The sequence below is a fragment of the Lissotriton helveticus genome, chromosome 2_1, assembly GCF_964261635.1.
Source record: "Lissotriton helveticus chromosome 2_1, aLisHel1.1, whole genome shotgun sequence".
Lineage (NCBI taxonomy): Eukaryota > Metazoa > Chordata > Amphibia > Caudata > Salamandridae > Lissotriton > Lissotriton helveticus.
This window is the reverse complement of record NC_136059.1, coordinates 1,927,106,267-1,927,250,445: the sequence shown is the minus strand read 5'-3', so window position 1 is coordinate 1,927,250,445 and position 144,179 is coordinate 1,927,106,267.

Below are 144,179 nucleotides of genomic sequence, written 5' to 3'. Positions count from 1 at the left end.
CTTTGATCCCACGTCTTAGGCCTTGGTACAAGTCGAAGCAAGTCCAAGCTGTCCGCCAAGAGAGAGAAGTGTGGCTCAATGGTTAGAGCGGCAGACCCTGATGCAGAGGTCTAGCCCGGGACCAGGGTTCAATTCCCCGCCTCGGCGGGTCTTGGGCTCAAAATTCCACGGACCTGATAATTCTCGCCTCGGTGCCTATTGCAATCACGGAGTCCCACTCTGCAACTCTGGGCAATAGCTTGCTTAATCTCCACAACGGCCCCCACAACGCTAAGGATGCCTGGCCTCCTCCTTGGGGGTGCCCAGGAGTGGACACCTCACAGGGAAAGCCAGGATGGGTTCCACAGCAGTATTCGTACAAGCACCTTGAGACCCTTGCGGGTGAGTAGTGCGCTATACAAGTATCAATTTACATTTACATTTACAACAGGCAACCAGTCCTCTTTTGTTCGTCTTTAGGCTTAGAGGTGTTCTGAGGAGCTGGGAGTGGGGTGCCATATTTATACAATTAATTTGACAGTGGGTGGAGGTGACTTCTGGCCACTCCCTTACTGATAGGAACGAGTTTCCCAGGAAAACACCCCATGTTTACCTTATTCCAAACTATTCCACAGTGAAGTATCTTAGGGAAAATCAAGATGTCAGAACCGTTCTGCCCTGGTGGCCCACCCAGGGGTATTTGTAGGTAAATAAGCAGTCCCCTGATCCCCAAACCCACAAAGCTGGAACTGTGAGCGACCCCTTCTGTGATGGAGCCAGGCTGGGTAGAGTTAGCCTGGGAATTAAAGGTCCCATCTTCCTCAGGTCTCACTTTATCCTTAACTCTGAATAGGTAGGTTCTACAATTGCCTTTCCTGAGAAAAGATGAGTCACCTACCTCACACCCAGGTCTTCCTGTGAAAAGGCCCAGAAATTATTTCCACTCTCGGAGCAGTTTTCACACCTCATAAGTGGTCACAGACAGGGAGGACAGCTGCTGGCAAGCTAATGCTAATATGCCTACTGGAGTGTCAGTCAAAGTCTAACTTTGAAAAGTCACTTTTTCTTCATATTTATCAAGAATCTAACTTCACAAATTAATTGGATTTTTAATAAATATTAAAGACAGTGATTGAATGGATTCTGTAGTTTTGTTCTAAACCAAAGTCACCAAAAAGAATATTTTAATTATACTTTAGATTTTCTCATAGAAACAGTACAGCTTTCTATAGTGAGAATAGCTTGTTGGGGCAAGTCACTGTAGGACCACGCCAACAATAATTTCTTAAATGTTTCAAGTTTTATGTTGCTGTACTATTTTAATTTTTGCAGTTACTAGATTTTGGAGTCAATATTCAGGTACCATTACCTGGTGGTTGTCTCAAGTGTGTAACGTACTACAATTTTTATATACTGAATTAGCTGTAGTGCAGGTGTTCTTGTTCTTGCATCTTTGCATTCTGACATGTTGGTCTTATGTTACTGTGGAAGAGCTATATATCAGAAATGATTCTATGAACTACTTTTTAACTGCTATACCCACACTGTTGTATCAATGTGTACTAGCATTTGGCACCCTACTGTGTGGGCTCCAAGGCCTACTTAGGGATAACTTACTTAATAGTTGACAATATTTCCTTTAGGTTTATGCTACAAACATGCTTTCTTTCCTTTGTTCCATCACACAGAGGTTGTATCAAACTGGGCATATCTCACATTCCCTCCATAACGTCTTCAAACTAATACTCAAGATGTAATAATGTTGGGATATGGGTGAAATAGGTTAATTTTTTATGCTAAGATGATACATAGAATATATATGCAATATGCTCCTACGTATAACATAATACTCTGTAGGATGAAAGGATATTTAATTTAACTGATGTTTCTTGTCCCAACCTATATGTCAAACAAAACGATGTCCTTCACGCTGTACTCATATGTTCTACAAACATAACAGGGAACCCTTTATACTTTCATTTTATTTGTAATTAGGCTCTCTTATTCTTTGTCTTTTTGTTTCATTACTGTTCGTGTTTTGGAAAAACCAATAAAAGTTATTTGAACAAAAAAACTTAACAAAATATTTGAAAGTAGGCTTCCTTTCTGTTAAAAAAGGGTTATTTTGAAAGGTTTGTCTGCAGGTTTTAAAAGTTGCAGCAGTCAGGCTACACGTGTAGGCCTGAAGCCATGTTTTCCTTGTCAGCCTAGCAAACGGTACAATGTGTGTGATAGTCCTCAGGTTATATTTAACCACCTTGCCATTGCTGTATTTCGTGCACCATATTCTAAGAGCGTAGTGGAAAGTTATCCATGCCAGTTGGAGAGGCTCCAATTTTACAATGGTTGAATTGTGTAGAGTTCAATGGTCAACAATAATAGCCAGCAAAAAAAGGGGTGTCTATGCAAAAAGAGGATTCCTCTTACACTCTTACACTGTGAAATGCTCTGTAGCCGCACCATGTTGGACATGTTGGACACCTAGGTCTAGGACCACATAGCATTGAATTTGAATTTGAATTTAAAAAACTTGTATAGCGCATCATACACCATAACGGTTTCTTGGCGCTTTTGGCAGCATGCAGAGCAAAGTAAAGAGGATTGTTAGAGAGGGAAGGCCTGGACAAACAAAAAGGTTTTCAGGCCCTTGCGAAAGAGGGAATATTGTTTTATCGCTCGTAAATGGTCAGGAAGGGAGTTCCAAAATACAGGGGCTAAGACTGAGAAATTGGAGCCTCCCCATTTTTTCCTGGTATAGCGAGGAACCTGCAAAAGGGACTGAGAGGAAGAACGAAGATGTCTAACAGGGACATAATCTGTTAAGAGGGAAGAGATAAAAGCAGGGGCCGTTCCCTGCCGTGCCTGAAAAACCATGCACCCAATCTTGAAGAGAGATCGTTGCCGGACAGGCAACCAGTGCAACGCCTTCAGCAGTGGTGTAGAATGGTGGGAACGGGGAAGACCATACACCAGCCGGGCTGCTTGGTTCTGGACAAGCTGGAGTTTGCGTAGACTATATGCCGGGATGCCGTTGTACAGGGCATTGGCATAGTCTAGCCGGGAGATCACCAAGGCAGACATGATAAGTTTAAGTGCCAGAGGGGAAAAAAACCGGGAGACAGTGCGGATAGTTCGGAGCATCAGAAAACAAGAAGAAACAACAGAACTGATTTGTGAGTGAAGGGTGAGCTGGTTGTTAATTTTTATACCAAGAGTCTTGACCGTAGAAGAGGGGAGGGGAGGGGGACCAAGGGTGGAGGGCCAAAAGGAAGAGTTCCAGGGACTGGAGGAGCCACCAGTGAGCACCAATTCGGTTTTGTCTGGGTTCAGCTTCAGATGGTTGTGGCTCATCCAGTCCCTGATAAAAATCATAATAGATTGAAAATTAGAGATAGCGTGAGGGGAAGAAGAAAGATCGAAGACCAGCTGGAGGTCATCCGCATAGTTATACACGGCGACCTCCAGCTGCTGAAGTGCAAAGATAAGAGGATAGATATAGAGATTAAACAATAAGGGAGATAGAGAGGAACCTTGGGGAACACCACAAGTGATCTTCAAAGGGGCTGCCATGAACTCTCCCAGCCGAACCGCCTGTGTGCGATCCCGCAGGAAGGACGAGAGCCACACTAGTGCTGAGCCCCCGATTCCCGCCGCTCTGATACGTGAAAGCAAGATGGAATGGTCCACCGTATCAAAAGCGGCGGAGAGATCGAGGAGCACCAGGGCTTGATGTTTATTTTGGTCCAGGCCCTCCCTGAGGTTGTTCAGGACCGACACCACCACAGACTCAGTGGAGTGTTTGGGGCAGAAGCCTGCCTGGCAGAGCGCCAAGCCTCCCGTAGCCTCAACATGGGTACTGAGCACCGCGGCGACATGGCGCTCAAGCACCTTACCCAGGTATGGCAGCAGAGAAATAGGCCGGTAGTTGGTTGAGATAGCTGGATCGGCACCTGGTTTCTTCAGGATGGGCACAATGGTGGCCACTTTAAGGGCCGGGGTCACAATCCCTTGTGAGAGGGAGCTGTTAAGAAAGGTGATCGGGGGCTGTGTGCAAACTGCATAAATTTGTTGCAGGATACGTGCCGGGCAAATGTCCTGACAAATGAACCTGACTTAACTTTAAGTAATGTTTCCCGGAACCCTGCTTCCGTGATAAGGGGAATTGAGGTTAGACAAGACGGCAGGGTTGGCGGGCAGGGGTCAACATAAGAAGCAGAAGGAGGGGGAATGTTGTTCTTGATATTAGTGATTTTATCAAGAAAATAAGAATTTAAAGAATCACAGAAAGTTTGAGTGGGAAGGGGTTTAGATATGTGCCTATCTGAAAAAGCTAGCTCGTTGACTATGGAAAAGATTTCTCGCGGTTGATTTTCTGCTGTTAGAATTTTTGTTGAGAAATAGGTGGTTTTAGTTTCTATGATAGCTTTTTTGTATTCCTGCCGTAATGTTAAATAACAGGTTTTCAGATGGGGGCAATATTCCCTTCTCCATAGTCTTTCGGCGCGCCGGAGAGACAGTTTCTTTTCCTTTAAGTTTGTGTCAAACCATCGATTCGCCTCCTTAGTTCTTTTAATTGAAATCCGGCGTAGGGGGGCCGCTGAATCGCAGCCTCCTGTAAGCCAGGTGTCAATCCCAGTGGCTTGTGCTGACGATGATAAGCCAGCTAGGTCAGGAGTAGAGGCTAGGAGGGAAGATGACAGTGAGATCAGATCGACATGGTTCCAGTTCCGGGCCCAGATGTTTTTTTCCCGCGAGGTCTTAACTGGTAGACTAGGGTGAAGAGTGAAGAAAATGAAAGCACGGTCAGACCATGGACAAGGGGACACTGATACAGAGGAGGTAAGGTAATTAAGGGACCAAACTTGGTCCAGCACATGTCCACCAGTATGTGTGGGGGCATGAATGCGTGAGATAAAATTTAGCGATTGGAGCAAATCGGTAAATTGTTTCGAAGCCTGACACTCTGACGGATCGTTTGGCCAATAGTTGAAGTCCCTCAATATAAGGATAGAAGCATGATTGACCGCCAGCGTGGCCACTAGGTCCTGAAAAGCTGATGTGAAATGAGGAGTATTCTGGGGTGGCCGATAGGTAAGTAAGCAGATAAGTGGAGGGGAAAAAGTGTCAGAGCGAGCTACAAGGTACTCGACAGAGTCAATAGAAGCAGAAGGGAGAAGCTGGAAGTTGTACTCTGCTCTGGCGATGAGCCCCACGCCGCCACCTTTTTTTCCTGCAGGGCGATCGACCCGAAGGGCCACGTAGGCAAGGGGGAGAGCCGCCAAGAGAGAGGGCAGTGACGAGTCGCCAAACCACGTCTCCGTTAAACACAATATATCTGGCTTCTGGGAGTCAAGCAAGATAAATAGATCCTGGTGATGTTTCACCGCTGATCTAGTGTTCAATAAGATGAAGGACAGGGAGGAAGGGGGGGAAGGAAGGGAAGGGCAATACACCGGAGTAGAAGGGCTGAGGCCAAGGGTGGCAATGCTACTACTAATGGCAAGCGGAAGCGGCCAGTTACCTTGTAGGAGTTTCAGAGTAGCCGAGGAGTAGGCGATAAGAGAGGCAGAATGACGTGCCCCTAGCCCCGGCCAGCCGCGGACGGGCGCAGACGGGCTTAACTCAGGCGTAACTCCGGCGCGCCTCCGTCGCGCCCGCTGCGTTTGTCCGCTGCGCTGACACATGGGGGACGTATAAGTAGGCTGGTGACCAGGGTGGGCGGGGTCAACAGGGCGGGTTGGGCGGGGTTTTTAAAAAAATAATGTGGCGTTCGCCGCTAGCAGTCAGCGGAAACAAGGATCTGCGCAGCTAGTAGTCAGCCAAGAAGCGAAGTAATTAAGTTAAAAATGCGAGTGCCGCCCGCGAGCACGTCCTCTGCCACCGGACTGCTCGAGTTTAGCGAGCCAGTAAGGGCGGAGCCTAAGTAGGCTGGTGACCAGGGTGGGCGGGGTCAACAGGGCGGTTGGGCGGGGTTTTTAAAAAAATAATGTGGCGTTCGCCGCTAGCAGTCAGCGGAAACAAGGATCTGCGCAGCTAGTAGTCAGCCAAGAAGCGAAGTAATTAAGTTAAAAATGCGAGTGCCGCCCGCGAGCACGTCCTCTGCCACCGGACTGCTTGAGTTTAGCGAGCCAGTAAGGGCGGAGCCTAAGTAGGCTGGTGACCAGGGTGGGCGGGGTCAACAGGGCGGGTTGGGCGGGGTTTTTAAAAAAATAATGTGGCGTTCGCCGCTAGCAGTCAGCGGAAACAAGGATCTGCGCAGCTAGTAGTCAGCCAAGAAGCAAAGTAATTAAGTTAAAAATGCGAGTGCCGCCTGCGAGCACGTCCTCTGCCACCGAGCATTGCTGTTTGTATTATGTCCATGATGTTTCTTTGTCACTTCTGAGGGACTCTGCAGATGCCTTAGCTTATCTGGCTGTCAGATATCTATGCCTATGGGTTGCTTTCCTTCTCCTCATGAGTGGTCCCTCAGAAAATCATGTTTGGTTCGGATGGTGAGTCCGGTTTGCTGCTCTTCTGTTACGACTCTGGATTGCCCTTAGCATTTATTATGACTGTTTGCATAGCACTACTCTTTGACCACTCCTGGTTAAACTCATCTAAGCAAGTATAAGGGCTTCCTATATAAGGCCTATTTCTAAGGATAGTTCCCTAACATAACTTGGAAATTACCTAAGACCTATAATATGGCTGTCTGTAAAATTCCTGCTATTCATTTATCTCTCCACAATTGACCCATAAAAGCTGAGATGATGCCCTAATATCATGGATTTATAATCTCTCCAAAGAATTGCATATGTGCACATTCATCTGATTTCACACATGCACACACACACACACTCACACAAACACACATATATACTTATATATATATACTGACACAAACAAATATGTATATAATCACATAAACGTAATTGTGATGTAAATAATGCCTCCGGCAAAGTAATATATATAAAAAGAAGTGCACTCTCCCCCAGGGCAGGGTCTGCGCCGATAGTCTGTATCCCTTGGCAGGTCTGCCACCAGCTGCCATGAAGGGGAGGTGGCACTGTGCAAAAAACACCAGAACAGCCACCTCCTCCTCTGAAAAACGTTTGCGTGTGGTTGTCATGGCACCCTCATGCTGATGCTGGTTGTTTTCAGCTACCTTCTCCTGTGGCACACTATCTGCCTTTACCATAATTGGGGGAGTGAGAGGCTCTAAAAATAACAAATGCAACAGACAAAGAAAAAATCAAAATAAAAGTATAATGGCACTAAAAGGAGAAAAAAGTAAAAAGAAAGGAGACAAAATGGAACACAGCTAGGAAAGAACAGGCTGGAGTCAGATTGTAATTTCTTGACTAAAATGGCTGTGTGAGTGCATCACGGCCATGCCCTTTTGCATTCTTTTTTAAGAAGAAATTAATTTTCACATCACGTTTCTATACGAGATGTAAGAACCACACTAAGGGGCCGATTGCGATGTCGTGAGGAAACTGTTTCGAACAAATCGGTTCCAGACTAGTTTCCAAATTAATCGTTTCCCATGAGTCCGGACGACCAATTACGATGCCTCGCAATATCGTTCAATCGGGCTTGCTTTGACTTTAATGGGAGCCTGTGTTCTTAACAAGAACACAGGCTCCCATTAAAAAAAGGGGTGGGTGGATAAAACCTTTCATCCTGCGGCGGGCACCCCATGGTGCCTGCCACAATGTGCATGATTGGCAAGAGGGGTCCCTTGGGTACCCCCACAGGCCATATTTGGACACCTCCGGGTGAAGGGGGGCATGCAACAGATCCCCAAAGACAGATTACTGCAGCCATTTTGTCTCGGGCAAACTGAATCAGAACAGCTGTCCGAATCGGTCATCGTATTCACCTGTCCGGAAACCATGTCCATAGAGCTGTACGATTCTGCTCTGATAGACTCGGGCTGTCCGGATTCCTTTTGGTACCAATTTATTCTGCTCGAACGGTTTCTGGTCATCATATATGGTTGTTGGGAATACAGTACAATTTGGTAGGAAACAATGGTTCTGAATTGGATTCGACAATACTGAATCTCCTAATGACACCGTAATTGGCTCCAATGTGTAATTATGATTCATTTTGTATAATTGTTTGGTAATTCCGCATAATTATGCTAACAGTAATTTCATGAATTTCTCACCCTGCTAGTTCCAAGACTATTAAAAGGCAAAGCTATTTGTGCTTTCTAAAAAACATACATTTAACCCTAAACTTCACTTAATTGATATTTATACTGCTGATTCCATTGCTCGGAAACATGGAGGTGAATTAGCTGCTCACTGTTTCTGAGCTGTGCTATCAGCAGTGCATTCACTGTGTGCATGCCTGCATGTATATGTGTGTGTGTGTGAGAGATATATGTGTCTCTGTAAAACCCAGCACATAAAAAGAGAAAACTGAAAAAAGAGCATTTCATTCAGCCCCACCCCAAGGTCCTCTCTTGATCCTGCATATAAGGCTCTTTAACTTTATCTACAGCTGGGAACAAACTGATATCTCACCCTAATAAAGTAAACCAATAAGCTTCTCTGATGCAATATCATAGCCTCCAAGTAAGTTTCCCAGTCCATGCGTGATGTGCTGCTCCAGTCCAGGTTTTATCCTTGAAATACTGGGAAATGTGGTCCTATTCTACAGTGTAATAAAGAAGATTACAAGTCCCAGAGTAATGGTTATTTGTATGGTACTCTGATGTTACAGAACTTGCAAGTTCTCTGTAAAATGATGGTGTTATTTCTGTTTTGTGTTTGTCATTGCAGAGGGGATCACTTGTTGCTCTGGTCTCTGGGGATAGCACTAATTTCTGGGGGTTTTCTGTTCCCCGGGCCAATGATGCAGCTCAGCTTTCAGACACTGAGTCAACTAACTCGGGGTGGGTATCTCCACTCCGTTAACGGCGTTTGTGAATTTTTGCCTACTCCGCGCTCCGTTCCAAATGCTGTGTTTAGGCAAAATTTCCCTCTGTGGCAGAGTGGAGTTAGCCAGCCCCTCCACCCTCCCAAATTAATTAAAAAAAATGAAATAGAATGTACTTACCTGTGTGCCTCCCTCCTCCTCTACCTGGCCGCTCTCCTTCCTGCTCCTTGCCATCCTCCTTCTCCTATGAAATAAAGCCTACGTTGTGACGCACAACGTAGTGTTTTTTCATAGGAGAAGGACGGTGAGGGGCAGGAAGGAGAACGACCAGGCATAGGAGGAGGCTGCCACGCAGGTAAGTGCCTTCTTTTAAATTTTTTTATTAATTTGGGAGGGACATAGCCAGGGGCGTAACACAGGCCCCCACAGCCCACGCAGTGCGGGGGGGGGGGCTAGCTCCAAGGGGCCCTCTGGCCACTGCCCTCTGGCCGGAGAGCTCCTGATGGAGCCCGTAGGGGGCCCCCCTAAGTACCGTGCAGGGAGGCCCCCTCACATTTGCTTATGCCAGTGAGCATAGCGTCGCGTATTTCCACTGAGTTTTTTTCAAACTTTGGGAAATATGCCTAGAGGCACTGCGCCTGCTATGCCCACCTTTAGTGTCAACAGGCTCAGAGTGACAGCAGCTGCTTTTCAGGTGCTGCTCTCATGCCATGGGTACCTATTTGTACTAAACATACACTTGGTCATGATTCTGACAGATTTCAGATTGTGACTGCTGAATCTGTCAGGTGTACCCAGTGAAAACCCATCTTAATGGTGAGAGTCATCCAGCACTAATATAACAAATTCACAATAGAAAGGATTACTTCTCGATAATGTTTCTCTCCCTTTTTCGACATCAATGGCTCAACACTCAATATCTGATATGCTGGTCACTGGCTATTCAGCATCAATTTACTAAATATTGTATTACTATTGAGAATAAGCCCCAGTCCATCCTAGGTGTACAGATGTACGATGTTTGTATGGGTAAAATGTAAGTTGCAGGCTTTGGACTCGAGCAAATGGAATCTGAGAATGTGCAAATTGTGCCAAATTTGTGGAATTTGCTCACACTGTAGACTAAGGTTTGTTGAAGCTCCTCGATTGTCCTACTTGAACAACCACACAATTGTATATTGTGCGTGGTATACTCACACGCTTGTGTAATGTCTAATGTAGTCATGTACCTCTTGCACCTAGCTTTCCATCGTGGAAACTATTTCTAGTGTGAAGCAGAGGTGGAGGGTACTGCATATAAAAACTATTTCTTTGAGGAGATAAAAAGAAAACACAAAGTGAAATGTAGAAATTGATATCAGCATTTGACATTTAACTGTATGGTCCTACACACCCCGGGGAAAATCTTAATGTGGTATTTTTACACATGTGCTACAAAAATACAACGTTTGCTGTTTTTCAGCATTAATTCTCTGTGAAGGCAGAAATTTGCTCGAAATGCAGGAGAATTATATCGGTGCAAATGTCTGAATTTTTGTTTTACAACAATGAATCAGGCCTTTAATGTTATTGCCTTTTCTCCTCCGTGTCTCATACAAAGCAACAAAGACAAGCAGCTTCAGAACATCCAGGCTACATTTTGTGAGAAAAAAACCCTCGGAATATTCACATATTTGATAGGTTTGATGCATTAGCTTTTTCCTTAAGATTGACTTCCATTGACATAGCTGCCCTCCTGGAGCTTTAATATAAAAGGAGACTACAGTAGATTCCTTAATGGGCAGGGTTTAATGTCATAGTGCATAAATCAAGACAACAGAGCGTGTGCGCCTTTCCGATTAATCTGAAATACTTCCATTCCACCACATAACGCAAATGCATAGCAGAGGACCACCTACGTTTCCATAGCTGACCACAAACACAGAAAATCTTTTTGGAGATGAAAAAGTAAGGAAGGTTGTAGAGGAAGTGGAAGGCCTATATCATATGTATAATGAGAGCTCTCTTTATTCAGAGATTTCTAATAACAACAGCAGACGGGACTCAAGTCCTCATTCATGACACATTGAGTTTCAGTTTTTTTCACAGCTGTGATACTCTGACCTCTAGCTAATGTTGCACACTAGTCAGGGTGACCTAGGCTCTTATAGTCAAATACCTTAAAGAGGGCTGAGGTGCAAGCAAGGTCGAAATCTGTCATCAATATTGGTTATGAAGTATTAACGAGGTCATTTGCGACAAAGTCAACAGGGCTCATTATGTAAGATGGCATTCCAAATGTTAAATGTCAACCTTTGTTCAAAAAAAGGGCACCCCAGAGTTCACAGATTCTTTCCTTTCATTTTACAAAAATGGGTAGTTGATCTAAAACTGCTTGCAAAAATGCAAGTAGTTAGTCCAGTCTTAAGCTATTTTGTATCAATTCTAACCTAACTGAAATATATTTGAGTTAGGAGATGGTTGTAAGGAGAAAAGCATAGTTCAGTTATAAAATGAATGCCGTGCTTTCCTTGCATGCTGCATAACCGAGGGCCTAATACATCAAGGAAGGGTTAAAAAGCACTGTGTATTAAGAACGTAGCGCTATATTTATCTACACGTATGTAATATTTTATATTTAATTGTGTTAAATAGATGAAATTATGTTGCCAAACAAGAATTTCACTTTTTATTGATACTGATTCTATCTTGATATTAATGAATTCCTTTCAATTTAAAAATGGTGTTTTATACGTGTTAACAAAATCAGTTGTGACCTATTTATGACTTAAAAGGACAACCACTCTGGAGGTACCGCACGACTGCTTGCATTGCGAAGGTTATTCCTAGTTGTATAGGAGGAGGTGAGTTCTGAGGCGATGGCTGTGTATTTTGTAGATGAAGTACATTTTTAATTTTCTTCTGCATATTACGGTATGAATTAGAATTTGTTCTTACATGTTACAAGAATATGCAAAGGATCCAAAAGAACACTGGTGCAGAACAATTTATTTTTCATCCGAGGATATCACTGGTGTCTGAGCCGATATTTTAGCCATATCGTAGGTGTTTCTATTAAATTCTATTACAGTCACCAGGGTCTGCACATTTTAGCAGTTTTCAATGCTGAATGTATTTTTAGAGACAGAGGACCATATTAAGGTCTCAGTGAATGGAACACTCCATCACAAACATGACGGATGACGGATAGCCCTCGCCGTATTAGGATCTCCGTACGATACAATGGGATCTTAATACAGCGGACAAGATCTCTGACACATTTGTGACAGAGTATTCCCCTCCACCAAGATCTAAATTAGGACCAGAGTTTTATTGACTGTACAGCGAAGGAGATAATATACAATTTGAATATTTGTGATCACCTTGATATTACTGTTTGCTTTATTGAGCACCATTCTTTTGTGTGTTCTGATGAATACTCACAACTTATTTCTGAAACAAATGCATAGCATTCGGAATCTAATAAAAAGTTTCAAATGACTTCCAGGTCAAAAGTTCTTGGATCTTGAATTGTCTACTAAATTGAGGGGCGTTTTACTAACATTTCCTCTAATGCAGCCCAGCAAGGCAACTGATACAAAAGTTCCAAAGGACTTCCAGGTCAGAAGTTGTCAATGGTATGCTTTTTTTGTGGATGAGCAGTTCTTGGATCCTGAATGGTCTACGAAACTCGGCTTTTATGAGGTGCAAGGAATTCATATTAGGCACCACCTAGCTATTGCTGTTTGCTTTGTTTATCACTGTCCGTTTGTGTCTTCTAATGAATACTTAAAACTTGTTGTATAGTTTCATATGAAGCCTTCTGAATCTAATAAAAAGTGTTGCATTACTTTCAGACCAAAAGTTCTAGGATCCTTAATGGTCTACTAAACTGAGTGGCAGTTTTACTAACATTTTGTGCAACACACTCAGCACAGCAAAGCAACTAGCTGTGCTGCGTTGCGTGAAAGGGAGACATCAGAATGCAGCATTTGTAGAAACATATGGCACATTTCTGATCCATCTTTGTGCTGGTGCACTGTGTGCTGCATTGTTCCAAAGCAGTCATCCTTGCACAATGGTACAAGGGTGCCTACTTTATGAGCTTAATGTTTATGTGCAGTAAGGGACACCATTCCGCAAAAAGATCCTTACATTTAGCTTTTTCTATATGATATGCAGAAAAGATATTTACCCTTGTTACACCTGGGTCTATACCATTTTGACGCTTTCCCGGGTTTACAACTCTTTGTAAATGTGAGAATGTGCCAAAATCCATGAGTGAATGCATGTAATGCCTCCCTGGTGCAATGTTTCGCAAGGTGGCGAAATGCACTACCTTGCGTTACAGTGCATTTACTAAACTACTCAAAGCCATGCAAGGTGGTTTTGCATGGCTTAGCAAATCACATTTAAGGGCTTTTGCAGACTTGCATTGCCTTGTGTGACGCATTGGCAAAGCAAGCCCTCAGTAAATCTGATCCTCTGTTTGTATGAGGGGCAAGGAATCCTTACACATCCACACAGTTTAGCAGTTTGTAAATGTTTCCAAAGGAAGAGTAATAATTGCCAATGCAGGCAGATCAAAGGCTGCTCAGAGGAACTACCATAGAAATAATTCAAATGTAGCAGAGGATGGTGAAAGAGGGTGGTGTTAAGCTGCAGGTGGTGTGGATGGTCACAGATTATTAGCAGCACCCACCAAAATGAGGTTAATTGAAAAGTCAGTAACCTGCATTATGGCCAGTAGAAACACATGGCTGTCCCACAAATCCCAGTCCCAACTGAGAAAAAGAAGACCTCAGGAGTCAGAGCCAAATATAGCCTATTATGATAGCTAAGGAATGCAGTTAAATATACTGTAATCGTAGAGTTATTTCCTTTAGCCCTTGTCCTTTTTCTTTAGCTCAAGCACTTGCTCAAAAACGGCCAATTTTTTGTCTATCATAGACCACTGACAATTATTTAATGGCTTTCTTCATTATTCTTGTGTTTGTTGCACCCCTGGATCATTTTTTCTTTAAATCATCTGCTGATGTGATGACAGGACTACGATTTTTAATTTACATTTCAGAACTCTTTGTAATTGAATCTCTGTTAGAAATCGGATTGTTAATTGGGCCAGATGACTACCCACCTCAAGGAATAATTACAACCCATGTCTAGGTGACTCTTAAAGTCACTATTTTAATATGAGTTCAACCCCCTGATAGCTATGGCACAGAGCACACAGGCTTAATTTAGGGCAATGTGTAGGGCATGTATGCAGTATTAAAATAGTAATATCGTCAGAATTCAAAATAATAAAGACTCCAGATCAAATTAGTAAAATAGAGGTAAATGTAGAAAACACAATGACACCAAATTGACCAAAATTGAATATCGGGAAACAGAGATATGAATTCTTAAAGTTTTAAGTAGGAATAGCCCCAAGAAGCCTACATTGACAACAATAGCCAATGGTCTCAGTAGGCTGAGACCTAGGTTCAATTTGATGCTGACCGCAATGGAGGGCAGGTTGGACACATCAAAAGGTTTGTTCTGGTCAAAGATTTTACCTTCTAATTTCAGTTCTTTAGGTCCCAATCCACTACAGAAGTACATTTCAAAATCTCCCCAGGACCCCAGGGGAGATACTTAGAGAATCACAGGCTGTCTGGCAGAGGCCAGCAGCGGGGTCGAGTCCTGATCCATTTGCCACTGATCAGCTGGGTAGTCCCAGGAAAAGGCCTCTTGCAGCTTGTTATCTCCCTGTAGCCACACAGAAGGTCAACCATCTAAACCTTGGAGTCCACTTGTCTTCCTGGGTATCAAAGGGAGCAGGTTCAGACCTTCAGGACTCCTCCAAGGTCACAGGCAGCAGGCACATTCCTCTTCTGGTATTCTGCAGCTCAAGAGATTGTTTTAAAGTGGGTGCCTGAAGATTTCACAAAATATAGTGGCTGGGAATGACTCCAGGCAATGCCCTAGCTTAATCATGGGGCCTACGTTACCCCCTGTGGGCATTTTCAAGATGGCAAAAGCCTTCAGTGACACTAATCATGTGTGCTGAGTGTACTATGCTAATCATGTGGTCCTTCCACATCTAACACCAGCAACCAGACAGTAGATACACAAGCATTGTGTTGGCAACCTGTTTTCCTTCCTTTCAACTGCATCCCTGTGTTACATGTAAAAACCCAGCAGACCTGTCAAGCAGGATATGACACTGTAATGTCAAAAAGGATGGCACAGCTCTCATCCTGCAAATTCTGGGAGGTTCAGAAGAGTCATCTCTGTCCATTAAGGCCAGCCTTTTGTTTGCTTTTCACACTTTTCACATCTATTCAAATGCTAATTACTGGCTCACAGAAGTGTGATAGAAAATGCAAATGTATCCTCCAGGAACTTCAGACAGGAAAAAGGTAACTTTTTTGTCAAAGTTATTTTTCCTCACTATTTATTAAAATAGTACACATCTGACTACACCATTGATTTGGGTTTATAATAAGTATTAAAATAATTATTAAACTATTTTTCTAGCTAGTTCCATTCTCAATATACAGCATTAGAATTTTAACCTATACTCTGGTTTTCTACACAGGCCAGCAAGGCCTCCCACAGTGAAAAATAGCTTCCTGGCTCTAGTCACTGTAAGGACATGTTAGCATGACATGTCTGCATGATTTTCTTCTAAATACAATACACCCTGCATTGTGAACAATAAGGCCTATATGGGGGTGACCTATTGATGTTTAAAATTATTTTTATTTGCCCAAAGACATTATTTTGACTGGTTGAGTTGCAGTGTCTAAACTGCGACAGTCAGGGTAGAATGGCAGGCCTAGAGTAATGTTTTACACCTCAGCTGTAGTTGGTGGTACATTATATGCTTCAGTCCACAAGTGAAATTTAACCTCGAGGCCCAGGGCACATTCTGTACCATGTCATGTCTTGTATGGATCTCCCAGCCGGAAGACTGTTACTGTAAGCTACTTATATACATTCTTTTATCATCCTATTCGTTCTTTCAGCTAGGCCATTGGCACGGGGACAATCAAAACTGTTTTAAGGTGAGCAACAGATAGATGTGTAAGGAACTTCTTTATGGCATAGGAGGGTATTTACATCACACTGATAGTGATACGTTTTGAGGAAATGCCTTCAGAGGAAATCAGTGGTGTTCTATAATAATAATAATTATTATTAATATTTATTTCTTCAGAAGCAAATGCAATGATAAAAGATACAACCATACATTAAAAACAAGGAAAGAAGAAAACACATAATTTAAGAAAATAAATAGGACTATTTCGCAACCCATATTAAAAAGTGAAGGTTAAATCAAAAAAGACCTCACAAATCAGAAACAGTACATACTATAGATAAAAAATGTACAATGTAGGCACAGGCCGAGCACAATTCAATTGGGTCTAGAAAGTCTAGATCTGTAAGCAGCCCGCAGAAAGCTTATCACTTCACATAAGGTAAAAGCATTGGGCAACATCTGTAAATACAAAAGTGCCACTCCGGCCTGCCTAAACTTTAAACTCTTTAAAAGAGGACAGAGAAATTCCCTTCTTGGTAAAAAAAAAGAATTTGCACAATAATACAAAATGTAATTTGTCCTTTGGCGATCTAGAATTGCAGCCACAGTGTCCTCTTTGGTTTGGCGGGAGAAAACCTACCGGGGATGCTAAAAGGAGTTGGAGATAATTAAATGTAAAACAAGTGATTACGAATCTATCATGAGCACTAGTAAGGGAGAGAAGGTAATGTTCCATTCCCAGAACTGACATTAACATCTCGTAAGCCCTCACTGAGGAATTTCTTATATCAATATTTTCACGATGAGCAGAAGAATGTTTGCGATATAAGTCTTTTATAATGTTAACATCCCTGGGACTTATAGCATCATGAGCAAGAAAAATATCTGGCCTCCCTAGAGACTGAACAGACTCCTTTACATAATGTAGCCAGTGGATTTTATTACCATGCTCCAGAGAAACGCAGTCTGATAGAATTAGATGATTTAAATCCTTGTTTTCACTTGTCCATATCTTTATCCAGCACAATAAAGGTTTAATTGCCACCTGATCCACCAAAACATCAACTCCTTCTTTCACTGACCAAGCTGGCTTGCTTTGGGGAATGCAGGATCCGACGCAAACACTTGTTTTCAGCCCCCTGAAGCCTGTGTGCAGAAACATACCCCCGTATTTCACTGCCATATAATACCTTTGAGATACCTATGGACCGGTAAAATTTTAAAATGACCTTGGGCACCCATGATCCCAATCTTCTAGCAAAACTGGTAACAGCACCCATAGATTTATTCAAATGCCCTCTAGGAGCATTCTCCACTGTAGTTGGTCATCAAATAACTCTCCAAGGTGGGGGGAAACCGGGACCTTTGTTAGGGTATGGAGGCCAGCTTTAAATATTGTCAACCAAAGACCCCGGGGACCCGCAATTACGTCATATAATTCAGTAAAATTTACTAACAAGTCCAGCCTATCCATAAAAGCAAAAAACCCATCTATTAAAACCTGCCAGCCCCGAGCCGTATGAGCCCTAAGCTCCACGTCATTGGCATGAAGTAAAGCAGGCAAAGATCTCCTACCCAATCTGGGGGAATCCGACTGGAGTGCCAAAAGGGCGGCTTCTAAACCATTAATATAACTCAAGAATAAAAAAGGGGCTAAGATACAGCCTTGTTAGACCCCGAGTACAGTTAAAATGTTTGGTGTGGCCCCCCTCTTGAGAAAATCTAACTGCCGCAGTTGTGTGAGCATGAAGAGTCATAAGTAGCAATGCAATGGGAAAGCAGCTCCAAAGGAGATCAATATGTCCCACAGCTTCCTTTAATTGACTCCATCGAAAGCAGACATAAGTTCCATCAATGCTCAAAACAAAGCACCCGGTTGTGCCACTGTATATTTATTTCTTAAACGATAAAGATGAATGCATTGGTCTGTAGTTGACATGCATGGGTGAATACCAAATTGGACATCTGATAAGATCTGAATGTTGTTAGCCCACAGAGAGAGGCTAGATAAAAGGACCCGACCCAACACCTTGACCACTGCATCAATAAGGGATATCGGACAGTAAGATTGTGAATTATCTATGTCTCCTTTTTAAAGATTGGTATAATAGTGGCAGTGGACCAGGAGGGCAAGGTCCCTTTTAGGGCCACTGCATTTAACACTTGAGTCAAAATTGGGGCCCACGCATCAATGATATCACAAAAAATATCCAGTGGAATTTCATTGGGACCTGGTGCCTTGTTCTGTGATAACAACTCAATAGTCGGTTATACTTCCTCCAGTGAAAAGATAACTGTTGAATCAGGACACTGGGGATTATATCTACACAGGGGTCAACTGGAAGGCCTGCATTATATACGCTTTCAAAATGGGAAATCCACTGATTTGGTGTGATATGATGACACACTGTAGGCCTACTTGGCTCCGCAAAGCAGGGGCTGCTATCGTCTCCCACAAAAGTGTTGAATCCCATGCTTTAATTAAATCCTCACATGCCTGTTTCTGTAACTGGAGCCTGCGATCTTTCAGGGCCTCCTTATAGAGACGGCGCATAATGGCACCCTATACTTGTCTTCAGGCACCTGTTTCAAAACTTCCTTCAAATGCTTTAGGGCCCGTGAACACTTAGGATAAAACTATGAAGGGCAAGCGAAGCCGAGTCCCGCTGCCTGTGTAGATAATATTCCGGAAACTTCCTGAACGATGGAGGCAAACAAGCTTAAGATCTCCTCGCCGGGGATTAAGGAATCCAAGCATATCAGAATCTCCTGCCGGCAAGTGGTAAAGAGACTGTGTCTAAAAGTCTTAACATCAATTTGTGACCAGTGTAGGTGCCTTCCCTTGTCTGTGGGGATTAAAAGTTCCTGTGACTCTTAGGAGCCCTTTGGGTGATCCCCCACCCCTATCATAGAAAGTGTCAAAGGGTCGTGATCACTAAAGGGGCTATCTTCTATATTAAAGAATGTAGGTAACCCACCCAAAGGAGCTGTCACAAAAATAAAATCTATAATAGTGGCAAAACCTCTGCCCTTTGTATGTTGGTGGAATTTAAAGGCTAGACCTGGCAAGCAAATGATCTAAAGTAAATACCAGGTTATGAATATATAAAAAAACGATTTAACTCCTCTCCTTCCAAAGTATGCCCCATATGCAAATCATTCGATACCTGACAGGGCTGTGCATTGGGAAGACAATTTGAAAAATAAGGACACAGATGGAAATTAAAATCCCCAACCATCATAAGATTATCATGACCTAAACCCTCACCCTTTAGGGAATCTAAGGCACTATTTAAAGCAATAAAATTAGAGGACCAACCCGACCCCCTAATGGCATTATAAAAGTTAATCATTACCAGTGGAAAAGCTCTCCCCATGCACGATGTTATGCCCTGGAACACCTAAGAGTCCCAATTCATAATCTGTAAAGAGTTATAAAATTCAAAATCAGCAAAGATAATAAGACCCTCACTTGCTCTGCCCCTATTTGATTCTAACGCTGGGCAGAAAACTGTATTATATCCTTCCAAAAAGAATTTGTTCTTTAGCTCCATGTCTCTTGTAAGCAACTAATATTAAATGATGTTATGTTCAATAACCATCCATGATCAGTGAACTTGGAGGACAAACCTGCCACATTCCATGAAATGAGCCTTAGTTCTTTTCCAGGCTTGGGGGTAATACTCTCAGGAAGGAGTAAAATAGAAGGGGCGGGTGTAAGGTCCGTAAAAATGGAACTTACCAAATGGAATCTCAGTAGGAGGGGGATCTGGCAAAAACTCAATCAGACTTATAGCTGGTAAAACACGGGTCATATATGCGTGCGACGAAAAAGACCTAAGCGATGGAGCTAGGGGAGCAAAATGATTTGTGACTGATTGAAGCATCCCTGCTCTACCTTCATTACGCCCATCCCCAGATTGCTCAATGAGGATCTATAAAAAAGCCCAACTGGAGCAATTCGATACATGAACCTAGTAAGAATGATTTAGAAGCTCTATGGAGAATTTTCCGTGCCAATTCTGGATATCGCACCGAAATGATGATGCAGTGTCCACCAAATATTTTCCTTGAGGGCCCTATCCAGGCAACCCTTTGCGCCGTCAGAATATCTTTATGGTCTCTAACCGTGTAATCAGAGTGTAAGGCTAACAAGTTCCCCTCTATATACAGACAATCCTGGTACCCCATACAGTGCAATGGTGTAGGGGGCACATGATGGAGGGAGATCAATCACTGGGAGCTCAAAGGCCTTATATATATGATCCGTTGTACGGGGGCATCTACCATGTGACGGGCCAAAGTAGACAAGTTAGCATGGACCAAACTGTCTATCCTGGGCCATTAGGTGGTAATATGATCTAAAACCGTCTGGGGCTTTGAAAGGTCATTTGCATGCAACTTGCTACTACTTCTCGGGGATTAAGTACAGGCGTAACATCAGAAGTGGGTAGGAGCTGTGGAGATGGAAGATGAGGGGACTTGTCTAGAGATGGCAAAAGACTGTCCACTTTACTTGACAAATCCCTAGTGGCAACCTCTAAATTGTGCAGTTTAATCCAAAGAGGGGATAAGTCAGTAAAAGTCACCGTAATAATTTGTAAAACCGGGGCCAGGTGGGTCAGCATCTCCTCTGGACTAATCCTGGCCTGTATGCTCGCGTGCCCCTGAGGTGTAACCATGGGAACTTCTACCGCCTTCTTGACCTTCCGTTTCCATTTGGGGACAGGAGAACTCGCCAAGTCAGTAGTTGGAGAAGAAGGTGGGGGAGGCCTGGAGGATGACGGCCCCAGTGAGAGTGTCCTTGGTACAACAGGATTTGGCAGTGAAGTCTAAAAGATTAAATTAGGTGGTGGGACCAGACCCTGGTCATCGGAGACTGATGATAATGTATCAGTTGTCAGCCTGGGGCCCTTACTTCCTGTGTTAAGTGAGAGCCGCCTTTCAGCCCAGTCTATTTCCTTGGAAATGGCCCACACAGCTTTTGCCAAAACGAGTCAATAGTTAGACAAGGCTGACCCAAAGGTGTCGATGGTTGTGCTTTCCTCTTCCCCATGATGGTGAGTAAAGCAGCGGCTAAAAGGCAGGTTTCTAATAACCCCACAACACAGAAAGGGGCTATGGCAGATCACCCAAGTCAAAAACAAGTTGACAAACAAACAAGAAGTCAGTAGAAAATTACTCACTGCACGTTGTTAGCCCGCCCTGAATGAAAATTGCCATTGGGGCAGGCTGTCAGAGGACAAAGACGATAAGCTGTGCTCCCAAAACAGCCAGCTCAGAGGGTAGGCCCAGCCTCGGACAGACACAGACGGGCATAGACAGGCACGCTCTTGGCCCGGGCGTCTACCGCGCAGTGAGAGCCTCCAACAAGCCAAGTAGGTGTCTCAGGGCGTGTTTCAGCATTGTAGGCAGCATCTTCCACACGGGAACCAGGTAGAACAAGTGCTCTGCCCCCCCTGAGCCTCGTAGAGTAACCGGCCGTCCCGCACTGCGGGAGACCCCAACAAGCCAAATAGGCACCTTTGGGTGCGTTGCAGCGTTGTAGGCGGCGTCTTCCACAAGGAAACCTGGTAGAACGAGTGCTCTGCCCCCTCCTGAGCCTCATAGAGTCTCTGGCTGTCCCCTATAAGAAATCAATGAGTGAATAAGGGTCTAATTGCGAGTTTACCAATCCAAGGGATCACCAAACTCGCGGTGGAGTTGCAGTGGTGGTCAGGGACTGCCGCAACTACCAGGGATCCTTTATCCCTGTCATTGGTGCAGCAGACTTAAGGTCGCAATATGCTTGGTGGTGCCGCTTCAGCACCACCAAGCATATTATAAGTTTCCTCACTTCCAGCAGTCTCCTGGCGGTTCTTATGCCATGAAAGTGGTGGTGGTGGTGAGGAAACAAAGGGGGCCCTACAGAGTCCCCTTTTGCCCCTGCACATATGGGTGATTGCACAGTGGCACATGTGGTGCCCTCCTGTATGCATGCACCCCCGTTCTTGCATGGCATAGAACGCTCAGTCCATACCATGCAGGAATGTGCATTGGCAGTCCTACCGCAATGCAGTTTTAAGACTTACATATGAGCCTTGGTACTGCACCACAGCGTGACCGCCAACTGCCCGACTGCCAGACCACGAAGTAACTCTTAATCTGGCGGGCCTGTGGCGGTCGACTTTAAAGGTCTTAGAGAGGGGCGTAGGTGTGACGGACCGGTCCAAGACCACCAAAGCTGTAATTAGGCCTTTAATTTCGATTTGATTTGCCATCTTTGTGACAATCCTGTGTGAGTTATAATGTAACATGACACACTTTTCCACACCTTTGCGGTTAATGGGACCAATGTTGTATAATGCTGATTTTTCCCAAGGATTATCTGAAATGAATACAGGAGCTATGCAATTTTTGGGGGATTTGTCGCTGTTAGTGCAAATGGTACAATCTTTGACTTTTAGTCCAAATCTAGATTTATTTAAGCTCCTTCCTAAATAGGCTTCATGCCCAAAATCAGTGACCTTGTTCTTAACTCTAGGGAAAGTATAATTTTGTCATTTCTTAAGATTATGTTTCCATTGATGTTGATTTCATGCCTGATTTCCCAGCATCCGTTAAGATCTTCATTTACATCTTTATGTGTTGTGGGTCAACCCTGTAGAATACACTTCTTGAGTTGGTCCATGACCTTGTCTTTCGTGATGCAATCATTCCATTCCTCAATAGAAATATCAGAGGTAGAAATTTCAAAAACAAGATATTCTCGAGTCTAATACACTTCGTCTGTATATCCAATAGAGCCCTGAACAAAAAAATCAATCTCCTTGTTTTGATTGCTTGGTACATTCTCAACTTTGTAAACAAAAACACCCATTTAGCTATACATAGTTTGCTGTTAGTGACTCCTTTCAATGACAATATGTAAACAAGGGGTTCTTGTGAAGAAGCCTCCTTACCTTGACTGACCCAATAGTGAAGATTAAATAGTCTTTCTGAAAGAGCTGTCTTACTTGGAAGCAATTTCTGATAAGGTAGTTCAAGCACTAGAGGGAAGGATGAAGAAAAGAAGAGCACACAGCAGAAAGGAAAAAGCTACTTTATTAGCCGTCTCCTATGCCACATTCTATCGATCTGACAAGATAGAATCCTCTTAGCATGCTAAGTGGAACAACAACTCCTAATGTCAAGAAAGTACTATAATGAATAAATAGGGTGAAACAAGGAAGGACAATATCAACTGAGATAAAAGGAAGAGTTGTTAATACATTCAATGAAACGAGAAACAAATTACTGCAGTGGACATAGCATCCATCATTTGTAGTTGATCCTCCCTGACTGCCTTCCCTTAAATCAGTAATAGTTGAAACCACAGTAGCAAACATAGACCAAAGCTGGACATTGGTACCGGTATGTTTAACAACATTGTCTACCAGGTATAACTTAAAGGTAGTCACAAGCAGTTATATTGAGATATTCAATATACCACAATGAGCATTGAATGACTAGCATAAACACATTTAGAACAGATCACATCAACAGAAACTAATATGGAAAATTGTTACATTGTGCAAACGTACATGACACACTTTAAATCATTCATCACAAAAGACTATGTGCTCAGTGGGGGTAACCAGTCAAAATATCGAGTTTTTTTTTATCGACTAGACATAATATCGAGTCAAAAATATAGAATAGGCATAATATCGACTAGACATAATATAGACTACCAAAATATCGACTAGAAAATTTTAATATCGAATAGAATGGACATAATATCGAATCAAAAATATAGAATGGACATAATATCGACTAGACATAATATAGACAAGAAAAATATCGAATTTTAAGTAAGTTAATATTAATTTTTATTTTCTGTGTAATATAATTCTGTAGCGGGTTGTGGGTTTATCGGGGAATAGGGTGGGAAGTAATGTAATTATAATTAATTAAATATGTTAATTAATTAATTGGTAATTATTTTGAATTAATTGGTAATTAATTTTTAATTGATAATTAATTAATTGTTAATTGATAATTAATTTTAATTAATTGTTTAATTGACAATTATGTGAATAATATTTTTTTTTCTGTAGCGGGTTGTGGGTTTATAGGGGAATAGGGTGGGAAGTAATTTAATTTTAATTAATTAATTAATTGATTGGTATTTATTTAGAATAAATTGTCAAATAATTTTTAATTGGTAAATAATTAATGTTTAATTGATAATTAATTTTTATTAATTGATTAATTGATAATTATGTGAATAATATTATTTTATTTTTAGTAGTGGGTTGTTGGTTTATAGGGGAATAGGGTGGGAAGTAATTTAATATAATTAATTTTTTTTAATAAATTGGTTATTAATTTTTAATTGGTAAGTAATTAATTCTTAATTGGTAATTAAAATGTAAAAAATTATTAATTTATAATTATGTGATTTATATTAATTTATTTTCACTACAGTGGGGATATTAAAATGTACCCCTACGCTATCCAATGCTTTCCCTACTGTTGCACTCGCTGGAGTGGGAATAGTAATTTTTACCCCTACGCATCCAACGCTTTCCCTACTGTTGCATTCGCTGGAGTTGGAATAGTAATTTTTACCCCTTCGCCAGCCAACGCTTTCCCTACTGTTGCACTCTCTGGAGTTGGAATAGTAAATTTTACCCTTACGCTATCCAATGCTTTACCTACTGTTGCACTCGCTGGAGTGGGAATAGTAATATTTTACCCCTACGCTATCCAACGCTTTCCCTACTGTTGCACTCGCTGGAGTTGGAATAGTAAATTTTACCCCTACGCTATCCAATGCTTTCCCTACTGTTGCACTCGCTGGAGTGGGAATAGTAATTTTTACCCCTACGCTATCCAACAAATAATCAGGTGAGCGTTTTCTTTCGCCTCTAGGAACTCATGATTAAGAGGCGTTGGCCTCGAAACGCGTCCAGTATCAGCTGTGAAAATACATGGAACAAAGAGGCAAAAGAAAACGCTCACCTGATTATTTGTTCTTTACTTTATTTAAAGAGTTCGCCCCAGTGGGCGTTGCTTACATAGTTATTCCGCTTTGCATGCTGGTACTTGCAGTCTATTTGGGTGAGTAATTTGTATCAGTCCTTTAGTAGGCTCCATGTCTCTTGGTACAGTGTAACCTTTGTAATATCCTATACTAGGTAGGAACAAGGGGCTGCGTGCTATCCTTTGCAAAAGAGCGTTGTGCAACAGAAGGAAACGTTACCTTCCTCAGCTTTAGAGTACCAAATGGTGCAACACTTGTTACCGCGGCTCGGGCAGCCGCGTTTTATTTATCCTTTCAAAGCCCTGGCGTTTAAGATATGCACTCCTCGATGCTCTGACACATTGTCACTTCTTGGCCTCACTGCAGCACGTTTGCCCTTTGTTCCATGTATTTTCACAGCTGATACTCGACGCGTTTCGAAGCCGACGCCTCTTAATCATGAGTTCCTAGAGGCAAAAGAAAATGCTCACCTGATTATTTGTTCTTTACTTTATTTAAAGAGTTCGCCCCTAGTGGGCGTGGCTTACATAGTTATGCCGCTTTGCATGCTGGTACTTGCAGTCTATTTGGGTGAGTAATTCGTGTCAGTTCTTTAGTAGGCTCCATGCCTCTGGGTACAGTGTAACCTTTGTAATATCCTTTAGTAGGTAGGAACAAGGGGCTGCGTGCTATCCTTTGCAAAAGAGCATCGTGCAACAGAAGGAAACGTTACCTTCCTCAGCTTTAGAGTCCCAAATGGTGCAACACTTGTTACCGCGTCTCGGGCAGCCGCGTTTTATTTATCCTTTCAAAGCCCTGGCGCTCAAGATATGCACTCCTCGATGCTCTGACTCATTGTCACTTCTTGGCCTCACTGCAGCACGTTTGCCCTTTGTTCCATGTATTTTCACAGCTGATACTCGACGCGTTTCGAGGCCGACGCCTCTTAATCATGAGTTCCTAGAGGCAAAAGAAAACGCTCACCTGATTATTTGTTCTTTACTTTATTTAAAGAGTTCGCCCCCAGTGGGCGTGGCTTACATAGTTATGCCGCTTTGCATGCTGGTACTTGCAGTCTATTTGGGTGGGTAGGAACAAGGGGCTGCGTGCTATCCTTTGCAAAAGAGCATTTGGAAGGATAAATAAAACGCGGCTGCCCGAGACGCGGTAACAAGTGTTGCACCATTTGGGACTCTAAAGCTGAGGAAGGTAACGTTTCCTTCTGTTGCACGATGCTCTTTTGCAGAGGATAGCACGCAGCCCCTTGTTCCTACCTACTTAAGGATATTACAAAGGTTACACTGTACCCAGAGACATGGAGCCTACTAAAGGACTGACACGAATTACTCACCTAAATAGGCTGTGTTGGCTGTGGTCCACCAATGACTGACCGAAAAGCTAAATGAGCACTCACCCCTGGGGGTCAGGGCTACTGCTGACTGAGAAGCTACATGGAGAAGAAAAACTAATTGCAAACCTCTCAGAAATAAATCTCAACAATGTGGAAATGGGCGTCTTAAAATGAGGGTTGGGCTTTGTGCCCATCCCAGAATCTACAACTTTCGCACCAATTGCGAACTTCATAACTTATTCAGAAAAGTCTGTTAAAAGCCTTCTTTTGGAACCAACCGGAAGTTTCAGCTATGGATTCTGGTCTCCGCAAGCCCTCCACGTTCACCCCCAACCCCAGCATGGTACCTCTGGAAGTTCTTACATTTGTAAAAGCAGTCCTAAAAGAGATCACAGAAAAAGGCCCCAGACTGGAAACAGATGCCCCTACCATCACCATAAAAGAAACAGATAAGGGAGGGGCTATCATAATCATGTCTACCACCAACTACAGGATGGAATGTCTGCACTAGCTTCAGGACGTTAGATACTACACCCCCCTCACTGAGGACCCCACCCTACGCCTCACAACACGCTTGAAATCACTGGTGACCCCCTCACTCAATGTGGTACTGAAAATTCTGCACCTATGTTATATAAGTCGTCGAATCATGGTAATATCAGACCGAAAATGACAAGAGTAAGGTGTGCAAGCATTTTCGTCATATTTGAGTGGCGAGATCACCATTAAATCAGGGATTCCGTCCTGAACCCTCGGGTTCCATTTTGTGCACAGCAGCCATTTTGCGGTTGCCCTCACATAGGCCGATGACTAAGGCCAAGCGAGTCTTAAGGACACATACACCTTCAGCTGACTTCTGTGTGACCTGGGCAAGCTGACTCCACTGCCTGAAGCCAAACCTGTTCGACCAGTTCCTTTCCCAGTAGCTGATCAAGATTAAGAATCAAGGCACAGGAGATCATAAACCTTTATTGCACACAACTATGTCTTATCTTACTCACACATGTCTCTGCTCCTTTCTTTATGGCCTGTTTACGATGGGGATGTGCCCGTTTTTATTATGGGTTTGTGCAGCTTGTGTAAGAAGGAATGTTGGGTTTTGCATGCTTGCAAAAGCTAGAACTGCCCCTTACTTTTTGTACTGAGTCATGTAATGCTAAAAAACATATAAAAGGCCTCTGTCCTCTGTGTTCCTCAGACTACCTCATTCAGTTGCTACGGCTTCTGTGTGACGTGGCCTCACTATGTTAAGTATAATAAAGATGTCTTTTTCATATTACAGCTTCTGTGCCAAGTTCTTTGTTATATTAGTAAGTATTCCCTGAGACCGAAAATCTCAGTACTTCAGATGGCGCCCAACTCGGGGCTCATCAGAGAAGTGACTTTCTGTGGGAGTGATCGTGTCAGGAGACTGAAATCTACTGAGGAGGACAGAAGAGGATTCGACTAAGAAGGTACTTTGTGCATAGGGATTCTGGAGATTCTTTGATTCTGCAGCCCAGTATATTTCTGATCTTCCTGATTTTGATCCTCCACATGATATGACTGAGAACCTTTTTGGCGTGAGTATTCTTAAAAAGACCATTAGGTCATATAGAACTTGACAGTTAGAATTTGTATAACCTTTTGATTAGTAAAAGTAAGAGTTATGTATAAGTGGGTCGCTCCCAGTCCTTTGTTCTTTGGTTCCTTAGTTTGGTTCTTAGTTTGGTTTTGTCCTTAGTTTTATTTGAATATTGCAATTTTCAAAAACCGAGGGTCTTGTATATTTACGAGTGTATCGATAGAGATAGCCCCTTGAAGTTTGAAGCTAGATTAGTGAGCTATAAGATGCCTGATCTTAGCAGATTTGGAGCTTTTTATTGGCCAACTTTGTATACGTTTGGATTAGCCGGCTTCCCCTAAAGGGAATATCTAAATAGGTTTAGATTTAAAAACATAATTTTCCTTGGTGATTTTGTATCCCCAGGGAATTAAAATATGACATAATACAAAACAAGGATCCTTTGTTCTGCGCAGTTTTATGAACAAAGATATGCAGAACGATTTTTGGTGTTCTGCCAGTCAAAGCTAGTGAATTAAGTGTATTGTGGCTTCGTGCACATACAGCAGTCTGTTGGGCTGTGTTTTTTGCAGTCTTTTGGAACCCTATTGAGACGTGTTTCGTGTAAATATGACTTACAGCTAAGTATTTACAAATGGGTTTGGTTTGGGTACAGTCTGTAGGCTGTCCTTTGTTTTCATCCTGAGTGTTGATTTGTGGGTTCAATGTGTGTTTTAATGTCTATGTGGTTTTTCTCATTAGTGTAACTTCAGTATGTGGATTGCGATGGCAATTTATGAAACAATAGCTACAGCGCTGTATTGTGTGTCCTGAGTGTTTGAATCCTTTCTCTTTATGTCTGCAATGTGCTCAATGTGTGTTTGTGGGTTCCTTGATGTTTTCAGTCGGTTAAGTAAAAATGTCAGATTAATTAATATTAAGTAGAAATTAAATAACAATCCAGCAATTTACTATGTCAGATGCTAAAATCGCTATATGTTGCTATTTAATTTACAGACTAAGCAAAAACGCATATGTGCAAACTGTTAAATGCTTAAAATAGATAAAGTTAAAATTCACATTCACTAGGAATATGAAGGGCCTCAAAAATAATTGTGTGTTTTGTAGCAAAACGAATTTATAGCATTTTTTTTTTAATTACATGCATTGTAGTACATGTAAAAGGCAAGCACTTCAGCTAAAGTGAATTTCTGCTAGATTTAAATGCATCTTATTGCACGCACATTTTTAAAACTTGAAATGTCTGTCTTCAGTAAGACTGAAAGCGTGCTCAGGTTTCAGCACTGTGCAGGGCTTTCCCTGCCGTTAAGGCAGCAGATGTTGTTTTTCGAAGGCCATGAATGGCATCGGAATGTTTATTTAGCACAGTTGGACTTTTTCATTTCAGAATAGTGTTTTAGAGGGTTACAAAAATAAGGTTCATCACTTTGTATCACTGGAAGACATTCCAATTGCGGTTTTCCTCTCTTTCAGCATTTTTTTTTCAAAGTATATTTCTGGTTCTGTTGCTAAATACTGCTTGTCCTTTAAAAAATGGCGAGAACAATGTCATGTTTTAAGTTAGGCTTTTGTGCTTAGGCGCATAAATGAATGCATCTAAAATGATAGGCAAGGGATGCAGCTTACCTTTATATGTGGAATTATCATAAAAACAGATAATTGGTTTCATTGAACGAAAAATTATTAATTATGGAAAAATTATTTTGAAAAAAAATAAGTGCTTTTTAAAATCGTTTTTTGATATTTATAAAGCTTAATACTCATACTATGACCTCCTAGTATTAAAATTTGATTTAAGTTATGTGTTACTGTATAATTAGGTAATTTGCATGTTGGTTTTCACTTGGCGCAGGCGTAAAAACTCATTTTTTTTGAAGGAATTAGATGTGATATGCTTAATGTCCAATATTAGCAATGTGTAAAGCACATTCTGAGGATGATTAATAAGTAATATAATTGTAGGATTTTTATTTTTAAGTGCCCCAAAGATAAAAGTCGAAATTGAGTTAAATGGATTTTTAACACAGCATTCTTGTCATTTACTATAGCTTGAAAGTGTCTCTGGCTTCAGTAAATGCATACATTTGTGTATAATACAAGCTTGAGAGTTGTTATTAAGGTTGTTTTTCATAGCTCAGTGAGCCAATGTGCCCGGTGCAGAGGTTTGTGTCTAATATCAGGGTTGAAGGTTCTAACTTTAGCGGTGCCCATTTAGGCGTTCATCCATGTTAGGTTGCTAAAATGAGTGCCATTGTATAGGGTGGTAGCAAACATTTTTTTCTAAAAACTGGTATGTGTGAATCATTCACAGTAAATGTAGTAGGCCTTCTGTCTTTGTCAGCCTCTGAATGAGCAGAAATTGTGGGCTAGGAGAACAGGCTGCTCAAGTTGCACTAAGATGCTATCTTTAGTTTTCCTGTAAACAATGGAGCAGGCTGTCATGTTGACATTTGTGACCCTTTTAAATTCGAGCCTTGTCTCTGTGAAATGCAGAATGACCTTGCTAAACAGCCTCTGAAAGGTGGGATTTCTGGTTTCTCCTTAGGAACATCAATAAAATTAAAGAACTTAATTCCAAAGGGAAATATATAAAAAGAGTTTCTTTAAAAGTCCCAACATCATGACATTTGTATTTCTGCTCTAAAAAAATAATGTCTGCTAGTTGCTTTTATTTGACAAAAAACGAAGTGTTACATTAAGTCTTAGACAAAAAAATAAGATGCAGCCTTTTACTAAAATTTTGAAGCCTACATGAATAAGTAAGAACGATTTGCCAATTGAGAAGTATTTTTTTTCAAAGTGAAAGACCTTCATGTTGCAAGGTGACTGACAAGATGGTAACAGTTAAGTAATGGAAATTTATTTTTGTGTTTGTTAATGTGTATCATGTTTTGTCTTCTGCTTAAAAGTTATAATTGATGTCTGTTTATTATAAGAAATGTCTCTCTGTTGTGTGCTGTGTATTTTTTGTCTTCGCTCCTGCTCACAGATCATTCATGGATTGCTCTGGGGGATTTTAAGCCTAACAAGACACGTGAGTTTGGTTGGTTGAAATTAGATTTTTTTTTTACGCAACTCCTTTGGAAAGAAATGTCCATGCATTTTTCATGTTTGTGTATTTGGTTCTATCATGAATTGTTCTTGCTGGTTCTGTGTGTCTCTCAGTTGTATTTGACAGCAGATACACACTAATATTGGTGATCTACTGTCAAAAAGGAGGGTAAGGATTTTAAACCTGACACGGTATTATGCGTCACCGCTCATTTATATATGCTATTGTTTTACAGTGAGTATATCTGATGGCTTGACGTCCGTTTTGTGCGTTTTTGCATGTTTTATGTTGCTGCTTAAGAAATTAATATTAGTTCACCTGTGTTGTTGTGAGGGGACATGTATGACGATACGTGTCGCTGTACAACAGATTGGGTAAAATTTTCGCTGATACTAAAATTCACAGATATGATTTTTTTTTGATATTGTGAACCAGACAGACAACACTTCACCAGTGTATGTCAAATTTGGCTATAAGTATTGAAGAAAAATAAACAGCAAATTGTGTCATTTGTAGTCACAATACTGCCCTTTCCTGTAAGGAACAGGCAGCCCTAAAAATAAGTATCCTGATTGGACGTAAGGATAAATTATAGATCTGTGACTCTTGTACATGGTGACCTAATTTCTATATTACATTAGTCAGTTTTATTCTGCTTCCTAAGTAGTATATGGCTTTGTACCATAAAAGAAACCAGGTTTCATTTTTCTCTGAAGAAGAAACTGGAACATTAGCTGAGATTACCGTATATGGTGTAGCGGCCAGCGGTAGAGTTAAATTTGTAAACTATTGTGATTTGTTTTGTGTATCACCCATATTCTTGGTATTGTGTCACATGCCTGACTATCACCCAAGCACATCATGCCTAGTTATTGGGGGATTTTAGCTGTGTCCTAGTCCCATCTCTCTTTTCCGTATTCCTTTCACCAGTCAGCTTTTATTATTATTAGTGTATTGTTCAGGTTCACACTTTCAGATTGCAGTAATGTACCATGGACCCCCATCCTATGTATAATTCCCTTTTGCATAACCAGACTGTTTTCCCCGATAATCTGCATTACGCGATTTTTCTTTTTGAGATGTTCTAGATGAAGAATTTAGGAACACCTATATGTAATCATTGAGATAAAATGTGTTTGCTCCTTTAGACAATGCCACTATGTGTGAGGACATCCATTCAGATAGAATTCCCATGTCGCTATCTACCCTTAGATGATGGAGGATATGCTCTCCCACGGAAACCCAATTGAAAAACCTAGAGACACTGTTTTGCCTACTGCCTTTATATTTGTATTGCTTTTTGAGAATGACAGTGTATTCTAGACCACAATTGTCACATGACGTATGGCCATTTTTTTTTTTACGATTGCACGCCACCTGTTTTCAGTTGCAGGCCACCTGTTTTCAGTCCTTTTGTTATGCAATGAACTGTTTGAAAGCATCGCACTTGCTTCATCAGAAGGCGTTCAACATCAGAAAAGAAGGAGGAGCTGGTTTTTGCCACAGAACCAGAATTTCAGTGCAAAAGAGCGCCTGTCATGTGCTGGTTAACCTCTGGCAGTGTGCATTCCCTTGAGCCCCTTGGCCTGAGTTTTGTCCACGCACCGAGCGCCTGTCATGTGCTGGTTAACCTCTGACAGTGTGCAGTCCCTTGAGCCTCTTGGCCTGAGTTTTGGCCACGCACCCCCCTTTTTCCTTTGCTTCAACGGAAGTGCAGTGCACCGGAGGATCCAAGAGTGGAAAAAGGCACTCCAATTCTGGTGCCCATGAAAGAGCAGCCTGAGCGTCCTCTGACACTGAATGATGAGTGTTGGAGTCTGAGAATGGTCCCGGGTCTGCACGAGATGATTTGTGCCCATGACCAATGAAGAGCACAATATCTGTAGTGTCTGCCGCAGAGGAGAGATACGGTGCACTGCCTTGAGACATTGAGACTTTTTGAATGAGCTATGAGTGTTTGCCAGGAGGGCGTTCCAACAGATACTGAGCATTTTTTTCATGGGAGGCCTGAATCCAAAGGCCCATGCAACAACGGGAGCAGATTTGTTGGACAATAGAAGCCTGCCAGAGAGGCTTTTTGAACGGACTCTGGGCATAGTTGAGTTCACAAGTGGTTTCCGTGTGATTGCATATAATAGGTGTTAGGAGACGAGATTTTATTGTTTTGCTGGCATTATTTTAAAGTAGTATTCTGTTTAGTAAAAGCAGAATAAAGTCCATTTTCTGTGGAAGAGTATCCCCTTTTCACCTCAGAGCATTAATGAGGGTCACCACTGTTTCACTTGAACATATAATAAATTACAGAAATGCATAGGAAGACCTAAAATGTTACTAGATAATTTTAGGATTTACTTTTTGCTTAGGGTTGTGAAAAATTATGATTTCATTTGTAATAGCGGTCACTACATTCTCCTGTTGTCTATATGTTCTTAACAACGTGTTTTCTAGTGTTTTTTAAACATGACATTGTCTTTTATGGGTGGGATTGTTTTTCTTTCTACTCAATTGACATCTGTACCCACCTCCCAACCTATGTCTCTTCATACCCAACCTATGTCTCTTCATACTACTACTTCTTTGCATTCTTTCCATATTTTACCTGAACATGGACTAGTTAGGAGGTCAGAGTTTACTGATAATTCCTTTTGTACAGTTTCTGCATCAACACCAGTTAGTAGTGAACATCACTAATTGTTGGGTGTGTGGTTTTATACCACACACTACAGATAGAGGTATTCCCTATTTGGTCCTACCATATGTGGCCTTTGTGCTACTACGTGTGTAAGGAGACCTGTCCCGAGAGAGTTGCAAGTAATAGGATTATGCTTCAGCAACATCTTGATGATTTGATGAATATAGACCTGGACTCACATTAGCGTGAGTGTAGGTTATTGCCTATGTAAGGGCAAAAGGATGGTCTGTGGTACTGAAAATTCTGCACCTATGTTATATAAGTCGTCGAATCATGACGATTTTGGTAACATCAGACCGAAAATGACAAGAGTAAGGTGTGCAAGCATTTTCGTCATATTTGAGTGGCGAGATCACCATTAAATCAGGGATTCCGTCCTGAACCCTCGGGTTCCATTTTGTGCACAGCAGCCATTTTGTGGTTGCCCTCACATAGGCCGATGACTAAGGCCAAGCGAGTCTTAAGGACACATACACCTTCAGCTGACTTCTGTGTGACCTGGGCAAGCTGACTCCACTGCCTGAAGCCAAACCTGTTCGACCAGTTCCTTTCCCAGTAGCTGATAAAGATTAAGCATCAAGGCACAGGAGATCATAAACCTTTATTGCACACAACTATGTCTTATCTTACTCACACCTGTCTCTGCTCCTTTCTTTATGGCCTGTTTACGATGGGGATGTGCCTGTTTTTATTATGGGTTTGTGCAGCTTGTGTAAGAAGGAATGTTGGGTTTTGCATGCTTGCAAAAGCTAGGACTGCCCCTTACTTTTTGTACTGAGTCATGTAACGCTAAAAAACATATAAAAGGCCTCTGTCCTCTGTGTTCCTCAGACTACCTCATTCAGTTGCTACGGCTTCTGTGTGACGTGGCCTCACTATGTTAAGTATAATAAAGATGTCTTTTTCATATTACAGCTTCTGTGCCAAGTTCTTTGTTATATTAGTAAGTATTCCCTGAGACCGAAAATCTCAGTACTTCATCAATCAAGGATGGATCACAAAAAATTGGGCGGATTTCCTGATTAATAAAAATCCCAGACCACCCTATTTCTACACACTGCCCAAAATTCACAAGGGGGTATTGCGCCCTCCATGCAGACCCATTATCTCGGGCATAGAGCCACTCTCAAAATTTTGCGACCACTTTTCCCAACCCTTGGTTAAAATAACACCAACCTTCCTTCAGGACATTAAGGAAGTTCTGAATCTAATTGAGACCACAAACTTAGAGGGCTCTCAACCCGATGTCTTGATAACCCTCGACGTCAAAGCCCTCTACAGCAACATTCCTCAATTATCCACACTGGAGGTACTCAATGAAATCCTGCGAAACACTGCAAGAACTTCACCAACCCCCAGACATTTTTTATGGAATGCGCACACATTGCCTTGACAAAGAACCTTTTTCAATTTGAGGACCAGATTTATCACCAGACCCAGGGGACTCCCATGGGCAGCAGTTTCGCCCCTAGTCTGGCATGTCTTTACATGTCAGACTTTGAGGCGAAACATGTGCTCACTGAAATCAACCCTTTCATTGAGAATGTCTCCCTGTGGCGGCACTATATAGACGATATACTGGTGTTCTGGAAGGGTGATGAAAACCTTATTCCCGCATTCCTCACATGGGTAAACAGCCTCAACCCATACCTCAGGTTTACGGCCAACACCTCCAACCTAAAACGTCCCTTCCTCGACTTAATGATTAGTTGCAGGAACAACAGATTGGACATCATTACCTTCAAAAAACCTAATGATATCCACAGCCCCATCCTCTTCAGTAGCTTTCACTCCAAGGCATTGAAGGAAAACCTTCCTTACGGGCAGTTCCTGCGATTAAGACAAAATTGCAGCAATTTGGAGGATTTTAGATCACAGGCAGCCAAATTGACAAATCATCTGGTCCAAAGGCAATACCCTGTTACTAAAATGAAACCTCCCCAGAAGAGAGCCCGTAATACCAACAGAGAAACACTCCTTGAGACTCAATCAAGAACCAACACTGACCAAATGACATGTGTAACTACTTTTATACAAGAATCGAACCAGATCAGAAGGGCCATTAGAAAGCACTGGAAAATTTTCCGTGTAGGCGAATACAGCCTGAACATGCCAAGATTTGCGTTCAAACGCACAGCAAATCTTAATGACCTCCTGATTAATACTAGGCCCAAGAAGTCAACTGCTCTGCCACAGAATACCCTGTGGAATCTACCTCTAGTAGTGGGCCATTATCCCTGTGGACAGTGTGTGGTCTGCCCACTCACAAAGGCTACGAAAACTATGACATTAACCAATACCTTGACGTGGTGCCCGAACAAACACACCAACTGCAACACACGCAAATGCATCTACCTTATAACATGTCCCTGTGAGCTTCCGTGATTTCGAACCAGACTCCATTTTGTTTAAGTTGTTCATGACGCCATTTTTGTGTTGCCCTCACGTAGGCCCTGGAGGTAACCGAACGAACAAAGCTGCATGGGCCTCATTGTTCATGTATGCATTAACAGGCCCTTTTCTGACTTGTGAGTGAATTGCAAAGACGCTGACCCTGTCACCTGAAACTGACCCTTTCACGAAGCCAATTTCTCTGGCTGATCGTTGTCTAAAATTGCCAATCAATGTTCAGGATATCGTTAACTTTTAGTTTCTTGCACATATCTTATCCTACTCAACATCTGAATTGTTTCTTTCCTTACGACTTTTCATTACATGGGTAGTGCTTTCAATTATGGGTTTGTCCGGCTTGTGGAAATTGAATTTGGGACAGTCCTAATAATTAACTTTTGGGTTGGGTTACTGTAAATTGGGTTTTTGTTAATGTGATACTCAGTTAGAAAATGTGTCCTATTGGACAGAATTTTGCGCAGTGGGTGTACATTTATAATGAGAATATGGTGTATAAAAAGTGATGTGTTGCTCTATGAAATTGAGCAGTTTCCTGAGTTGTACACCGTGTTGTATTGCAGGGATTACTGTTACTGTTACTAGCTGCAGCTAATAAATTTGATCTCTGACGCCACCCAGAAGTATTCCGTGTCTCTGTATTCCAAGACAGGAGAATCCAAAGTCTTCGGGTGTGTCCCTGGCACCGCTGGGTTCTAAGAAAACCCAGTTCTTCAGTTGGCGCCCAACGTAGGGCGACTTCAGCGGTACCGGTCCAAGCGTGAGGATCGTGAGGAGCCACGTGAGGAAATTCTGGAGGAAGGCCGCCACTTCATTGACCCCTGCATGTCGACGTGGACCGAAGGTCTTTTCTGCGAGGCTTCCCGCTTTCCAAAGGCTACGAAGGACTGCTGCCCTGACTGTCGCCCTGTCTTGGACCCTTGATTGATCCTAAAGCGAGACGATAGAAGGTCTTCTTTTTGATTCGGTTCTTGCAAAAACCGAAGCTGAGGGGCTCGTATATATTCACGAGTGTATCAATAGTTGATAACCCCTTGAAGTTTGAAGCAAGATTAGTGAGCTATAAGATGCCTGGTCTTAGCAAAATTAGGAAATGGTTTAGTTGTGGTTGCAACAGGGATTCCCGATTGGAGGATTCGTGTCCGATACCTCCGGTTGGAACTCCGACTTATGAGCTCTATTCAAAACACGGAGTGGGTCCCATTGCTTATAATGAAGTGTGGGTCCGCTATACAAAGAAAGATGGTGTTTTACGATGGCCCAACATGGTAGTTTCGAATGAAATATTTTAGATAATTTGGAAGTTGCGCTATTTAGGAAGAAAGCCCGGCCGGCGATGTTTGACTCTTTCTGCCTCTGGCGAAAGGAAGCCAAACAGCGAGAAATTAAGCAAACAAAGAGAGATAGGAAAGATAAGAATATGTCGGTACTACAAGCTGCTAGGCAGTTTAGGGAAGATGGAGAAGAGCGTGCGAGTGAAGTCTTAGATAGACAGCGTTGCATGGCCATAGATAAATGTTATCCGGCCTTGCCGTCTTCTCCTCCGAAAGTAATTAAAGATCTTGAAAAAGATCCTTTGATCTCTCATCTACCAAGATTGCCACCCCCTTATGTGCAGGGTGCTACTGCGCCTCCATTACTCCCGGTTGTTCAACCCTTTGTTGTTCAACCTCCTGCTATTGTTCAGCAACCCGGTGCTCCACAGATGGTTTTGCCTCCTACTGCGCAACCCACTCTAGGGTCGCAAGCTTTGCTACCAGCTTTGCCTCAAACTCCCTTGCCGTCTACTTCTGTATCTTCGACTCCTACTGTTCTTGCTTCTACACCTCTTTTGCCTCAATATACTCATTCTCCTGTTCTTATGTCTGCTTCTTCTCCTTCTGCTCGGAAACGAATGACTGAGACTGTTGCTAATCTGTTGTCTCCATTGTTTGGGTCACTGAGTATGACCCCTGTTTCGGAACGAAAGCAGAGTCGTAGTCAGCTTCCTAGTTCCGAAGAGCGAGCAGTGTTGGATCTGTTGGCTTGTAGATGGATTTTAAATGTTTCTAGGTATAATTTGCCAGCGGTTATGGATGTTTTCTTTCAATGGGAGCCGCCTAAGCAAAGGTATGTTTTTGATGTAATGTGTACCTTTTTGCGTCAGGAATGGGATGATAATGAGTTGGGTCCGATTCCGCAGGAAGTGCTTGATGTTCAGTCCGAATTTGCTAAAGGGACGATAGTGGAGTCTGATGTTGAGGAAGCCGTAGAGACGATACTTGCTTTCAGGTCTAGATTACCGCCTCAGACCTTGTATGAATCTGATTCCTCTGTTAGGAGGAAAGTAAAGCAGTATCCTATGACAGAGGTTCCTCCTGTATGGAGAGACGCAGTTCAGGCTGATGCCGCTCATAACATTAAAGCTGTACCGGCACATTTTCAGCGAGTATGGGTACATGTTCCTTGGAAGAGAGCAGATGTCTTGGCTCTTAAGCAGACCTTACCTGATCCCCGTAAGAATCCTGCTGGTTATTACAAAGAGTTGTCCTAGACAGTTGATGCGTGTATTATGAATTTAGCTGACATAGATATGTTGATGGGTAATGTAGTTCCCCAACCTTTGTGGGAGAAGATTTGTCATGAGAATCATGCGGCAGAATTAGGCGATACATGGGCTAATATTGTTGCTGCAGATTTTCGGCAGGTAGGAGGTGCCAAACCTGAGCCCTTAGTTGCAGAATTACCTGGTAGAATTATTAATTTAATGAAAACTATGATGCCTCCTTTACGAGTGAATTGGGATAAATTAGCAGCATGCAAACAAAAGAAAGACGAGAGTTGTCTGATTTCTTTACTACGTTTGAGGAAACGTTTATTGACCATAGTGGTCAGGATATGAGCACTGAAGGTGGTCAAAGGTTGTTCGTGGATAAATTTGTCTTTAATTTGCTTCCCGAACTTTCTAATAAGTTAAAGGACTCTGAGAGTTCATGGACTGTTTCTTCGTCGGCCCAGATATTGGCTACTGCACAATATTACGAGAATAGGGATAAAGATGAGAAGGATAAAGCAGAGAAGAAAACTAAAGATCTAAAGACGAAAGTTCTTTTGCAGCAAGCTTATCCGCCTCGTCAGAATCAGCCTCAGTTTCAGCAACCTCCACAGTTTCAGAGATTGTTACAGAAGCCTGAGCCTTATGCTCCGCGATTCTTTCCTGGTCCTAATCAGTGTGCTTATTGCAGAGAGGAAGGTCATTTCAAGAATAGTTTGAAGAACCGGGTTTTAGAACCCAGCGGCGCCAGGGGCACGCCCAAAGTCTTCGTGTTCACCTGTCTTAGAATACAGAGGCACGGGATACTTTTGAGTGGCGTCAAATATCAAATTTATTGGCTGCAGCCAGTAACAGAAGTCCTAGAAATCATCACGGTATGAATTCTCAGGAGACTGCTCAACTTTACAAAGCAAGTCATCCCTTTTTATGCCAAACATTATCCTTCAGGCAAACATTCTTTGTTTACAGTTTAACCAATCACATGTTTCCACAATGAAAGTATTGCATGACGACAAACCCATTGTACAGTTGTCCGGCCCATAATCAATCATTGAACAAACCCAACATTCTTCTTTAGACAAGCAGGACAAACCCAAAATAAAAAGGACCACAACCCATATCGTAAATATACCATAAAAGAAGAAACAGAAACAGATAGAAGTAGGATAAGGCATGTTTGTGTGCAGTAAAACTTTATGATGTCCTGTGCTCTGTTCCTTAATCTTGATCAGCTAAAGGGCAGGAACTGGTTTAACAAGGTCAGCTTCAGGCAACAGGGTCAGTTCACTCAGGTCAAACAGGAGTCAGCACAAACTCGAGCTAAGGTGTACATGTCCTTAAAAGACTAGTTCAGCCACAGTCATCGGCCTATGTGAGGGCAACCACAAAATGGCTGCCATATACAAAATGGAACCCACGGGTTCAGAATTCACAGAACCTCAGACCCTCCTTTTGCCCTTACATAGGCAATCACTCAGTCTGTATCTGAATCAATGTCAATATTCATCAGGTCATTTAGGTGCTTCTGGAGCATCATTCTATCTCTCTGTACTTCTCTCGAGACAGGCGGTCTCCTTACACACGTAGTAGCACAAAGGCCACATATGGCAGGACCACACTGGACACAAAGACAACACAGAAAAAGAATCGCTAAAGCCGTACCAATGACCATCAGAATCTTCCATCCCCAAGTGGATAACAGTCCCCAAAACCATCCAGTCAACAACCAATCTCCTTTGTCCACATGTATAGACTCAGAGATCTTATGCAGTCTGGAAATGGCCTTGTATACTGTAGGAGCATTATACGGAATGAAAACGCAGTAACTCGATTGGATCACTTTACATACTCCACCTCGATCTGCACGTATGACACCTAAAACCATACGGTTCTGTAACGTCTTAAGATGATCCGCTTGAAGCTCAGCAGTCAAATTACTAAGGGCACCGGCAGTTTCATTTACGGTGGACTCAACCACTCTTGTCAATTGGCATATGTTCCAACTGTTAACCATAGGTCCCCAAAGCGGCAGGAAACCCTTAAAGAATTCTCCCACTTCTAGTCCAGCGGTATCTTCCTGATCGAAGACACCTCTAACAACTCTCGTTCTGTGGTAATCTGCAGCAGCAGTGTACGTAAGGGGCAACAAATACTCCACATAACACGTGCCCGAAAAATCAGGGGGCAACCATGTATATGCTCTGTTGAAGCAGACAAAATATGTGCCCTTAGCTGCTAAAAACGGTGGGGAAGATTGAGACGCAAAAACGTACGTCTGAGTACATACACTCTTCCCTAACTGAGCTCTCGGATTCTTGCCATTACCTTGCAAACAAAAATGACCTTGGTGGGGTACGATCCAAATCGGAGGTGACCTCTTCCGTCTCTGCTTCTCACCCAGACTAATACTATATCCGGTTGCATTCCAAAAAACATATGCTAGTAACTCATCCTTGGGAATAGTCCTATACGTTTCGATATCTCTACTCATATTCGTAATTCCCTTCACCAAGGCTTTATTACTTGAGTTATCTCTCATGGAACACAGGGGATAGACTTCGATGGCATAAATAAACATCGTTTGGAAAGCCCATAGAGACCCATTCTGACTAAACGGTAGAACCAAATAGGGAATACCTCTATCCGTAGTATGCAGCATAAGACCACACACCCAACAATTAGTGGTGTTCACTACCAACTGGTGTTGATGCAGAAGCTGTACAAAAGAATTATTCACAAATTCCGACCTTCTAATTTGCTCGTGTTCAGGTAAGATATGAAAAGAATGCAAAGAAGTAGTAGTAGGAAAAGACATAGGTTGGGAGGTGGGTGCAGAAGTCAATTGGGTAGTAAAAAACAATCCAACTCACCAATGCTAACGTCATGCTTAAAAACATCAGAACAAATGTTATCAGAAAACATTTGCTATGCATTAATTTACACAGTTTCATTTTAAAGTTCATTTCCTCGGCAGCTCTCTCCATCACAAAAAACTCCATCCTCTAACCGTGCTGTTCGCGGCAGTTGGTTTTCTTCCGCTAAGGAATGCGTCTGTCAGTCCAGGCAACGCCCTAGGACCAACCAGAACTGTCGACCTTGTGTCTACACGGCTGCAATCCCAAGTCTTTATACCGCGACCCTACAGCTGAGCTCGGATAGCAGCTCGAAAAAGAAAAATAGGCCAAAACAGTTTCCTGGATGAGAGAGTGCTGTTCTCCAAAAAAAAGGAAAAATTATGTTTTTATTTGTCCATTGTTTCTCGGTCGTAAATTATAACGGCCTTTACCAGGCATTGTCTGATCTTTAAACAGAAGTTCAGGCTCAGTGGTGTCCAATCTCAGATGCGGAGGTACAGCTGCTTGCAAAATGTCGTCGTCCTCTCGTTCAGACTTTGTCCATACTAGATGTGCATCGCTAAACGGCATGAACTTCGGCACCCGTTCTGTCTCTGAGTCACCAATACCTTCACGGATCCACTGGTCGTACGGCAGAGGTAAAGGCACCCTCCTACAATGTACGTCGTGGACCCAATTCCGCTTCCCGAAGACCTTCACCGAGGTTCTTGTCGACAGGAACACCTGGTGGGGGCGGGTCCTGCGGGGCTGCTCGTTTTTGGTCCGCTGAAAGTTTTTCACGAGGACCCAGTCACCGGGATTGATGGTCCACAGATGCTGGTGGCAAGTTATCGTGAACCTGTTGATGCAAGACACGCAATTTAGCCATCAGGTCATACACATAGTCCATCAACACAGGATACTCGATGTCACTAAACTTCACTGGCGTCGGCACTCCCCACACATTCGCCGGTCGACCAAAGACTATTTCATATGGACTAAGTCCGATTCGGGAATGCACTGTAGTTCTAGTTGACAAAAGTGCCAACGGCAAAGCACCGGGCCATTGGAGACCAGAACTCGCCTGAATTTTGGCTAACTTCAGCTTCAAAGTGCCATTGTAACATTCCACTAATCCAGCTGATTGGGGATGATTTGCAGCATGAAATTTCTGTTTGATGCCCAAACCCTCACACACTCTCTTCATAATCTTCCCCACAAACTCACTTCCATTATCACTCCACACCATCCTTGGCAATCCAAACCTAGGGAAATATTGTTTGAGCAAGACTTTAGCTGTGGATGAGGCAGTATTATCTTTTAGGGGGTATGCCTCTACCCATCTAGAAAAGGTACAAACAACTACGAGGACGTATTTCAGGTTGTTGCATCTTTCCATGTGGATAAAATCCAATTGCAGAACCTCGAATGGATACGTCTGAGGTGCAAAGTGACCAGCTGGAGTTGGAGTTCCCTTGCCAGGATTATACATCAAACACACCATACAATTCTTGACCACATTCTCAGCACATTTAGGAATTCCAGCATTCTGCCATACTGGAGCCAACAACTTACAAATTCCTTTCGCACTAATGTGAGACAACCCATGTGCCATCGTAACCACCGCAAGCACATACGCATCCGGCAACATCCATCTTTGGTGTTCTGATAACTCAACCCAACAACCAGTCGAATCCAATCTACCCGTAGTTTCTCTCCACACACTCTTTTCATTTTCAATGGCTTCAGCCTGGATTGATTTCACACTCTCAATCGTATCTTCACACATTCCAACTGCACCAATCCATCTCGCAGGGCCTGCAACATACATTCGACTCATCACATTTTTCGCTGTTTCTTTCGCAACTTCATCCGCAAATGCATTACCTCGACCAACATCATCCGTAACCTTCCGGTGAGCACTACACTTCACAATCGCAACTTGCTTCGGCAAAGTAAGTGACTCAAGAAGCTCATTCACCAACTGCCCATGTTGAATCTTAGTCCCATGGGATGTGAGAAATCCCCTTTCTTTCCACAAGCGTCCAAAACTGTGTGCAACACCAAGTGCGTACTGGCTATCGGTATACACATTCACTCTCTTTCCCTCAGACAGAATACACGCTCTCGTTAATGCAATCAATTCCGCTGCTTGTGCCGAATTATAGCTCACTCGTGCAGTTTCAACAATTGTGCATAATGTCGTCACGGCATATGCTGCAGTTGTATCACCATTCGGGAGCTTGTAGCATGACCCATCAACCCATAGGGTACCATCAGGATCCAAAAGAGGAGTGTCTTTCAGATCGACTCTACCCTTCGTTTCCTCTTCCGTCCTCAAAAAACAATCATGCTGTTCCTGACCATCTGTATCTACAGAAATCGGCAACAATGTTGCTGGATTCAATACATTACACCGCTTGATGTGCACATGACTAGCCAAAAGCGTCAACTCATAACCCGACAACCTCGCACTAGTAAGGTGCTGAGTCTTGGTTCGATTTAATAAAGTATCCACTGCATGTGGAAACATCACAACCAACGTATTATCCATCACCAATCCAGCAGACTGTCGTTTGGAAACAGCCGCTGCCGCTGTAGCTATCAAACAGCTTGGCAACGCTCTAGCTACCGGATCTAAAGTTGACGAGAAATACGCACATGGACGCTGCTTATCACCAAACTGTTGAGTCAAAACTGACAATGCACAACCCTCTCTCTCGTGAACATAGAGTGTAAAAGGCTTACTGTAGTCAGGAGTACCCAGCACTGGAGCAGAACACAACGCATCACGCAATTCAGAAAAACTTTTCTGACAATCGTCAGACCACGGAAGAGGATTCGGTGTATCTTTACAAGTCAAAGCCAACAGAGGTTTCGCCAATAGAGAGAAATTTGGAATCCACTGTCTACAATACGACGTGATACCCAAGAAAGCACGCACTTCTCTCTGTGTGCTTGGTAGAGTCATTTGCGCAATCGCTTGAATTCGTTCTGGGGTCAACCTTCTTCCCTCCTTTGACAAGAGATGACCTAAGTAGGTCACTTCTTGGCGACAATACTGCAACTTAGAAGGTGACACTTTATGATGCAAGTCCTACAAATGTCGCAACAAAGAAAGAGTAGCTTCTTTACAACTTTTCTCATTATCAGCGGCTACTAACAGATCATTCACATACTGAATAAGAGCACCACCACTTTCACAATAGCCTTGGGGAGCTCTCTTAAACCGGAAGCTTCGGCCTCCTAAAGAGAAGCCAAAAATATCTCTACTGTCCTCAGCAATTGGAATACTGAAGAAAGCATTTTTCAAGTCTATGACTGAAAACCAGGCAGCTGAAGCAGGAATCAAAGTCAACAAAGCAGTAATATCCGGAACAACTGGAAACTGTGGCACAACAATCTTGTTAACCTCTCTAAGATCGATCACAAACCTGTAAACAGGTGGCTGAGAAGAGTCAGTGCATTTCAGGACAGGCAAAACAGGACTGTTACAGACATTACCTCTCGTTTCTTCAATCACACCTTTCTCAATCAAATCATAGATAATCGCTAAAAGCGCTCTTTCACCATCACTCGAAATCCTATATTTAGGAATACGTGGCAATTTAACATTCGATTTGAGCGTAACAACATAGGGTGGAATCTCCAAAAGACCCACATCATTAGGACCAGTAGCCCGAAGAGTATCAGGGAGAGAACGCAATTCCAGTGGAAGTCGATCTTTAGATAAATACACTGGAGAGATCACTTTCTTACCCAATGTAAGATGTACTCCCGAAGGAGAACGATACAATGTCACATGCAATCTTTTTAACAAATACAAACCCAACAAATTCTCACCACAACCTGTCATTAGAATAAGGGGTGCTTCCAATTCACAAGGCCCAATGGAAAGAGACAAAGGACTAGAAACTGGATTACGTACCGGGGCGCCAGAAAATCCTACCGAAACATTCGTTAAGCCAGACAAAGGTGCGCCAGGGAGTTTAGAGTGCATGATAAAACTCTTTGCTGCACCAGTATCCAAAAGAAAAGGCGCTACCACACCTGATGTAGCTACTGCAAAAAAAGGCCCACTCTGATCTACTGGAACCGACACTACTCCCTCTCTTTGTCCGTGGCTGTCCTAGCAATCATTATAGTCAGCATTCTCACTCTCAACATAATAGTCATCAGCATAGTACTGAGTCGACTGACCAGACGCAATTTTCTGTTGATCAAAACAATTCATAGAATTCTGCGGAGGAAAGGAACGTTCGTTCTGGGGAAACGCACCACGTCCTCTACCCCTTGACACTTGCTGGAAACCACCACGACCTCTCGGGCCGGTATACCACTTGCGCGTTGTCGTAAAGCAGGGCACTCATTTTTATAATGACCTTCCTCCCTACAATACGCACACTGATTTAAACCCAAAGGTGGTCTTGGAGGAAAATACCCAACGTTCTGTTGTGGTCTCTGAAATGGTGGAGGTTGCTGAAACTGTGGGCGTTGCTGCGATTCTTGCTGATTCGAGCGAGGTGGATACGCCTGTTGCAAAAGGACCTTTGTTTTCAAGTCTTTTGTCTTTTTCTCTAGTCTGTCTTTCTCGTCCTTATCCCTATTCTCATAGTACTGTGCAGTCGCCAATATCTGGACCGACGAGGAAACAGCCCAAGAACTCTCAGAATCTTTCAACTTATTGCATAGTTCAGGAAGTAAGTTAAAGACAAACCTATCTACGAACAATCTATGTCCACCTTCTGTACTCATATCTTGACCACTATGATCTATAAATGTCTCTTCAAACCTAGTGAAGAAATCAGATACACTTTCGTCCTTCTTCTGCTTACATGCTGCTAACTTGTCCCAATTTACTCGTAATGCTGGCATCATCATTTTCATAAGATTTATAATTCTGCCAGGTGGACATGCCACTAGAGGCTCAGGCTTAGAACCACCAACTTGTCTAGCGTCCACAGCAGCAATATTGAGCCATGAGTCACCTAATTCAACCGCATGATTCTCATGACAAATCTTTGCCCATAGAGGTTGAGGTACTACATTACCCAACAGCATATCTTTGTCGGCTAAATTCATAATGCATGCGTCAACTGTCTGGGACAATTCTTTGTAATAGCCAGCCGGATTCTTACGGGGATCAGGTAAAGACTGTTTAAGGGCCAAAACTTCTACTCTCTTCCATGGCACATGTACCCATACTCTCTGAAAATGAGGCAGAACAGGTGGATTAGCGTTTGCGTCCCCTTCTCTCCAAACTGGGGGAACCTCTCTCATTGGATATTGTCGTACCTTTCTCCTGACTGTGGAATCAGGCTCAAACAATCGCTGAGAGGGGAAATCGCTCCTAAACGCAAGTACTATCGCAACTGCTTCCTCAACTCCGGGACCCACTATCGTCCCTTTTGCAAAAGACTGGACATTTATCAACTCTACGGGAACTGAACCCAAATCATTATCTGCTCATTCCTCACGGAGGAAAGTACACATTACATCAAACACATATCTTTGCTTGGGTGCTTCCCACTGCAGGAAAACATCCATAACTGACTCTAAATTATACCTCGAAACATTTGAAATCCACCTGCAAGCCAAGAGATCTAACACTGCCCGTTCTTCGGGACCAGGTAGCTGACTACGCATTTGTTTACGTACAGAAACAGGGTCATACTCAATGACCCAAAGAAAGGAGACAAAAGACCAGTAACAGTATCAGTCATTCGTTGTCGAGCAGAAGGAGAAGCTGTCATAAGGACAGGAGACAAAGTATTTTGAGGTGATAGAAGTGTAGGGTTAGTAGCAAGAGAAGTTGAAGGTACAGGAGAATAAGGCAAAGTAGTTCCAGATAGAACCGATAGCAAAGTCTGCGGCCCCAGAGGAGGCTGCGCCGTAGGAGGAAGAACCAGCTGAGGAGGAACCGGTAGCTGAACAGCAACAAGAGGTTGTGCAACTGGAGGTTGCGGAGGTGCCTTAGCACTCTGTGCATAAGGGGGTGGTAATCTCAACAAATGTGACATCAAAGGATCCTTCTCAGGGTCCTTCGTTGCATTCTCAAGAAGAGATGGCAAAGCTGGATAACATTTATCAATAGCCATATTATGTTGCCTATCTGACACCTCAATTGCTTTATCTTCTTTGTTTTCTTTAAACTGCCTAGCAGCTTGCATTATTGATACATCCTTTTCTCTTTTATCTCTTTTAGCTTGTTTAATTTCTCGCTGTCTGGCTTCTTTACGCCAAAGGCGAAAGGAGTCAAACATCGCCGGCCGGGCTTTCTTCCTAAATAATTTAGTTTCCAAATTGTCTAAAATCTCTGTATCAAAGCTACCATGTTGGGGCCATTGTAAGACACCATCTTTTCTAGTATAGCGGACCCATACTTCATTAAACGTAATGGGGCCCACGCCGTGTTTAGAATAGAGCTCATAAGTCGGAGTTCCAACTGGAGGTATCGGACATGAATCCTCCAATCTGGAATCCCTGTTACAACCACAACAGAATATCCTCCTAGTTTTGCTAAGACTAGGCATCTTCGCTCACTAATCTAGCTTCAAACTTCAAGGGATTATCTACAACGATAGTCTCGCAAATATACGAGTCCCTCGGCTTTGGAAATTGCAATTTTCAAATCAAAACTAAGGACCAAACAAACTAAGAACCAAAGAACCAAAAACTAAGGACTGGGAGCAACCCACTTATACTTAACTGAGGTATCAGTCACGCCACCAGAAGACCCGTCTATCGTCTCGCTGTACAAAGCATCACAAATCGGTCCAAGGCAGGGCGACAGTCAGGGCAGCAGTCCTTCGTAGGCGTCAGGAAAGCGGGAAGCTTCGCAGCAAAGACCTTCAGTCCACGTTCGACATGCCTGGGTCGATGAAGTGGTGGCCGTCCTCCAGAATTTCCTCACGAAGCTCCTCACGATCTTCAGGCTTGGACCGGTACCGCTGAAGTCGCCCCACGTTGGAAGGGCCAACTGAAGAATCGGGTTTTAGAACCCAGCGGCGCCAGGGGCACGCCCAAAGTCTTCCGGTTCACCTGTCTTAGAATACAGAGACACGGGATACTCCTGAGTGGTGTCAAAGATCAAATTTATTGGCTGCAGCCAGTAACAGAAGACCTAGAAATCATCACGGTATGAGTTCTCAGGAGACTGCTCAACTTTACAAAGCAAGTCATCCCTTTTTATGCCAAACATTATGCTTCAGGCAAACATTCTTTGTTTACAGTTTAACCAATCACATGTTTCCACAATGAAAGTATTGCATGACGACAAACCCATTTTACAGTTGTCCAGCCCATAATCAATCATTGAACGAACCCAACATTCTTCTTTAGACAAGCCGGACAAACCCATAATAAAAAGGACCACAACCCATATCGTAAATAGACCATAAAAGAAGAAACAGAAACAGATGGAAGTAGGATAAGGCATGTTTGTGTGCAGTAAAACTTTATGATGTCCTGTGCTCTGATCCTTAATCTTGATCAGCTAAAGGGCAGGAACTGGTTTAACAAGGTCAGCTTCAGGCAACAGGGTCATTTCACTCAGGTCAAACAGGAGTCAGCACGAACTTGAGCTAAGGTGTACATGTCCTTAAAAGACTAGTTCCGCCACAGTCATTGGCCTAAGTGAGCGCAACCACAAAATGGCTGCCATACACAAAATGGAACCCACGGGTTCAGAATTCACAGAACCTCAAGTTGCCCGGCTTTGTTACAGCGTGCAAATGGCGTATCTGGTCAGAGAGGTCGTGGTGGTTTCCAACAAGCTCCTAGGGGTAGGGGACGTGGTGTGTTACCCCAGAATGAGCGTTCCTCTTCCCTTCAGAATTCTGTGAATTATTTTGACAGACAGAATGTTCAGAGTGGTCAGTCTGCACAGTACTATGTTGATGATTATTATGTCGAGAGTGAGAGTGCTGGTTATAATGATAGTTAGGACAGCCATGGGCAAAGAGAGGAAGTAGTGTCAGTTCCAGTAGACCAGAGTGGATCTTCTGTTGAAGTGATTACACCAGGTGTGGCAGAACCTTTTCTTTTGGATACTGGTGCGACGAAGAGTTCTATTATGCACTCTAAACTTCCTGGCGCACCTTTGTGTGGCTTGACCAACGTTTGAGTAGGATTTTCAGGCGCCCCAGTACGTAATCCGGTTTCTAGTCCTTTGTCCCTTTCTATTGGTTCTTGTGAATTGGAAGCTCCACTTATTCTAATGACTGGTTGTGGTGAGAATCTGTTGGGTTTGGACTTGCTGAAAAGATTGCACGCGACATTACATTGCTCTCCTTCGGGAATACATCTTACAGCGGGTAAGAAAGTAATTTCCCCGATGTATTTGTCTAAAGATTGTCTTCCACTGGAATTGCATTCTCTTCCTGATACACTTTGGGCTACAGGTCCCAATGATGTTGGTCTTTTGCAGATTCCACCCTATGTTGTTACCCTTAAGTCAAATGCTAGGCTACCTCGTATTCCGCAATATAAAATATCTAGTGATGGCGAGAGAGCTCTTTTGGTGATCATCTATGATCTAGTTGAGAAGGGTGTAGTTGAAGAAACGAGAGGTAACGTGTGTAACAGTCCTGTTCTGCATGTCCTTAAGCGTACTGATGCTTCTCAGCCACCTGTGTATCGGTTTGTGATCGATGTTCGATAAGTAAATAAGATTGTTGTGCCACAGTTTCCTGTTGTCCCTGATATCACTGCTTTGTTGACTCTGATTCCTGCTTCGGCAGCCTGGTTTTCTGTTATCGACTTGAAGAATGCTTTCTTCAGTATTCCGATTGCTGAGGAGAGCAGAGATATTTTCGGCTTCTCATTAGGAGGTCGAAGAGAGCTCCCCAAGGTTATTGTGAAAGTCCCTCCATCTATAGTCAGGCATTGAAAACTCAGCTTGATGTTTTTGTATTGCCTTCTGGTGCTACTCTTATTCAGTACGTTGATAATCTGTTGATTACTGCTGATGACGAAGAGATTTGTAAAGAGGCTACTCTTTCTTTGTTACGACATTTGTCTGACCTTCATCATAAAGTGTCACCTTCCAAGGTCATCTCTTGTCGAAGGAGGGAAGAAGGTTGACCCCAGAACGAATTCAAGCGATTGCACAAATGAGTGTGCCATCCACACAGAGAGAAGCCTTCTTAGGTATCACCTCGTATTGTAGGCAGTGGATCCCCAACTTTTCCTTGCTAGCGAAACCTCTGTTGGCACTGACTCTTAAAGATACTCCGTATCCTCTCCCTTGGTCTGATGATTGTCAGAAAAGTTTTTCTGAATTACGTGATGCATTGTGTTCGGCTCCGGTATTGGGTACTCTGGACTACAGTAAGCCTTTTACGTTGTATGTTCACGAGAGAGAAGGTTGTGCATTGTCAGTGTTGACTCAACAGTTTGGAGACAAGCAACGTCCATGTGCGTATTTTTCAGCGACGTTAGATCCGGTAGCTAAAGCGTTGCCGAGCTGTTTGAGAGCTACAGCGGCAGCGGCTGTTTCTATCCGACAGTCCGCTGGTTGGGTATTGGATAATACGTTGATTGTAATGGTCCCACATGCAGAGGATACCTTATTGAACAGGACCAAGACTCAGCACCTTACTAGTGCACGTGTGTCAGGTTATGAGCTGACTCTTTTGGCTAGCCATGTTCACATTAAGAGATGTAATGTGTTGAATCCAGCTACGTTGTTGCCGATTTCTGTAGAGACAGATGCTCAAGAACAGCATGATTGCTTTCTTCGAACAGAGGAAGAAATGAAGGCTAGAGTTGATTTGAAAGATACTCCTCTTACGAATGTTGATGGTACCCTATGGGAAGATGGTTTGTGTTTCAAGCTTCCGAATGGTGAAACGACTGCGGCATATGCCGTCACAACTTTACATACAGTTGTTGAAACAGCACGTATAGCACAGAATTCTGCGCAAGCAGCAGAGTTGATTGCATTGACTAGAGCGTGTGTGTTGTCAGCGAGTGAATGTTTATACTGATAGCCAGTATGCGTTTGGTGTTGCCCATAGTTTTGGGCGTTTGTGGAGAGAAAGAGGATTTCTTACTTCCCATGGCACGAAAATTCAGCATGGGCAGTTAGTGAATGAACTTTTGGAATCACTTACTCTCCGAAAGCAGATTGCAATTGTGAAGTGTAGAGCGCATAAGAAAGTTGTGGACGATGTAGGTCGAGGAAATGCATTTGCGGATGAAGTTGCGAAGGAAACGGCGAAAGACATGATGAGCCGTATGTATGTTGCAGGCCCTGCTAATTGGGTTATGGCTGGTGGAATGTGTGAAGAGACAATAGAAAGTGTGAAGATGATTCAGGCTGAAGCTACTGTGAAAGAAGTGAGTACGTGGAGAGAAAGTACGTGTATGTTGGATTCAACAGGTTGTTGGGTTGAGTTGTCGGAGCACTAATCATAAATTGACCCAGTCCTAAAGGCAAACAATAATGTAGAACTGTAAACAGCTATAGTCTGTCAAATGATCATTCTAATTATATCTCTAATTATAGAGATTATTGCTCTGTTTCAGTCCAATGCCATAAATAAAAGGTAGCCCGTCTCTGATAAACAAATAACCAGACAACACAGTACAGACATCCACTAGAAGGACAACATTAGAAAAAAGTGTGAAATAGCTAGATGACACCTCACGGGCACACCACCAATGGGACCCCTGGTTGGTACTCACCAGGATGGCCCTGTTCTCATCATCGGTGTCAAATAGCTTAACGTATACGTGTCCAAAAACCCAAAGTAAAGAGCAAGACAGTGAATGGTGCAGTGTACGCAAAACGTATATGTGACAAGGACTAACAACGTTCAACATATAACACACACAATACTGCGCAACTAGATGCTTTAAATGCTGGGGGGCACCTTTAGCTTTCATACCGTTACCAATATGGCTATGTAAAAATCTTGGACCCACTTCCAACCGGTAAGTATGGTCTTGCCTCCCTTCTATTTTCATCAGTGGAGGGACTTCAATCGGCGTCTTCTCGGCACCGGAGCCGAGAAGACGCCGATTGAAGTCCCTCCGCTGATGAAAATAGAAGGGAGGCAAGACCATACTTACCGGTTGGAAGTGGAAGTGGGTCCAAGATTTTTACATAGCCATATTGGTAACGGTATGAAAGCTAAAGGTGCCCCCCAGCATTTAAAGCACAGTATTGCTGGCAGTGGCACCTTAAAAGTTGTTTGCCCTGAAGAAATTGCCTGATAAAATACCTAAGGCAATGAAACATGTCGGCTGTGGGCTAAGTATGAATCGATAGGTAGTATTCGTACCCCCCCCTTTTTATATTACATGTTTACTGTAAGCAACAAGAAAATACAAATAAAGAGATAGTTGCATCTAGTTGCGCAGTATTGTGTGTGTTATATGTTGAACGTTGTTAGTCCTTGTCACATATACGTTTTGCGTACACTGCACCATTCACTGTCTTGCTCTTTACTTTGGGTTTTTGGACACGTTTACGTTAAGCTATTTGACACCGATGATGAGAACAGGGCCATCCTGGTGAGTACCAACCAGGGGTCCCATTGGTGGTGCGCCCGTGAGGTGTCATCTAGCTATTTCACACTTTTTTCTAATGTTGTCCTTCTAGTGGATGTCTGTACTGTGTTGTCTGGTTATTTGTTTATCAGAGACGGGCTACCTTTTATTTATGGCATTGGACTGAAACAGAGCAATAATCTCTATAATTAGAGATATAATTAGAATGATCATTTGACAGACTATAGCTGTTTACAGTTCTACATTATTGTTTGCCTTTAGGACTGGGTCAATTTATGATTAGTGCTTGACTGAGTGGAGGGCGACCTAGTCCTTTATGTCCCTCTTGACTCCTATTATCTGGATACATTGAGTTGTCGGAGCACCAGAGATGGTTGTTGCCTGATGCGTATGTGCTCCCAGTGGTTACTATGGCTCATGGAATGGCTCACATTAGTTTGAAAGGGATATGCAAGTTGTTGGCTCCAGTATGGCAGAATGCTGGAATTCCTAAATGTGCTGAGAATTTGGTGAAGCATTGTATGATTTGCTTGATGCATAATCCTGGCAAGGGAACCCCAACTCCAGCTGGTCATTTTGCTCCCCCAACTTATCCGTTTGAAGTGATACAGCTAGATTACATTCACATGGAGAGATGCAACAATCTAAAGTATGTCCTTGTGGTTGTTTGTGCCTTTTCCAGATGGATAGAGGCCTACACCCTAAAGGATAATACTGCCTTGTCCACAGCCAAGGTTTTGCTCAAAGAGTATTTCCCTAGGTATGGTTTGCCGAGAATAGTATGGAGCGACAATGGGAGTGAATTTGTGGGCCAGATCATGAAGAAAGTGTGTGCGGGTTTGGGTATCAATCAGAAATTCCATGCTGCGAATCACCCCCAGTCAGCAGGTCTGGTCGAGTGGTATAACGGCACGTTGAAGCTGACGTTAGCTAAGATACAAGCGAGCACTGGTCTTACATGGCCAGATGCCTCTCCGTTGGCTCTTTTGTCAACAAGGACGACAGTGCATTCTCGTGTGGGACTTAGCCCATACGAAATCGTCTTTGGTCGTCCAGCGAATGTTTGGGGTGTGCCTCGTCCTAAGAAATACAGCTACATTGAGTACCCTATGTTGGTGGATTACTTACATGACTTGACTGCTAAATTACGTGTTCTCCACCAACAGGTCTATGACAGTTTGCCGACAGCTACTGCAGATCCAGGCTATACGATTCAACCTGGAGAGTACATCTTGATCAAGAATTTTCAACGAACCGAAAACTTGGAACCAAGATGGACTGGACCACATTTGGTCCTTTTGGTCACTAGAACTGCTGTTAGGGTAGCTGGTAAAAAAAACTGGTTGCATGCCACCCATTGTAAAAGAGTTCCTTTGCCCCTACCGTATGATAAGTGGGTGAGGGATGGAATAGCCGATTCCGAATGTGAAAGGATTCCTAGATTTGTACCTTTTAGTGATGCACATTTGACATGGACTCAGTCAGAACGCGAGGATGATGACATTCTACAAGCTGCTGTGCCTTCGCATTTGAAACTTGACACCACGAATCCAGAAACACTTTTTAAGGATCAAACTGTGCCTGGCAAAGAGCGCTACAATCTGAGATCGAAAAAAGATACATAAATGGACAAATAAAGATTGAATTTTTTTTATGTAGTGAATTACACCTTGTCAGATCAAGAGACTTTTTAACTTTTTAACTTTTTTTCGAGTCACCATCCGGACTCAGCTGCAGGGTCGCGGTACAGCCTTGAGGGGTGTGCCGCGTATTGACATAAGGTCTGTGGTTCATGGTCGTTAGTACGATCTTGATGCACACTTAAGTGAAGAAGGTAATAGCCGTGAGCAGCACGTTAGAGGATGGAGTCTTTTGAGTCTGATAAGGGCATTAAGAGAATAGATTTTAAAGTGAAAATGTGTACATTGGTTCGTAGCAAATGTTTTTTAATACTGTGTTTTAATGCTTTTGAATATTACGTTAGCTTGTGTGGGTTGGATTGTCTATGTTACGCAACAGACGCTTGCATCTACATCCCAACCTACTCTTTCTTTTTCTACTGTTTCCCCACATGAGTTTCATACGTTGCCTGAACATGAACAGACACGAAGATCAGAATTTGTGAACAATTCGTTTATACAGATGTTGCATCAGCATCAGCTAGTCGTAAATACCATGAATTGTTGGATTTGTGGTCTTATGCCACATATGACAGATAAGGGAATGCCATATTTGGTTTTGCCTTTTTCACCTAATGGGTCAGTATGGGCACTCCAAGCAATGTTTATCTATGCGAATGAAGCATCTCCTGTACGTTCCGTCAAAGATAATGCGAGTAATAATGCCTTGATACAGGGAATAGTAGATATGATCAGAGATATTGATGCGTATAATGCTATCCCTAAGGATGAGGTACGAGCAAATGTTGGTTGCAACAAGACGAGATATAGCATTAGCCTGACAGAGAAAGAGAGACAGAAAAGGTCTCCTCCTATTTGGATTGTACCCCACCGAGGTCATTTTTGTCTGCAAGGTAATGGTCAGAATCCGAGAGCTCAGCTTGGTAAGAGTGTGTGTGTTCACACCTATGTCTATACATCCCAGAAATCTCCACCGTTCGTGCCAGCTAAAGGCACGTATTTTGTTTGTCACGACAGAGCATATACATGGTTTCCTCCTGATTTCTCAGGCACATGTTATGTGGCATTTTTGCTTCCACCTACGTATACAGCTGCTTTCAATTACCATAAGACAAGATATGGTAGAGGTGTTATTGATGTGAAAGATACTGTCGCACAAGAAGTTGGGGACTTCTTTAAGGGTTTTCTTCCCTTTTGGGGTCCTATGGCTAATAGTAGAAATATTCGTCAGCTTACGAGAGTGGTCGAGCCCACTATAAATGAGACTGCAGGTGCCCTTAGCAATATTACAGCTGAGCTTCAAGCGGATCACCTAATGACATTACAGAACCGCTTTGTTTTAGATATTATACTTGCAGATAGAGGTGGGGTATGTAAATTGATCGGGTCTAGTTGCTGTGTTTTCATTCCAGATAACGCCCCGACAGTGTACCAAGCCATCTTGAGGTTACATAAGTCCGCTGAGTCTATACATGTAGACGAAGGGAACTGGTCATTGATAGAATGGTTTTGGGAACTGCTGTCCAAATGGGGATGGAAGATTCTGATGTTTCTTGGTATGGCTTTAGCAATCCTTTTCTCGTGTTGCTTATGCATCCAGTGTGGTCCCGCCATTTGTAGTCTTTGTGCTACGATCTGTGTGAGAAGACCAGTCCCGAGAGAAGTGAAGGATAATAAGATGATGTTACAGCAACACCTTGATGACCTGATGAAAATAGATATAGACCTGGATTCAGATTGACGTGAGTTTGGGTCATTGCCTACGTAATGGCAAAAGGAGGGACTGAGGTTCCGTGATTTCGAAACAGACTCCATTTTGTTTAAGTTGTTCGTGACGCCATTTTTGTGTTGCCCTCACGTAGGCCGTGGAGGTAATCGAACGAACAAAGCTGCATGGGCCTCATTGTTCATGTATGCATTAACAGGCCCTTTTCTGACTTGTGAGTGAATTGCAAAGACGCTGACACCGTCACCTGAAACTGACCCTTTCACGAAGCCAATTTTTCTGGCTGATCGTTGTCTAAAATTGCCAATCAATGTTCAGGATATCGGTAACTTTTAGTTTCTTGCACATATCTTATCCTACTCAACATCTGAATTGTTTCTTTCCTTATGACTTTTCATTACATGGGTAGTGCTTTCAATTATGGGTTTGTACGGCTTGTGGAAATTGAATTTGGGACAGTCCTAATAATTAATTTTTGGGTTGGGTTACTGTAAATTGGGTTTTTGTTAATGTGATACTCAGTTAGAAAATGTGTCCTATTGGTCAGAATTTTGCGCAGTGGGTGTACATTTATAATGAGAATATGGTGTATAAAAAGTGATGTCTTGCTCTATGAAATTGAGCAGTTTCCTGAGTAGTACACGTGTTGTATTGCTGGGATTACTGTTACTAGCTGCAGCTAATAAATTTGATCTCTGACGCCACTCAGAAGTATTCCGTATCTCTGTATTCCAAGACAGGAGAATCCGAAGACTTTGGTTGTGTCCCTGGCACCGCTGGGTTCTAAGAAAACCCGGTTTTTCACCTGTCAATTGCAATACATAGGCATGACTACTCGCCCAGTAAAAACAAGAATGACAGGGCACAGAAGTAACAGGCACCACCAACTCTCTCTACTCATGCCGCCTTATATGCAGCCCCAGGTGAGGTCCCACCACATGTATTCCCTCTGGGAGCAACACATCCATAGGCACTACCTTCCGTGAGTAGAGTATACTGGGAGTCATTAATTCATGACCATTACGGGCTAAATTATGATTATATAGTTACCCTCTTAATGGCCACCACAACGACGATCCACACTCTAGTAGCTATATGCCCTTGTAGAAACACCCTGTGATCTTATTTAATTCTGTTCTATTAGAACCAATGCCCAGGTCAATCAATAAATGTATTGCTGACAGCACGTTGTTGGCATAGACATACCATATGCCAGTACCGTGGCCACCGGTGACGCACATGGTTAGACACTCCTTCCTGTGACACCCACAGCGTCCCAAACTTGCCATTTGCATCCTGGCTCCATGTGCTACACACCTTGTAATCACTCATGTCCAGGAACACAACGTCTGTTTGATAACATTCCTCCCCAAAATGTGGTTTACTTTCAAGGCATCCACGCAATACTGATTCACCTCCCTGAGATGTATATGGCAGACCCGGAAATTAGAACTACGGGGCCCAGAGCAAGGGTAGGACAGCTGCTAGTCGCACTGCCTCCCTCCGTGAGTATGGAAGTTCATGTGTGTGGTAACGCCTCATCTAACCTTGGTAAGACAAGTGCCTTATATTTTCTGAAATTGTATTTTCTCTCTAGAGTCGGAGCAATAAAGTGCTCTGCCAATCCTGTCAGCGGAAGCCCTGATCCCCAGGAGTCAGTGCTCATTTAGCTTTTCAGTCAGTCACACCGTGGACCACCGCCAACGCGGTTGCACCTTTACTTAGACCCCTTTATTGTGCTTTTTAAACACTCCCCTAATTAGATCAATATTATGTTAAGGGATTTTAACCACTGAGGGTGAATCTTGTGTTTAGCCACACTCCGTTTCTATGCATGGGACATGACTTTACAATGTCACCATGTATACTCACAGTCCAATAATGATTTTGCTCACAATTCTTGACAGAACCGTCTATGCTAGATTGGAATCACCATCACCCACACGACCACTGGTATTTCCAGTATTTCCTTCAGCTCCGGTTACTTTATCTAAACATAGTAACCAAGACTGGCGCTGGGCCTTCATTTTAACCTAATTTTAATTCCAATCACTCATAGCACAATGACTATACGTTGTGTCGTGGAATTGTAACAAAACCTTGGTCCTCTTTGTTTTGTTTTGTTTTCTCTTATTTCCCTCTAGGTCTTCCACCTCATCATCCGAGGTGCTGCTAACTGCCTCTGGGTACCAGCTTGAAAACTATTGCACCAGACATGTGGTAGTGCCAAAATTACCTAATTTCCAATTTTTCTTTGGTCCTGATGAAGTGCCACCAGACCCGTTAGGGGCTACTTAGGCATGAAACATGTCGACCCTATGCACCACACTAGCCCTATAAGAACATTATATCCAATTGGGGCAGATTACTTTTAACTAGGCTAGTGCCCCTTGGGAATAAATACATTTAGTTAGGACGGCCCTAGATCTATTTTAGACTCACTCACTTACCCACCGCACTACCAAGCCCACACACCCACACTCACCCTGCGGCTTCATCCAAAAGGTCTCCGCAAAAGCCCCAATGTGGGTGCCTGTCGGCCCATTGCAGCACCAGCTCGACGAGGAGCAAGGCCCAATGAAGAAACGTGACATCCTTCAGGGTGTGTGAGGCACTTTTTAGAAAAGACCTTCTTCCCCTCCCTTAGGAACTGTACACTACCTGTATTCCTCACCATTGCCTTGGAGCACGTGTGCAGGACCTGCTTAAATATAGCTCCTAGTTCCTCTTGAATACAAACATTTGTACCATTTGTGTCATTTTATTTAGGATTTGTTTGTTCAAATATCACCCAGAACGCAAGTGAAAATCTTGGCGTAATTGGCTGTTGCACAATTGGTGTTTGGACAAAATATTGTGATACAAAAACTATTGTGTCACGAATATGAGGATGTCAGAAATATTTTGGACCGTAATATCGAAGGTAAAAATATTGTATTAGGGTTGTTTTTAATATTGTTGTAAAAAGTATAGATGTACTAAATATTGTTGTATGTAATATCATTTGTAAGTGTTAATTAGTTTGCGATTTATTGTGTTGTGTTTGAAAGCATGGGGTGATTACGATGTCAGGCGGACACTGACGCAGAAACAGGACCAACCGAACTCAGATTGACAGTCCTGACCACCTAATCACGATGCGACCGAACATTGTTCAGTCACATACTCCCAACTGGCCGTGACACAAGCTCCCATAGAGGAATGCGAGTCTGTGTTTATTCCTGCACCGTGTGGCAGGCACCCTGCTACATGGTGCAGGGAAGAGCAGGGGGCACCGTAGGCCGGAGAGTCAAGGGGGCCCTGCTAGAGGCCCCCACACCCGCTATCCAACAGGCTTACTAAAGCCTGACATGGAAAGCCTGCTGGAGACCGAGTATCGTAAGCCTTTGGGATTACGGGCCAACCTCGGACTGGCCCACCAGCTCCGTGAGCCCGTCAAAAGCCAGCTGCAATGACAGGCTGGTTTAACTTCTGTCCGCCAGTATTGTAATGCAGTGGTCAGAAATTAATCTGAGAATCAGCCTGGAAAGGCTCCGACCGATGGTAAATAATGGTTGTATACTTTTTCTTCATAGTTAGATATTGGGTTTTTAGCAGATAAGGGGAGGATATTTTAAATACGGTATATTTTAAAGTAAATATTTTAATGATATGAACATTATTATTTTTCACTTTTTAAATGTATTTTGATACATTAAAGTTTTGATTACATTTTTACACTTTATTAAATAAAATATATAGTATGTATTTAATAAAAATAATTTAATAATTTTAAATTAATTTAAAAAGACAATTGTAAATATTAAAATAATTTTAAAATGTTCGATATCTAAACATTTTTTTCAAATAGTAAAATAATTATGTTCATTTTGTACAATTTTATAGTTTTGGGGGAAATAGAAACTATTTTTATAATGATATTAATAATAAAAAATATACTTTCAATAATGTTTACAAATATTCTTGTGTTTAAATATGTATATACAGGTTTGTAGTTTTGAATAGTATGTTTTTAGATTATAGTTAATTGTATTTCATAGATAGAAAATGGTGTGTGGTTATGGAGTATTTATTGTGTATATAAAATGTTTAATTTGTATTACCTTTTGTAAAATGTTCTAGATTGAAGTTATATAGTACATTTCACCTCTTTTCTGCTGAACACCTTCTTCAAATCGGTTTAGATTGGAATGGGAATAGTAAATGTCACACCTTCAGTGCCAATAACCTTCTCCCAATATGGCTAGATTGGAGTGGGAATACTACATTTCACCCATTTTGTGTCCAACGCCTTCCCCAAATTTGTTTTGTTTGGAGTATCGATAGTAAATGTCACTCTTTTAGTGTCCAACACCTTCAACAAATTGGTATAGTAAAAAAAATTGTTAGTTGTATGTTTGTAGGCAATAATATCTTTAATTATGTTATTTTAGAGACTAAAGATGCTAACACAATGTTCACTTTTTTGTTTTCAAATGTTATTTATTGTATTTTACATTTAAAACTTGAAAATAAATATTTTTATAAAGTTTGGTAAATAAATGAGATATCTGAATTTTTTTTGTAATATTAAAACATGTAAATTATATTTAATTACTCTTATGTTGTATATTTTCCTCTTATTTTCAAATTTATACTTTTAAAAAATATTTCTTACATTGTTTTATATACATGTATATATAAATATATATATATATTTTTCAACATCATTTTAACATGTTTTATAGTGTACATGAAATATTTGTATATATTTTTTATGATAACCAATTTTCATTGACTTTTGGTTGCAACAAAGAACACAGCACCATTTAAAAATACCCCTTAGAAAACAAGACCTAGACACAAGCATATCACATTGGTATAAAAGATTTGACGTGCATAGGGCCAATATCAGCAAACACACTTCTAATCTAGATATCATATCAGTCCAAATCAGTCTTCTATCACTCCGACCCATTTGCCCCACATTCGGCGAAATTTCTTAGGACAACCCCTGGCCACATAAAGAGGCCGTTCCTGCGCGGCACACCAGTCCACCCCACTGCACCAAAGCGCCAATGTGGATGCGGTATTGTTCAGCCAGTGAACTGCAATGTCCTTTTTGGCTACTGCTAGTGCAGTATTAAGGAAGAGTTTCTCAGCCCTGGTGCCACCCAGCCCCCCTCCGTGATGCCCAGGAGAACATGTGTAGGTTCGATGGGAACCTCCCAGCCCAAGACCTCCGAGAGCTTCCCCGTTACTGACTCCCAATTCCCTGTATTGCAGGGCAAAGCCACACCATATGATAAAAGTCTGCCTGGGAGTGGGGACAGCGGGGACAGCGGGGGCAGAGGACGTCGGGTCAAAGCCCCTCGCAGTGAAGATGCAGCAATGTAAGATAGGCAGCATGCAAGAAGTATATTTAGACTAGCCGCAGCCTCACCGAGACTGCAATTATTTTAGGGGCCATTAGGGCGTCTCTCCATTCATCTTCTTCCAGAGTCCCCAGCCAACCCTCCCACTTGTCCCGGAGTTGAGAGAGGGAGTTGAGAGTGTTGTTGGTGAGTGCACGGTAAATGCGGGAGATCTCGCCCCGTCCCAGGTTGCCAGTCATGACCTGGGTCTCAGATGGACTATAATCGGGCAACAAAGTTTTGTCTGTAATATAGGAGTGGAGGGCATGGCGGAGCTGCAAATATTGGAAAAACTGAGATGAGTGAAGGGAATGTCAGGTCTGCAAATCCTGGAAGTAGTGTAAGTGGGTACCGCGCCATACATCGCCTAGCAGGGAAATCCCAATGAGGTCCCAGGGCCGGAATCTCGAAGGGGAAGCAACCTCCCGGATCCTGGTGCTGCACCACAAGGGGGTATACCCGGTCAACTTACCCGACCAGCGCGTATGACGCAGGGAGGCCCGCAAGGCCAGGAGTACTTCACATGTGACTTCAGGGAGAGCTTGGGGGACAACATCTCCGTATAGCATCCCCTGGATAGTGGTAAAGCCAAGGGTGTGCAGTTCCAGGCGGTACGCCGGGTCGGACTAGCCGCCGTTGAACCAATCGTGTCCCGTAAGAAGCTGAGTCATCAAATAATAGAGTTGAGGCTCGTCATTCCAAGACCACCATCAAAGGGTGGGATTCGGCATTGGGCCTGGGCCAGCCTGGGTCTCTGCCCCCCCCCCATAAGGACTTAGTGGCCAAACCGTCCATCTCACGGAACCAGGACTTAGCGAAAGAAAGACGTGTATTTTGAAGCTTGAAATATTTGTATACATTTAATGCTAATATTTAATATATACTTTACAATTTTTTTATATTTTTAACAAAATTATTTGACAAGTTTTACATGGTTAATAATGTTTTACATTTTCATACATTTCACGAACATATTATTTTCCATTCATTTACCATGCATTTCTGTATGGAGATAGTCTTTTTTGAGTTTAATTTAGAGGCCGTTTTCATTTTACTGCTAACTTCTATTTTATAATCTATTTGTGTCATTGTGAGTCTATTTTCCTGGAACCGGGTTACGGTACATTGCTTCTGTTCCTCGGAACAGGTAAGTCCTTGTTTAATGATTTTGAAGGGGGCCTACGGAGGAGGTCTACAAGTTAGTTAAAGTGTTGTTTGTGGCTTTTTATATATTTAGATGTATTAATAGTAGGGTTTTTCACTAGTTTATTTTGGGTATTCATACACTACTTAGAAATTTATATGATGAATTCAGTTTGTTTTTTGGTTATATTTTGTAAAAAATAATTTATATTTACTTTTATTATCTCAGTCTTCATTTGTATTGGATTTATTCTTTATTTTTTGACTAATGTAATAAAATAGCATACTTATTATTTAAATGAAAGAATTATTAGTTACAGTGGTTAGATTTTGTGGTAATTTGTTAGTGTTTTGGTAGATTAATATTAGTTTATAATATGCTCTTAGCTATCATTTCTAGGTAATGCATTCCTTAGGTATTTATGAAGAGTTTGACTTTAAATTGTAGTATGTAGTACATTCTTTGGTTTGTTTGCTAAGTTTAGGGGTAATCTAGCTAACAGGTTGCTGCATTCATAGTTGTTGGTAGCTTTGCTCTTTTTGTACTGCTTCTATAAATTATAGAGTGTAGGTTGGGTTCTGCCTAGTGTGGATTGGCAGGCGTGTGCCGTCCTTCCAATGCGTTGTTTGTTTTGGCTTCCTGTAAAAAGGTGCTTTCATAGTCATTCAACTCTGGTATTTGAAATGTGGGTTGGCATTTGTGTCCTGAGCAATGTAGTCTGCCAGCCCAAGACTGAACTTATCCATTTGGGGGCTTAGCTTGTCTTGGTTTTGTTGGTAGAAAGGGCTTTCTATTAGTAAATTGTAGTGGTTCACTCCTTCTGTTGCAGTGACATAGGTGATGATATCATTCTCTTTATTTCAAATGCAAATGCAAATTGGCCTTTTGTAGAATATTCTACACTTAGGGCCTGATTATGAGTTTGGCGGTGTGGGAGTGGGGTGGTATGCCCCCTAGCAGAATACGAGTGAAATTGTGGTCTGGCAGTTGGGGGGCATGACGGTCCTGTGGCATTTCAGTAAAAAGACTCAAATGTGAGCCTTAACACTGCATTGGGGTGGTACTGCTACATCTCGTTCCAGCATGGCATGGACTGTGAAGTCTATGCTGTGCTGCAACTGGGGGTGCATGCACACAGGGGGCACAACATGGGCCCCGCTGCATGCACCAACATATATGGGGCAAGGGGGGTCCTGTAGGGTGCCCTTTGTTTCCTGACTGCCAGACGTTTCTTGGAGTAAGAACCTCCTTTAGGCCGCTGGTGGTCAGGAAACTCGTAATGTGCGTGGTGGTGCCGCAGAGGCACCGCCAGCATATTGTGAGCCCCTGACCGCTGCACCACCACCAGGGAATGTGGTTCCCTGGTGGTGGTTGCAGTGGTCCAATAGCTGTCTGACTGCTAAAGTTGTAATACAGCAGCCCAACCGCCGGTGGGACGATGTCTGGACAGTCACCGATGTGCCACCGTGAGTTTGGCAGTCCACGGACCTCCAAACTCATAATCACGCCCTTAGTACAAATTGTTGGAGATGTCTCCATATGCTTTGATTTAAATGAAAGTAACAACCTTTGCATGGCTGTGTTGGGGGGTAAATATTTGTAATGGTTTGAATCCTGGCTTGTTTGAAGTCTATGATTATTTTTTGGGGGTAGTAGTTATTTGTTTAATGTTTAATATGGTTTAAGAGGTTGTAGTAAGTGGTGCTTTGTTTAGTAGGACTTATATGAGAGGATTATTTGTATTGTGATATTCACCACGTATGGTGTATATCTGAGTGAATGGTATGGGACACATTTTGACGGTCCCATTGATTATTACATAACTGTTTTCCTTTCTTTGAAGTTACATACTTTGCATCATATGTCTTTGTGCCTGAAAGTAGTGTCATTTTACGCACATTTTGAAAACTGACATGCATTTTCTGTTTAGATGTTTCACACTGTTTTGCAGCTTTTCCATTGGGGATGTTCAAATGTAAAGCAGTTGTTGTCTTTTCTTTTGGATGAAAAAAATAGCATCACTTTAACTTTAAATGTTTAATTGATGGTAGAGGTTGAAGTTGTTATGTTTATTTTTACATGCTTTTTTTGGTAATTTTATTGTTTTCTAATTAATTTATGTATACGTACTTTCTTATGCTTTCTTATAGCTGAATGCTGAAAAGAGCTTGAAAACATTTTATTAAACGATTAGAGGACAATAGCAGCTTTTCCAGCTAGCTTTTTAAAATTATGAAAGACCTCTCCTAGCCTTTCGCAAACCATTTCCCCCTCAGTCCCCCACTGTGAGGCAATTGGTGATTACTTTACAGAGACAATCGATAATATCTATTCCACTTTCGATGCTCAAGCCTCCTTTACTGAACAACCCTGGGACCAATTTCGATCACACCCAAATGCCAAAGTTCACCTGGGAAATGTTGCTTCTGATTTCAGTGCATAGGTGGAGAAACTGATGCCGAAAGACAGATCAGGTCCCCCCTTTTGATCTCTGCCCCATTTTATTTTTTCCCATTTATATTCTACTCTTAGTCATTAGTTTATGCACTTTTTGAATTCCTCCCTGGTTAATACTGAGTAGCCAGACAGCTGGAAGTAAGCTCTAATTCGTCCCCTAGCACCAAAAGCAATATTTGATGCTTCTGTTTAATCAAATTACTATCCAAGTTCCCTGCTACCTTTCATGTCAAAGGTCTTGGAAAGACTTGTCAACAGTCAGTTGACCGCCTTCCTAGAAAACAATAATCTCTTGTACCCTTCTCAGAAAAGTTCCAGACCCTAAAATAGTACTGAATCTAACCTGTTGATCTTTCTGCTGCATTTGACATTGTCCCACATGTTCAACTGATAAACAAACTTCATGAGGCAGGGCTCCATTTATCTGCTCTAAGTTGGTTTATTTGCATATAGCCATGTCTGAACTGGGGTGGCTGAGTGAACTAAAGAATGGTGATGGATTAAACCCAGATCAGTTGACTGGGGGTGAGTGTTTGATTTGTTCAAAAGCTCCGTCCATCATCCCCTTTTGTATCGCTTTGTTCGCCCCAAGTGTGGCAGGGTATGCTCAGACGTGAGTCCCTTGTTCACTTGGCCACTGGATTCAAGATAGCCTGGCTGATGAGGATTATGAATCCGAAACCGGTCCCAGGATGCTTGTTTCCGGTCCAGGGAAGACATGGCTTGGCAGTTCGGGCTGGACTGTTCCCATAAGGCACAGGGTCAGACTGATTTGCATATAGCCATGTCTGAACTGGGGTGGCTGAGTGAACTAAAGAATGGTGATGGATTAAACCCAGATCAGTTGACTGGGGGTGAGTGTTTGATTTGTTCAAAAGCTCCGTCCATCATCCCCTTTTGTATCGCTAAGTTGGTTTGTGTCATTCTTGAACAATAGGACCCAGGCTGTTCACTCGAATATAGTCAGATCTTCTACCTATAGCTTTAATTGTGGGGTACCTCCAGTCTCTTCTTTAAGACCCAACCTATTGAGGGCTTGCTGGTGATGTCGATCGGAGTTGCCTGCTGCACGGTGAAGGTATAAACCCCCAACTAGAGGCCCAAACATGCTTTCTGAGAGGCTTTCCATGTCGGAAAGCCCAGCATGGAAAGCCTGTCGGAAACCGAGCATTGTAATACCAAAAGCAGAAACACCATCCATTGAGATAACATGATGGTCTTTGACTGGCCGTTGGAAGCCAGCCGTAATGACCCGCCTGTTTCAATTTCGACTGCATGCATTGTAATGCGGTGGTCAGAACTGAAACTGCAACAAGGCTTGGAAAAGCCTCTGATGTGCGATCAGAGGTTTTATGAGCCTCATCGTAATAAGGCCTCTATGTTTACGTCACACTTCTTGCAAAGCTGGTTTACAAGTGGGTATTTCAGACATGCTCCTATGCCGATGACACTCAATTAGTCATCTCCAAAGGGGAAAAATATGGTGACACTCGAGAAAATCTTTTCTTTTTATTTCATAACAAATTGTATTCATTTTTAAGGGTACAAGATGGGCAATGCCCAATGCATACATTTCAAAGAATGAGCGATATACAATGCACCATGTTTTAGAAAACAATACCAAATTAGCCTGTTGAACACCAGGCCTATCAACTGATGGGTAGCACGAACCCCACTGATAACTCGCAACCGCATAGACTTAAATGTGTGTGTATCAGCGTTCAAGGTTACCTGTCTGTAAGGTACTGATGAGTCATATATGTTACATGGGGCATTATGAAGGGTCAGGGTGTGGTAGAGTGGGCAGGTCGATGCCTCGATATGCCGCCCAGCCAGACCAAATCTTCCTGTGCTTCTGTAGGCATCCCCTGCCGGGAACACTGTAATCTCTGTGCCCATGCATCTGTCCATAGCTTTTTTCCATCCCCCCATACTCGGTGGAAAAGCCGCCTTCGACTATTGGCCTATGTCCCTTTTGGCCAGAGTTGCGCCCAAGAACAGCAGATGCTGTTTATAGCGGTTTCTGCCTATCTCCTCTGTACTATGGAGTAACAGCAGTCTGGGATCATGTGGAATGGTCCAGGCCAGGACATGGCCCAGGCAGGGCCTTGAAGTACCGGGTTATTTAGGACCCAGCGGCCCAGGGGCACGCCCAAAGTCTTCGGGTTCCACCTGTCTTAGAATACAGAGACACGGAAACTTCTTGGTGGCGTCAAAGATCAAATTTATTGGCTGCAGCCAGTAACAGAAGTCCTAGAAATCATCACGGTATGAGTTCTCAGGAGACTGCTCAATGTTACAAAGCAAGCCATCCCTTTTTATGCCAAACATTATGCTTCAGGCAAACATTCCTTGTTTACAGTTTAACCAATCACATGTTTCTACAACAAAAGTATCGCATGACGACAAACCCACTTTTCAGTTGCCCAGCCCATGATCAATCATCGGTCAAACCCAACATTCTTCTTTGGACAGGTCGAACGAACCCATAATAAAAAAGGCCACAACCCAATCATAAATAGACCATAAAGAAAGGAGCAGAAACAGGTGAGAGTAGGATAAGGCATATTTGTGTGCAATAAAACTTTACAATGTCCTGTGCTCTGATCCTTAATCTTGATCAGCTAAAGGGCAGGAACTGGTTTAACAAGGTCAGCTTCAGGCCACAGGGTCAGTTCAATCAGGTCAAACAGAAGTCAGCATGAACTGGAGCTAAGGTGTACATGTCCTTAAAAAGACTAGTTCAGCCACAGTCATCGGCCTATGTGAGGGCAACCACAAAATGGCTGCCATACACAAAATGGAACCCAAGGGTTCAGAACGAAATCCCTAAATACGTAGTGAATCCATTGTCTAACGTGATGAAAATACTCATACTTGCCGCACTAACTAGTTACGGTTCGCTAATATCAAATTCGTAGCGAAACCATGACCTTTATGAAACGGGTTCAGAATTCACGGAACCTCAGACCCTCCTTTTGCCCTTACATAGGCAATAATCCAAACTCACGTCAATCTGAGTCCAGGTATATACTCATCAGATCATCAAGATGTTGCTGGAGCATAATCCTATTACTTAGTACCTCTCTTGGGAGAGGTCTCCTTGCACACGTAGTAGCACAGAGGCCACATATAGCAGGAGCGCTCTGCACACAAAGACAGAACAGGATAAGAATCGCTAAAGCCATCCCAATAATCATCAGAATCTTCCATCCCCAGGTCGATAACAGTTCCCAAAACCATCCAATCAACGACCAATCTCCTTTACCCACATTTATAGACTCAGAGATCTTATGTAACTTAGAAATGGCCTGGTATACTGTAGGAGCATTGTCTGGTATGAAAACGCAGCAACTCGATTGGATCACTTTACATACCCCACCTCGGTCCGCAAGTATGACGTCCAAAACCATTCGATTCTGTAATGTCATAAGGCGATCCGCTTGAAGCTCAGCGGTCAGATTACTAAGGGCACCAGCAGTTTCATTTATGGTGGATTCAACCACTCTTGTCAACGGCCGTAGGTATCTACTGTTTGCCATAGGTACCCAGAACGGTAGGAAACCCTTGAAAAAGTCTCCCACTTCTTGTCCCGTAGTATCTTCCTCACTGAAGACACCCCTAACAACTCTCGTTCTGTGGTAATCTACAGCAGCAGTATACGTAGGAGGCAACAAATATGCAAGATAACATGTTCCCGAAAAATCAGGGGGCAACCATGTATATGCTCTATCATGGCAGACAAAATACGTGCCCTTAGCTGCTAAAAACGGTGGTACACACACTCTTCCCTAACTGAGCTCTCGGATTCTTGCCTTTCCCTTGCAGACAAAAATGACCACGATGGGGTACAATCCAAATCGGAGGTGACCTTTTTCGTCTCTGCTTCTCACCCAGACTAATACTATATCCGGTTGCTGAGGTTCCGTGAATTCTGAACCCGTTCCATAAAGGTCATGGTTTCGTTATGAATTTGATATTAGCGAACCGTAACTAGTTAGTGCGGCAAGTATGAGTGTTTTCGTCATGTTAGACTGATGGATTCACTACGTATTTAGGGATTTCGTTCTGAACCCTTGGGTTCCATTTTGTGTATGGCAGCCATTTTGTGGTTGCCCTCACATAGGCCGATGACTGTGGCTGAACAAGTCTTTTAAGTACATGTACACCTTAGCTCCAGTTCGTGCTGACTCCTGTTTGACCTGAGTGAACTGACCCTGTTGCCTGAAGCTGACCTTGTTAAACCAGTTCCTGCCCTTTAGCTGATCAAGATTAAGGATCAGAGCACAGGACATCATAAACTTTTACTGCACACAAATATGCCTTATCCTACTCCCACCTGTTTCTGCTCCTTTCTTTATGGTCTATTTACGATTGGGTTGTGCCCTTTTTTATTATGGTTTTGTTCGACCTGTCTAAAGAAGAATGTTGGGTTTGACCGATGATTGATCATGGGCTGGGCAACTGAAAAGTGGGTTTTACTGTCATGCGATACCTCTGGTGTGGATACATGTGATTGGACAGTTTGTAAATGTTAGGTATTTGTCTGGAATGTGATTTTTGGCATAAAAAGGGATGACTTGCTTTGTAAAATTGAGCAGTCTTCTGAGAACTCATACCGTGATGATTTCTAAGACTTCTGTTACTGGCTGCAGCCAATAAATTTGATCTTTGACGCCACCAAGAAGAGTCCAGTGTCTCTGTATTCTAAGACAGGTGGAACCCGAAGACTTTGGGAGTGCCCCTGGCGCCGCTGGGTCCTAAATAACCCGGTTCTTCATTGCATTCCAATCAACATATGCCATTAACTCATCTCTGGGAATAGTTCTATAAGTATCGATCTCTCTACCCATGTTTAAAACTCCTTTCACCAAAGCTTGGTTACTCGTGTTCTCTCTTCCAAAACGCGGAGGATAAACCTCAAGGGCATAAAGGAACATAGTCTGAAAAGCCCACAAAGACCCGTTCTGACTAAATGGTAAAATCAAATAGGGAACACCTCTATCCGTAGTATGCGGCATAAGACCACACACCCAGCAATTAGTGATGTTCACCACCAACTGATGTTGATGCAATAACTGTATGAATGAGTTATTTACGAATTCTGACCTTCTAATCTGTTTGTGTTCAGGTAAAGTATGAAAAGAATGCAAAGAAGTAGTAGCAGGTAAAGTCGTAGGTTGGAAAATGGGTGCAGAAATCAGTTGAAGAGAAAATACAAACCAACCCACCAAAGCTAACGTCATGCTAAAAAACATCAAAAGACATGTGATCAGAAAACATTTGCTATGCATAATTTTACACAGTTTCTTCTTAAAGTTAATTTTCTCAACGGCTCTCTCAATCTCAAAAAACTCCATCCTCTGACCGATGCTGTTCACGGCGGTTGGTTTTCTTCTGCTAAGGAATGCTTCTGTCAGCCCAGGGAACTCCCTTAGACCAACCAGAACCGTCGACCTTGCGTCTTCGGCTTGCACTCTCTAGTCTTTACACCGTGACCCTACAGCTGAACCCGGATGGTGGTTCACAAAAATATACCAAAAAAGTTTCTGGGCTGAGAGAGTTCAATTCCTGAGAGAGTTCAGTTCCAATAATAAAAAAAAAGGAATTCATTTATTTTATTAGTCCATTGTTTCTAGGACGTAGATTATAACGCTCTTTTCCAGGCCTCGTTTGAGGCTGAAACAACAGTTCAGGTTCAGTAGTGTCTAATCTTTGAGACACAGGCACAGCTTCTTGAAGGACATCGTCATCTTCTTTCTCGGAGCCTCTCCACACCAACTCAGCGTCGCTAAATGGTGCAAACTTCGGCACCCTTTCAGTCTCTGAATCTGCAATACCTTCACGGACCCACTGGTCGTACGGCAGAGGCAACGGCGCCCTCTTACAATGTACGCCGTGGATCCAGTTTTTCTTCCCGAAAACCTTTACTGAAGTCCTCGTAGATAGCAGGACTTGGTACGGTCCATTCCAGCGGGGCTGATCATTCTTAGTCCGCTGAAAATTTTTCACCAGGACCCAGTCATCGGGATTGAGGATGTGACCTGGGTCCGCAGGAGCTGGCGGCAATTTATCATGAACCTGTTGATGTAAGACACGCAATTTAGTCGTCAAGTCATACAAGTAGTCCACTAGCATAGGGTATTCGATGTCACTGAACTTCGTTGGCCTCGGCACTCCCCACACATTTGCCGGACGGCCAAAAACTATCTCATAGGGACTAAGGCCTATTCGGGAATGTACTGTAGTTCTAGTTGACAAAAGTGCCAACGGTAAAGCATCAGGCCATTGAAGACCAGTGCTCGCTTGAATCTTAGCCAGCTTCAACTTTAACGTGCCATTATAGCACTCAACTACAAGGACATACTTTAAATTATGTCACATAAATTTTGGGACCCTCTCTATGGTTAATTTGACGACCAGGGACAAGAGAGGACAATACTCAAAACTATACTAATAATATTCCCCCGTTGTCAAGTCATAATTTCTTGTGTGGCAAAGCTCACAACATTCAACAGAGAACCTTCAAATTAATACAGGTACAACAAAATCCCTTCTTTCATTTTACATGTTTTATTTCTTTTTTCATTAGTTTATCAAAAATATTTTTTTCTTTTAAATCTTTTCTTGTGTGTACATCATTTCATAAACATGGATGATGATCCAATTCATATTAAAAATTACAGTGAAAATACAATGTGTTGAGAACATAAAGTGCTTTCCAATAAAAACTAACACCCTGTTTATCACACACCAACCAACATTCACACTTACTCATACATACCACTTGACAGATTTACAAACTCAAAAAACAATTTCTAAGGCTGAGGTGACACAGATGTTATTTGTGCGATTTCCACGCCAGGTCTACGCGCGTTTCGGTGGGTTCAAACCACCTTCCTCAGGACCAGACCAGAAAGAGTTTCGCTCTACTCTCTTTGTGTGTGTACAGGGTACCTGAAATTACAAACAAGATGTAATGTATCTATAACTAAACCTTATTTGAAGGACATTTAATTTAATCTCTTGTGTTACATCTAACAATTCCTTTTGTACATTAGTTTTGAAACATCACATTCCATCAGAAAACAAGTAACATTAAAATATAGTGTACCTGTGACCAAACTTTATTTGAAGGACCATTGATCTAATCTCTAGTATTACATCTGTCATTTTCTTTGTACATTGGTTCTGAGACATCACATTCCACCAGACAACAAGTAGCGTCTAAAGGATTACGGGCTCAATTTATTTTATAGTAAGTTAAGTTTAGTTGGTCAAATTCAGACATAAGTCTACTACGACCCCAACTCTCGCTCATTTTGGACAGATTTCGGACCTTATCTTCCGGATGTACTAGGGTGGTTCTGATCAGGTTCGGATTTTATGTACATTATCTACTCAGGATTTCAAGAAAAGGTGATTTTGTCCTGTTCTAGTCTTACCTTGAATTCAAGAGCACCTGACTGTGTCCAATGTCTTTTGCGTGCAGGTAATAACTTTTCCTTAGAAATAAATCTAAAAACATGCCTAAAGAAGAAATGTATAATTTAGAAACCTATTTTTTCACCTTGTGCACATAAATTGCACCAGTTGATAGAAAAAAAGCCAGAACAATTCTTACCCCAGATTTATTGTAGAGGTGTGGTTTTGGGGACTATTCTCTATTTTGGTATATATGGACAATTTGGACGATCGTACTGATGAGGTTTCCACTGTTGGTTCCTCTAAATAAAATAAACTCAGAATATATCACTAGTCCTTCATAGTATTCTACTAACCTTAAGTACACTAAAACTGTTCTTACCCCAGTTTTATCTTACATATGTCACTCTCAGGCGGTTCTTGCTCTTAACGTATAGGAGCAGATGAGGCAGTCATTTCTCTGTAGTTCTCATTTCTGAACACCTTTAATAAGACAAACCTAGATTATATTCCTTGTACGAAAGATTCCTCTAAAAGTCAGAGAAAGTTGAGATTGTATGTTTACACCAACCTTTATTAGTTCAGATGAAGGTGGAATCTTCGGAGGTAGTTTTGTTCATATATTTGGCCACGATTAGCTTCTTTAAATTCTTAACTCTCGAAATTAACAGAATCTACAATTAAAGAGTTGCATTTAAGGTATTATTTATCGTGTATTTGTACATTATTCAATATAATAATTCAAGATTCTAAATTAGGGTCATGGGTGCACTAGTTATAGTGTACCTTATTTTCAAAGTCCAACTATTTCTAACATGCACCTGATTTAGAGTGCCTAACGTACTGGAAGTTAAAAATATACGTGTTTTTTAACCCTTGTCACCCATTGCCTATGTTAGATTGCTCAATGTATAGATTAATTACCGACGCCGCCCGGTCATTTTAAATCAAAATTCCTACTAAGCGCCACTTCATGATTAGCTTTATTCATGAGAGTCCCACGATATCTAGTCATACCTTATTACGATTTTAGGGCCGATATGTATGGTCCTCCTGCCTCGCCACTCCTATTCCATCCCGCGTTGTTGAAAAATAGTTGCGCTCAACTCTTTAAGTATGCTCTACAGACTCGCATGATTTCCGGCGTGTCATGCCCCGGAAACTGTTGGATCTGGTTCCGGTTTGTCGGTGCGGGCGCCATCTTTGGACGGGATAACATTATGAATACTAGATGTTGTTAAGTTATGTACCTATAGCTAAACGCATTTTACATGCTTCGATATTTAATTGATCTTACTATTTTAAGAAGGATCATATAAGATTGCAAAATATATATATTCAGAGTTTAATGACCTATCTAGGTTCAATTTATGAGCGCAGATGTTATCTTAACCCCAAGTAGTTATCAGTCTCAGATCACATCGATAGATTTTTATTATCTAAATATTAAATTTATTCCCACCAAATGCAAGGTTTCTATGTCCAGACTATCAGAACGGTCTTTTTTAGATGGGTTGATGTTTAGGTTACTACAAATGTAGTAACACAGTGGGGCATTATTCCAATTTATTGGGTATTTTGTTAGATGGTCTATATTCTTCCTATCACATTCTTAGGCAATATCAGTCAGACTTGTTATTCAACGTCCATCAGATGACCTGGTATCCAATAAATGCTTTCCAATAAGTATCGGCCCCACATTGCACATAGATGTAAAAAATACAGGGGGGGTTTACCTACTTATGTGTGTCTGGTCACAAACCAAGCTATGTTTTCATTTAATCCTCTGCGGACACTATCAAATTGGAAAATCCAGAAGCTCTCACGTTTTTTCCGTGTGTATTCCATTGGTTGACCTGTTTTATGTTGCACCTTTTCTAAAATGCACCAACTTAGATCCGTGTTATTGTGATTCAAGTCTATACAGTGTTGCATTAGGGGTGCTGACAATTTCTTGATCCTTACTGCCGACTTATGTTCGCTGAATCTTGTGCGGAATTCCCTCCCAGTTTCGCCAATATAGGCGAGGCCACATGGACATAAGATAATATAAACAATGTTGCTACTCCTACAATTCGTCAATGACTTTAGACTCATTTTAAAGTTGTTATAATCTATTGAGTCGGTTGTAATTGCAGCATCGCAAGCATGGCACGATCCACATCTATGATTTCCAAGTATCGGTTTGTGTCCTGTTATGGATGCTTGGATATTTCCTCTCTTCTGTTTATTTCTAGTGTGAACTAAGCGATCCCTTAGATTTTTGTTTCTTCTATATGCTACAAGGGGTTTAGATGCAAAGGTCTCACTCTCCTCTGTTTGCAATACACTCCAATTTTTGTTGATTATATTTTGGATTTTGTAATTTAGTGGTGAGTGGTTGATGACACAAGTGATTCTGTCTGAGGGTTTCCGTCTGGTACCAGTCAGCAAAGAATCCCGGTCATAATACTTTGCTCTTTTAAAAGCTTGACGAATCAATCGATGGGGGTAGCCTCTTGTGAGTAATCTTGTTTTCAACGCTTCTCCATGGCGTTGGTATTCCATTAGGCTTGTGCAATTGCGGCGTATCCTAAGGAATTCACCAAACGGTATGGAGTCCTTTTGGCAATGTGGGTAGAAACTCCCAAACTGGAGAATAGTATTTTTAGCAGTCGGTTTCCTATAAAGACTCACTTCTAAAACCCCACTACTGCCATTTATCTCAATATCCAGAAACTCTTCCATATCTGTGCTATAATTAGAGGTAAACCTCAAATTCGGATCACTTGAATTTAGCCAAGATATGTAGTCTTTCAAATGGTCCTCCGTCCCGCGCCAAACAAAAAAGATATCATCAATAAATCGGCGCCACAAATACACATTTTCAAAAAAGGGGGCGACCTGATTGTACACATGTTTCAATTCCCACTCGCCCATATAGGCATTTGCCACACTTGGCGCGCAAGAAGCTCCCATGCTGGTGCCCTTCACTTGTTTGTAAAGGGCACCATAATAGTCGAAATAGTTGTTTAATAGAACGACTTCTAGACATTGCAGAATAAATCTATTCGGTCGGTTTTCCGGATACCTATGTAGCAAAGATGACACAGCCTGTAACGCTTGACATTGAGGGATGTTGGTGTACAACGCCTCAATGTCAAGCGTCACTAATATGTCATTGGCCGTGTCAAATGCAATTCCTTCTATTTTCGTGATCATATCTCCAGTATCACGGACAAATGAATCATATTTCTGTGTCAAAGGGCACAGAAATTTGTCCACGTACTTTGATAGGGGCTCTGTACTTGACCCAATCGTGAAGATTATTGGTCGCATGGGGGGGTTGATCTCATTCTTGTGAGTTTTTGGTAGACCATACAGTGCTGAAACTACCGGACAAGTTTTATTCAGAAAAATTAGTTCGTCTTCACAGATGAACCCTTCTTCAAATGCTATGTTAGTTATTTCCCTTATACTCACATTCAGGCTTTGTAATTCCCTTGGATCTGCTAGCCTATAATGTTCCTCAACACTCAACATCTCTAGCATCTTTTTATTGTACTCGCTTTTATCAAAAATAGTGATGCCCCACCCTTATCACATGGTTTTATTATCAGATTGGTGTTTTGCTCGATGTTTTTCAGGGCTATATTTTCTTGTTTTGATAAGTTATAATTTGGTCTATTTGTTCCTCTTAAGAGACGTGTGATATCTTGTAGTACCATCCGTTCAAAAATTTGAACCTCGGGTCCTACAGCATCTAATGTTGGTGTAAAGCTAGAGGGTGGTTTGCAGCCAGATAAGTTAAGATTTTCTTCCTCTGTTGTTCTCCCTTCAAAGAATTTCTTTAACCTGACTTTTCTGAAAAATGCGAAGAGGTCCTCGTGGAGTTTAAATTTATTCAACTGGATACCAGGAACAAATGATAGACCCCGACTCAAAAGTGTTGTTTCTACATTGTTTAGACTAAATGACAATAGATTATAAATCGGCATTAAGTCCTTTGCTTTATCTGCATTTTTAGTCCTATTTGAGTCTACCACCAGTATTGCTGATTTCGCGTCTTCATATATTGTTGCTCAGGTTGAGGGCTCATCGTTTGATGTCCTCCCCTGTCTTGCTGCCGATGCACATTTTTCCCCCTGTATGGGCCTCTCGATAAAAAACCCCGAGTATAGGTATTTTGGTATCCTTGTCTACCTCTGAAGGGAGGTCTAGAGTTGTATCTACCTCTCCCCGGATCTTGGTAATTATCCATATCAGAGTCAGAGGAGCCAGTGTCTGAAAAGTTAGTGTAGCTTCTCTTGTAGGTGTTATCATAGTTGGGATTGTAATTAGCTTGATTCCCTCCTTGATAATAGTTTGGGTTCAGGAAGGGATAGATCTTTTCTTTCGTGAACCAGCGTACATCTTTCTTTAGTTTTTCAGTTTTTTTGTTGGTCAAATAGTTATCAAAGTCTTTCATCTCTGATTGGATCTTTTCAAGTTTGTTTTTAGCATCATCAACCGCACTGGAAGTCTGTAACTTATCTTCCAGATCTTGAATTTCTTTACTAAGGGCTATCATAACATCTCTCGCTGTTATTAGTATAGTCATACTTAATTATTGCACCTTTCTATGTGGATGAAATCCAATTGCAAAACCTCGAACGGATACGTCGGAGGAGCAAAGTGACCAGCTGGAGTTGGGATTCCCTTGCCAGGATTATACATCAAACACACCATGCAATTCTTGACCACATTCTCCGCGCATTTGGGAATTCCAGCATTCTGCCATACTGGAGCCAACAACTTACAAATCCCTTTCACACTAATGTGGGACAAACCATGTGCCATCGTAACCACCGCAAGCACATACGCATCTGGCAACATCCATCTTTGGTGTTCTGACAATTCAACCCAACAGCCAGTCGAATCCAATCTACCCGTAGTTTCTCTCCAAACATTCTTCTCACTTTCAGTAGCTTCAGCCTGTATCGATTTCACACTCTCAATCGTATCTTCGCACATTCCAACATCACCAATCCATCTCGCAGGTCCTGCAACATACATTCGGCTCATCAGATTTCTTGCTGTGTCTTTCGCAACTTCATCCGCAAACGCATTACCACGGCCAACATCATCCGTAACCTTCCGATGAGCACTACACTTTACAATCGCAACTTGCTTCGGCAAAGTAAGTGACTCATGCTGGATTTTAGTACCATGGGAAGTAAGGAACCCACGCTCTCGCCACAAATGCCCAAAACTGTGAGCAACACCAAACGCATACTGACTATCGGTATAAACATTCACTCGTTTTCCTTCCGACAACACCACACACGCTCTAGTCAGTGCAATCAACTCTGCTGCTTGTGCAGAATTCTGTGGTATACGTGCTGTCTCAACAACTGTATTTAAAGTTGTGATAGCATACGCTGCAGTCGTCTCACCATTCGGAAGCTTAAAACACGTACCATCAACCCACAGCGTACCATCCACATTCTCAAAAGGAGTGTCTTTTAGATCCACTCTAGCTTTTGTTTCTTCCTCTGTACGAAGAAAACAATCAAGCTGTTCTTGAGCATCCGTCTCTGTAGAGATCGGCAATAACGTAGCTGGATTCAACACGTTACATCTTCTAATGTGGACGTGGCTAGCCAACAGTGTCAACTCGTAGCCTGAAAGACGTGCACTAGTAAGGTGCTGTGTCTTAGTCCTGTTTAATAAGGTATCCACTGCATGCCGAACCATCACAATCAACGTATTATCCATCACCAGTCTAGCAGACTGTCGGATAGAAACAGCCGCTGCCGCTGTAGGTCTCAAGCAACTCGGCAACGCTCTAGCTACCGGATCTAATGTTGATGAAAAATATACGCGCATAGACGCTGCTTCTTTACAAGTTTTCTCATCATCAGCGGCCACTAACAGATCATCCACATACTGAATAAGAGCAGGATCAGCAGGCAACACAAGAGTATCAAGTTGAGTTTTCAAAGCCTGACTATAGATAGAAGGACTTTCACAATAGCCTTGGGGAGCTCTCTTAAACCGGAAGCTTCGGCCTCCTAAAGAGAAGCCATAAATATCTCTACTTTCCTCGGAAATTGGAATGCTGAAGAAAGCATTCTTCAGGTTGCCTAACGGCTAAGGCGCTCGACCTCGGACCTGGGGATCTGGGTTTGAGTCTCGGTAACAACGCCAAAAACCTCCTTTGATTCTGGGCAAATCACTTAATCTCCCCGTGCCTAAAAAAAATGAAAGTGTGTCCTCATGTAACGTAACTGGTGCTATGTAAAGCGCTCTGATACCTTATTCGGTTCGGGTCTAGTTTGCGCTATATAAAACTCTGCATAAAAAAAAAAGAAATAACCGAAAACCAGGCAGCTGAAGCAGGTTAAGATCGATCACAAACCTATAAACAGGTGGCTGAGTACAGTCAGTGCGCTTCAGGACAAGCAAAACGGGACTGTTACACACATTACCTCTCGTTTCTTCAATCATATCTTTCTCAATCAAATCATAGATGATCGCTAAAAGCGCTCTTTCGCCATCGCTAGAAATCCGATATTGGGGAATACGCGGCATTTTAACATTCGCTTTAAGCGTTACAACATAAGGTGGAATCTCCAAAAGACCCACATCTTTAGGACCAGTAGCCCAAAGAGTATCAGGGAGAGAAAGCAATTCCGGTGGAAGCCGATCTTTAGACAAATACATTGGAGAGATCACTTTCTTACCCAATGTAAGCTGTACTCCCGCAGGAGAACAACGTAATGTTGCATGCAACCTTTTCAACAAATCCAAACCCAACAAATTCTCACCACAACCTGTCGTTAAAATGAGAGGTGCTTCCAATTCACAAGGCCCTATAGAAAGAGACAAGGGACTACAAACTGGGTTACGCACTGGGGCGCCAGAGAATCCTACTGAAACATTTGTTAAGCCAGACAAAGGTGCGCCAGGGAGTTTAGAGTGCATGATAGAACTCTTCGCTGCACCAGTATCCAAAAGAAAAGGCTCTACCACACCCGATGTGGCTACTGCAACATAAGGCCCACTCTGATCTACTGGAACCGACACTACTCCCTCTCTTTGTCCATGGCTGTCCTAGCAATCATTATAGTCAGCATTCTCCCTCTCAACATAATAGTCATCAGCATAGTACTGAGTCGACTGACCAGATGCAATTTTCTGTTGATCAAAGCAATTCATAGAATTTTGTGTGGGAAAGGAACGTTCGTTCTGAGGAAACGCACCACGTCCTCTACCCCTAGATACTTGCTGAAAACCACCACGGCCTCTCGGGGCCATCATACCACTTGCGCACTGTCGCAACATAGGGCACTCATTTTTATAATGGCTTTCCTCCCTACAATACGCAGACGGATTAAAACCCAAGGGGGGTCTTGGAGGAAAATACCCAGCGTTCTGTTGCGGTCTCTGAAACTGTGGAGGTTGCTGAAACTGTGGGCGTTGCTGTGACTCTTGCTGATTCGAGCGAGGCGGATACGCCTGCTGCAAAAGAACCTTTGTCTTTAAGTCTTTTGTCTTTTTCTCTGCTTTTTATTTCTCGTCTTTATCCCTATTCTCATAGTACTGTGCAGTCGCCAATATCTGGGCCGACGATGAAACAGCCCAAGAACTTTCAGAATCTTTCAACTTATTAGAAAGTTCAGATAGCAAATTAAAGACAAATTTATCTACGAACAATCTTTGCCCACCTTCCGTACTCATATCCTGACCACTATGATCTATAAATGTCTCTTCAAATCTAGTGAAGAAATCAGACAAACTCTCATCTTTCTTCTGCTTGCATGCTGCTAGCTTGTCCCAATTTACTCGTAACGCTGGCATCATTGTTTTCATTAAATTAATAATTCTACCTGGCAATTCCGTAACCAAAGGTTCAGGTTTAGCACCTCCCTGTTGTCTACCACCTGCAGCAATAATATTTGCCCAAGTATCTCCTAATTCCACCACATGAGAGAAGTTCCTGCTGTAGGGAAGGAAGCAGTTCAGGCTAATGTAAATCAGGGTATTGTCGCAGCACCTGCTCATTTTCAGCGAGTATGGGTACATGTCCCCTGGAAGAGAGCAGAGGTCTTGGCTCTTAAGCAGACCTTACCTGATCCTCGTAAGAATCCTGCTGGTTATTACGAAGAGTTGTCTCAGACAGTAGATGCATGTATTATGAATTTAGCCGACATCGACTTGTTGATGGGTAATGTAGTTCCGCAACCTTTGTGGGTGAAGATTCGTCATGAGAATCATGCAGTAGAATTAGGAGATACTTGGGCAAATATTATTGCTGCGGATAGTAGACAACAGGAAGGTGCTAAACCTGAACCTTTGGTTATGGAATTGCCAGGTAGAATTATTAATTTAATGAAAACAATGATGCCAGCGTTACGAGTAAATTGGGACAAGTTAGCAGCATGCAAGCAGAAGAAAGATGAGAGTGTGTCTGATTTCTTCACTAGATTTGAAGAGACATTTATAGATCATAGTGGTCAGGATATGAGTACGGAAGGTGGGCAAAGATTATTCGTAGATAAATTTGTCTTTAATTTGCTCCCTGAACTTTCTAATAAGTTGAAAGATTCTGAAAGTTCTTGGGCTGTTTCATCGTCGGCCCAGATATTGGCGACTGCACAGTACTATGAGAATAGGGATAAGGACGAGAAAGAAAAAGCAGAGAAAAAGACAAAAGACTTAAAGACAAAGGTTATTTTATAGCAGGCGTATCCGCCTCGCTCGAATCAGCAAGAGTCACAGCAACGCCCACAGTTTCAGCAACCTCCACAGTTTCAGAGACCGCAACAGAACGCTTGGTATTTTCCTCCAAGACCACCCTTGGGTTTGAATCAGTGTGCGTATTGTAGGGAGGAAGTCCATTATAAAAATGAGTGCCCTGTGTTGCGACAGCACGCGAATGGCCGTGGTGGTTTTCAGCAAGTATCTATGGGTAGAGGACGTGGTTCGTTTCCTCAGAACGAACGTTCCTTTCCCCCACAAAATTCTATGAATTGCTTTGATCAACAGAAAATTGCATCTGGTCAGTCGACTCAGTACTATGCTGATGACTATTATGTTGAGAGTGAGAATGCTGACTATAATGATTGCTAGGACAGCCATGGACAAAGAGAGGGAGTAGTGTCGGTTCCAGCAGATCAGAGTGGGCCTTATGTTGCAGTAGTCACATCAGGTGTGGTAGAGCCCTTTCTTTTGGATACTGGTGCAGCAAAGAGTTCTATCATGCACTCTAAACTCCCTGGCACACCTTTGTCTGACTTAACTAATGTTTCAGTAGGATTCTCTGGTGTCCCAGTTCGTAACCCAGTTTCTAGTCCCTTGTCTCTTTCTAAAGGGCCTTGTGAATTGGAAGCACCTCTCATTTTAACGACAGGTTGTGGTGAGAATTTGTTGGGTTTGGATTTGTTGAAAAGGTTGCATGCAACATTACGTTGTTCTCCTTCGGGAGTACAGCTTACATTGGGTAAGAGAGTGATCTCTCCGATGTATTTGTCTAAAGATCGGCTTCCACCGGAATTGCGCTCTCCCTGATACTCTTTGGGCTACTGGTCCTAATGATGTGGTCCTTTTGGAGATTCCACCTTATGTTGTAACGCTTAAAGCGAATGTTAAATTGCCCCGCATCCCCCAATATAGGATTTCTAGCGATGGTGAAAGAGTGCTTTTAGCGATCATCTATGATTTGATTGAGAAAGATGTGATTTCCGAAACTAGAGGTAATGTGTGTAACAGTCCCGTTTTGCCTGTCCTGAAGTGCACTGACTCTACTCAGCCACCTGTTTATAGGTTTGTGATCGATCTTAGAGAGGTTAACAAGATTGTTGTGCCACAGTTTCTAGTTGTTCCGGATATTACTGCTTTGTTGACTTTGATTCCTGCTTCAGCTGCCTGGTTTTCGGTTATAGATCTGAAGAATGCTTTCTTCAGCATTCCAATTGCCGAGGAATGTAGAGATTTTTTGGCTTCTCTTTAGGAGGCCGAAGCTTCCGGTTTAAGAGAGCTCCCCAAGGCTATTGCGAAAGTCCTTCTATTTATAGCCAGGCTTTGAAAATTCAACTTGATACTCTTGTGTTACCTGCTGGTGCTGCTCTTATTCAGTATGTGGATGATCTCTTAGTGGCCGCTGATGTTGAGAAAACTTGTAAAGAAGCTACTCTTTCTTTGTTGCGACATTTGTCGGACTTGCATCATAAAGTGTCACCTTCTAAGTTGCAGTATTGTAGCCAAGAAGTGACCTACTTAGGTCATCTCTAGTCAAAGGAGGGAAGAAGGTTGACCCCAGAACGAATTCAAGCGATTGCGCAAATGACTGTACCAAGCACACAGAGAGAAGTGTGTGCTTTCTTGGGTATTACATCGTATTGTAGACAATGGATCCCTAATTTTTCATTGTAAGCGAAGCCTCTGTTAGCATTGACTATGAAAGATACTCCGTATCCTCTTCCTTGGTCTGATGAATGTCAGAAAAGTTTTTCGGAATTACGTAATGCATTGTGTTTGGCTCCCGTGTTGGGTACTCCAGACTATAACAAGACTTTCACGTTGTATGTGCACAAAAGAGAGGGATGTGCGTTGTCAGTGTTGACACAATCTTTTGGGGACAAGCAGCGTCCATGCGCGTATTTCTCGTCAACTTTAGATCCGGTAGCTAGAGTGTTGCCGAGTTGCTTGAGAGCTACAGTGGCAGCGGCTGTTTCTATCCGACAGTCTGCTGGACATGGATAATACATTGATTGTGATGGTTCCACATGCAGTGGATACTTTATTAAATCGGACAAAAACTCAACACCTTACTAGTGCAAGGTTGTCGGGTTATGAGTTGACACTTTTGGCTAGTCATGTGCATATTAAGCGATGCAATGTATTAAATCCAGCAACATTGTTGCCGACGTCTGTGGATACAGATGGTCAGGAACAGCACGATTGTTTTCTGAGGACGGAAGAGGAGACGAAGGTTAGGATCGATTTAAAAGATTCTCCTCTTCCGGATCCTGATGGTACATTATGGGTTGATGGTTCATGCTACAAGCTTCCGAATGGTGATACGACTGTAGCATATGCCGTCACGACATTAAGTACAGTTGTTGAAACTGCACGAGTGAGCTATAATTCAGCACAAGCAGCGGAATTGATTGCATTAACGAGAGCGTGTGTTTTGTCTGAAGGAAAGAGAGTGAATGTGTATACCGATAGCCAGTACGCGTTTGGTGTTGCTCATAGTTTTGGACGTTTGTGGAAAGAGGGGATTCCTCACAACCCATGGGACTAAGATTCAGCATGGACAGTTGGTGAATGAGCTTCTTGAGTCACTTACTTTGCCGAAGCAAGTTGCGATTGTGAAGTTGAGTGCTCATCGGAATGTTACGGATGATGTTGGCCGTGCTAATGCATTTGCGGATGAAGTTGCGAAAGACATAGCAAGAAATCTGATGAGTCGAATGTATGTGGCAGGCCCTGCGAGATGGATTGGTGATGTTGGAATGTGCGAAGATACGATTGAGAGTGTGAAATCGATACAGGCTGAAGCTACTGAAAGTGAGAAGAATGTTTGGAGAGAAACTACGGGTAGATTGGATTCGACTGGTTGTTGGGTTGAATTGTCAGAACACCAAAGATGGATGTTGCCAGATGCGTACGTGCCTGCAGTGGTTACTATGGCACATGGTTTGTCTCACATCAGTGTGAAAGGGATTTGTAAGTTGTTGGCTCCAGTATGGCAGAATGCTGAAATTCCCAAGTGTGCGGAGAATGTGGTCAAGAATTGCATGGTGTGTTTAATGTATAATCCTGGCAAGGGAACCCCAACTCCAGCTGGTCACTTTGCTCCTCCGCATGGAAATGTGCAATAATTTAAAGTATGTCCTTGTAGTTGTTTGCGCCTTTTCTAGATGGGTAGAAGCATACCCCCTAAAAGATAATACTGCCTCGTCCACTGCTAAATTCCTGGTCAAAGAATATTTCCCTAGGTTTGGATTGCCAAGGATAGTATGGAGTGATAATGGAAGTGAATTCGTGGGGAAGGTGATGAAAAGAGTGTGTGAAGGGTTGGGAATTCGTCAGAAATTCCACGCTGCGAATCATCCCCAATCAGCTGGTTTAGTTGAGTGCTATAATGGCACGTTAAAATTAAAGCTGGCTAAGATTCAAGCAAGCACTGGTCTTCAATGGCCTGATGCTTTACCGTTGGCACTTTTGTCAACTAGAACTACAGTACATTCCCGAATAGGCCTTAGTCCCTATGAGATAGTTTTTGGCCGTCCGGCAAATGTGTGGGGAGTGCCGAGGCCAACGAAGTTCAGTGACATCGAATACCCTATGCTAGTGGACTAATTGTATGACTTGATGACTAAATTGCGTGTCTTACATTAACAGGTTCATGATAAATTGCCGCCAGCTCCTGCGGACCCAGGTCACATCCTCAATCCCGGTGACTGGGTCCTGGTGAAAAATTTTCAGCGGACTAAGAATGATCAGCCCCGCTGGAATGGACCGTACCAAGTCCTACTATCTACGAGGACTTCAGTAAAGGTTTTCGGGAAGAAAAACTGGATCCACGGGGTACATTGTAAGAGGGCGCCGTTGCCTCTGCCGTACAACCAGTGGGTCCGTGAAGGTATTGCAGATTCAGAGACTGAAAGGGTGCCGAAGTTTGCACCGTTTAGCGATGCTGAGTTGGTGTGGAGAGGCTCCGAGAAAGAAGATGATGATGTCCTTCAAGAAGCTGTGCCTGTGTCTCAAAGATTAGACACTACTGAACCTGAACTGTTGTTTCAGCCTCAAACGAGGCCTGGAAAAGAGCGTTATAATCTACGTCCTAGAAACAATGGACTAATAAAATAAATGAATTCCTTTTTTTGAATTTTGGAACTGAACTCTCTCAGGAATTGAACTCTCCCAGCCAAGAAACTTTTTTGGTATATTTTTGTGAACCACCATCTGGGTTCAGCTGTAGGGTCACGGTGCAAAGACTAGAGAGTGCAAGCCGAAGACGCAAGGTCAACGGTTCTGGTTGGTCTAAGGGAGTTCCCTGGGCTGACAGAAGCATTCCTTAGCAGAAGAAAACCAACCGCCGTGAACGGCATCGTTTAGAGGATGGAGTTTTTTGAGATTGAGAGAGCCGTTGAGAAAATTAATTTTAAGAAGAAACTGTGTAAAATTATGCATAGCAAATGTTTTCTGATCACATGTCTTTTGATGTTTTTTAGCTTGACGTTAGCTTTGGTGGGTTGGTTTGTATTTTCTCTTCAACTGATTTCTGCACTCATTTTACAACCTACGACTTTACCTGCTACTACTTTTTTGCATTGTTTTCATACTTTACCTGAACACAAACAGATTAGAAGGTCGGAATTTGTGAATAATTCCTTTGTGCAACTTCTCCATCAACACCAGTTACTAGTAAACACCACTAATTGTTCGGTGTGTGGTCTTATGCCACATACTATGGATAGAGGTATTCCTTATCTGGTTCTGCCATTCAGTTACAATGGGTCCGTATGGGCATATCAGACGATGTTTATTTATGCCATCGAAATCTATACCCTGCGTTCCATGAGAGATAACTCAAGTAATAAAGCCTTGGTGAAGGGAATTACAGATATGAGTAGAGATATCGAAACGTATGAGACTATTCCCAAGGATGAGTTACTAGCATATGTTGGTTGGAATGCAACCGGATATAGTATTAGTCTGGGTGAGAAGCAGAGACAAAAAAGGTCACCTCCGATTTGGATTGTACCCCATCGTGGTCATTTTTGTGTGCAGGGGAAAGGCAAGAATCCGAGAGCTCAGTTAGGGAAGAGTGTTTGTACTCAGACGTATGTCTTTGCGTCCCAAACTTCCCCACCATTTTTAGCAGCTAAGGGCACATATTTTGTCTGCTATGATAGAGCATATACATGGTTGCCCCCTGATTTTTCGGGAACATGTTATGTTGCATATTTGTTGCCTCCTACGTATACTGCTGCCGTATATTACCACAGAACGAGAGTCGTTAGGGGTGTCTTCAGTAAGGAAGATACCACTGGACAAGAAGTGGGAGACTTTTTCAAGGGTTTCCTACCGTTTTGGGGACCTATGGCAAACAGTAGAAACGTACGGCAATTAACGAGAGTGGTTGAATCCACCATAAATGAAACTGCCGGTGCCCTTAGTAATCTGACCGCTGAGCTTCAAGCGGATCGCCTTTGACGTTACAGAATCGAATGGTTTTTGACGTCATACTTGCAGATCGAGGTGGAGTATGTAAAGTGATCCAATCGAGTTGCTGCGTTTTCATACCAGACAATGCTCCTACAGTATACCAGGCCATTTCTAAGTTACATAAGATCTCTGAGTCTATAAATGTTGATAAAGGAGATTGGTCGTTGATTGGATGGTTTTGGGAACTGTTATCGACCTGGGGATGGAAGATTCTGATGATTATTGGGATGGCTTTAGCGATTCTTTTCCTGTTCTGTCTTTGTGTGCAGTGCGCTCCTGCTATATGTGGCCTCTGTGCTACTATGTGTGCAAGGAGACCTGTCCCAAGAGAGGTACTAAGTAATAGGATTATGCTCCAGCAACATCTTGATGATCTGATGAATATAGACCTGGATTCAGATTGACGTGAGTTTAGGTTATTGCCTATGTAAGGGCAAAAGGAGGGTCTGAGGTTCCGTGAATTCTGAACCCGTTCCATAAAGGTCATGGTTTCGTTATGAATTTGATATTAGCGAACCGTAACTAGTTAGTGCGGCAAGTATGAGTGTTTTCGTCATGTTAGACTGATGGATTCACTACGTATTTAGGGATTTCGTTCTGAACCCTTGGGTTCCATTTTGTGTATGGCTGCCATTTTGTGGTTGCCCTCACATAGGCCGATGACTGTGGCTGAACAAGTCTTTTAAGTACATGTATACCTTAGCTCCAGTTCGTGCTGACTCCTGTTTGACCTGAGTGAACTGACCCTGTTGCCTGAAGCTGACCTTGTTAAACCAGTTCCTGCCCTTTAGCTGATCAAGATTAAGGATCAGAGCACAGGACATCGTAAAAGTTTTATTGCACACAAATATGCCTCATCCTACTCTCACCTGTTTCTGCTCCTTTCTTTATGGTCTATTTACGATTGGGTTGTGGCCTTTTTTATTATGGTTTCGTTTGACCTGTCTAAAGAAGAATGTTGGGTTTGACCGATGATTGATCATGGGCTGGGCAACTGAAAAGTGGGTTGTCGTCATGCGATACTTTAGTTGTGGAAACATGTGATTGGTTAAACTGTAAACAAGGAATGTTTGCCTGAAGCATAATGTTTGGCATAAAAAGGGATGACTTGCTGTGTAAAATTGAGCAGTCTCCTGAGAACTCATACCGTGATGATTTCTAGGACTTCTGTTACTGGCTGCAGCCAATAAATTTGATCTTTGACGCCACCAAGAAAGAGTCCCGTGTCTCTGTATTCTAAGACAGGTGGAACCCGAAGACTTTGGGTGTGCCGCTGGCGCTGCTGGGTATTAAATAACCCGGTTCTTCACACAGCCCGTTCCTCGGAAACAGGAAGCTGACTACGACTCTGCTTACGTTCCGAAACAGGGGTCATATTCAGTGACCCAAACAATGGAGACAATAAACTAGAAACAGTTTCTGTCATTCGTTTTCGAACAGAAGGAGAAGAAGCAGTCATAAGAACAGGAGAATAAGTGTTTTGAGGCAAAGAAGGTGTAGGAATAAGAACAGTAGGAGTCTCAGATGCAGAAGCGGACGGCAAAGGAGTTTGAGGCAAAGCTGGTAGCAAAGCTGGCGACCCTAGAGCGGGTTGCACAGGAGAAGGTAAAACCATCTGTGGAGCACCGGGTGGCTGAACAAAAGCAGGAGGTTGAACAACAAAGGGTCGAACAACCGGTGGTAATGGAGGCGCAGTAGCACCCTGCATGTAAGGAGGTGGTAATCTCAATAAATGAGAGATCAAAGAATCTTTTTCAAAATCTTCAATCGCTTTCGGAGGAGAAGACGGCAAGGCCAGATAACATTTATCTATGGCCATGCAACGTTGCCTATCTGACACCTCAATTGCTTTATCTTCTTCGTTTTCTTTAAACTGCCTAGCAGCTTGCATTATTGATACATCCTTTTCTCTTTTATATTTTTTAGCTTGTTTAATTTCTCGTTGTCTGGCTTCTTTACGCTAAAGGTGAAAGGAGTCAAACATTGCCGGCCGGGCTTTCTTCTTAAATAGTTTAACTTCCAAATTATCTAGAATCTCTGTGTCATAGCTACCATGATGTGGCCATTTTAAAACACTGTCTTTCCTAGTGTATCGGACCCATACTTCAATAAACGTAATGGGGCCCACGCCGTATTTAGAATAGAGCTCATAAGTCGGAGTTCCAACCGGAGGTATCGGACATGAATCCTCCAATCGGGAATCCCTGTTGCAACCACAACCAAACCAAGTACCAAATTTGCTACTATTAGGCATCTTCGCTCACTAATCGAGCTTCAAACTTCAAGGGATTATCTCTACCGATACACTCGTAAATATACAAGACCCTCGGCTTTGCAAATTGCAATTTTCAAATCAAAACTAAGGACCAAACAAACTATGAACCAAAAACTAAGGACTAGGAGCAACCCACTTATACTTAACTGAGGTATCAGTCACGCCACCAGAAGACCCGCCTATCGTCTCGCCGTACAAAGTATCTCAAATGGGTCCAAGACAGGGCGACAGTCAGGGCAGCGGTCCTTAGTAGCCGTCAGGAAAGCGGGAAGCCTCGCAGCAAAGACCTTCAGTCCACATTCGACATGCCGGGGTCGATGAAGTGGTGGCCGTCCTCCAGAATTTCCTCACGAAGCTCCTCACGATCTTCAGGTTTGGACTGGTACCGCTGAAGTCGCCCCATGTTGGAAGCGCCAACTGAAGAACCGGGTTATTTAGGACCCAGTGGCGCCAGGGGCACGCCCAAAGTCTTCGGGTTCCACCTGTCTTAGAATACAGAGACACGGAAACTTCTTGGTGGCGTCAAAGATTAAATTTATTGGCTGCAGCCAGTAACAGAAGTCCTAGAAATCATCACGGTATGAGTTCTCAGGAGACTGCTCAATTTTACAAAGCAAGTCATCCCTTTTTATGCCAAACATTATGCTTCAGGCAAACATTCCTTGTTTACAGTTTAACCAATCACATGTTTCTACAACAAAAGTATTGCATGACGACAAACCCACTTTTCAGTTGCCCAGCCCTTGATCAATCATCGGTCAAACCCAACATTCTTCTTTAGACAGGTCGAACGAACCCATAATAAAAAAGGCCACAACCCAATCATAAATAGACCATAAAGAAAGGAGCAGAAACAGGTGAGAGTAGGATAAGGCATATTTGTGTGCAATAAAACTTTACGATGTCCTGTGCTCTGATCCTTAATCTTGATCAGCTAAAGGGCAGGAACTGGTTTAACAAGGTCAGCTTCAGGCAACAGGGTCAGTTCACTCAGGTCAAACAGAAGTCAGCACTGACTGGAGCTAAGGTGTACATGTCCTTAAAAAGACTAGTTCAGCCACAGTCATCGGCCTATGTGAGGGCAACCACAAAATGGCTGCCATACACAAAATGGAACCCAAGGGTTCAGAACGAAATCCCTAAATACGTAGTGAATCCATTGGTCTAACGTGATGAAAACACTCATACTTGTCGCACTAACTAATTATGGTTCGCTAATATCAAATTCGTAACGAAACCATGACCTTTATGAAACGGGTTCAGAATTCATGGAACCTCAACCTGATGATCTGCCAATATGGTTGTAGCGCCTCACAGCTCCAAACCGTGTGTAGGAATGTGCGCTCTGCACCCCTGAAGCAGAGGCATTGGTGGGAGTGGATGACACCCATTTTTCTACAGACGGGATCGAGTATAGTATGCACAATGAAGATATTTGTACTGAATAAGGCGGTATCATGAAGAAATCCCCGAATTCTGGTGACTAGCTGAGGCCTCGGTCCAATCATCATCAGTCATGGTCGGTAGGTCAGTCTCCCAGGCAGCTCTGGTCTTATGTAGTGCACTTCGTGTGTGGGTGGACAAACTCTTTTTGACTGCCTCGCTGAGGTTGCCAGCTGGATGAGAGCAAAAGTGAATGTGGAGAAATCTGAAATTCTGCTATTTGGAGGTGCCCAATAATAATAACGCGATACCAAAGGGGATGATGGACGGAGCGTTTGAGCAAATCAAACACTCACCCCAGTCAACTGATCTGGGTTTAATGCATCATCATTCTTTAGCTCACCCCACCACCCCAGTTGAGACATGGCCATATGCAAATCAGTCTGCTCCTGTGCCTCATGGGAACAGTCCAGCTCGAACTGCCAAGCCATGTTTTCCCTGGACCGGAAACAAGCATTCTGGGACCGGTTTCGGGTTCATACCCCTCATCAGCCAGGCTATCTTGAATCCAGTGACAGAGTGAGCAAGGGACCCATGTCTGGGCATACCTGAGGCACAGAGTCAGACTGATTTGCATATGGCCATGTCTGAACGGGGGTGGTGGAGTGAGCTAAAGAATGATGGTGGATTAAACTCAGATCAGTTGACTGGGGATGACTGTTAGATTTGCTCAAGCACTCCGTCCATCATTCCCTTTGGTATCGCAATAATAATAACAACAACACTTGTAAAGTGCCTGAATACACGAACAGTGTGCCTCTGCGCTGTAAAATGTTTACATTATACAGTCTGATAGTAATGATAATTACTTTGTTAAGTTTCATCTGCCTACTGATCGAAGTACATTTGCTTCATAAAAGACTACAATAGATTCAATAAATATATTGTAAAGTTTCTTTGTGTCTCTCTTTTGTTTACTAACGGCATGCATGAGTGAGAGACGAAAGGTGATGATCTATTTCCACTGTTCCCTTGGGGACTAGAGGGTCATGTTCTAGGTTGCCAAAAAATCACCTGTTATCAGGGAAGGTTAGGATTTTAGGTGAGGCACAGTGAGCTACTCAGGATTAGGGCCAAGACATACTGAGGTTGTAAAGAGACTCAGTCCCTACATTCCGACGTCCTGTCATCCAAAGGCACATTTCTGCTTCACCAGCAGAATCCTTGTGACATTGGTCTACTAACAATTGGTCAGGTGCTTATTTAACCGGTCTCCTGAGTATTACTTGTGTGTGCACATAGTACACTTCCACCTCCTCCGGAGAAGTCTATGGTGTATGGGATTAATCCTCCACCGTATTTTAGGTAGCAACTAATATTCTCTGTTGGTTGTTCATGCTTGAACCTTTTAAAAGAATACCCATATTATTGTTTGCACTCTATCACTTTTTTATTAATGGCAGTGCCACAGCCTATATCAATAGCTGACAATTGAAGACCTGCAATCCATGCACATTTAAATTCACATAGCCTTGGCAATGTAGGCGGTGATATAATCTTCGATGTTTAATGTTTAGAAGTATTTTATTCTTTGGTCAATTTTCCAGCTGTGGTTACTAATACAAGAGCATTCATGAATACACTAACGTTGCAGCACCACAAAAAAAAGCGTATCAGCTCTTAGAAATTGTACTTTCACATTGGGAACATCATAATTAGTTTCGAGGCACCCTAATACACAGACTTAGGTTGTTATTATTCCTTTAGTGGTCCAATCCGCTGTTGGACTGCCAAAGTCATGGTGTGACTAGCTTCCAGTTAAGGAGTTAAATCCTGATTTGGCGGGTGGTCCTGCAGCAGTCTGATGATGGTGTTCTGCTAGGCTTATAGAAGAGCCTTCAAGCAGATCGCCACATTCAGAGCGCCACCTGCATCTTTCTGCATGGTGTGACATATATGCCACACTGTCAGGAAGGAAGGGGTACAAATCCAAGGTGCCAGTAGATGTGCCCACTCACATTCACCCCAGGCCCTAGTAGGGAGCCCTGTTATGGCCCCCTTTTGTTGACTTTCCACCACCCTTTTCCTGGCAGGTTCAACGCTCTGAAAAGGGTGGTGAAAATGCAAGCCGGAATATGCTTGCTGGTACTGGCTGCAGCACCACCAGCATATTCCTGCTGGTGAAAGACTGCCGGCCCAGCAGGATGACCACCGGACCAGCGGAATACTTGATCCTAGCGGTGCCAGCGGTCTTGTGACGGTCTAATCGCTGCAGGCATAATACTGCGGCCAGTACTGCAGTGTGGCGGTAATTGGACCGCCACCACGGCTGTACTCATAATAAGGGGCTTAGTCATGTATACACAGGTCCCCTTAATAATGAAGGTGCCATCTGGCTAGCACTAGTTGGCTATACACCATTCCCTAATTTACAAAATCTCAATGCTAATGAGCTAGTACAATTATACAATGGTCTAGTTATATTATATAGACCCCCTAACTCAATACGTTTTGCACACCAAGATTGCTGCCCCAGCAAGGGCAGCTTTAGCAGGGCAACTACAGTTACCTGCAGTACCCACAAGTCCTGTAATTATTAATTCAATTATAGGTCATATTCCCGCAAACACCAAGGGAATTCCTCTTTGAATAGCCCAAAGTATTGATCAGCTTGAAGCTGCATTTCCCCTTACAGAACCACAAGAGAAACACAAATATTGACTATGTGCTTACCCCACAGCATGGTTCCCCAAATAGGTGCCTGTGTCACCTGGGTCACAGTCTTTGCTGCATTCTATACCATCACACCTTGTATTCCATCAGTGTCAGCCTTGGCAGAGATGTTAAAACAAATACGGGGAAGCTGATGCACTAATGATAGCAGTGGATCTGAGTAGCAGCCTGTCTCCTGTGCATCACTCACCCTTTCACCACCATGTCTGGTCATCATTCTAGTCTTCAAACTGGCTCTCTGTCCCTTTCAGAGAAAGAAAATAGCTCCCATGTGTTTCCCCCATCTGTGTAGCAAGGATGCTCTCCCCTCTAATGGAGGTAAGGAAACCGTGCCCCAATGCACCTTTTGTAAAGTAAGACAGTCATATCTATGATGTAGTGGGCTCCTTGCACTCTTGCCACTGCACCTGCTTCACTAATGATAGCTACTATCTCATGAAGTGGGCTGTCTCTGTCCTGTGCTAAAAAAAATAGGCGCCCATCTTTCCCCACTTGCTCCCCATCATCTCTATGGGTCCAAGTCAATGTGTCTCCTCTGCTTTAATTTTCACCTACATTGGATCATTACTCTGACGTTCAAAGCAACACTGGAATAGCAAGGGTGCACTCAGCCCTAGTCCAAGCAAGAAAGGATAGCACAGACATAATTAAGGTTTAATTGGCCCCTCACACCACTGAGCCCAGGTGCCACTGCACCTTCAGCACCAATGATACCTGCATCCCTGTCTTCTCTGTCCACACCACTGGACTCTCCTAGGCATGAGGCTCAAAGCAAGTTATCTGCCCTTTGAGTAAATAATAAAAACGGATAAAAGCCCCACATCTCACCCATGTTGCTTGGACCCTGTTCCATTTACAGCAAAGGTGACCTGGGTCCTAATGCTAGCAAGGAAGAGGGATCCATTTTCACTTTTATATTAGCGAAACACTCACGCTTCTGGCCCCAGTGCCACTGTACCTTCTTGTGCACCAAGTAATAATAGCCCTTTAAAAAAAACTAGCCTGCAAATCTCACCCTTGTACTTAAGTCTTCTCTCTGAGGAAGCAATATTTGTCCATTTGTAAATTAAAAAAATAGCCCACACATAGTGCCCCCAACTCTGCACCATCTCCTTGACTGTATCCATGGATCTCACTCCTTTCCTCTTTCTCCTGCACCAGCCCTCTGAGGTCCCATGTATCAGGACTATCAGTGCTCTGCTTCTAAATATGACCCTGCTGGCCTCCTCCCTGATACACCCTTGACTCACCTGAAAAGACATCTGCATGTAGACAAAGGTCGATGTGGGTGCCCCTGCTTTTTCCATTTTACAGAAACCTAAGATTTTTAATTAAATACAACCATACATAGACAGTTAATGAGATCTTGAAAATGAAGAGGATGTTGAGTCTCCTGTGCTGTGAATTCGATAAGGGGACAGAGAGCTAATGAAACATGCCTTCTTACCAGAGTGCCTGCTACCTGAAAGAAACGTAAATATGTGCAATTGGTTATTCTCCAAATGTAAAAGTTGTTTGTGGGCTTATATGGACTTTATTGATAAAGTCACTTGAAGCTTCATGGCGACAAAGATGTATTCATTTTGAGAGCTAATGTATGGGGATTATCAGCTCTGTTCTACAATGTATCGTTTTGATAATCATAAAATTGGTTTGCACTAGATACAGTTTGATTACTTAGTGCTATATATACTTGGGAAGCAATTGTTTTATCTTAAACACTAAATCAATTTTCAAACGCCTATCTTATATTGTGAGTTATCCAATTTTAAAATAATGACTTGCATATTCACAGTGCTTTCCATCACAGCCTGGTACTTCCTAGCACTATAAATATACAAGTCACTATTTCTAAATGCACCAACCAGGATAAAATCCTGTAACTCTCTGGTCATAAACACAGACATCTGCAGTGATCACATTAACCAACTGAGTTTTCATTACATAAAAGAGCGAATTTCCCATTTTTAGGCTGTTTCAGTTAATTTCTATGCAGTAACCTGAAAGTGAAAGAACAGCAAAACAGTTATCGAATATTTTTTTCTTTTTAGTCATGTCTTTGACCCAGATACCACCCTCACTGACCCTTGCCCTCAGGGCACTCATGATCATTACTCCCATGATGTTTTATGCACTTCAACTGCTGTTAATGAAGACAGCCTGGGAACGTGCTTCCAGGCTTCTTTCATTTATAAATATTTGCTGAGGCATTTGCTACCCCCTGGGAATGCAGCCACAAACCCAAGGAGGTTGCACCACACAGCTTGTAAACCTTTGCCTTAGAAAGAGCGAGGGGCTCTATATCTAGGAGTGGTCCCAAGAGCCACTCACCATAGGTAGATTCTTGAAGGATCTCTGGTACTGTATACTAGATTCCATAAGGCAGCCTGGGTTTCATCCGCTAAATGTTTCATAACTTTACAGTAGGCGCTAATTCAGCACAACCATGAAGGGCCTTTTATATGTGACATACTTCTGGAGTAGAGAACAGGTTCAAAGGTCGAAGGACTCCCCGATGAACCTTGGGCAATACTACAGTTTAAAACAGATATTAGGTTAGGAATGTGTAACTCCTGAAAACGTGGACTCAGTGGCTTAACACAAAATGATGGGGCCTTCCTAGGGAATGTTATGAGAAGCCCCTGAGTCTCCGATATCTTACAGACATTCGTGGGCTTTGGGCTGAAGGGGGTTCCCATGAAGGGTTGGGACTCTCAATAATTGGGGGACCAGGAGCATATTTCGCATGTTTCACATGAAAATATATGTTCAGAAATCTTTATGCAAGCCACAAGGAATTTGACGTAAGCAATGACTGGAAGCATTAGAAGGAATTAACCTAAAGAAAAGAATGTGTCGAAGCATAATGCATATTGTTGTGTGTACAATCTGATTGTACACATTTAGGGGCTCATTTATGAGTTTTTCACTCAGTGCAGTGCAGCAAGTCTCCTTCCTGCACTGCACCACGTGACAGGAAATGGGCAGGAATGTGCCATATTTAAGTCAATACAGCACCCTTTTGGCAACCTAGTGTCAACGCAGGCAGCCTTGCACTATAGTGCAAGGGTGCCTGTGTTGCATACAGGATTGTTTTTGTGCAGGAAGGTGCACCTTCCTGCACAAAACAAATGCTGGGAGGCATATTCCTCTTTGAGGAAGAAACGAGGAGAAATAAAGATATTTGTCCTCGTTACACCTACCCTAGGAAGGTGTAATTTTTTGGCACATACGAAAGTTTACAAGTTCTTGTAAATCTGGGGATGCATCAAAATCCACGAGAGGTGCATGGGGACACCCCAACAACACCCATGGACTGCCTAACCAGTGCAGAGTAACGCAACACAGTAATTTCCACTGTGTTGAGTTACTCCTGATTTTTGAAACCACTCAGAGCCACGCAAAGTGGCTATGCGTGTTTCCAAAAATCTGACTTAGAGTTTTGCGTCACACATGTACCACATTGCGTGGTGCCAACGTGACGAACACTCTCATAAATAAGCCCCGTAGTTTGTAAACTTGCTGAGAGCGCTCCCTTGAATGTGATGGCTGACTTTCTACATGCTGAAGGGTATTCATCTGCAGTCACGAAAACACTGTGCTGAGGGAGGCTAATCAGGTTCGACTTCAATGCCTCGGTTCTCAGTGGAACAGAGGCCGTAATAATGCTTTTATTGATTGTTGTTTACTGTAGATTAGTAGAAAACAAATTACCCAAGAGAGCAGGCAATTACGCTCTATCACAGTAAAATCTTAAAGCACTTAATTTGTCTGGGGAAAAAAAATAACATGCGTAGTCCTGTTTATCGCCTGGAGATGCTTATCTCATCATCACAGCCACAGGTAATTAAGCATTCCTTTGACCCTCCTCCCCCTCCCGCCAGCATTAGAGTTGCCAATCTGTCAGCAGTTTCAGAAGGCAATTCTTTTTGTGTATGTGACATGCGCAAATTTGTAAACAGTAGAAGGATCATGTCAGCTAACTAGGCATCTTTGTCAGGCTTGGCAGCTGCCCTGCGCTGGACACGAGAATTTGACCCCTGTGGCCACAGTCTGGTCACCAGGTCATCGGTAGTGGCCTCCCTGTGCCATTCTCAATAAATCAGAGCTTCTAATGCTCACAGGCTGCAGTCTGTGTTTCGTCTGTGCTAGCAGAATACCGCGCGACACTGGAAGTTGTATCTCGCATTCCATCTGCCAGACAGCAGACAAAGTTAACAGGACAGATAAACTCTCACATGGGTAGTAAAAACCTCTTATTAGGATAGGTCCTCAACGTGCCACACATAAAATTCACAGCTTTTCTCCCTTTACAGCCCAACCTCTTAATTTTCCGAGAACTTGTACACAGGCGATAGTGCTCAAAGTTCTTGCATATGAGTCTCTTGCCTAGTTTGCTGAATAGCTTATATGTACTTTGTTCACTGGACTTTGCATTTTCTTTTGGAAACGCTAGAACATTTCAGAAGACACATTGATAATTGAAATAAATACAGGAAATTAGGTGCTGGGAGAAGTTAATCAAATCTGTGTAGCATATTCATAGCTTACCTGACAAGAGTTAAAACATGGAGGTTACTTAAGAATGCAGTAATCAACCTCAGGTATGCTTATGTGATGATTCGTGGTTTTCAGCCATGAATGAATGAATGGATTTTGTAGAGCGCTGTAATACCCTAAACTGGTGCCCTGGCGCTTAAAAGAGGGTTAATGGTATACATTAGGAAGTGTTTTAAGCTGTTACCTAGAGCTTAAGTGCATGGAGATGTTTATGAGTTGTGATGGAAGAGAGTTCCACATTTTTGTACCCAAGTATAATAAAGCCTATTCTACTGCGGGTGATGCTCGGGAACTTCAATAAATCAGCATTGGAGAAGTGCAGCTACGAGGTGGGAGAAAGGGCAGTAGCCTGTTTTTGAGACAGCAAGGTCCTGTGTTTTGAAAGGCTAAAGGCACCAGGAAAAGGTATTTGAAGAGGCACTACTTCCGAAGGGGGAGCCAGTGAAGATTTTGGCGGAGCAGTACATAGCTTCCCTTCTAGGTACATTCAAAATTAAATGCACTGCTGCATTTTGCACAACTTGCCGTATTTGCAGATGCAATTTGGGCTGGCACAGATAGAGAAGATTACTGTTGTCCTGAATACCCCGGTTACTTACAGGTAATCTTCATTACTCTGAGTCCTGGTCTTCCTGTATGCAGTACTAAGTCCCGCCCTCCCAACCTGGGCATGGCGGTTGACTATATCCGGTTTTTCTTGGGTCATTTCAGCGTGGTATTTTACAGGAATTGATTAATTTGTTCCTCCCTTTTGTGGTGGCTCATGGGTAACAGGGGCCATCGTGGGGGAACTTTTTGAGTTTCAGTTAGGGAATTGTTTCTACCAGAAGGGAGAAGCTACCTGTATCCAGAGGCGACATGAGGAAGGAGCCAGGATATCACACGGCTCCGGTGCAACACGTGGGGCACTTATCAAGGAGGCCCTGCTGTACTATTGGATTTACCGTGGTCTGGTACTGCCGATTCGATGACACAGTTTCCTGTCCACATACAGACAACCTACTCTTGGTTTCAAGCCACTTTGGACTTCTTACATAGAAACGCGTTGGCTTAGACTCTTTGCACCATTTTGAAAAATTTAATAAAGGATATATATTTCTTTCACAAAAGGAATCTTGACTACTTGTTGACTACTTCTTGTTACTTGGATCAGAGGACTAGGGTAGTGCACCGCTCCACTCTTTCCTTGAGAAGGGAGAAGTAGCATGTGTAAGGGCTGAATCCAGGAGGTAATGAGCATTTTGCAGGAGGCATATGGAAGCAGGAGAAAAACTCACATTTCCTGTACAACAAGTGCGGGTAGGTGTAACTACCAAGTCGATGATAGATGGAGAATTGGAATACCCACAGTACAATGTTAATGGTGTGCAACAATTTGATTTTCTTTACAAGGTAGTAATTTTTTTTCACCACAATTGAGATCTTTGTCAGACAGATCACACAGTGTTTGAATTTGCTGTTATTGATTTAGAAAAAAACACATGCGGAGAACAAAGTGGCTGTTTTCTGGAAACTATTGTGGTAATTTTACTCTATTGATGGAAAAGTAGATTTTCAAAACATTTTGATATTTGAAGTACATCGAATGAAGTTAAAACAGTCCATTTTAGGGGCGTGGCTTAGTGGGCCATCATGGCGGACGTAGCCTAGAGGAGCTCCATCCCGCCCGCCACTAATCCGACTTATATCCTGTCTCCCCCGTTCATCCCGCTGCCCAGAGAGGAAGGAACAGTGCTCTGAGCCGAGTCGCAGTGCTCCCGTGCCACCCGCGGAGCGCTGAGGGTCCCGGATACCGAGGGGAGCGGAGCGATGACCTCCGGCCTGGTCTGGGAGAGTGCAGCCAGGGCCTCAAGTTTCACGCTCCCCGACCCAGGCGTGCGGGAGGTGACGGCGGGCAGTGGCGTGCGGCCGGAGGGTGCCAGAGAGCCAAGCCGCCCCCGGGGACATCGGAGGCCCCCTGAGAGAATCCGGCGGACAGAGGGCTACCACTGGGGGGCCTGGCTCGTTCCCTTGGCGAGTGGGGCCAGAGACTTCACACAATGAGGCCTGGTGACCGGGGCGCAGCCGGGAGCTAGAGTTTGGCACCATTGGAGAGGACGCACCCCTGGCAGTGGACTGCATCGGCAGATGATCGGGGGCAGGTCGGCCTTCAGAGGGTGCCGCGGGGGTGTGCACGGCTTGCAGTGGGGCTCGACGGTGGTGGTCAGCTGCTCTGGAGAGGGCCGGACCTGGCGTGGGTCACTCGGCTAATTGGGGCCCAATGCCACATGGATGAAGCTACCGGTGACTAATGAGGGGCCCCTAAGACACACTATGTAGCGGCAACCTTTTTTCTTGGCCAGTGGTGCAGGGGCTACTACGCAGCGAGGGCTTGTGAACTGTGGCGCAGCTGGGGACCAGAGTCACGCACCACCCGGGAGGACGGCCCTTGCAGCGGCCTTCATTGGTAGGATATTGAGAGGCAGGTCGCCCTCAGTGTGGGCCGCCGGGGTGTGCATGGCCTGCGCAGAAGACGGCAGTGGTGGTCAGTTGCCCAGGATTGTGTGGGCCTGGTTAGAGACATTCTTGCGGAGTGTGACCGGTGAGCAGCTGGGTTGCACTTTTGTAAGGACTTTGGCGGAGTGATAAGGTGACCGCCCTGGAAAGGTGTTGGGGGTTCCGGTACACAGCGCCCACCGGCGACACTGAAGACAAGATCCTAGCATATAGGCAGCAGATCCTCGTGGTGTGTGTCCCCGGCCACGGTATACAATGACCAGAGGCGGGAGTGGCGGAGGGACTACGAAACAAGGGCCCATTGATAGGTCCATGGGGCCGAGTGGAGGCGCAGGGGCTGCCGCGGGCCAGCACAGCCCGGGACCAGACAATGCGGCATTGATGGCAGCAATAACCCAGTCCAGGGATATGCTGGACGCGAAAATAGGAGCCGTGGGTGCAGATGTCACACTATTGCGTCAGGACCTGAGGAATGCCATGGCCCACATCACAGAGGCGGAAACCAGAATTTCGGGTGTGGAAGATGATGTGGCGACCCTAAAGCGCACAGTGGCCGACATGGAGAGTGTCCAGAAGGGGCGAGCACTTAGAGCAGAAGACACGGAAGGGCGGGCCCGGCGGAACAGCCTTAGATTCGTAGGGTTCCCAGAGGGCTGCGAGAAGGGCAACATGGAACGCTTCTTGGCCCAATGGCTGGAGAGTTGGCTCCCTCCTGAATCCTTATCAAGATACTTCGTGATAGAGCGGGCACATAGAGCTCTGGTACAAAAGCCGCCAGTGGGGGCCCGTCCCCGGCCTGTGATAGCCAAATTATTGAACTACCATGACCGTGATACCATCCTACGAGAGGCAAGGGCGAAGGCCCTGCCCCTATGTGAAAATCAGAGAATCCTGATCTTTCCGGACTACACCAGGCTTGTCCAACAACAGCGGCAGTCGTTCACAGCGGCCAAGGCGCGCCTTTGCGACCTTAAACTTCCATATGCCATACTCTATCCGGCCCATCTGCGGGTGGTATTTCAATTTCGCACCCACTTCTTCGACACCCTAGAGGAAGTATTCCGTTGGACTGATGAAACGGTGAAGCTGAGGGCGCATACGCCGCCAGGCCTTGACTCAGACTCCTCCTTGAGCGAAGCACAAACGCAGACTACCCGGGGCTCGCGGAGCAGAGGGAATTGGAGTTCCAGATCCAGGAGGCGCTCCTCCCCGGGGGGCGCGGAAAGGCAGAAGAATGACTGCCCCTGAACATCTGACATCGGACCCTTGAACATTTGGCCTGCGTGAGGTGGAACTTTGGTGTACATGTACCCCTACAGGGTGTAGATGGCGGGGGCACTCCGCCGGTGTGGCCATAGGGCCGAGAGGGGAGGTTGAGACACGTAAACTACAGTGATTATGATAGTATGGGGTGGCGGGGGGATGGGGTGGATAGTTGAGGGGCAGGTCCTTTCTCCTGGCTTAGGGCTTGTTGGGGGGGGAGTTGGGTGAAGGGGCTGGTTACTGGGGATCCATTGGTGTGGATGGCCTCAGGTCCTGCGTTTGGGATCGGGGTTGCCCATTCCGCGACAGGTACTTCAGCTTTTTTGAGGTATGGGGGTGGGTGTTGGGGGAGGGGGTGGGGGTGTTTGGTTGGGGGTGGTATGTTTGGATTGAACTGCACGATGAATATGAGGTCTCAATGGTTTGTGTGTACACATCTACTATGCCCATCTCTTGGGCCCTCACCATACATGCCCTTGGATGGCGGTTGAAGGAATTAGGCCGGTGATTCCCAGGGCATCCATGCGTGTTCTTAGTTGGAATGTGCGGGGTGTGCTCGAAAAGGTAAAGAGGGGGGCAGTCCTGCGGTTGGGCAAAAGGGAAAGAGCGCATGTCCTGCTACTGCAAGAAACGCATTTGCTAGGCAATAAAACACTTTGTTTACAGCGATATGGCTACCAACAGGTCGATCATGCTGGGTTTGCTAGGGGGTCCAGGGAAGTGGCCATTCTGGTACATCGCAGATTGTCCTATGTTCACTCGACACAGTGGGTCGAACCGCAAGGCCGATACATATTTATCAAAGGGATGATTGGTGAGGAATCCCTGATATTGGGGAGTGTGTATGCCCCACCCCCACTGCAGTGGTCACTGGTGGAGAAGTTGTTTTCTGTGTGGGCGGATATTCCTGAGGCTCTGGCGGTGGTCGGGGGAGACTGGAATGATGTAATGAATTGCCGGATGGATAGATGTAGACCGGGGGGTGGACAGGTAGCAGACACGCCCACTAAACTAGGAGACATGGTTAGGGGAATGGGCTGGGTGGACACATGGCGATACCTCCATACACATAGTCGGGAATATACCTATCTATCAGCGGTCCATAAGTCCTTATCTAAATTGGACTATATATTTGTCTCCCGCGCAGTTGTAGGTAGAGTGGAATCGGCGAACATATTGCCGCGGGGGCTATCGGATCATTCTCCGGTGGTGGTAGACCTTCTGTTAGATAAAGGGCAGCAACCTTTCCGATGGCACCTCTCCACCTGGCATCTTCAGCAGGAGGATTATAGGAAGCACATGGGGGAGGCCATAGCTCACTACTGGGATAAAGACGTTGGTTCGGTTGCAGATGCGTGACAATCTGGGAGGCTCTGAAACCCACACTTCGTGGGGTGGACATCGCCTGGTGTGCGGCAGCCCGCAGGAAGCGTAGAGAAGAATTAGTGAGGGCTGCAGCGAATATCGAGACCCTGGAGGGACGATGCAGCGGATGTGGGGAGGGTAGAGAGGTGGGGCAGCTCCTACTAGCACAGCAGTCCTATGCGTCCTTGCTACTGGACGAGGCTCGTCAGGTATGGTTGGCAACATGTAGCAGAGTTTATCAATGGGATGATAAGTCGGGCACTATGCTACATAGGCTCTGTCAAAACACATTTCAAGCGCAGACATTGCCAGGGATCAGGAATGCGGCCGGGGCCTTGATTACGGACCCACAGGAGCTCGCGGACAGCTTTGCACTATACTATGCCGATCAGTATGCACAGCGGGAGTGCCTTCCTGCGGCAATGGTGGACAAATTTATTGCGAACCTACCACCTCGCGCGGTATCCGAGGAGGTGCGTGAGTGCCTTGAACTTCCATTGTCTGCTGAAGAGTTGGGCATGGCCCTAGGGGAGCTTAATACCGGAAAGGCCCCCGGGCCTAATGGGTTCCCGAGTAATTTTTTTGAGAAATACCACCTCCAACTAGGTACACCCTATAGGGCAGCATTGGAGGCGGCTAGAGAGCAAGGTCGCCTTCCGGCAGACTGGAGGAATGCGGAAGTAGTGGTGTTCCACAAGCCCGGAAAGCCCCCGGGAACGGCATGAGTCTTATCGACCCATTTCTCTCCTGAACGTCGAAGCTAAGATACTAGCCAAGGCGTTGGCAAACCGTCTCCTTCCCCATATAGCAGAGCTGGTCCACCCGGATCAGGCTGGGTTTATGCTCCATAGGGCGACGAGACACAATATCAGACGCGCTCATGTCGCGGTGGAGGCGGTTAGAGGCACCGGGGCACAAGCAGCGCTCCTGTTGGCAGATATAGACAGGGCTTTTGATTCATTGAGTTGGGTCTACCTATTTGCACTTCTGCCTTGACTTAACTTTGGGCCCCGTTTTCTGTCGTACCTAAAATTATTATACACAGACCTGACAGCTTCGGTGAGAGTGGCGGGGGCTATATCCACCAAATTCTCCATTGGGCGAGTTACACGGCAGGGGTGCCCTCTCTCGCCGTATTTGTTTGCCCTTGCCATGGAGCCGCTGGCGGCGTGGGTGCACATTGACGCACAATTGCGTGGCTTTGAATGAGAGACTGGACCATCAGATAGAATCGCGCTTTACGCGGATGATGTCCTGTTCTTCATTACCAACATTAATAGGTCGGGACCGCGTATTTTAGAGATTATGCAGCTATTCGGTGAAACCTCTGGGCTTTACCTGAACCCGCGTAAATCCACCCTATAGGTGCTGTGAGAACGCTCTGAAGTAGGGTCATGGGCATCCGCATTGCAGGTGGCGGTGGGGGGACTTAAGTATTTGGGAGTGTTCCTATCTGAGACCTCCCTTTTTTTTTATTAATCATCATCAGTACATAATTTCATCATTTCATTATGACACACAGAGTGAATACCTTCAATCAAAGCTTCTTGTCAAAGGAAAATAAGCAAAAAGAAAAAAGAGAAAAGGAGAAAGAGAAGGAAGCAAGAATCAAGAAAAAGGAAATCAATATTTACAATGTTGTGTAAGAATGTCAAAACAAAATGCAGCCTCTTGGCCACTGTATATATTCCATGCTGCTGGTACTACCCTTGACTTCCTTCTATCCTCTGTTTCCACTCTACCATTGGGGTGCAGATGCGTTTCCCCAGTTGTTTAGCTTTCCGACCCTTTTTCTCGTATAGTGCCTTCTCAAAGTTATATATAGCTAATAGCCGTGAGATCCATTGTTGGAATGTTGGAGGGTTTGGGTCTTTCCATAAACATGCTATGCATATCCTGCTTATCGCCATCACTAAAAAAATAAATTCTTGGTGAACTACAGGGACCCCCTCCTTCGCTACACCCAATACCATTACTTCGCTGGTTAAACTAACAGAGACCCCCATTGCTCTGTTCAGAAACTGTTCTATTGAGTTTTTAAATGGGTTCAAGCTTGGGCAGGAGGCAAACGTGTATTGTATCAGCTTCAGTACTTTGGCATCATGGGGAGGTTATGCCAGTTGTTCCCCCCAACAAGCTATTCTATGTGGAGTGTAATAGAGCTCATGGATAGTTTAAAAGTGTTGTGCCTGGAGGTTTGCTACCTTTAGCACTGTATTTCCCAGCTTGAGCGAGGTTACAAACTTGCTCCCTTCTAAATTCAGCTTTCCTCATATCATCTTCAGAGTAGTGGCTCAGTTCTTCATATACATGTGAGATTGTGCATCCCCCCTCGCTCCGTACTTGTTCTATGACTTCTTCTCTATTGAATACCATATTGCCCCCTTGTTTTTTTATTAGAGCGGACCTGATCTGCAGATACTTAAAAAAGTCTCTGCGCTCTAGATGATATAGGTGCTGTGCTTTGTCGAAGGTGATTATGCCGGAGGCATCTGTGAAGTCCCCTATTGTTTTAATGCCAAGCGCATCCCACCGTTTCATCACGTTGTCGTGAAACACCGCCGGCAGTGAGGGATTATTGAATAGGGGAGTATAGTAATTCATCCTGCCAACGCATAGCCTTTTCCGGACCGAGGTCCATACTTGACATTAGGGCCCCCAATGTCTTGAATTTTACTTTCTTATAGTAATTTGCCTCACTGTATGGTAAAAGCCACCCTTTAGCCACGGATGTTATAAGCTCGTATGTATCTGGAATACTCTCGCTGCCTCTCCACTTGTCTTGAGTAGTATCCCTATGAGGCCTCTTGCATATTGGAGTACTGCTGCCCAGTAATATAACCTGAAATCTGGTACTGTCAAACCCCCCCGCTCTTTTGACAAAGACATACATTTTATGGCTCTTCGTGTTCTACCTTTTGCCCAGATAAAGCGGTTCGCAACTCCCTCCATCTCTTTAAACAAGTTACCATTGAACTTTAGTGGGATAGTCCTAAAAAGATATAACATTTTCGGGAGGAATAGCATTTTTATTATGTTGCAGCGGCCTACTATTGTCAGGTGTGGATTATTCATTTTGTCTAGATTTTTCCTTGCTTTCTTAAGCACTGGGGCAAGATTCTTCTCTACTAAATTTGTTAGGTCTGAAGTTATCATTATTCCCAAATAGACCACTGAATCAGTCACTCTTTGATCTACCAGTGTTATTTTCTTGTTAATCACAATTTGTGTCTTCCCTTGGTTTTATTTATAATGCCCCAAAAATATCCGCCTCTCTTTCTATTTCCACCAGCGCAGACATCGGTTCGGGTGATGTAATTGCCAGGTCATCAGCGTAGCGTAGGATTTTTGTCTCATACCCATTTAATATTATCGGCAAGATGTTTCTATTGCAATCTATTCTCCTTATAAAGGAGTCGATGTAAAAGGCGAAGAGTAGCGGGGAGCAGGGGCAGCCCTGTCGAGTCCTCCGCCCAATGTTTATTGCTCCGCTTACCTCGCCCATTACTCTAAGCCTGATCTTGGAATTTATATATAATGCCTGCAGAGCCCTTATACACCCTTTGCCGACATTTGCCTTCTCTAGTACTGACCATAGGAAACCCCACAAGACCCTATCAAAGGCTTTTTCGCGTCTAATAAAATAAGAGCCATAGGGTCTCATGAGGCTGCCACACCATCATAAAGCGTACAGACTCTTCTGATGTGATCTGCAGGGCCCCTCCCTGGGGTAAACCCATGTTGCCTGGGCGAGATTATCTTCCTGATCAAAGCGCTCAGCCGGCTTGCTAGAATCTTTGAATACATTTTTGTGTCGCTATTATTAAGGCTGATTGGTCTGTAAGAGCCTGGTTGAGATGTTTTTTTTTTCCAGGAATAGCACCATTGTGGCCTCTCCCCAAGATGTCGGGGACGCTGCACCCTTTTGAATTTGGACCAAGAGTTTATATAGATCCCCTTGTAATACAGGAAGGAATTTTTTGTAAAACTCGAGTGCGATGAGGTCAGCCCCTACCGCCTTGCCGGCAGGTAAGTCATTGACCGCACCCTGTATTTCCTCAAGGGGAAAACAAGTCTCCATAGCCTCTTTATCCTCCATTGCAAATTTCTCAATGGATGCCGACTCCAGGTAATGCTCTATTTCCTCTCTGGCCGCCCCCCCTATCTGCGTTGTATAGCTCTTGATAGAAGTTTTGGAATATCACGCAGATCTCTTTAGGTGTGGTAGCTATGACCCCAGTGTTTGATATTAGCTCTGAGATATCCCCTCTAGTTGCTGCTTGCCTAGTGCTGATTGCTAATAGGCGCCCTACTTGCTCACTGTACTCATATTGCTCCTGTTTCCAGGCTAAAAAAATTCCAGCCGCTGTAGAGGCGATTGAGTCCCCCCACCGCTGCCTTAGCTAGAGCTAATTTCTGTAGAATCTCATTGATATTGTCTTTGCGACCAATGGCCTTAACTAGTTCTTCCTCCAATGTGATGATCAATCTCATCTTCTCCTCCATCCCCGCCTTTTTTGCCTTATTACGCCTGATGGAATAGCTCAATGTTTCCCCCCGATACCTGCTTTCAATGCGTCCCACACTATCCCAGGTTGCGCGGACCCTCTGTTTATTTCTAGGAAATCCTTAAGCCACCTTTCCATATGTGTAACATAATTCCTGTCTTGTAATAAGGCTCTCTCGAATGACCAGCTAGTAAATTGTGCCTGGTTTTTTGGAATTCCTACATCTAATATTAGGGGATTGTGGTCCGACATTACCCGTGGCAGCATGTTTATTTTAGAGAATGATATCAATGCTGGCGAGACCAAAAAATAATCTAGGCGTGCTAAGGCCTTGTGTGGTGCTGAATAATATGTGCTGCCTCCCCCAGCTGGGTGCTGTTGTTCCCACATATCTATAAGGCCATTATCCTTCATTATTTGAATCAGGGCTTTGTGGCTTTTCCTCTTTCGGCCTTTAAATCTGTCCGGGTCATCTTTCCATAGGCCATTAAGCCCGTTAATATTTAGATCCCCACACATTATTATTGGAAGGGGCCAAGTCGCCATCTGGGTATTGACTTGATTTAATATTTCCGGATCATCCATTGTGGGGGAGTATATAGAGCATAAAGTGAAGTTCCATCCCTGTATGTGACATTCCACTATCTGAGACCCCCATAGTCTCCTGGGAGCGCAACATAGTGCCGGTCTGGGATCGGGTTTGGACAGAGATGAAGACGTGGTCCCGCATACCCCTCACTATCTATGGCCGGTCGGCTATCTTTAAGATGGTTGCCCTTCCACGTCTGCTATACCAATTGCAGAACCACCCCGACCCGATTTCACCCCACTGGTTTCGTCAAGTCAACTCGGTGCTGGGACAATTCCTCTGAGCGGGAGGTGCAGTGCGGGTTGCTCTGCGCACCTGCTTCTTCTCAACATACTGCGGAGGGTTGGCAAAGTCCGATATCCTGTCGTACTATCAGGCTTCCCATCTCCTGATTTTGAACGATGGTGGGGTATATTAACTGAGGAGACCCCTCTATGGCATAATGGTCGTCTGCCTACACTGGCGTCCTTGCAGGGGTTTCGAGGCTGGGATAGTATAGGAATTTCAATGCTGGGAAATGTTATGTCTGGAACGGCCCTTAAATTGTTTCAGAAAATGACCGAGGAATATGGCATGCCTCGGTCCTAATTCTTTAAATATCTACAATTCCGCCACGCCATTGCACCGAGTCTGAAGGGACTTGACTCCCTACCCGAATTTAGCCCACTAGCGAAGGTATTTATGGTAGATCCGGAGGATAAAAAGATATCCCGCATATACCAGATGCTAGTTACACACTGCTCCTCCTTACTGCACAAACTGCGGGAATCCTGGGAAAGGGATGTTGGCACACTGGAAGAGGAAGATTGGTGGGAAGCCCTTAGGGCCCCCAGGGGTGCAGTCATTGCGATGCGCTTAAGACTCATCCAATTCAAATATCTCCATAGAGCATATTTCACAAGGGAGAGACTGTGGCGGTCGGGTCTGATTGCGTCCCCGGACTGTCTGAGATGCGGCCAGGAGGTGGGCACCTTAATCCACACGGTATGGAGCTGTAGTGTCTTGGTCAGGTTCTGAAAAGGGGTGTGGGACGGTCTGTCTGAGGTGTTGGGATGGGAACTTCCTCGTACTCCCCAGTTAGGCCTCTTACATGTACTAGAAGGGGTGGGGGGTAACGTATACAAAAGACATCTATTGTTGCTGGGCCTCACCGTCGCTAAGAGAGATGTGGCTAAGGCTTGGAAAGATTCTCAGGCCCCTTCAGTGCAGGTGTGGAGGAAGGGGCTGGACTTCTGTATGGGGTTGGAGCGCCCTATTTTTGAGGCCCGCGGTTGCCCAAGGAAACACTACAAAATATGGAAGCAATGGGCGGACTATAGGGGCTTATGGATAGGGCCACCAGTTGAACAAGAGGATTATCCGGGGGCGGTTTGAGGGGGCCAAACTGGAGGATGTGTGTACACTGTTACGTATATGAGAGTTCTTTCAGGTATGAGATGATATCGTGCACCGGGTTGGGGAGGGGTCCGGGAGGGGGGAGTTGGCAGTAGGGGGGGTTAGGGGGCAGGGAGTGTGTAGAGCGGGACGATGTTACGGCTATTCGCTGTTTTAAATAATGTATAGATTGCCAATCATCTGATGCTGTCAACTTGTTTGCAGTTCTCTCCGGAACGCGGAGTGCTGCGCCATGTGTGCAATCTATCAATAAAATTTGTTTTGAAAAAAAAACAGTCCATTTTAAAAATCAGCAGTGAAATATGGGAAGTTTTTGTGTTCTAAAACTATCTAGAAATGTATATAAGTGTTAGGATGTAGTGGTAATTAAATTGTATTTAAGTCTCTGCCCAAGTGTGAAAGATCTACATCAACTTAAAAGGACTATTGTTAGACCTGGCATCCTTGCCGTGATTTTACCCTGACTTTTTGCCTCTATCTCCTGTATTTTTGATGCTCTGCTGGATTTCGTTTTTTCGGGCTTAGATGCTTTGGCACCTTGCCACTGCTAATCAGTGTCAAAGTGCAAGTGCTCCCTGTGTAAATTATTGTATAATTGGTTCTCCCGGATTGGCATATTTGATTTACTGGTAGGCCCCAAGTAAAGTGCACTGAATAGTGACAGGGCCTGTAAATCAAATGCTGCTAGTGGGCCTGAGGCACTGATTGTGCCACCCATATAAGCAGCTTGTAAATGTAACTCAGGCCTGCCATTGCAGTGCCTGTGTGCAGTCTAGTACTGTCATGTCGACCTGGCAAGTGCACTTGCCAGGCCCTAACCTTCCCTTTTCTTACATGTTAATCAACCCTAAGGTAGGCCCAAGGTACCCCTGTGGGCAGGGTGCAGTGTAGGTGAAAGGTAGGACATGCCCTGAAGTGTGTGGCATGTTCTGATAGTGAAATTCTGCCAATTTAGTTTTTCACTATTGTAAGGCTATCTGTCCCCGTAGGATAGAATGAGGAGTTTGCTCATAAAATCTTATGAGCACTACTGTCCATAGGAACAAGATAGGAAAATAAAGTTTGATATACCTGAACTCAGAATGTTAAGAAGCATCTTTTAGTGAGGGTGATTTTTACATTCTGCGTTTGAAAATACCACTTTTAGAAAGTGAGGGCCTTATTTATGAGGCCTTGCAACAGTTTTGCGCTTCCGTTGCGTCACTTTTTGGGACACATCGGCGGCTTAAAACACGCCCCCTGTTGCGCCCTATTTACAAAGTGACGCATCTAAGCAGATGCGAAACTTTGTAAACCCCTGCGCTACATTATACCTGTGCCAGGTATAATGTATGCAGGGTGGGCATTCCCACGTAAGTATGCCTTATACAAGTGACACAGTGAAATCTATTAAATTTCACTGCGTCACTTCTAGAGTGCAAATGTGTCAATATCTTACGCCTGCCTCACAGCAGGCATAAGACTTAAGCAGGCCCTTTCACATGGGGCTTGCCCTACGTAAAATGACTCATTGCCGGAATTGCGTCACTTTTGTGACACACTCCAGCAATGCGTCACTTTTGCGCCTACAGATACGTCAGAAATACTGACGTATCTTTAACTCCTTGCGACATGATGCGTCATACAGTAAATATGAGGCATCCATCATGTCGCAAGGAGGGCGCACTGAGTAGTGACGCATTGCTGTTTTCACACAGCGATGCGTCACTTCTCATAAATGAGGCCCTAGGTATTTTCTTGCCTAACCATCCAGTGTGCCTCTGTTAGGATGTGGATTGACTGTCTGGCTTTGGAGTGACAGGGGCTGGGGAGGTGCAAGGGCTTCAGAGAGACTGGATGAGTCTCGGCTGGGCAGAATAAATCTGGGCTGCATTTAGAGTCGGGAGAGGAGATTTTCTTTCACCTGAATGGGCCTGGTCTACCTCCACAATGCTATCTCCACCTCTTGCCAGGAAGCTGCACCACTGAGGATAGAACTGGTTTTGCCTGGGCACAGATACTCTCTGCCTTCAGAGAACAAAGAGATGTACTGCTTAAAAAGAGGGGCCCAGACCCCAGTACTTTAGATCAGCCTTGGAATTCAAGAGAATCCTTCGCCAATGAGAAGAGCAGGAGAGACTGAGGAGAAGTACTGGCCCTTTTCTGTGTGGTGTGTGAAGTTGACCAGTAGATGCTGTTCATGCCAAGGAAAGGAGAAGGACTTAGCTGTGTGCTGTGTCCCCTGCTCCAAGGAGATCTCCAAGGACCAGTGTGTGCTGGCCTCCTGTTCTGAAGTCTCAGGGACACAAATACTTCATCCCCAGCTCCCCTGAACTCTGCTTCTGTGAGTTCTGACCTGACAAGAGGTGCCTGTTCCAGTTGTGGACCTCTGGAGGTTGTTGATGCTGTTTGGGAGCTGAAAGAAAGACGAAACTTGAAGAACTGCAAAAATCGACACATTGCTCTTCTTGCGGCTGTTTTTCCGACACATCTCCACGGCGCAAGAAGTATTTTAATGCATTGCCATGCTGCTACGAAAACCGAGGCAGCGCCTATCGCAGCTGCAAGAACCATCGCATTGAGGGATCAGGGCTGAAGAAAACGATGCATGACGCCGCCACATCGATCACCAAAGCATCCCGGATTTCCACGCATCATCTCTGTGCAGCAAGTTTTCCCAACACATCACCTGCAGACTGGAACTGTCATGTAGAATCAACACATCACTCCCCATACAGTCCGGATTCGACCCCACCCTTCTTCAGCGTGCAGCGGGACTGTCACATCATCTCCCCAAGATCTCAGGAGTTGTCGCATCTCTTTGTTTCTGACTCTGCAGCTGTTTAGCCTCGTGAATTTTGACGCAATTACAGGTACTTTGTGTAAAAGTCACGCATCCATATTTCCTATGAAACCTTTTGAAAGTCACATTTTTATCTGTGTATGTTGAATTTTTGTCGTTTTGGTCTTGTTAAGTTTAGATAAAGATATTCTTTTTTTTTCGAAACTGGCGTGGTGTCCATTTGTGGTGTTTTCTCTGTGTTACTGTGTGTTTTGAGGGCACATACTTTACTCATTGCCTTTAAGCTAAGTCTGTCTGCTTGTGCCAAGCTACCAAGGGTGTGAGAAGGGGTAATCTAAAGTGTGTATCCTCCTTACCCTGACTATAAGCAAGGTTCCCTATTTAGACAAAGGTACCTACCTCTGCCAAATAGAGACCCCAATTTCTAATAACTATGTTAATGGCCTAGTTACTTACTGGTGATTTTATTCATTGTGAGTTCTGCTCTTCATCATCAGAGTCCTTACCCAGGATGCTTTTCTTCCCATCTACAGAATTCTTCTACCTAATGCAAATTCAAAATCCCCCCACCCTCTAATATGGCTTCCCCTTCTGGCGAACCACTTCCCGTACTCCTATAAAACAGAAAACCAAAGCACATCACTTCCTCTAGTTTGAACCTTGAAAAAGAATCAATATGAAGCTGTTGAACTGTATTTTAAAATAACCTACATGACTCCATTTTGTGTTGCCATGCTCTCGGCAACCTGATGAAGAATTGCTTTCCACGTCTCTGTTGACACTTGCCCAACCCTCCCTGCTCCTTGTGGTCGAGCCGATTCCCAGAAGCTGCCTGTGTGCCTCACCCCCCAGTTGTGCCAGAGACTCAGCCACATCCTGTCCATTGTTGGTAACTCAACCTGTCACGACCAGCTGCCCTGTGACCACACCAACTGATAGAGGAAGCACGAGGCTGTGCACTGTGACCACACCAACTAATAGAGGAAGCACAAGGCTGTGCCCCATGACCACACCAGTTGGTCAAGGAAGCACGGGGCTGTGGACATTGTGCAATTAGAGAACAGATGTCCCCTGACCACGATTGCACCACAAGACTGACGAAGAACTTGTCAGAATGAGGAACTTATCAAAATGTGGAACTGTGTATTGTACAAATGGGTGTGGCTAGTGCTATAAATATGTGCAAGATGTGGAGTAAAAGCAGCAGTCTCCGTGGAATTGTCTTTGTACAATTCTGGGACCTCTGTCCTTAGCTCGAGCTAATAAATGACTTACTTCCCTCCATGGCTGGTTGTCCTGGTCTCTTTGGTAATGTATGACTTGAACAAGGAGAACCCGTAGATTCTAAGGTGTGCCCTGCACCACTGGCTTTGACTCTCCTAGTGGGGGAGAGGTCAGCGTGGGGCGTCTTCGGTGGTCGTCATCAAGCCTGGTGGTCGTGAGGGGTCCGTGATCGAATTCCAAGGGAGGCGCACCACTACATTGGCTGAAAATAGTCTTTGTGGGCACGAGGTCTCAGATTGCGTGATTCCTCCTTCCTGTGGGCTACCTGACTGCGGCCCTGCTGACGCCCCAGTTCCAGTTCCTAGTCTTTGCAGAGCGAGACCTTTGTGACACTTGCCGTGTGGCGGTAGATTAACGGTCAGATAAGAGTGGGAGTGGCCCACTTCTTTGGTGAATTGTATTTTGGTTTTGGTATTTGATTTGACTTTTGCAAAAGACGAAGCCAAGGGGTAAGCACAGTTATAGGCTGTAAATATTCGATTGTACCCTTTGACGTTTGGATCCAGGATACACATCTAGAGATGCCTGGACTTAGTAAATTCCGTAAATGGTGTTGTTGTTATTGAACACAGGACTCCGCATTGGAGGAATCTTGTCCGATTCCTCCTTTGGGGACCCTTAATCATGAAGTCCAAAGGGTAATACTGAATTGCAATGGCCAATATATGGTAGTTTTGAGCCTCCTGTATTAGATAATTTAGAGGAGAAATAGTTTCAGAGAAAAGTTAGGCCTGCAATGCTTGATTCCTTTCGGGTTTGGCGCAAGGAGTCCAAACAGAAAGAAATCAAACTCAGAAAGAACATAGCTAAAATAATGCGCATGAGTGTGATTCAGAAAGCCCAGAATCATGATAATCAGAGAAGAGGGTATAGTAATACATGATAGATTAAAAATGATGCATCTCACTCTAGTGATCCCTCTCTGTGTGCAGCATATTGTGGTACTGATGAGAGTGCAGCCTACTGTGGCGAGGTGTACTGGGCATGGAATTTTGATGCTAATAATGGTGCGTCTTAGCATATTGTGGTACTGATGAGAGTGCAGCCTACTGTGGCGAGGTGTACTGGGCATGGAATTTTGATGCTAATAATGGTGCGTCTTTCGTGGTCCCGTGCACTGTGCAGGGTAATGTCTTGCTGAAAACTCTGCATCGTTTTGGTGAAGAGAACTGTGCACTGTATCGTGGTATTGGTGATCTCATGGTAATGAGGAGGAGTGTGCATGGTATTGTGGTGCAGAGATAGCAGTAGCCTATCGTTGTGGTGTGGACAGTGCAGGGGACTGTAGTGCTGATAATAGGGGTCTCGTATAATCCATTTTAAGGTGGCGAGGAGGGCTGTGGGTGGTGTTGTGGTGTTGTGGTGCTGACAGCTATAAATCTCGCTGTGATGACGAGGATTGTGCAGGATAGTATGGTGCTAACAATGGTGCATCCTCTTACGGTGATGTTGTCTGTGTCGGGTATTATGATAGAGTGTATTGTAGTGATAACCACGTGCAGCATAGTGTGGTGCCGATAATGGTGCAGCAAGTTGTGGTGCGGTGGACTGTGCAAGTGTTTGTCGCCCACCTGCTATTATTGTGACAATGAGAACTGTGCAAGGTTTGATGATGCTTAAAATGGTGCATCTTTTGTGGAGCCCATTACTTTGAAGGGTATGGTAGTGTCGATGAGAACTTGAGCTTTGATGATCTTATTGTGATGACGGTGACTGTGGAGGGCATTGTGATGCCGATAATGGTGTCTCTTTTGTGCTAATGAGAAACGCACAAGCTATTGCGGTGCTGGCAATGATGTGTATGTTGTGTTGATAAGGGCCCTAAGGACAGCTTTAGTGGAGACAAGAACTGTGCAAGGTACTGCGTTGGTGAGATTGAGGGCCACCCAGAGCACTGTGATGCGCACAATGGTGCACCTTCTTGGAGTGCTGATGATGATGGCGCATCATTTTGCGGTGTTGTACGTCGGGGTGACGATGATGATGGATTTCGGTGTGTAATACTTGATAATGGCGCATTGTATTTTAGTGGTGTGGGTTAAACATGGTAATCTACACATCATTTACACAATTAGCTCGCTGTCTGAAAGTGTACACTACACTGTATGTACAGCAAGTAAGCATTATGTCTGTAGCCGTACAAAATGCGATATTCATAAGTAGGACTTTGACGTGGGGCTATGATGCTTTGGGATGAAATGTATATGAAGCGCCTCCCCATTGCACGGAAACTCTGAATTCAATTTGTGTTAGTTTTATATCCCGCGGTCACTGCTCCTGCCACTATCCACGGAGCCACACTTCGCCAGATCCCCGCTCGCTTTGCCAAGCGGTGTCTCCAGTGCCCGTCCATGCTAGGTCGCTCGAGGTCTGGCCAGCCCTGGCTCCGCAATGAGCCGGCAGGTGTGCTGAATAAACACACGGACAGGAATTAGCCCATGGTCATAAATCTAATTTTTCATATCAGACGCTGCCCACATCTGTTAAGAGTGGCCGTAAAGGAAACAAGTTTGATTTCCAGGCAAATCTGCCTGAATTGACGACAGCATCCACTCCCTGCACAGGGGAAACTGGGAGGAATCTATGCTAATTGCAATTCGGGTCTATTTGTATTTGAATTTATCAAGCCGAGCCTTATTTCAAAACTCTCGCATTTCAATGACTATCTCTTCCTAGCCAGTCTCAGGCCTGCAAACACTGCTCCAATGAAGGTGATCTTTTGTGTTCACTGCAAGGGTCCTCCAGTGCGGAGCCTTTGTTTATGCCATTATCGGACCACAAGGGTACAAAATCACACTGGCAGAGAGAACATGACATCTACATGACTCTCATTAAGAACTATTTTTATCTTCGTGCCAATTTTAGATTTTGCATTTATGTAGAAGTTGGGCTGAACATCGTTTCTCTCTGAAACAGTATTGGTGATTTTGGGCATTCTTTGTCCGATTTTGTGTGGGAACTGTCCAAAATGTGACACCATTTTTGTCAGGAAGAAGATCCACGTTCCGTTTTCAGGCAAAAATCCAGGTGCATTTTTGTTTTCTTTCCATCCCATGCCCTTGTGTGAATCGTTTGATATGATAATGTTTCTGATTTTTTTTAATTCTAATTACCACTAAATAACATCGATTTTCCCTTGAATATTTGATGCCATTCTGCACACTGTGCTTTTGCAGTGTTTGTACTGAACGTTGTCCTTGTCGCCAATCTTCTATCTTTTTTAAGAGTGTGTCTGCGCAGGGAAACGGCAGTTTTGATAAAGGTGCTGCTTTCATGCTGATCATAACCATGCGTTGTATTACGGAAACTGTCTCTTTCAGTATTTGAACCATGGGCAATAAGCTCAGACAAAGCCGTTCGTGTTTTTCTTAAAACGAAGGGGGAAAAAAAGTGAAGTAAAAAAGCGGCCCTGACCCACTAACAACATCCACGCTCCCGTGCTCCACAGGGGTGGGGAATGAAAGAGTTAGAGTCAGCTTCATGATGTTTTGTGATTGATACTATAACGAAGAGAAACAGATGACTTTCCAAAATACAACTAGAATTACATTTCACAAGACAATGAAAAGCGTAATTATTCGAAGGTGAGAAATCTTCAATTAAAAAAATAAATGAAATCGCACGGAGTGATTATGTAAAACACAAAAATAATGATTTTGTGGCATATTAAGTGACTTTCTTGCATGCTTTCATGCTCTTAATTTCTAAATATATATATTTCAATCCAAGAAATAATAATAAATATAATAACAATAATAATAAATACTTATTGTCACTGTTCTCATTGTGCATCTGGCCCAGTTCAATCACAAAGTTTCTTTATCCAAACTCCAATATTGTCGACATGAGGTGACCTACTTAGGTCATCTCCTGTCGAAGGAGGGACGCCGCCTCACCCCTGAACGAATACAAACAATCAGTAAAATGCCCCCTCCAAAGACGCAGAAGGAGGTCCGTGCTTTCATTGGTATCACCTCCTACTGCCGCCAGTGGATACCCAATTTTTCTTTACTCATTAAACCTTTATTGACCTTCACACTTAAAGATTTTCCTCACCCACTCCCTTGGACAAATGAGTGCCAGCATGCATTTGAAGAACTGAAAACAGCTTTTATGTTCGGCCCCGGTGCCAGGCACCCCTAGTTATCAGAAGCCCTTTGTTTGTTTTTTGTACAAGAGCATAATGGTTGCACATTGTCAGTGCTAACACAGTGTTTTGGTGATAGACAACGCCCCTGAGCATTTTTTTCTGCAGTTGTAGATCCCGTAGCCCATGCACTACCCAGCTGCTTGAGAGCAGCAGCTGCAGCTGCCATATCCATTCGCCAACCTGCTGGCCTGGTCCTTGACACTGCATTTACAGTTATGGTTCCTCACGCAGTTGATTGGGGGACCCTACTGTAAGTATTAGTACGAATGTACCTGTGTCTAGCCATCAAAAGTAAGTATTTTCAGGTCAACTATGAGATGCGCGACGTGCATGAAAAAGTCCCTTTGTGTAACTAACGCTGCATTTTTCTTTGTGCTTGGTACATGTATTGTCACGTCCTATTCTGTATTGTGTATATACAAAGACTGTGCGTTTTGTGTTTCCCTTTGGTTTATGTACTTAATATGCAAATTGTCCTGTACTGTCCTAAGTGGTAAGTGCACTGGATAACCTTTTGTGGTCTCTCTCTCTCTCTCTCTCTCTCTCTCTCTCTCTTTGAGCCTATCTACACTGTCCAGGAATGACCATGCTAGGATTAATTCCATATGACAACTGGGTGGACTTAATCTTAGCAGTTCGCTTCACAGAATGCTGTGAATTCGCTTTTTAATAAATGACGACACTGTACCTCACAAGTACAAGTCTAATTGGCTTTAACACAACAGTGTTTGAACAAATTGACAGAAACAAAATATCATATTTTGCCATGTTACTACCCCTCCTTTCTGTAAAACGATGGAATTTAATTGGCTGAAAATTAAAGGACGGGTAAGACGACTGATGTCCCCTAATCTGACCCTTAAAAAGGGAGCTATATGTTGGTGGCTTTTGTTTTTAATGCCTTAATGGCACCACCACCATCGTTTATGTTACCACACACATTCCATATAAGTAGAGTGACCAGACGTCCCCGTTTGGCCAGGACGGTCCCAGTTTTTAACCAGCTGTCCCAGCAAATTTCAAGAAATGTAGCTCCTGGTTTTTTAAAAAGAGTCGACCAAAAATGGTGGGAGGTGTTTTTCTCGTTCTGCAAAACAGGGATAGTTAGCAGGTGTTTCAAGAAAACAATTTAATTAACAGGCAAGCTACTAGGTTTAAAAATTGCATTTTATGTATGTTCTTATTGACTGTTCTGTAATTCTCTGCTGAGGAGCACGCTCATCACTTGAAGTAAAATCGTAGTCCTTCTTCTAATTTTGTGAAATGTCCTGGTTTTTTTTAGTTGTAGGGACATTGCAAGTCCTTCATTAACTAATGAAGTAGCCAGGTTGTAAAGGATAATGCAGAAATAAGAATAATACTTATGTACTAAAGTGAAAGGAATGTTGTAGTAAGCCCTGCTGAATGGGTACTGAGGTCAAGATGTTTAGTTGAAAGTAAGAAACATTAACAGGATGGGACAACACTCAGCCTGTGTACTATTATGATGCACAATACTAGGAAGGGTACCTGTAGGCCCATGATAATAACGCATCACACTTTTTATTGTGGTTAGCAGATCTTGAAGAAAATGTAGCCCTGTAGGAATTTGCTTTGTAACTACGGGTTTCTTTTTGCTGGAAAAGTCAGTTTGAATTTGACAGGCTATATGATTGATAATTTTAGATTTCCTGCAACAGCCATAAATGTGAAAGGAATGGACACAAAATATAATATGTACGCTGGAAACTCCTATAGGTGTTTGTAGACCTGCACAACAGTGAAAGTTCATGAATGAATAATATACACAGATACAAAGATTCAGAGTATCAACAGTATCTTCCTTTTTTAGTAAATGATACGTATTTCCTCAGCTGCTTGGGGTTGGGAGAGAAAACTAAATTGTGTAACATCTTCCCCTGCCAGTTCTCTAAAAATTTGTTTTATACTCACTGCTAGATTCAAGATTGCCCTCTAGTCATTGGAAGAGAGAGGTTGGACGTGATGCACAGCCTGACTGCAAGGCGTGGAACACCTATGACCACGACCAAGGTGGAGCCGCAGAGCAAAGATATGCTGGACGAGGCACTAACACCGACAAGGAGAACGAAAGTCCAGAAGCCCCCAGCCTGTTGGTCTACTTGTGCCTGAAGTCTCAGCCCATTGGGCCTAATTTGTGGGCTCACTTGTGCGGAGCCTCTGTCCCCCTTGGTCCATCTCCAGTCTGACCCACTCCACCCTCTCTTCCTTTGGCTCCCTCAAACCCCCCTTTTTTCACATTTTTTTTATCAACTTGATGAAGGAACAATGCACAAAGATAGGATAGGGTTAGTAGGGATGGACTTCACGGATAAAGAATAAGGTGCGGGTACCCTATCTAGGGTACCAGCGATGGATTAGTTAGTGAACAGAGAAAAGGGATTGTGATCCCAGAGAAAGAACGACCTCTCCCTGCAACGTGGAATCTGGATCCGAGCTGGACGCATAGCTCCATCGCCGGTGCTCAACAGTGCCAACGCTAAGATGAACACTGGGAGTCTACCAGTGATGGCTCACTGTAAAAGGACACTGGAAAGAAGAACTCTAACAACACTAATGCCCCGACCATCTATTATATTAGGTTACATTTCTCTCCCAATCACCTTATATTCATTATGCCCCAAATGGACAAGAAACAGTTTTTTTTCTGTGAAATTCTACATCACAATGCCATGATGATGATCGAGAAAAAGGTCCAGGAGATGATGGACATTGACCTGGATGACGACTGATTTTTGCCTCTGCATGGCAAACGGAGGGACTGTTGAACTGTATTTTAAAATAACCCACATGACTCCAACTTGTGTTGCCATGCTCTCGGCAACCTGATGAAGAATTGCTTTCAACGTCCCTGTTGAAACTTGCCCAACCCTCCCTGCTCCTTGTGGTCGAGCCGATTCCGAGTAGCTGCCTGTGTGCATCACCTCCCAGTTGTGCCAGAGACTCAGCCACATCCTGTCCATTGTTGGTAACTCAACCTGTCACGACCAGCTGCCCTGTGACCACACCAACTGATAGAGGAAGCACAAGGCTGTGCCCTGTGACCACACCAACTGATAGAGGAAGCACAAGGCTGTGCACTGTGACCACACCAACTAATAGAGGAAGCACAAGGCTGTGCCCCATGACCACACCAGTTGGGAAAGGAAGCACGGGGCTGTGGACATTGTGCAATCAGAGAACAGATGTCCCCTGACCACGATTGCACCACAAGACTGACGAAGAACTTGTCAGAATGAGGAACTTATCAAAATGTGGAACTGTGTATTGTGCAAATGGGCGTGGCTAGCGCTATAAATATGTGTAAGATGTGGAGTAAAAGCAGTAGTCTCTGTAGAATTGTCTTTGTACCATTTTGGGACCTCTGTCCTTAGCTCGAGCTAATACATAACTTGCTTCCCTCCATGGCTGGTTGTCCTGGTCTCTTTGGTAATGTATGACTTGAACAAGGAGAACCCGTAGATTCTAAGGTGTGCCCTGCACCACTGGCTTTGACTCTCCTAGTGGGGGAGAGGTCTCCAAAAAGCCGGTTCTACAATCCCAAAGCGCAAACGACCCCCACTGAGATGGTAGAGATTGAAAATCTGGACTGTGACGAGGAAGATTAGGACTCCAAGGAATTAAAATTACAGATAAGTAGATGGGCAATTACTTCCTTATCAAAGTCCCTCACCGCAGTCTTTTCCCAGTGAGCTTAAACACAAGTCAAAGGTTTAGGCTTCTGCAATACAAATAACATACCACAGAATGAATACACACACTATGATTTAGTTTCCAACGCTGTGTTCTCCACTGAATCCAAAACACAAGAGCCGATGAACCATTCCCCCTCAGCTGAAGTCTATAGTGCTTTATGATTCTAGGAACGGTCTACCATATGGCAGCTTTGCAAATATCTGTCATTGAGGCCCTTTTAAATGCTGTCCATAATGTGGAAATCCCACAGGTAGATACTCCCTGAATCTGGGCCGAGAGAAACCTGCCTTGCATTTCATTAACAACTATGATGGCTTGCCTCAACCATCTACTGATTAAGGTCATAAACCTTGCCCTGAAATGCCAAAGTAACAAAACGAAAATCTACTTTTATAAAAGTTATTCTAGACAAATACATTTTAAAGCCTCATTAATGTCTAGCAGTCGCTCAAATCATTGGAGCATAAATTGACAAAGGAATTTTGGATCAATATCCGGGCCAGAACACAGTATAATCTTATCTGGAAAGAATCGTAAAAATGACTGAACTGAACTAAAAAGAGCTTCCCGCTTCCCAACTCTTCTAGCTGCAGAGATTGTCACCAGAAATAACACCCTATATGATAGAAAGTTAAAAATAAGCTGAATCTAAAGGGACAAATAGTGGAACGAATAGCATGCCTTTTAAAAAAGAAACTCCTTAGGGGCCTGGCTACTAAAGGTGTAATAGATCACATTTCTAGACTTCTAAAAGCCTGAATGACTGGCCATTGTGAGTGCAGGGTGGATGCTGCTAGACCTAGCAGGAAGCCATACCGTATAGGATATTTTGTTCTCTCAGTGGCTCACCAGAGGCTTGATTAACAGTACCTCAAACACAATATTTAAAAGAAATGGTGCCAGTGTGAAGAACAGGAAATCATTGAGGGTGCTTGTCTGGAATGCTGTATACAAGAGGCAACCACAGGAGAATAACCAAAGGACTGCAGACTTTCCCTTTCAAGTGTCATACCCCTTCCTGCAGATACCCTGCCAAGTGGTGTCTTCCCAGTACTGGACCCTTGAAAGTGGGACTGCTGTGCCAGCCTGTCTGTGGACCTAGCAGAACTTCCACATCTCCTCTGCTGTGTGGTGCAACCCAGATGCTGCGAGGTTTCTGCAGACGCAAAGGACTCTGCATCACAATTTGCAGCCACAATAGAGCCTCTGCCTGTGCAGTGCTTTCCAAATGTAGGTCCTTCCATTGGCAGCCTTGGTGACGACACAGGTCCTAATATTACAGCTCCTCGGACAAGACGTATTGCCTCGACTGAGCGACGCATCCTCAATACCAGATTTCCCATTGCAAGCCCTCATTGAAAGGATCCTAATTACAACGTAGTTCCTCATATCACAGCTCTGCGGAGCTGACGCACCTCCTTGGTTGTGCAACACAGCCTCAGCACGTGACCTTGGAATGCTCAGCAAACCAGGAATTAAGGTACTCTTGTTCAGCGTGCATCACTGTAATATTTGAGGAAAATTCTAAGTTCAGAAAGAACTTTAGCTATTTTGAAAATATTTTCACGTGCCACTGGATGGTGTTAATTATAAACACTGTCTTGGAATACATTCATAAGCAAGGAAATAAAAGAACTGAAACAAACAACTTTAAATGATCAAGTCCTCAACAATGTCAGGGAAGTTTTAAACAGATTAGAAAGGACAATGCAGGATTTCAAAACAGTTACATTACAAAAAAGCTAGACAAATTACCCAAGAATAACAAGAACTATGATAAGAAGAACACATACCCAAATTTTTCCAAAGAATACTATCAACAGGACAACAAAGGACGTTATTAAATAGAGGACAGTACAACCAGAAAAGGTTTGTTACATTCTCAGACTCATCATTTTTATATAGGTCTGATATGGATAACTCCCAACCTGGGAATAATGTTATGTTATGTTATATATTATATGTTATAAAGGAATTTATATCGCGCACTAATACTCTGGAGTGTCCTGGCACGTGAATGGGCCGTGGCATGCGTGAGCAGAAATATTAAGGCAGATGTTTAAATAGGAAAGTTTTAAGAAGTTTTTTGAAGATACGGAGGTCCTGAGTATGCTGGAGGTCAGCCGGAAGAGCATTCCACATCACAGCTGCTTTGACCGCTAAAGACTGACCACTCATCCGCGACCGACGGAACCTAGGGACCACCAGCCGACGTTAGAGGGATGAGAGCAGAGGTCGCCTGGGTGAATAGAATGCGAAACGCGTTATGATATGAGCCGGGCCAGAGCCATGAAGTGCTTTGTGAGTTATGGTCAATGCTTTAAAATGCACTCGCTGGGCCACGGGAAGCCAGTGAAGGTCGCGTAGCTGTTGCCGGACGCTCGAGCTCCTCGAGATTAAGCAGGAGTCTGGCCACGGCATTCTTTATAACCTGAAGTTGTTTTAAGAGATAGCCCGGTAGACTGATGTAAAGAGCGTTGGCATAGTCTAGGCGGGAGAGGATAAGCGCCCGGGCAATCATTTCCCTAGCAGTGCGTGGCAGCAATGGAAAGAATCGCCTCAGGGCTTTAAGAGAGCCAAAGCAGACTCCTGTGAGTTTTTTGATTTGGTCGTGGAACCAAAGATCTTCCCCACACCAGATTCCTAGATTCTTAGTAGGGCCGCCCTCTGAATTAGGGTGCGGAAAATCAGGGGGCCATAGCATCTCTCTAAAGGCAGGAGGAAACTGGCCATAAAGGAGCACCTCAGACTTGTCTTCATTGCATTTGAGTCTAGCATGAGCCAACCAGGAGAACACCGATTAAAGGCACTTATGAGCAATGTCAGTTTGTAGATCAGAGTCCTTCCATGTGAATAGGAGCTGAGTGTTATCGGCGTAGGCCATTATTTTAGCACCCAGCTCCTCAGCCAGGAAAATCAGAGGTGTCAAGTAAATTTTGAAGAGCAAGGGGCTAAGTGTGGACCCCTGCAGGACCCCGTGGACAATTTCCTTACAGATGATGAAAAAGGTGGCATACACACCTGCTGGGTCTGGTCATCAAGAAAGGACGTAACCCAATCCCAAGCTAGGCCCGCAATGCTGATGGCAGACAATCGGGCGAGGAGTTGCTGGTGGGGCACAGTATCGAAGGTGGCAGAGAGGTCTAATAAAATCAGAGCTGCCCTGCTGCCCGTGTCCAGACACTCCCTTAATAGCCTCGGTTATCTCAACCAGCACTGTCTCAGTGCTGTAGGATGCCCTAAACCCTGATTGCGCGGGGTGGAGAGCACCAGAAGACTCAACGAACTCCTCCAGCTGATGAAAGACCACCTTTTCGCAGACCTTAGCCATTGCTGGTAAAAGAGAAATCAGGTGATAGTTAGAGGAGATGGAAGGATCAGCAGAAGGCTTCTCAAGGAGCGGAAGGAGTTTGGCTTGCTTCCATTGCTGGGGGACGGTGCCTGACTGACGCGAGCAGTTGATAATAGATACAGCCTCAAGATGTACTGCCTCGGCCACCCCGCCCAGGACCCTGGCTGGACAGGGGTCCGAGGGGGATACTGATTTCATGGATTTAAGGATGGCTAAAACATCTCGCCCCTCAGCAGGCCTGAACTGTGTTAGAAGCTGGGTAGGTGCTCTGGAGCAGGGGAGAGATGGAAAAGGGGGAGTTCTCTGCTCTCGGGAGGCAGTCCCTAGGCTCTCTTGGATCTTTTGGATCTTATCAATAAAAAAGGTAGAGAGATCTTCACACCATTGTGATGAGATAGGAGGGCTCGTTTGTTTTGCGTGTGGGGACAGAAAGCTACGAACAATAGAGAACATTTCTTTGCTGTTCTTATTAGCTTTGGCAATTCTCTCTGCGTAAAAATCGCCTTTAGCTTTCTTAATGGCTGCATAATAGTCCCTCTGGGCTGCTCGGAGAGCCGCCTTGGCTAGAGGGCAGTACTCATGTCGCCAGCGCCGCTCAAATTTTTTGCACCCTAGCTCGAGTTCTTTGAGGGAATCCGTGAACTAAGGTTTAGAGGGGATATCGCGAGGTCAGCATCTGGAGGAGGGCTTAGATAAAGAGTTAACCCCTTGGCTGATCCAGGCGGAGAAGCTCTCTACTGCTCCTTCCAGATCTGTGGCTGCTGCCGGGTGGGTTGATAACAGTGCTTTGGACAGGGCCGGGATACTAATCTTCGGGGGCAGAGGGGACGTTAACAATGGGGGGGTGAGGGGTGGTTTTCCAATATCCCAAGCGAACCTGATCAGAAAATGATCTGACCACGTGACAGGCGTGTGATCCGAACCAGAAAGATCAAAGTTGGAGCAAACTATGTCAGTTAGATGACCGCCTTTATGAGTGGCCCCCTTCACCCACTGGGTCAGATGGGCAAGATTACAGGCATCCAGCAGATCCCTGGCCCCCGGGGCTTCCGGGCTGTCCAGGTGGATGTTGAAATCTCCTAACAGCTGAAACTTAGAAAAACGAAGCGCCCGCGAGGCGATAGCGTCGTCAAGAGACCCTCTTTCCAACCATGTGCAAGTGCAGAAGGTCGGCAGCACATTCCTTTTTTCAGGGAGAGGCAAATGGGTAGCAAGCAGAGGGAGACACCGAGAAAGAGGTCAAGGCAGAGGTAAGGGCAATGGGTTGGGGGCAAATATTAGCCACAGGAATCCCATGTGGAAAGAGTCAACAATAATAAGTAAGGGAATTTCTTTTCTGTACACTAATATACTAGATTAATTTAAAATCAAGATGGAACTGCACTAATTCTTCCTCAAAGGGAGACTTAGACTTTATTTTGGCAACATCCACAATCAGGAAAGGTCTGATGCCACCGTCAGACAACTCCTCCCTCTAACTTTACTTCTCTCTCTCACTTGATATGCACCAAGATTCTAGCATTTGGACAAGTGGTATTAAGTGATGTTAAAAGTGTGTGTTAAAAAGGAATACATTAATTTTAATAGTTCAAAGGAGAAACAAGAGGCCCTGAACTGCTCTCAATAATAAAAGAGAGGTCATTTGTGAACCCGCAAATAAGGAAATACCATAATGGTCCGGGACATTGCAAAGTATAAGACAGAGATCAATTATCAGTACCAGCACAATATTGCAAACTTAGGTATGACCCCACGTTGTAATGGTCTAATTATTCAATGCATTCTCCCTACAGAAGTTCTCTGCCTTGCTGCTCAACCTGTGATGAGGTCATATAGAAAGTTGAGTGTGTTTGTATTGGAAGGGAGAATCAGTTGGTGTGGAAGAGCTGAGCAGCGAGGAGGCTACTCCTGGTGGGGTACTTTAAAGGATCTGACTGACATCTTGTAACCTGTAACCAAGAAGTGATCTTAATTTTTAATTGCTTTAATTTTTATCCCACATGTAGCTTGGACCTAAGACGGCGTGCACCTCCTGTATAATGTATCCATATCTCTCCCAATTTGATCCCTCCCATCCTTATGCTTTGTATTCCTCCCACTCAATCCTGTAAAGCGCTCTGATACCCTCACGGGTCTGGTTAGCGCTCTATAAAACTATAAAATAAATAAATAAAACAATGAATAAAGCTGTGATCCTGCTCTACATCACCTGGTCTAGTATGACACTTCTTTATAACACTGGCGACGATCTGGAAGAACCTTACGCATGGAGTAAGCAAGACCAAAGGAACAAAAGACATTAAGGACTCTCAGGTATGAACATTTCTTTATTGCGTACAGCAAACTGGCACCCCCACCCAAGACCAACCAGTGAGCCTGTCATCGGTCGCCCACAACTCAAGGTGCCAGTTTCTACTGCATTTTCCCTGTATTTGCCTGAGTGACTTGCTGTCACTTGAAGGACTTCTGCCCCTTGAACTGTCTCCCCAGCAACTAGTTTTGCAGAGGCGCAGCAGGTTTGCACATCCTGCTGTAATTTCCCTGCCTTCTTTGGACCTTTAACATGCGCAAGAAGTGTCATGGCCTGACAACAAGTTTTGTCTGTATCTACTGTGGGACTATACTAGTGTGTTCTTCCTACAATGTGGGCAGCATTTCATTCCTGTGAGCACCTCATGTGTCTGCACTCAGGAAAGTACTTTATGTGTAAGCAGTAACAATTTTAACAGAGGCACACTGATTTCCAGGTGTTCATCTACGTGTCTCTTTCCCAATCATGTTGTATGGATTTGTTTGCTGTGTCACTTTGCTGGGAGGATCTTTAGCACACAAGAGGAGTCTCATGGTATTGTGTGCCACCTGTCTGGGATTGTATCAAGTTTCACTTTGGAAGTGGGCTCACACAAGTATATTTAATTTTATGACTTGTTTGATCTTGTGCACAATTCTGTTTGCACTGACTGACTTTCGTCATTTGCACTTCACCGCTAAGTATACAGTGTACTAGTAAAAGGAGCTGTTGGAGACATCGATTTTTTTTAACTGAAATCTTTGGCTTTTGGCAGTTTAACTGATCTTCTGCGATTTAAAAAAAAGAAAATATGCTGCTAGTGATTCTCTACACGCAATCCTACCTGCTGTCCTTCGAGCCTTCGTGGGATTCTTACGTATTGGCATTGTAATCCAAACAGCCTGTGACAGCTTGGGGACGCTATCAGAGCTTTCATGTCCTGGGAGCCATCCGGGGCCTAAGTCAATCAGCGTGCCACCATTTTAGGAACTAGCTATTTCACGCATGCATTTCACTCGCTTTGCCAACCACGTCTTTCACGTTTTGCCAACCACGTTTTTTGTTGTTTTGTCTGCCGGAACAAGGTATGAACAAAACCAGATGGAGTCTGGGGACAACGCAATACGATTGTACCGCAAAAAGAAAAGATATTGAAGGAAATTAGCTGAGTTTATGAGTTGTACAGCGGTGATCTTGATTTCTTTTGATTTTCCCCCTTTGTGTTTTTCTAGTGGTTTTTGGAGAAATAACTGTTTCTCTAAAATTACTGTTACTCTTCTGGTGAATGTGTTTGATTCCTTTTGACTATTTTCTGTTCACCAAGTTCACGCTGTGCATCCCAAGCAGAAGGGTTGGGTTTTAAATGTAAATGTCTTGTGTGGGGTGTTTCATTTTTCAGTATTTCTTTATATGATGCTTTATGGTGTTGCGTATTTCATCTTGCAAAATGTTTTTTTTTGGTATGAGGCTGGTTTTGAAGAGTTGCCGTTTGAGTATGTACTTGGACTGTGCGTTACGGGTGCACACGTGAGAAGACTTCTTCTTACAAAGCTTCTCTGTTTTACTTCTTTTAGTGATACCCTGTTTAGGGTTGTTGCCTCATGTGAGGTGCTTGGACTGTGCATTGCGGGTGCGCATGTGGGAAGTCTACCTATCGTGTAGCTTCTCGGACTTATTGGTTTTGGTGATAACCCTGTATGTGGATGTTGCCTCATGAGAGGTGTTTGGACTGTGCAATGTGGTTGTGTACATAGGGCCCGATTCACAGAACTAACTTAAGACAAAATCCTAAACTTACTACTTTTGGTATTCACAGAAGGCATTTAGTAGTAGTAAAGTTAGGATTTTGTCTTAAGTCTGTCTTAAGTCTGTCTTAAGTCTGTCTTAAGTCTGTCTTAAGTTTGTCCTAAGTTTGTCTTAAATCTGTCTTAAGTTTGTCTTAAGTCTGTCTTAAGTTTGTCTTAAGTCTGTCTAAAGTTTGTCTTAAGTTTGTCTTAAGACTGTCTTAAGACGGTCTTAAGACTGTCTTAAGTCTGTCTTAAGTCTGTATTAAGTCTGTCTTAAGTCAAACTTAAGACAAAACTCCTAACTTTACTACTACTAAATGCCTTCTGTGAAAACCAAAAGCAGTAGGACAGACTTAAGACAGACTTAAGACAAACTTAGGACAGACTTAAGCCATATATTTTAGATAATACTGTAACAACGAAAGTCCTTCACCCATTGTGCAGCGGTGCCATACAACATATTTTCCTTTTACCCTGATATTTCCATTAATTTTACATTGTGCTAACAGTGTGTGGGTCCCTGCTCCTATATGGCCAAATATATTTGGGAAATTATCTGCATGAATTGGTGGAGAACTTTCTAGCATATACAACATATTTGCAGTTCTTCAAGTGAAACGATTTCTCACAAGTACCATTTCCAGATATTTCCCCATAATCCAATGTTTACAAAAACCAATCCATATTTACAGAGAGTAAGTTCCCGAAAAAATTTAACATCTGATCAACAGAGATAAATGTTATCAATATGGCAATAAAGAAAACTGAATAGAACCTTCATGGAATATGCATATGTGACATCTCTGTTTGAATGAACGTAAATTGTGAGGTCATAAGCAGTGAAATACAGTGGCATACATTATAGTTACAAATGCAAAAAGAACAGTTGATGGACAGAATGCAGAACAATGTCATACATTCACCCTAGTACAGAGATCTGGGCCTAAATCCATACATTTTTGCTCACCATGCCATTCCAGTTTGAACCCAGTCATATGCAAATCAGTCTTGACCCTGTGCCCAATGGGAACAGTCCAGCCTGAACTGTTTGTTCGGGGATGCTTGTTTCCCGTCCAGGGAAGACATGGCTTGGTAGTTCGGGCTGGACTGCTCCCCTGAGGCACAAGATCAAGAATGATTTGCATATAACTGTGTCTGAACTGCGGTCGGCAAAGTGAGCTAAAGAATGATGATGTATTCAACCCAGGTCTGTGACTGAAAAGTTTCAGCACTCCGTCCATTATCTCCTTGTGTTTGCTTGTTCGCCCTAAGTTGGCAGTGTATGCCCAGACTTTGCCACTGGATTCAAGCTATCCTGCCTGATGAGGGCTGTTAGACCGAAACCGGTCCCAGGATGTTTGTTTCCGATCCAGGGAAGCCATAGCTTGGCAGTTCGGGCACGGACTGTTCCCATGAGGCACAGGATCATGACTGATTTGCATATAGCTGTATCTGAACTGGGTTGGTAAAGTGAGCTAAAGATTGATGATGGATGCTACCCAGATTTGTGACTGGGGGTGAGTGTTTGAAAAGTTTCAGCACTCCGTCCATTATCTCCTTGTGTTTGCTTTGTTTGCTCTCAGTTGGCAGGGTATGCCCAGACATGGGTCCCTTGCTCACTTTGCCACTGGAATCAAGCTATCCTGGCTGAAGCGGGCTGTAGGCCCGAAACCGGTCCCAGGATGCTTGTTTCCGGTACAGGGAAGACATGGCTTGACAGTTCGGGATGGACTGTTCCCATGAGGCACAGGATCAAGACTGATTTGCATATAGCTGTGTCTGAACTGGGGTGGCAAAGTGAGCTAAAGAATGATGATGGATTCAACCCAGATCAGTGACGGGGTGAGTGTTTGAAAAGTTTCAGCTCTCGGTCCATTATCTCCTTGTGTATACATTATAGTTACCTCAGGTAAATTTAACTGCTGGATTTCACTGGTTTTGTAAAAAATTAAATCTGAGACTAACTATAATGTCCCTGTAACCTTTGTTTTTTTCAGTGAATTTCAAAGTTTTTTTTATTGCATTTCTTAATTACAACAACTCTGTAACCTTTGGTATTTTAAGTGAATTTTTAAGTTTTTTCTAATTCCATTTCCTAATTATAACATAACAGTAATCTTTGTTTTTTTAAGTAAATTTCTTACATTTTATACGCTTGCAGAGTGGTAGGGAAAGGGGGTGGGGCAACTGACCAGCTCTCAGGAATCCTGCTGTGTCAGACTTACTGGAGGTAACACAAGGGCTTCTGGGCCTCAAGAACCCTCATCTTCCAAGAGGACTTAATTTCCCAACCAGCAGTGCGCCAAGAGGCACATTTGCTGAGTGGTGGCGAAAGGTGGCATGACCTCCGAAGGCTTTTCAGCAATCCCGCTGGGTGGAACTTACTGGAGGTAACAGGAGGGCTTATTGGCCCCAAAAGACACTCTAGAGCCAAGGGGACCTCATCCCCCAACCAGCAGTGCACCAGGAGGCTCATTTGCAGAGTGGTTGAGAAAGGAGGTGTGACCTGCGAAATCCTCTCAGCGTTCCCACTGTGTGGGTCTTACTGGAGGTAACAAGAGGCCTTGCTGGCCAAGAGGACTTCATCCCCCAACCAGCAATGAGCCAGGAGGTGTGGTCACCAGTAGGTACTTATAATTAGGATGTAGTTTCCTAGGAAAAGCATTTTTTCATTTGAAAATAACTTTGGCGCCCCAATTTTTATTCTACTTGGCCTGGGGATGGGTCCCTGGTCCCCACAATCGCTTGAGGAGGAGGAAATGTGGGATCCCTTCCCTTTTTATTGCTTTTGGCCTTGGCTGACTGTGCCACCAGGGCCTATTAGGTCTCAGTGAGGGGGGCTGCATGTCCCCCTCCACTTAGATTTTGACCCTGTAGAAAAGGGTCCTTGGGGCCCAAGAATTGCCAGGTAGGGGGGGTCCATACGCCTCCTCCCCTATTAATTGTATTTGGCCCTATGGGATGAAGTCTCTTTTTTTTTTAAATTGGAACAGGCTCGGGGATGGGGGTACCCTGGGCCAATTAAGGCTAGGTGAGGAGAGCTGCATGTTGCACTTCACTTAATATAGATGATTTGGCACCAGGAAATAGGGTCGCAATGGCCCAAAGGTCAACCCTACCCTACACTGTGCACACCTGTTGTGTTTCTATCTAGGACCCTAATTCAATATTCCCGATTTATGCCCTTATGTGGTTATAATAAATAGTATCCTTATAAAGGCATAAGAATCATATCCATATTTAGTAATAGCCCATGCAGTCCAAATACGGCAAGGCTACTTCCTTAGACTCCTAGAAAGTACAACGCGTTCTTTAAACAAACCAAGCCTCCAGCAGCCCATGAATTCCCCCTGCTTTTGTTTTGATTTGCACAAGAACTTCTGGAGTCCAGAAAGAACTGTTAGTTCTTTGTGACGTCTTATGTCCAACCTTATGTCAAACCCGGCACCTTTCAGGTATAAATATACCACCGTTGCCTTAAGCAAACACACGGTGGTTTGGAGCAGAGCGGCTATCTACTTGCCCGGAAGCCCAGCTGATGCGAGAGCCGAAGGAAGCCGCCCCTCCCTTTTGACGCACTGAGAAAGACGCTGTCTTTTTCTCCAGCCGAGAAAATCCAGCTCCGGTGTTTCCAGTCACCCTTGCGGGTTGCTGGGAGATCGAGTCCTGAGAGAGAGATACAAGACCTCCTATATTCTAGAACCAAGGTACGGAGCTGACTAAACCCTTAAGAGAATTTTTGATTCAGATTCTTGGCAAAAACCAAATTACCTCAAACTGCAACTTACTTACTCCTTCCCACGTATTAGGCTTAGGTCAGGTACACCGGGGTAGGCGTATATTAGAAGCACCAGTTGAGTACGTTAGTCAATGCTTTTATGTATGTATATATTTTATCCGTTTTAAAGTATCATATGGCTAAGAAACCATATCAATGCTTTTACAGTGTTATTTCATAATACTCCTTTTACTGTATGCACTTTACTTCATGATAAGTATTGCAATTGTGGCAATTCATTTCTCTTGCATGAGAAAGAAGACTGCTCAATAAATAACACCTTTTATTGAAAACGCCCGTCTCTCTATTTCTTTGCACTCTGGTGAAACTAAGTATGCACGATTGACTGAGTGAAATAACTGTCTATTGTTTTCACACGACTTTAGAGATACACTCTTTATTCTGAGGGAGCAAAGTTGTCATGTTATATGGTTGTCAGAAGCTAATCCCTTCTTGTCTATCCAGGGAAGTTAAACTCCTCCTTGTTTACTCGAGAAAGTTTCTAGTGACCTCTGAGCTAGCTGGCAAAACTAATTAAGTCTAATATAGTCAGTAGAGACCTAGTCGACCTCAGTCCTACGTCTACACTGCTGTTTTTATTATTCCAATGCGCAGAGCCTATAGGGAAAATAGGAACTACACTACACACCAAAGGCTGTGCGCAGCATGGGGTTGACAGCCTGCTGGGTTTTGGCTACTGGGTGATGAAAGGCCAAGCCCTGTGGCCAACCTCCGCTGCACACAACTGAAAGCTGACTGTGCACAGCCTGGGGTTAGCTGCCTGTGGAGGGTTTGCCACTAGCCAGGCCGTGTGTGGCAGGAGCTTGTCTTTATGTATAGTGTAGGAAGGTGAAATCTGACTGTATGGTTACCCCCACTTTTTTCCAGGTGTTTGGTTGGTTTTCAACTTAGTTTGACTGGGATCCTGCTAATCAGGACCCCAGTCTATCTGCTTTCTCCCTAAATTGATTCCAAGTACATTAAGTACAATCCAGACTGGATTCTGGGGTACCCTGGTAAGTCCCAAGTCTATGGTATACTATGTACCCAGGGCATAGGTGCCCCAGAGGCCTCCCAAGTGCTACAGCATTTATTATGCCACCCCTGGAAGGCCACTCAAATTGACACCTTAGGTCTGCTTCTGCAACCTGTGTAAGGTGGCGCATGCACCCCTTACTTAGATATAGATTCACCATATCTACCTTATCACTGCACATATAGTCATCAGTCACCCCTATGGCAGGCCTTTTCAATCCTGAAGGCAGGGTGGTGAGTTTTGTGTGAGAGGTGCCTACGCATGAGCAGAGCCCCTCTGCAGCCTTCGTAATCTATTCTCCGGGGTTGTTCTGTGATGCAGTCAACCATATACTCTTAAGTGCATTATAACCTTAAGGTAAATACTGACTTTAAAACAACTACACAGAAAACTGTCCTGTTTGGTGTTAAACACCTAGAAATCATACCTCCACACCAGTAACTGGTGTGGGAGGTATGATTCCACCCTCCTAGAGGGAGAAATATGACAGCACCGGTACACCCGGTGCCAGCTTTTTCGACCCTGGCACCACAAGATGAATGCTGCCAGCCACAGAAATGAGTCTGCCCTCCTGCTGCTGGAAAAAACTCCACCCCTCTGTCCTGACCCTCCCATAGGTGGGTCCCCAGAGTTTGTCCCACCCCTTCCTTGGGTCTAAAGTCCTGGCTACAGGACTTTAGATTTTACCTGGACTAAACTCTGCTACAGAAACCAAGTACTTTGACGATCTGCACAATGCTGGACGACTGAAGAATCTCCCTTGGAGTAAAGGAGTTACTCCCTTGCTAAGCAGACACCAAAGACACATCTGACCGGACTGCAACTCCGAAGCCCCTCAGGACTCCGAAGAGTTTTGCAATACAAGAGGTAGGTTTCCAAGTGTCCCAGAGGTCGACTAGGGTGCTCCACAAACCTGAGATCCGTATCCCTCGTGGGGACCGTGCAAACCTGAACCAATAGGCACCGTGTCCATTTGAAGAAGCATCTGCTTTCCGGTGACCCCTGAAGCTGTGCTTTGGGCTACCTGTAGTCCAGACCCCAAGCAGCGATTTCACTGAAGATTATCGGCCTACACTCCACGAGTGTTCCATGGGCTGGTATTTTGTGATTCCTCTTGAGGTCCCTTCGCGATCCCGGGTCCGTTGGACTGTGGGTGCCTTTGAAGGCAACTTTAACTTTCTGTGGGCTTACCTGGTTGCTCCAGATGTGCCCTGGCTCTCCATTGCTTGGGGAGTCCCCAGGGCCTTGCTGGTCCTCACTGAAGCATCTTTTCTCTGACTGCATGGGTTGCAGTTGCCAAGGCTTGTTGGTGTTCAATCCAGACACTAAACCCCCAGCAATCAAAATCCTTTGTGGGACAGCTCGCCTGTGGACTTTGGTCATCGTCAATGTCTCCTGGTCCCCGTGGCTGCAGAGTCAAGCTTCATCTCTTCTCACCTAAAACACCCGACATCAGTAGGCATTCGTCTACCGAGCCCCTGGTCACTGGCAAGTGACCCAGACTCTGTCCCCTCTGCTTTCAGGTTCTCCTCAGCTTTGATCCAGGCTTGTATCACACCTTACACTTTTCCCGTCACGATAGCAGCACTTTGGAGCATCTCGCCATTGAAAACGATGAAGATTCTCAACACCATTTGACACCTATGCACCCGGCTTCCCTGGGTGAGGTAACACAACTTCTTCTGTGCTCATGTGGGTGCTGGCCGTAGAACCTTCTAAGTCTGAAAGGGTTTGCTCAAAGTCCTCTCCTAAGTGTCCTTAAACTTAAAAAATGTCAACCGGATAGGATTGTATGGAGCTCGCAGCTGTTTTCGCACACTGCATGCGTCACGCGTGGGTCCCCTGTGCCACTACCTTGAGTGGTTCATTGGGGTCCCGTGATTCTACATGCTCTAGGCAGTCAAGTTGTGGTTGTTATACCACTTTCTTAGTATATGGTTCGGTCTCCCCCTGGATTCCGCTGTGTGTTGTGCTATATACTGTCGTTCTAGTACTGTAATATTGTGGGCCTTGTTCTCTAATCTCATAAAGAGGTTAGTAGAGAGTGTTTAGTAATAAATACATATATTTTATATATACCTGGTGTGGTTCTCCTTTCATTTGGTCATTCAGGAGATTGGTAAAACAAGCTGCTTTACATTTCTTCAAGACTTAGCCTGATGGTTGCTCTCCATAGCTGTGGGTGAGGTGTGGCGCCGCGGCCAGGGCGACTGACGCTGGAATCTGGGGATCAGGGTTCGATCCCCGGCTCCGGCGGCAGGTTAGCCCAGCACCATGCGACTCTGGGCAATAGCTTGCTTAATCTTCCCGACGGCCCCCCAGCGCCTAGAGACCCTAACGGGTGATTGTGCGCTATACAAATGTGGATTATTATTATTATTATTATAGCTACCACTAGGATGGCTTTCAATAAAGGTTGTCTTTAACCTAGTCATCAATAAGGGTTGTTTGGACTGGAACAAGGTGCCCACTTTAATTAGTGGACAGCATATACCAGGCCAACTTCTCACATATAGTAATAAAATAGTACTTTATATTTTAAAAAGTAGAAACTCAATGAAAAAAACAAAGGTTAAAGTAACATTATAACTAGGTGTGATAAAAAGATCTGTTTTTTTATAAAAAACAAAAAACCTTAGACATTAACTGAAGAACCAAAGGTTAAAGTGACATTAGAATTAGGTGAATATGTCAGTGACAAAATTAATGTTTCAAACTCAAAAATACGCAGAAATTCACTTATCATAGTTGGTAGAGCTAACTATAACTTGCAACCCCTTTCATGCTCTACTTATGACCACACATAATACATCACTCATGGACATACATGTTCTATTATATGATCAAGAGGGGGAGGAAGAAGCTCTGATCCATTCAGCTTTCAGTCAAAGGTCAACAAGCATAGGGGGAATGGATCTCGTATACCTGTAATCCCAGGGTCAGGTGTGGTAACCAACTAAAAAACCCTCATTCACATGCAGGAACGAAAAGCGATATATCTTGGTTCTCCGCTTCAAAGACCTGAAAGCATCATCATCGTTTTTTTTAATAAAAGGCTTTTCTCCACCTGGAGAATGGACCACTGGTGTTGACAGTAGTAACCAGTAATAAAGTAGAAAAGGTGAGGTGAACAAAAAAGGCTGCAGGGGGCTAAAATTGCTTGGTCCTGAAGAAAGCCCTCTGTCCCACAATGGGCAAGATACGGGGCTGAAACATGTCAACCTTTTGACCTTCACAAAAATTACAAGGTGCTATAGAACAGTAACATTTCTATAGAAGCACCACCTTGTTTTTAACCTTGCCACTTCTCCTTCTGAATAACGTTTATTTAGGAGGGCGAGTGAAGCAATTTTAGCCCACTTCAGACTTTTTGTTCTCCTCACCTTTTCTACTTTATCACTGGTCACTACTGTCAACACAAGTGGTCCTTTCTCCAGGTGGAGAAAAGCATTTTATGAAAAAAACCCGAGGATGATGCTTTCACATTTTGAAGCACAGAACCAAGAAATACCGCTTTTCATTCACGCACGTGATTGAGGGTTTTTAAGTTGGTTACCACACCTGACCCTGGGATTACAGGTACAAGTTATCCATACATGTTCTATGACATCATTTATGAGATTACTTAGCACATTTCAAATGACATCATTGATGACATCACCGATGGCATCATTCAATGAGTGTGTTATTTTGTTTTATAGTTTACATAGTGACTGACAAGTTCCACATCACTTTTCTACCTAATTGTGTACAGCCTGTGTACAGTTAATGCGTGTAAGTGTTTCCAAACACGCTCCTAACACAACATAGGTGTATAGAGGTATTGAACACATTATAAATATTTGTATTGAACATTAACTCTGTAAAACTCTAAGGTTTATTTTTAAACAAAAACAGATCTTTTTTAGCACACCTAGCTATAATGTTACTTTTCCCTTTGGATTCCCTTTGGCTTTTTTAGTGAATTTCTACTTTTTTACTCGTTCACACATTTATACTTACATAAAGTAATATTTCATTACAGTATATAAAGCCAACCCCCATCTTGTTTATTTCTGAGTCATGATATGCTCTTGTTATAGTGGCTTTCACCATTCCTAGTCCCCTTTTCTTTGGAAAAACATTTGTTTTCCTCTCAAATTTCTCTCCTACGCAGCTCAGACTATTATTACTCCCATGTAATGACTTGAGATCCAATAATATGGTGATGGTCCTAATAGGGGCATCCAAAGAGTACTCTTTTTGAAGGTGGCTACTGTCTTCTAACCAGATTGAGAGACTAGCAGTTTTGCTAGCATTCATTTTAATATAATCATTTGCTATTTTTTGCTTTTGCCTTCAAATTTGAGATGCCTACATGCATTCCTTTTAAAAGGTTAGTTAGTGTCCCTCAACCAGGTCTTTTGCTACATTTTGCATGGGTGGAAAGTGCATTTTCACTGTTCATGGAGGAGGTATGGTTAGCATGGGTAAAGGTAGAGTTTTTGTGTTGCACTTCACTGTATGGCAACAGGACACCATCTGGCTTCTTATCCTGTACGCTGTCAGGACACTCAAAGCTCCACCCCGCATCCTATAGCTTTTGGGAGACTAAGGATGTGGCTGTACTATTGTGGAAATAAAGAACAACATGTTGTGAATTTGCCCAAACTAATTCCAGAGATAGGGTTCTGTAAATTAAATTTGAGGAGCTACCAACATTTGAACATAGCAGAGAACTGATGGGCAGAGCCATCAACATCTACTGGTCAGTTGCTCTGCCCTCATTAACTAGTGCCAGGCTCCAAGCAGTAATATAGGGGAGAACTTGTGTAAACTAGGGCTGGGATATTGACTGCCAGACAGTTGTTAATTTTAAGGATAAATACTAACACAAAGCCCTGAAAAAGAGCTGAAGTCTCCGGAGGAGTAGGCGCTTTGCTCGGTGAAGTGGAAGAGGAAGGTGGGTCTAGTGGGAATTGATAGGTGCTTCGGTTGATATAGTATTGTCCTTAATACATGTGGTTGTCATCTTAGAGTGTATTTCCTACAATTAGTTCACAGATTTTTACTACTGTTTCCGTTTTTTTTTCCAGCAAAAGGCAATGGGTTCATATGGCTCAATCATTCCTAACTATTTAACTGTTCTTTAGATTATTTGATTTTGAAAGTATTTTGAGCAACTTTGTGTTTTGTACTATATATTTTCACTAATTATCTTAGTATGAGTTGCATTTATTTGAAGATACCTAAGCAGTTTGAGATCAATGACTCCGGTAAATAAATGTCAAGTGAATTAGGAACGATTATATGTATTATTGTGCCTGTTCTCTGTTATTGGAGTGGTTACAGGCGCAATTTGCAATTGTGATACACTTTACTAGATAGAGGTATAAAATGTAAAAGGGTTGCTTATTAATTGCTTTACACATTGAGAGATTTGTGTATTTTAGAGGACTTTGGGGTGATCACCATTAAGATGGAATTTACTGGAGGTTATTTAAGCTAAATCTGCATGCATGAGGATACACAAATTGTTGGAATGAAGCAGTAAAAGGCTTATTGAATTTAGTGATATTTTGAAGCATGGAAGTAATTTGCGTTTTTTGAACACATCAAGACACAAGAGAAAGGTCAGCACTTTCTGCCTTTCCATTGTCATATTTCTCTCAGACCTGGTCAACTTGATTGGGTTAGTTTAGTTTGTTCATCTCTCCTTAACTTCAATGCTCATATGATCAAAATTAGGATGATAACTTGCTATTGAAGGTATGTTGTGAACATGTGTGTTTTGGAGAATACAAAGGATCATGCCCTGGGTTGTAAATGGATTCACAAGGAAGATGGAAGGGAGTAGAGCCCTCTTTGAGGGGGGTGGGGCTGACACAGGCTTATTTAGCACTAGCTCAACACTTCACTAAGCAAATAAACTCTTCAAAGCATTGAGAACAAAAATGGAAATTATTACAGTGCCAAATTCAACAAGTAATTAACTAACTGTGGTCTATCCTAGGGTACTGTTGATGCGATAATATTTGGAATACCTGTGCTGTATATTAGCAGTTTCCTGAATCTATTGATAGCGGAGTCTTACTTGGTGGTATCAGTATGAAATGTTCTAGGTAGTAGTTAGGCTTTAGGTAGCTGGAATTGGATTGTGACTCAGAGAGAGGCTATCATAGTCTTTTGGCAGCAGGGGAGAAAGGTTCTCAGTTGTTTTTCTGCTGTCCATGAGAAGGTGGTTGGAGAGGAGATATACATTTAGTTCTACCTGTACTTTACATCGTTCAATAATTTTTCTTTTCTGTGACTGCAGGAAGGGATAGATTTTAGCTGAGTGTGCAGTGACAAACATGCTATTTTGTACACTTTATTTTTAGGAGATGTCTTTACATGTTTTACTTTTATTGGTGCAGAATGTGTTTATATGTACACACTGTTAATCAATGAGCTAGATTTCATTTTAGTAAATGCTACTATCCTGCCTCCAGCCATCAATTTCTGCCAGTCTTTATAGACCTCATGGTGTTGGAACACACTGGTGAAAAGCCCACCCTTTGAAAACTTTACCCTAGTCTTTGAAGGTTTGTGGAGAAGCAGGTAGATGTTGACGTTGGAACTACAGCATCCACTCTTTGCATTGATTTGTCCCCTTGATGTGGTACCCAAAGACAGCAGTAAAATGACTGCGAATGGCTATGAAAAGTGTTTGTATACAGCGGTGTACTAACACTTTGGTTGCGCAGTTCTCTGATTTCAAAATGGTGTATAGCTATATGCATTTCTGGTGTTGATCTCTGACTGAACCATAGATGATTGCAGACCACAGTTACATTTTCAGTCAAGATAATGATAGGTAAAATGAGAGTACTTTGTACTGCATATGAAACAAATAGGTATGGCTCCACAGTAGGACTTTACACCAACATGGCCAGAGCTGCACTCATTTAACAATGAGGGAGTCATCTCACATATTTTACTGTACTATGGGCCTGATTTCCATGTCGGTCGGAAAGCCTCCAGCCTCCGTTTCTTGGTCGAGGGCTTTCCGACTGACATGGTAGGTTTAAACACCGACCGCCGTGTTACAATGATGCCGGTTGGAGTTCAAACCAGCAGGGGAATCCGACTCGGTTCTGAAGGGCTCAAGGAGCCCGTCGGCCAGTCGGAAAGGCCTCATAATCCTTAACGGATGGCGTTTCTTCTGTCGGGATTATGATGTCACTTTCTGATAGTCGTTCCATGTTGCCCTTTCCGACATGGAACTGCTGTTGGAAAGTGTTTTGGGGGCCCCTAGCAGGGCCCCCTGGCCCTCTGGATGTGGCCCTAGGGGCACCTATGTTGCCCCCTTCACATCCTTGCACCATGAGGTGCCTGCCACACGGTACAGGGATGGTCAAAAACTTCAATTTTTCAATGGGAGCTTTGCTGCGGGCGGTTTCGGCCTGCCACACAAACTCCCATGATAAATGTGGGGTTGCGACCGCACCATGTGCGGTCACATTCTAATTGCGGTGTCGGAACAGCCGCCCTGAGGTCGGTCAATTCGACATCTGTAGCGATGTCGGTCAGAAGCAACTCCGGCCAACATCGAAACCTGGCCCTTAGGGGTGTCTGAGGATAGGACAAGGTGTGACCATCACTAGACTAGCATGCAAAGTCAATAGATTTGGCTTATTGTCAGGTGAAGCGTTGGTGATATTTGGGCAAATTAGTGTGTTGCCCCCAGCTATCTTAGATAGAAAATCCTGTAATGTATCAGCATCTTTGGCTACAATAATATGTGAGCTGGGAGTGGGGTGTATGTTCTGAACAGGCTGCACTAGCACAGGTTAGCTTTAGCCTCAATGTGGAGTTTTATGAAAAGAAGTTAGAACACATTTGCAATGTAACTGGTGAACAAAATGCAGCATAGTACATACTTTTGTTAAAAGGACAGTATTTGTATTGCATCTTTGAGCCTATGCACATCTTTACATTGTTAACTAAACAGCTCCAAATCCAATATCGTTTTATTATAACACTAGATCTGATGGACTTCACTTCCTGAACAAAAGATGTAAATTAGCAATTAAAGTGTCATTGTCTTAGCAAAAAAATACACCAAAGAACTTACCTTGGCTGTGAAATAAAAAATACTCATCATGTTGCATCTTAAGTCTAACAAAAACTCTACTTCATTCTCCATCACCAAAATCTGATTGGACCACAAAAGGAACAAAGTAACCCTTCACAAACACACTGTGGCCTTCATGGATAGCCCATACAAGCAAAAGCAAACCTTGAAAACACATGAAAAAGAATAGTTGAAGGTACTGACCGAAATCCATCTTCCACTCTGTACTTTTTTTGAAGAATTGATTACATTGAGTCAGCCAATGGTGTCTATAGCCAGACCTAAAGAGTGATGCTAACTCATTTTAATGGATGCTGTTATTTATGTGACTTTCAGTGATCAATGGCGTAAAACACAGTATTTACATGTTATGGATTTCCTATTTGGTATTTGTCACCACATTTATATACAGTGAGACATTTGACAAGCTTTTAAACTGTGAGGATGCTGGAAAATATTATGTGGAGATCTGGGAACACTTGGCTTTGTAAAAAAAAAGTAAGATATTGCAGTCCTTAGCACTGCCTTGCTTTACCTTGCATCAGTTAGGGGTTACATGGATGGTAAATCAGCATTCCCGTTCAACTACCCAATAATTTTGACAACAACCCCTACAAAGACTTATAAACATGTTTTTTTTTCAAAATGGTGAGCCTATATGAGGCTTGAGTAAAGAGGAGAAATATCTTTACTTCTCGTTTTTTAGGTCGAGGACCGGAAATGCTGGCTTGCCAGCTTCCGATAGGAGATCTTATGTTTCTTAGTAGTGTGGTTTTAACCCGCCTCTCTCCCCCATTGGCTGGCTTCCTAAACGGAGGCCAGCCATTGGAGGAGAAGGGAGTCACTCCAAACAAGCCCCGTCTCTTTCGGATTCGGGGGCGTGTTTTGGGCGTTCTTTCACCCTGTGACATCACCCGTCACTCAGAAGCCTAAACACGTCCCCGAATCCGAAAATGGCCGTGTGTTTCTCCGAGTCATTTCCACCTTGCCTCGGAGAAACATGGTCGTGTGGAGCGCTCCTCTCTTGTCTAGAGTGGTGTCCATTTCCTTCTCTATTCTTTCTGTTATCCCTCCCCTCCTTGTTGCTTTTTCCTTTCTCGCGCCCTTGTCGATACCGCACAAATGCAGTGCCGACAGCCGGTGACCAGCTCGCGGTCTCTTTGTTTCCCTGACAGCCGACACAACAAGAAGCGAGCATCGCGAGCACGGGCGTTCTGTCCGTTGAACACAGCGGAGCCCAGCGTTCTATTCTGGGATCCCTTCCACGCGGAGGCTGGATGTATTCGCCTACCGGGTCTAGGAGCACGGAGCATTCTGTGGGAGAACGGCCGAGGCTCTCAGCGTTCCATCTGCCGACCGCCGCGGAGCTGAGCTCGGGCCTGAGCGTGCCACCTGGGGCAGGAGAGCAGAGGAGCCGCCGGGGCCACAGAGGGCAGAGCATCCCGGGAGGTAAAAGCCACCGAGACCGCTGCGACCCTCCGCCCCCGGACCCTGCACAATGTCCACTTCCTGCAACAATGGATTAAACCCTGACACCTCCCCCAAACCACCATGAACAGGCAGACTCCGAGCTCAGTGACATTTCCGCGGAGCTGGTGACCCCTGCAGGGAAGCCCCACCCCGTAAAGAACACGCACATGAAGAGCCCATTGTAGCCGGGCCTGTGAACCCCGAAAAATACAAGCCAGTCCCCCATCCTTAATCTGCTGACTTTGCTGATGTTTTTAAAGTTCCAGGTATCCCGAGCCCCTTCTGGAGCCAGCATACAATAAATACCTTTAACATCTATGTGCCCCCATTTCTAGGTGTCTGAGATGCTGTCCATATCTAGGTTCTAGTTCCCTATTATTATATATGCCACCTTCTGAATTTGCGTCTCTGCTCCGATTTCCGGGTTCGGTGTTGTTACCCAGCTAGCGCCTTCCTTCACGGTACACTCGCCCTTCATGTTTTCTCTGCCTTCCTTCATCATTCCAGGGCTCGGTGCTTCCTTCTTTTCCACACCCACACACTCCCCCGCCCGCTACTATTTATATGTATCCCCTTCCTACCCTGCTCGTTCTGTGCTCCCACCGTGCATGCATCCGCCCCATGCGCCTTTCCAAATCAGAGCGAAGCCCCTGCATGCTCGATCTTAGTCTAGCACCTAGATGCGGGGGAGTTTGTGCACCCCTTGACGAGAGCGCAGTGGGAAACGTATCTAGTGTTCAAAAGTGGGTATTCAGCAATTTTGCTCATTACCTAGTGTACTTGCGTGCCTCTCTGAAGTGCTGGTGCTCTGCAAGTTAAATTATTGCACCTCTGCTAAGTAAAGAACACGCACATGAAAAGCCAATTGTAGCCGGGCCCTGCGAACCCTGAAAAATAAGAGCCAGCCCCCCATCTACTAATCTGCTGACTTTGCTGATGTTTTTAAAGTTCCAGATATCCCGAGCCCCTTCTGGAGCCAGCATACAATAAATACCTTTAACATCTACGTGCCCCCATTTCTAGGTGTCTGAGATGCTGTCCATATCTAGGTTCTAGTTCCCTACTATTATATAGGCCACCTTCTGAATTTGCGTCT